The sequence below is a fragment of the Lampetra planeri genome, chromosome 16 (assembly GCF_965212315.1).
Source record: "Lampetra planeri chromosome 16, kcLamPlan1.2.h2, whole genome shotgun sequence".
NCBI classification, from domain to species: Eukaryota; Metazoa; Chordata; class Hyperoartia; order Petromyzontiformes; family Petromyzontidae; genus Lampetra; species Lampetra planeri.
Window position 1 is genome coordinate 1273709 of NC_136122.1, and position 135950 is coordinate 1409658.

Consider the following 135950-nt stretch of genomic DNA (forward strand, 5'->3'; position numbering starts at 1 on the left):
ACATTCAATTAAGTGCTTAGATCGGAAATGGGGAGCAGCCAGAGCACAACCAGCACCTACACATTATTCACAACGCTTCGTTATATTGGAACAGTATATGGTACACTGACATTTTAAACAACATCCCTTCTTCTGGGCAGTGAGATGACAAGTATGGAAATTATGAATTCATGTCGAATCAGTCTACATTTTCCTACATCCTAAACTTTTTTTACGAACTTGTGTTTGTATTTAATTAGCTTGCTCTATGTGGTGATATTAAATGGTAATTTGGAATATACCAGCCCGTGATCACTTACTGAATTTGAATTAGGTTATGACAAAGATGCTGTGACAATCCTGAGGTGTTTCCATGAGAATATGCTCAATTTTACTTGTAATTTAGGTTCGTCCATATACATTTGAAACACTATTTCTTAAAAAAAAAAGTGGCATCTTATACTGTATGTCAGATATTTAATATCCACTATTTGCTTTTAGGTAAAGATAATTCAATTTAGCATCTCCTATACTAAGATCTGTACTGTAAACATCTGCAACGTCACAGCATGTCCATGAAAGACAGCCCAACAGCTTATTGGGCCTTTCTTGCTGAAAGACATAAACTATATCTATCAGCTTGCAATGGTGACATGTAACAACCAGTCGCTGGTCACTTCACCGACATTGTCTATTGCTATTGTTATTCTAATCTCAGTTGGAAATGAAATCCTAAACGTCTTGCATTCTATTCCAAAGGCATGCTCTTCATCCAAATTAACATAATATATTTGTAGTGGATTCAACTGAGTCGCAGACGTACGTACTCCTTGGAGGCAACACATTTATTAATACCAACACACTAACACAAAGGGGTAACTGCCCCTTTACCAGATAACAACCTATGGTGGTGGACCACCAGGCTAACTACACTAATTACACTGGGAGTAGCTACAATGGACAGAACCCCGGCTTTGGTCCAGGTCCATATGTTGGTGACTATTTTCGGATGTAGAACGTAGAACGTAGATCTTCAGGATAACAACAGCAACGCTGACCCGCGGTCCCTCTGGGGACCCAGTTTATATCCTCAATGGTCGTGGCTGGCTCCGCCCTTGGCCTAGACCACCTTCTCTAATCATCTACAGTGAGGGAAAAAAGTATTTGATCCCCTGCTGATTTTGTACGTTGGCCCACTGACAAAAAAATGATCAGTCTATAATTTCAATGGTAGGTTTATTTGAACAGTGAGAGACAAAATAACAACAAAATCCAGAAAAACGCATGTCAAAAATGTTATAAATTGATTTGCATTTTAATGAGGGAAATAAGTATTTGACCCCCTCTAAATCAGAAAGATTTTTGGCTCCCATGTATATTTTATACAGGTAACGAGCTGAGATTAGTAGCACACTCTTAAAGGGAGTGCTCCTAATCTCAGCTTGTTACCTGTATAAAAAACATCTGTTCACAGAAGCAATCAATCAATCAGATTCCAAACTCTCCACCATGGCCAAGACCAAAGAGCTCTCCAAGGATGTCAGGGACAAGATTGTAGACCTAAAAAAGACTGGAATGGGCTACAAGACCATCGCCAAGCAGCTTGGTGAGAAGATAACAACAGTTGGTGCAATTATTCGCAAATGGAAGAAACACAAAAGAACTGTCAATCTCCCTCGGCCTGGGGCTCCATGCAAGATCTCACCTCGTGGAGTTGCAATGATCATGAGAACGGCGAGGAATCAGCCCAGAACTACACGGGAGGATCTTGTCAATGATCTTAAGGCAGCTGGGACCATAGTCACCAAGAAAACAGTTGGTAACACACTACGCCGTGAAGGACTGAAATCCTACAGCGCCTGCAAGGTCCCCCTGCTCAAGAAAGCACGTATACATGCCCGTCTGAAGTTTGCCAATGAGCATCTGAATGATTCAGAGGACAACTGGGTGAAAGTGTTGTGGTCAGATGAGACCAAAATGGAGCTCTTTGGCATCAACTCAACTCGCCGTGTTTGGAGGAGGAGGAATGCTGCCTATGACCCCAAGAACACCATCCCCACCGTCAAACATGGAGGTGGAAACATTATGCTTTGGGGGTGTTTTTCTGCTAAGGGGACAGGACAACTTCACCGCATCAAAGGGACGATGGGCAGGGCCATGTACCGTCAAATCTTGGGTGAGAACCTCCTTCCCTCAGCCAGGGCATTGAAAATGGGTCGTGGATGGGTATTCCAGCATGACAATGACCCAAAACACACGGCCAAGGCAACAAAGGAGTGGCTCAAGAAGAAGCACATTAAGGTCCTGGAGTGGCCTAGCCAGTCTCCAGACCTTAATCCCATAGAAAATCTGTGGAGGGAGCTGAAGGTTCGAGTTGCCAAACGTCAGCCTCGAAACCTTAATGACTTGGAGAAGAGCTGCAAAGAGGAGTGGGACAAAATCCCTCCTGAGATGTGTGCAAACCTGGCGGCCAACTACAAGAATCGTCTGACCTCTGTGATTGCCTACAAGGGTTTTGCCACCAAGTACTAAGTCATGTTTTGCAGAGGGGTCAAATACTTATTTCCCTCATTAAAATGCAAATCAATATATAACATCTTCTTGGTTCTTTCGGTAAAGTCACGTAGAAGGGAAGTAATAAAATAATAAAAAAATAAAACATAATAAAATAAAATATTTGATTATGTTTTATTTTTATTAAAATAAAATATTTTATTATGTTTTATTTTTATTATTTTATTACTTCCCTTCTACGTGACTTTACCGAAAGAACCAATAAGATGAATCCCTGCAGTCACGAAAGCTTTAAATCGAAATATATAACATTTTTGACATGAGTTTTTTCTGGATGTTGTTGTTGTTATTCTGTCTCTCACTGTTCAAATAAACCTACCATTAAAATTATAGACTGATCATTTCTTTGTCAGTGGGCAAACGTACAAAATCAGCAGGGGATCAAATACTTTTTTCCCTTACTGTAGCAGGATCTCGCCCCGACACGTGAACACCCCTAGCCCCCACTTGGGGCCCCTGTGTAGACTTTACCCGGCACTTAGGGTCAACCAGAGTGCCATGGCCTACATTAACCCCATTCATGGCCGGCATTCTCTCACTCCCACCGATAGGGGACAGAACTGCACACGCACCGAGCCCCTCTAGGGCTGGTACTACACCCACATATATGGGGTGTCTGCGATGTCAATACATTGCATGCTGTGCCTCTTTCCCCGCCGCCCACGGAGTGGTGAGGTCACGTTCCAGGCGCTGCTCTGCAGGCCCAAACCCCTCGCGGTCTATCTCCTGACCCGCCTCTCCCGGAGCTGTTTGGGGGATCACACCCTCCTCATCTTCCTCCTCCGAAAACCTTTTGGTAGGTTGTCTTCGTCTCGTATACATTTGAATCCTATGCAAATCCAAGCAGTAAGTATTTTCACTTCTGGTACCAGATGTAGTGTGTATTTGACAAGGCACACACTGCAGTCTGGAGGCACCATGATTTATTAACACCTTAACAGGCTTACAAGTTAACCATACTCAGGGCTATTCTAGACCCCAAAAAGGGAGAGGGGGTCCCTGCCTCATTGAGTCCCTAAGACCGACGTTCTTCGGCTCCCCCTGACGCGACCACACACGGACAGCTCTCCCGCTCGACCACCACGATCGCTCCGCCTCCGTCCCTTCTATCCTCCTCGAGCATGGCCCCGCTCCGCCTCTCGCCACCAGAGCCAGTGTGACATGGCCCCCCGGGCTCCCGTTTCTGGACCCCCTTCATCACTCTATGTCGGCACGTCCTCTCTCTCTATCCGACGGGACCCCGCTTCGCGGGCCCGCTTCTCCGATGAGTCCCCGTCGGCCCCCATCGAGAGGTAAGTGCGCATTCACACACCCGTTGGGGTCATAGTAGGCTTATACGCCACAGAGACGCTATTTACGTCTCTACATCTACACTACATACAGATGTACATTAACAATGGGGAAAAGGGTGTAAGTACAGAACAAGAACACGAGAGGAGAAAGAAAAATGCAGTAAACCTTGAATGCTCGGAATCCCCTCCATCACCAACATCTCCCACCCTAACCCTGTAACAACACCCGCAAGCACAATAAAGGCTAGGTTCAGCCAATAGTCGATACAACTTACCGAGTGCGACAAACAACTGACGGTGTGGAAGTGTGTGTGCATGGGGATCACAAAAACCGAATAGTTTTTGATCGAGTCCTTGTGGCCGGGCCCCCAGGGGAGGTGGGCTTGCTCTCCCTGGAGGTCCCGGGGGGAATATGCAAATGTCCCGTCGAACCCGGCTCCTCACAAAGTGCAGTAGGCTGGGTTGACAGGTTTTCCTCTCCCTAATCCAGTAGAGACGGCGCAGGCGGCGGCTCGGAGGATGTCAGGCCTGCGGCACCTGAGGCCGGGATCACATGACTCCGCTGAGGGCCAACCTCAGCGGGCACACACCTTAGCTTGCTCAACACATCTGACACTCGGTGCCTGCGGTGTGGAGATGGAACAAACTCGCGTGGAGCGATGAAAGGCTTGCGGCGTGAGGGATGTACAAACCAACTCCGCCACCCCAAGTGGATCTGGACACACTGTGGTCGAACGACACGAATCACATCAACCTGCTCTCTCCAGGGTTTGAACAACCTGGGCGATGTACCCACCAGTACCTGTGGACAGTGCAACTAGGCTCTGTCCCCAGGTGCCCACTCATGTGCAGAAGCACGGAAACCCTTCAGCTGCTCATTGGCCAATTGGCACGAATGGAATTTACCCTGGAAGCTTCCCGCGCTTCAGAAAGCTTTTGAAGGGTGAAGCGCATGGAGCCAGAATTTTTTTTATTTAGCCTTGTTGGGTGCGGCTCGTAACTGAACATCAATCGGGGGGTCGTGTTCTCTTCCATACATTAAAAAACGGTGAGTAGCCAGTGGATGCGTGAGGGGCCAACCTATATGCAGATAGGACTCTGGGAATATGCATATCCCAGTTGTGGAGGGACTCGCTGATCTGATGGCTCAACATGGAGGTCCTGTGCAGTCGCTCAACCATGCCATCGATCTGTTGGTGGTATGGTGTCGTGCGTAGTTTCTTTGTTCCCAACAAATCGCACACTTCTCGCAACAATTTTTAAGAAAAAATGTTGCCCTAATCGGTCATAAGACGTTCGGGAGCACCCTTGTCCATTGAATAGCCATTGAGGAATGCCTCAGTGATCGTTGCCGCCGACTGGTTGTGGAGCGGCCAGGCCACAGGCCATCGTGAAAAATACTCGATATATACTTAGTCCCATGAGGGGTAGTGGGAAATGGACCTAGGATGTCCAGAGCAACTAGTTCATTCACGCGGAAAACCTGAATCGATTGCAACGGTGGACAACAGGGTTTCGCCAGCGGCTTCCGCCGCGCGCACTACACACACCCTTTCAACAAATTAGCGACGTCCTCAGCCATGCCAGGCCAGAAGAAGTCCAACTTAAGTGTGGCCAACTTATTATGCACATCCAGGTGCAACAGGCGCTCGTGTACCACCCAAATTACCTTACCCCGCAGGGCAGTGGGCATAACAATGTTATAACGGCGCAACCCTCCGTCCCAATGCATGACCAATCTGCCTCTAAGAATAACAGAGGCGACACCCCATCGATCCCCGCCCCCATCAGTCTCTCTGGCACGGCATCACATTTTAAGCAGGGAAGCATCTTTAACCTGGAGGCGCCCCCATTCTTCGTGGTACAACCCAATGATGGCGTCACGCACCACCGGACCCTCAGCCACCTCAGATATTACAACCTCGGGCCGACGCTGCATGGGGAGGGGCCAAGTGCTCATTGGGTGGCTTACAGTGCCCGGAGCCCGAAAAACACGCTCACCCGTAGCTTATTGGTAATTGCGACAGGGCATCAGTGTTTGTGTAACGGGCGCCTATGCGATAGGTAACTTTAAATTAGTTGTCCTGGAGGACCTCCAACCAGCGTGAAAGTTGGCCAGAAGGCTGTTCAACACGCAGTGCGTACTGTAGTGCTGCACGGTCAGAGCGCACCTCAAAGTGTCTACCATACAAATAGGGGCGATACTGTTGCACAAAAACCACAATAGCTCACAGTTCCCGGCGTGTGACACAATACCGTTGTTCGGCTGGAGACAGCACTCTGCTTTCATGTGCGACCACACTCTCGATGCCATTGACAACTTGGGACATAACAGCTCTATTTCCGGTGTTACTAGCGTCTGTATCAAGGACAAACGGCAAGGAAAAGTCGGGGTAGCGAAGGGGAGGGGCGTTCACCAATCCATCCCAGAGCGCAACAAATGCGGCTTCCTCCTCCTCCCCCCAATGGAATTTATGTCTGTTTGCCGTCAAGGTGTGGAGAGGTTTGGCGATGGTAGCGATCCTGGCGACAAAACGACGGTAATAGGACGCGAATCCTATGAAACTGCGCACCTCCCCCACCAACGTGGGGGTCGGCCAAGTTCGAACACATGCGGTTTTGTCTGAGTCAGTCGCAATACCCGATTTGCTTACTATGTGGACAAGATACCGAACCGATTTCTGGAGGAAGTGACACTTCTGTGGTTTAAATGTCAGGTTTGCCGCATGCATTTTGAGAATGACAGCGCGTAGCCGTTCCAGGTGTTCGTCAAACGTATGGCGAAAATGATAACATCGTCGAGATATATCAAGCACGAGTCCCACTGGAGACCAGCCAGAACCATACTTTTGGTTCTTTCCGTAAAGTTACGTCGATATAATCGCTGGAACAAAATTTATTTACTTTTATATCTACGTGACTTTACCGAAAGAACCAAAGAGGATGGATCCCTGCAGTCACGAAAACTTCAAATCTAGATTCAGCCAGAACCAGTTCCATTAATTGCTGGAACGTAGCCGGCGCAGAATAAAGACCCATCGGAAGCCGATTGAATTTGAACAAGTCCTGTGGCGTATGAAAGGCTGTTTTGGGCTTAGAGGCTTCTACTAGCGACAACTGCCAAAACCCGGATAGGAGATCAAGAGTGGAAAATAACCACGCTCCTGCTATAGCATCCAGTGAGTCATCCATTCGAGGTAGAGGGTATGCATCAGCAACAGAGATCTTATTAAGCTTACGGAAATCAAAACAAAAGTGCAAGCTACCATCGTGCTTTTTACCAAGTACAATTTGGGCTCCCCATGGGCTGGTGGATGGTGAAATAATGTCCGCGGCTAACATTTCGTCAACTGCCAGCCGAATGTGTTCTCTTTCCATAGGGCTCAGCCAGTTGGGATTCTGCCAGATATGAGCGGCGTCACCCGTATTAATATGATGACTCAAAGCGTAGCGCGGCCGATATCAAATTTCCCTTTGCTAAAAACATCAGAAAATTCGCGCAACGCGCTTTCAATTTCCCCCTCTGGACCGCGGACAATTCCGCATTCTCCGAACAAAGCGTATCCATCCACCCCTCATCAGGAGTCTGGTGCAGCCGCGTACTTGACGCGGCACCCACACTGCCAACGATGCTTCCCTCATGAAGCGCTGGCGATGCATGAGCTAGCACGATACCTTCCTGGATGACCGGCGTGTCTAACCCTGCGTTAAGAACCTGAATGAAGGCTTCCTGATCATTGGATACCAACGTCTGGGCCCCTACTAACGTCAATCCACGACTGGTTTTATGAGAAGGTCCCAAGAGGATTCCTCCCGCTGTCGCCCCCTGGTCTAACGGCTTCCGCAATCTTAGGGGGGGGGCAACATTTGCGTGCCGGGGGGAATCTTAACCATTCTACGTGCAAGTGCTTGCACGATAGCGAGAAGGAGAAGGCAAAATGCCATTCGACGGCCGGATGATAATTCCAGGCACCCCTGGTCAATCAAAATTTGCAGGGGCATCCTTCCCAGAAAATTTGTCCCGAGCAAGCAAGGAATAGCAAAGGACGTTGAAACAAGAACCTGTCCCGTCAATTTGACATCCACAATGCATACCTCCGCTGTTATTCTCCAAATAATGCCCAATGAGCCGCCGTTTGCGGCGAAGCACAGAGCTTCGACAGGGCATAAGGAACGACAATTAGGGGGCAAGATATTATGAATCAACTCTGAAATGATGGTCGCTGATGCACCGGTGTCAACGAACATCCTAATTTCAACCCCTTCTATCAATCCAATAAGCCCAGACGAACTTGCGGTCGCGGCCACCACTCGATGGGTCAGCTCCAATCACTGACCCGGTCGGAGTGGCTGGCCGGCCCGATCAAAGTCAAAATCCTCCTGCACCGACGCGCGACTGGAATGGAAACCAAACGCACTAGATGGGTGAGGTGGATTCAGGGGCCAAGTGTGGAATATGTCGCAACTCGCCTTAGGGTGCAGTGGAGTGAAGGACGGTCGGGTGGATGATGACAGTGGTCCGGGGAGGCTGTGTCGTTGCACGCGGCAGCCCAACGAGACGTTCCCCAGCAGGCCGCAGCTGTAGCACATGATGGGGCTGCTCCCGGGATGAGGAGATGTCTTCCGCCGTCGCTGGTCGTCCGCCCGTCGCACCATGCCGTCTCCTCGCCCGCCTCCACTCTGGGACGATGCGCAGGCTAGGACAGGCTCCACGTCTTCAGTTGTATCCCCTTGTGCCGTTGCAAGAGCTGTTGAGCCTGAATGCATCTTGCAACCTTGATAGACAAGTCGACTCCGTCATGGTCCATCCTCGGAAAGACAGCCATTGCTAGAGCCGGCATTACCCAGTGACATCCACGATGTCACTACATACGTGATGTCCACAATGTAAGTACATCGCACACCGTGCCTCTCTCGGGCCGGCACCACACAGTGACATCCATGATGTCACTACATATTTACCAAAAACATATTGTCTCTTTAATATTAGACAAGCAACAATTATTGTGGACGTTCTTCACTGACATACATTTGCTGCAGAGTACAGTTGCTGTTTCATTAAATTAAATAGTAACTGAAATGCTGATCGAAGAAAGACTAGTGTTAGTTTTGCACGTGATCCTATGCTAATTCTCTGTTTTGAGATGGGGCTTCAACCCTATAAACAGTTCTTTCACAACATTGATGGGCACTGCGATATTTACTGTGTTATACATTATGCACAATGAAGTTCAACATTTTTTTACCTCGTCTACAAGTAATACAATACATATGGCATTGTAATACTTTGTCAACCTTTCCAGTGTTATCCAAAACCCAAATGTGCTAAAGCAAACCCGTAATATGAGTGTCCCTTTCCTCTCTAATTTGAAAATATATTTTTAAAGCATCGGCCTACTATGTCTATCGTTTATGTTATGAGTTGGTGTTCATGATTTAGATGGTGCACGTTTTGAGTTGTGCAATCCCTACGGTAAACGTTTTCTTTTTCCACTCTACAGGTCAGGGGGCAGGTCACACTCTAAAAAAATAGATAGTTTTTTTTCCACAGATATGTTGTTCTAAACTTCTAATTTCAATAGAAATGTAATTCAATGAAGAGTAACGTGATATTGGTTGCTAGCATTGTATCGATATTCCAGATATATTACAAATGATATTTTCTGTAATGTCACCCAGGTTTCCAGTGTATATATTTTGGGATATTGCATTGAATAGTTTAACCATGATTGCTTTCTTATTCCATATGGCAGATACATTTTTGCTCAAAGTTCATGTGCTTTCCGTGGTAGAATGAAAGGTAATAAGAGATCATTACTGTGTTTTGTCTTCTGGGATCTTCGAAATGTGCACCAAGAACGTTACACATTGCAATACTAGAATGCAATATAATCATTGAGGTGTCCTGTTTCACTATTACTCAGTAAAATTTCGATTTAAAGCTTTCGTGACTGCAGGGATTCATCTTCTTGGTTCTTTCGGTAAAGTCACGTAGAAGGGCAATAATGAAATAATAAAAAACATAATAAAATAATTCTCACGACGTTTCGGCCACAACACAAGCAGCCGTATAATAAAATAATTCTCACGACCTTTCGGCTACAACGCAAGCAGCCGTCCTCAGGTGAAGAACCCTACTCCCTCCCTTTGATGCTGCTAATCCTGCATACTGCATAATGCACGGGCATAATATGACTTTGAAACCCCCCCAACCTCCTACGCATTCCACAAGTAGTGACTAATCCCATATCTGCATTTCCCATAAATATGCTAAATTCCTCTTAATATGCAAATTACTTTGTCAAGGCGCTCTTCCCCCTACAACCCAGCTTAAATATACGCTGCCAAGCCTGGTGGTGTTCATTCAGACGCTGTATTTCTGACAGCCCTGTTCTTCACCTGAGGACGGCTGCTTGCGTTGTGGCCGAAACGTCGTGAGAATTATTTAATTGGTTTATTTTTATTATTTTATTATTTTTATTCTACGTGACTTTACCGAAAGAACCAAGAATATGTATTACTCAATTATTACAGCTTAATGCTTGCATAAAAGTTAGGACAGATTTACTGGAATTATTTAGTTAAAACTATTAAGCAAGATGTCTGTAATTGCAACCTACTGGTAATAAGCAAATATGAAGGAAGTATACACATTATTGCTGTAATATCAACACAACAATAAAATCTGACGATGCTTTTTCTCTTATGTATTATTATTTTCAGTGTATTGCTTTATATCTGAACTATGTTTTATTCAAAGTTGTGGTAGATTTGGCAAATTATTTAAAATATGCAATGGTCTGTACTGAGAGAAAGAGAGAAAGAACACTCCCAAATTCTCTAAGGCAAATACCAACGGATGGTGCCTATCGTTTTAATGTCATGTGTAAATAGTAGGCTATGTACTATATAGATGTTTACAAAAATGTTAATTGGAAAATGTCAATATAAGGAATAAAAAAATGGTTCACAAGCTGGTATGTATAATTCAGTAATTTACAATGAAGAAAATATTATGACACATTTTTATATATTGGTGGTTAGTTACACCATAGTGCCGCAGCTGAAGCTTTATGGACTCAAAAGTTGCTCGCTTAAAATCATCTGCTAACCAGTTTTATATCACTCTGAATTCTTGTTTTAATAACTACACATTTAAAGGATTACCTTTTGTAATTTAGCATATTATTCTATAACGTACGGAATGTTTAAAATGTTTCAATCTATAAAAAATGCCAATGCAATAATTAAATGTACTTCAACTTTTTATTAACGTAAAAATAATACCTATTTTTCATTATCTTCTCTGCTGCTTATTAACCCTTTCCCATTCCGGGACATCTCCAAGTTGGAGGGTGAGTCCGTTCACCGCTGAATCTTGGAACGCGCAATTGGTTAGCATTAATTGTATTTAGAGAGGCATAGCCCTGTTGTTTATAAAGACATTGTACTCACCGCAGAAAACTGTAGAGGCGCGACCGCACTCTTTGATAGCTGGCGCCAAAATGTGCTCCGCATATGTCATCAGAACAAAATCGGAAGAAAACTGCTGACGTACACATACGTCATCGGAATGGGAAAGGGTTGAAGGTGTTTTTTTGCATTCAGGGTGAACGCCGGGAAGACCGTGTGAGTGGATATGGTGGAATAGGAGGAAATTTACACCCTCACCTCCGCCATATGTCATCCACGAAGAGGTTTTTAGGAACTTGAATCCTCCATATCCTAAGAATTGGTTCTGAAGTCCAGTCACCAATTACAGGAGACCCCTGAATATCGTGGGGGTTACGTTGTAGAAAAGTTCCGCGAAAGCAAGGGCAAACCCGTCGAGAAAGCATGGTTTAACCGACTCATATTTACATCTTTTGGCGATCCCTCACTTCGTTGGGTCAAACCAACGCTTTACATTCTGCAGGCACATGGCCCTATAATTTAATAGATCTCGGAGAGCCAAGCCACCTTCTTTTGCTGGAAATGTAAGGGACAGATAGGTCAATGCATGGGAGTTTATGGTTCCAAATAAAAGAACAGATTCGGAAATTAAGTGTATTAAAATAGGCCTTGGGATGCAGGAGGGGACCATTCTTGGGTCATATAACAATTTAGGGAGGATCATAATTTTAACCAAATTTACCCTGTTCAGAAGAGAAAGGGGGACATCTGCCCAAACTGCCAACGAGGCTACAATCTTTTGGAGCAAGGGGGGAAAGAGTTTTCGAAAAGCGAAGATAGAGAGGAGCGGACAGTGACGCCTAGTTATTTAATTTGGGATAGGGACCACTTAAAGAACAACATACCTTCCAGGGGTTTGGGTGAAAAAGAAGTTGGAAATCTGGTGGAGCACCATAGAAGCCCCTCTGAAGTTACTTCTGGGGAAAGAGTCCATTATATTATTGGTTCTTTCGGTAAAGTCACGTAGAAGGGAAACAATACAATAATAAAAATATGAAACAATAAAATGCTCACGACGTTTCGATTGCGACACAAGCAATCATCATCAGGTGTGAAAACCACAGCAAGAAAATTTGAAAAAAGTGGCGGTGAGCATGTTTTCATGTGACTATCATTTGATCTTATGGATTTGGATGCCTAGGTTTTTATTCATAGTCTACATTTTGTAAATGTAATGAGTTGAAGACATATTGCATTGAGATGCATTTTGTAATAATAGGGTTTTCCCCTTTTTTCTGGCAACAAAACTGAAACCTTTTACGAGGATTAATGTATGTATTAACCACAATACTTGCAGTCAAAATGCAAACAAAAAACATACTATGATAATATATGCATTGTCCTTGAAACTGATTGGTCCACACCAAGGGATGGCTTTCTTTTGAGCCTCGACCCAATTGGTGCTCGACCAGAGGACGCAAAAAGGTGTGGACCAATCAGTTTCAAGGACAATGCATATATTATCATAGTATGTTTTTTGTTTGCATTTTGACTGCAAGTATTGTGGTTAATGCAGACATGAATCCTTGTTAAAAGGTTTCAGTTTTTTTCCATAAAAAAGGGGATAAACCCTATTATTATATTTTGGTACTGGCAAAGAAGGTCTAATGATGCATTTTGTAGTCAAATTTTATGTTCCAATTCTTGGCGCTAAGCATCATGCGCATGTCAGTTTTTATTCTAATTTTGGAGGTAACCTGTCGTGGGGGATCATTAACAGATTACAGCGAGTACAAAGGCATGGAGTTCTACGCTTTAATTCTCAACTTGCTGCTATCAATTATGCCCCAGTCTATTTATTTTGTCTCCAATTAAGCAATGTTTGATTCTTCAGATACAATTGTGCACATAATGCAGTAATGGCAGCATCGAATTGTGTTCTTGTCACCCAATTATTTATAACATTGCTTGCATCTATACAAATCCTGCTGTCATCATGAATCAGAACCAAGTTTCAGGCTGCACTACCATTGGGGGAAGACATATGACCATCCTTCACTACGCTTAGCAGGGTGGGATGGTGAAGACACCTGACAAGGGGAATACACTACTCACATTCACTACTTACATTCAGGTGACTCCAGCCCTATTGAATGTATGCTCTTAACTCGAGTGATGCTGATGTCTCTTCTAAATGCTCACAAGTCCCAAAAAACAAGTTTAGAAGTCGTGAGCCTAAATATGAACATAACGGTGAACATCACCATCGCACAGAAGTAAACATTGAAACATACCACACACACCTAGTAAACCATTTATTCACAATACATGGTGTTAAATCTTTCTTGATTTCAATTATTCATTACCAATCTTGTATACATACTTCCCCAAGGAAAAACCTGCTCTGAAAGGAAGGTTTTTTTTTACATTGTGGCAGATATTATAAACAAAAATCCAAAATTCTGCGAAAAGTGCATTCATGCAAAAGATAATATTTTAAAGATGACAGCTAATAATTTGTAAATGCAAGACTGTATAATGAAAAGTTAATATTGGAACTTGTTGATAAAACCCAATAAATCAGTCCTTATTGTATAATTACAACAAAATAATATATCTTCAAAAATAATTATCATAATTGTTATAAAAGTGTTGAACAATGTGATTTAAGTTTAGATAATATTGTAATCAGTGTAGGCCCATTAGCTGTGTGTTTATTGACTTGCATTTTTCATTTATCTTTGCGTAGAGTTTAATGCAATACCACTTCCAGATAAGATATGCAAATGTTCGTGGAAAGGAGTGCTCTTTCCATATTCTGAACAATGTAAAATATGAGTTGACAGCCACCACCAATAATGGTGTTCCAAAATAATGCTATTCCTAACCCCTGTACAGCCATGTTTGGCTAGACATACATTTACAACTGAATCATCGCAGTTACGCCGTTTGATGTTTTTATTAGTAGGCATACAAACGACGTTGTGAAGTAGATACAGAAAACAGAGCTGGAGGCCAGTGCTTTCAAGGCCCACAGTCATGTAGGATTATTCTTTAGAGCCCCATCCAGGACAGATGGAAGGCAACAGTCAGCAGGATCCACAGAAAAGGGTTCATGCTACAACCTGATATAATGTCACTAGCCTTCACTTTGGTCTGGATGGCAGCAACAGTGCCGCTAGCATTGACTGTGGTCGTTGTGGCACTAGTAGTGCTGATAGCAGCAGCACGTACATTGCTCTGAAACATTGTGCAGTTTTCACCACAGAAGGACTCCAAAGTTATACTGGACAGTGTTAGGGACTTGTACTGCATCTCCACTCTTGTTCATAATGGTGAAGAAAGAGGCAGAGGGACAAAAATAATTCAGCTGGAAGAATCCTATTTAAATAATATTACTGCAGTAGTTAACATTTATTTCCGTGGACTTTAGGTATCTACACCTTCGGGTGCGACAGGGATGTCCTCTGGCTCCTACATTCTTTTCCCATCTGGTACAGATGTAATAAGGGACTCGATCCTGGTTCTGTCTCCGTCGTCCTTTATTCGGGTTCTTACACTTTTCCCGCACGGCCCTCGCTCAGAGCACTCCCCTTGGCAGCTCCGTAGCTGCCCTCGCTCCCGTAGCCTCCACACCTCTGCAGCTCCGCTGCAGCTCCGCTGCAGACCCCTTGTGCAGTCCTCCGGCTGCGCTCACTGCAGCTCCATCGCTGCTCTTACTGCAGCTCCACTGCTGCCCGTCGTTCCTCCGCGCTTGGTCACCGCTGGCCGACGGTGCCAAGTCTTACTCCCCCGTGTGTGTGGCGATCTCGCCACTCCTCGACCTCCGCCCTGCGTGGCCTCACTCTAACTCAGTCTCCCACACTCTCCCGTCTCTTCCGGTATATCCCCCTTAAGACCTCACCCCTCTCACCCACGTGACCTAACTCCTCCCCCCATGACGTCATATCCGCGAAGCCGTTTACGCCCGCATTACACCACCCTCCCCCGTAGAGAAAATCCAGCCGACCTCGGCTGAACAATAACGAGACCAGTAATGCGAGCGAACACAACCATCACACATTCAAGGACAACGAAGCATACAATAAATATAACAACAACAACAACACAACAGTAAAATTTAACGAAACGGACTTTGAGCGCGTTCGGGTCGCCGGTCCGTCCCGGACGGGCGGCGGCCCTCCTGCAGACCGGGAACGTGATGGGGTTTTAGGAGCGACAGGATGAAGTCCTCCTGTCGCTATTGGAGGCCCGTCAACGTCCCGGTCACGTGTCCCTGAAGGCCCAGCGTCGGGGGTGCGTTGCGATCGTGTCTGCGACGGGGTCGGAAGGGCGGCGGGGCTCGGAGTCCCCGCAACCGTGGTAGGCACACCCCGAGCAGAGTCTCCTGTCTCCAGCAATGTCACGGCCGGCTTGTCTGTAAAAGGTACGACAGGCGCTCTTGCAAGGTCAACAGGCACAGGCAAGGATGAGTCGGCAGCCACAGACCCCGGCAAGGCAACATCGGGAGATGACGCATCGTCTCGAGGGGCCACATATGGTTTCAAGCGCGACGTGTGAACGAACCAACGCCGAAATCCAAACCGAACACGCGCAGACTGTGGGTTGGGAACCTCGATGAGGCGGACTGGCCCTTGCCATGGTTTGTGTAATTTTGGCGAGGTACCTGGCCACACCTGCGGGCAATGGAGCCAGGCCATGTCCCCCACCTTCCAGGGGCACTCCCCCTTCGAGCGTCGAGCACACCGCTCGTTCCGGGCCTGGGCTTTGGCAGTAGCCATGCGGGCCCCCTCCTGTGCCTCAGTAACCCGGCGAACAGTATCCCGAATGTAATCAGGAAGAGGCTTAGCAGGTCCCCTCACTCCAGTTCCCAACTGCACATCCATTGGCGGCACGTTTTCGCGACCATACATAAGGAAAAACGGCGAATATCCTGTAGCCGCATGCGGCGTCATTCGGTATGCCGAAAGTACCCCAGGGATATGCAAATCCCAATCCGATTGTTTTTCACTCACGGTGTGACACAACATGGCGGACAATGTCCAATTTAGCCGTTCGACCATACCGTCCGTTTGCGGATGGTAGGGAGATGTCCGTATCTTTTTAGTTCCAAGGGCCGCGCACACCTCCCCCAACAATTTAGAAGAAAAATTACGGCCTTGGTCTGTGAGGAGCCTCTCCGGCGCCCCCTTGTCCATAACGTACCCGAATAGAAAGGCGTCTGTGATAGACGCCGCTGACTGGTCAGGCAAAGGCCAGGCCATCGGCCAGCGGGAGAGGTACTCTACCCCAACTAACAAGTATTTATTTTCCTTAGCGGATGGCGGGAAGGGTCCCAAAATGTCCAACGCCACCAATTCGTTAACTCTAGACACCTGAATAGATTGTATGGGCGGCACATATGGTTGTTTAGGTGGTTTCCGCCGGGCACAATCGGGACACGCGCGAACGTGACCGACGACATCCGTTGTCATGCCGTGCCAAAAATAGTCTCGCTGCAGCGTCAATAGGGTCTTCTGCACCCCCAGATGTAAAAGCGTGTCCCCATGCAGAGTCCTAATCAACTCGTACCGCAAGGATGCCGGTACAACCAGACGCCAGCGTTCCTGTAACCCTTCCCTCCACATTAGCAGACCATCGCGGAGAGCGGTTTCCGGCATACCACCCGTACCCAGTCCCCCACTCTTCTCCGCAGTCCGATTCCGTAACGAGACCAATGAACCATCCAACATTTGTTCCCGAATCCACACAGCCCTTGGAAGATTCAGAATCCCATCAGCCGGTCCAGGCTCCTTTGGAGCTTCAGGCACGTCGACCGCCAACGCAACAGGCTGAGGGGGTTGCTGAATCGGCGCACATCTATGCATCCCCGACGCGCACGCACAAGGGGATGGCTGCGGCAACCTAGAAAGCGCGTCCGCATTCGCGTGACGCACCCCCTTCCGATGGTGAATTTGGAAGGAAAATTCTTGCAGCGTGTCCAGCCACCGCGCCAACTGGCCGGATGGTTGGTCCATCTTAAGAGCATACTGCAAGGCCGCATGATCCGTGCGAACAATAAACGAACGACCGTAGAGATACGGTCGAAATTGGTGGAGAAAGAAAACAATAGCCAAAAGTTCCCTGCGTGTGACGCAGTAGCGAGTTTCTGCAGGAGACAAAACCCGGCTACCATACGCTACCACGCGTTCCACACCACCTTTTGATTGAGACAACACGGCCCCAGTGCCCGTGTCACTCGCATCCGTATCCAGAATGAAAGGGTGATCGAAATCAGGATAATCTAACGTAGGTGCCGTAGCCAGTCGATCGCGCAGGCTCTGAAACGCCGCCTCTTCCGGCGGTCCCCAAGCAAATTTCCTTCCTTTACCCGTAATGAGGTGCAAGGGCCTCGCGATCGTCGCGAAATCCGGAACAAACCTCCAATAGTATGAGGCAAAGCCCAAAAAGCGACGTACATCCCCCACCGTGGCCAGTCACGGACGCATGCTGTCTTGTCCGGATCCGTGGCCACCCTGTCAGCACTTACGATATGCCCCAAATAGCGCACGGACCGTTGCAGTAGGTGACATTTCTTCGGCTTAAATTTCAAATTTGCGGAACGCATCCTGGCGTACACCGCCTCCAACCGCAATAAATGCTCATCAAATGTGCGGCTGAAGACGATAATATCATCTAAATATATCAGACACGTCTCCCACTGCAACCCCGTTAACACCAACTCCATCAACCTTTGAAATGTGGCAGGGGCAGCATTCAGCCCCATCGGAAGGCAGTTAAATTGGAATAACCCCTGCGGCGTACGGAAAGCAGTCTTCTCCCGTGAGGGTTCGTCAAGGGGAAGCTGCCAGAATCCCGAAGAGAGATCTAGCGTTGAAAAGAACTTCGCCCCCGACAAGGCATCGAGGGAGTCGTCCATACGCGGCAGGGGGTACGCATCTGCCACAGACACTTTATTCAACTTACGAAAGTCGACACAAAAGCGCAATTTGCCATCCTTCTTTTTAACCAAAACAACAGGCGCTCCCCATGGGTTGTTAGATGGAGATATTATGTCCGCAGCCAACATGTCATCCACTGCCCCTCGAACCTGATCTCGCTCCGCCGGACTCATCCGATGCGAGTTCAACCGAATAGGGGCAGCGTCCCCTGTGTCAATGTGATGGTAAAGCAACGAGGTGCGTCCCAAGTCCAAATCGTCGGAGCTAAGCACATCAGAATAACTCAATAATAATTTACGAAGCGCACAACGTTGTTCCCCGGAGAGGGAAGAATTTTCCCCACACAATTCGGCGATCCAGCGATTATCAGCGGCACCAGGACCTGAAACACCACCAACCACGATCTGGCTGCCCAGATGATCTTGTGCCGTAAATGCCGTAGTGGCATGCGCCACAACCGTACCAGCCAGCACACACACATTCTCAGAACTCGCATTAAGAACCTGCAGAAACGGCTGCTGGTCATGCCGGACAATAGTTTGCGCCCCCACGAGCGCCGCTCCGCCCGTTATAGTGGCGGACGGCGACAACAAAATCCCAATTGCACCCTGACGACCAGGTACAGGCTTCCGATATCGCAAGGGGATAAGCATCTGTGAGCCAGGTGGAATATCAACAGATACCTCGGACAACGCCTGCACCTGAGCGACCGGAGCAGGTCGCCCCCAGGGCGATGGTAGAAACGTAATTTTACGGCCACCCGGTAATTCAATGCAGTTTTGATTAATTCGAATTAGAATGGGCATCTTGGCCAGGAAGTCAGTTCCCAATAAGCAAGGAACCGCAAGGGACCTCAAAATTGACACAATTTCCGAGGCCGACACTCCCCCAATAGATATTGTAGCGTCCACCTGGCCCACAATGCCCATGCTACCCCCGTTGGCAGCGACGCAAGAATCGTATACCGGACGCACGGCCTCAGGTGGGATGTTCAACAGATGGAAAATGACATCCGATATAATGGTCGCGGACGCCCCGGAATCCACTAACACACGTACGTCCACCCCTTGTATAGAACCAGGTACGGTGGACGAGCCAGTAGCGGCCGCGACGACCCGACGTGCCAATTTACGCCACTGCGTTACCGAGCGACATGGCCCAGTCGATGGCATCCCCCCATTATTAACAACACCCGGATCGCACGACAACGGTGATGAGTGAGGTGTCAAGCCTTGCCGGGTGTCTGGTGCGCACCGACTTGCCTGTCCTGGAGGATCCTTCTGTGGCACGTCCGCTGACGAGGCCTCCTGCTGGGGCGGACCCGGGACGCGGGCCCAGCAGTCCCTGGCGTAATGGCCTTTACGGCCGCAGCGGAAGCAGTCGATGTTATTACGCCGCGCCGCAGGCACCCCGTCCCGACGCTCCCGTGGCGGTGGCGCAGATCACGGCCCCGGCGTACTGCGGGCCGACCACTGAGCAGAGGCGGCTGTCAGCTCCTGCGGGCCCCCCCCCGTCTGGAACGTACACCGCCTTCTTAGGGTCCCAACCCGCGGCACCTCCCTCGACGATGGGTCCCCCCGTCCACGCCGTGACTTGCTTCCAACGATGCAGGTTGAACTGGGCATCAAGACATTTAGCGGTCGCCCGGAACGTAAGCTTTTCGTGGCCACACATGGGCATAGGAATCCCAAAATCCCGGGACAGCTCGAGCATCTTACCCAAGATGAGAGGTTCGAGCAGGTCAGGCTCCGTCTCCGGGTATGCAGCCATGGCCAACTCCAATACCGCACCCCTGTATGCCACCGGCGACTCCTCGGGTGCTCGCTGACGTTGAACAAACCGGCGATGAGCGTCATCCGGTGGCTCATATGCATCTGCCATCTCGTCGAAAACTCCACTCAATGTTTTCTTCTTCTCCGCCTTGATGGAGCGGAAGAATCTCACCGACTCGTCATCGAGAAGAGTCGGTAAAACCTCCAACGCCTCAGCGTCCATCCACCTCGCTGAGCATACCGCCGCCAGAAATCGGCAGGCGAAAGCACTCCAATCGCCGCTGATGGAGAATTCTTTGACGGTCGTGAGATGACGACTGCGACTCCTTGTTGCACCGTCCTCCTCCGATGACTCACCAGGCGGCATATTCAAAATGGCGTCGCATCGCCGCGCGTTCAAGATGGCGGCCTCTCGCCGTGGAGAGTGCAAGATGGCGGCTTCCCGCCGTTCTTCTCCTGCCACGCCCAAGATGGCGTCTTCTTGCCGCGTGGTCAATGGCGCCGACAGCGGAGGCAAGGCAGCGACCTGCGGACCTCCATCGGCTCCCCCCAATGCCGTCCTCGGCGTGACGAGCTCGCACAATTGCGCGAGCACGATTTTTAGCGTCTCCAGCTGCGCCGCCATCTGCCTCCATCGCCAATCCGCGTCCACAGGTGCAGACGGGTCCACCGACGCAGCGACCTCTTCGACTCCCGGACCCGCACTTGTTCCCGCACGGATCTCCTCCTCCATCACAGGTAGGTCGACCGCCCGAGGAAAGTCGTCGTCGTCGGATGTTGTAGCAGACGATGGCGCAGGAATATTCTTTCTTCTGAGCTGTTTTGACATGCCGTTTCACTTCTGACACCAGTGTAATAAGGGACTCGATCCTGGTTCTGTCTCCGCCGTCCTTTATTCGGGTTCTTACACTTTTCCCGCACGGCCCTCGCTCAGAGCACTCCCCTTGGCAGCTCCGTAGCTGCCCTCGCTCCCGTAGCCTCCACACCTCTGCAGCTTCGCTGCAGACCCCTTGTGCAGTCCTCCGGCTGCGCTCACTGCAGCTCCATCGCTGCTCTTACTGCAGCTCCACTGCTGCCCGTCGTTCCTCCGCGCTTGGTCACCGCTGGCCGACGGTGCCAAGTCTTACTCCCCCGTGTGTGTGGCGATCTCGCCACTCCTCGACCTCCGCCCTGCGTAGCCTCACTCTAACTCAGTCTCCCACACTCTCCCGTCTCTTCGGGTATATCCCCCTTAAGACCTCACCCCTCTCACCCACGTGACCTAACTCCTCCCCCCATGACGTCATATCCGCGAAGCCGTTTACGCCCGCATTACACAGATACAATGGGAGGCTGATCGATTGCCGGGTGCGGTCAAGGATGGCTCCCTATTAGTCAACCACGTTATGTATGCCGATGATCTGGTAATTAATGCTCACTCAGAAGAAGAGTTGGACGTGCTGCTGTTGAACTTGGAGCTTGCCACTAAGAGGTGGGGCCTTACCATCAGCCCCACCAAAACTAAGCACCTGCCTGGGTATTTTGTACCATCGGACAATCCACCCCCACAACTCACAATTGGTAATGGGGCAGTTGTGGAGAGAGTGCAGAGTTTCCCATACTTGGCCAGTGTGCTCATGACCAGCTCCGGTTTAACAGCAGATGTCTCACTCCGAATCAGTCGAGCGGCATTATCTATTCATCGGCTGCGTAACACTGTGTGGAAGCTACCTGGTCTCTCGCTCCACACGAAGCTCCAGGTCTTCCCTACCTTCTCTATGCTTGCAAAACTTGGACCCCGTTAATGGAACATCTTCGCCGGTTAGAAACATTTAGGCTGGCCTGCCTATGATCCATCCTGGGTTTAACCAGGTTGGATTGTGTGATGAGCTCACAAATCCTTGAAAGATCTGGACAAAGTCCCTTTGGTGACCTCCTACGGCAGGCAAGGCTGCGTTAGCTGGGCCATGTAGCCCGCATGCCCAGCCACCGTATGCCTAAGCAGCTTTTGTTCCGCCAGATCGAGGGGGCTAAACAGGCGCGGCACGGGCTAGAGAAAAGATGGAGTGATGTGGTACAGGACGATGTGGAGCTGAGTGGAGTGGTCGATGACTGGTAGCAGCAGTGTCAAGATCGGCCTCTGTGGAGGAGCCTCGTGAAAGACGTTACTGACCAGTTTGAGGCAGTCGCCCTCCAACAACAACGGAGGGTGGAGGAGCGATGCTCAGAACGCCGAGCGGAGCGCCGTGTGATGTAAGAGAATAAAGTTTAGCTGGAAGCATTTTATATTTTTTGCGACGTAGAATTGTAATGTATTACTTATTGTTAGTAGCTCAGCTTATTGAAGACTATATTTAGTATACTGATGATACTATGTAGTTTATACTTTAGTTGTTTACGTGGTGGTTTAGTTACTGCAGAAACATACTATTAACATTCCTTCTCTTTATTAATGCTACCCCTACCCCCTCCCTTTGATGCTGCTAATCCTGCATAATGCACGGGCATAATGACATTAAACCCCTCGCCAAACCTCCTACGCATTTCACAAGTAGTACTAATCGCATATCTGCATTTCCCATAGATATGCTAAACTACTCTTGATATGCAAATTATTTTGTCAAGGCGCTCTCTCCCCCCCTCCAACCCAGCTTAAATAGTCGCTCCAAGCCTGGGGTGTTTCATTCAGACGGTGTCTTCTGGACAGACATGTTCTTCACCTGAGGACGGCTGCTTGCGTTGTGGCTGAAACGTCGTGAGAATTGTTTTATTATGTTTTATTTTTATTATTTTATTATTTCCATTCTACTTGACTTTACCGAAAGAACCAATAAGTTTTAATTATTATTATAAATAACATGCTCCACATTATTGCTGGCATTCATGCGATGTAATAATCAAGTATGTGGTAAACTATAAAGCACCCACAAATGCAGCCAAGAGCAAAGAAGGAATCTCGGTAACAGCTCTTGGCTTGAAATTGACCCTTGGGTACCACCCGTTATATTTTATACTCATGCCAGCAGAGAAAAAAAGTGCATTTTGAGCAACAGGACGACATTTATTGTGTTGATGAAACCAAGAAGATCCGTGAACACAAAAGTGGCTTCAGCCACCATAGCTTGGAATGTCTGGAGATATGTGAAAAGAGCTTCATAGTTCATCGGATTCCTCCAGGAAAAATAAAAATTCGGTCTTCGTTGAATATTTTTTTTTGCTAATGGAACGTTGCAAAGTTGCTCGAGCTACTTATCCGTTTACAAATAACGAGCTCACTCAGGGCCGGTAGACACGAGCAGGCTTGGATCCATGCTGAAATCCCGCACTTGGGTGGAATCTGACACACGCATTAATCCACACCCAGGCTGTGCGGCATTCTCGATTCAACATTCAACGGCAGATTTGGGGGCAACTTAAGAGACCCTTGCTCGAGACGGCTTTCTCGACCTGCGTACCATCTTCCATGTGTGCCGCACTTAGAGTACGACACACATGGATAAAGTAGGCTGCCTGTCACACACACATACAGAGTTTCCAAAGATTAATACACCAAAAAGAAAGTTGAATAGTTGTATTGCTATTCGAGATACTGACATAAATTGGATATGAATATATGTGTAGTGAGTCACTTCAGAGACACTAATTGTAGGAGGCACATACTTTATTCTACACTTAACACTTCTGTTCACACACGGGATAACTACAGATGGGTCAGTACAGCCGGCACGTTGCCTGACCCCTGACGCCGAGGAGACGAAGATGTAGCACGACGGATTCCATTCCAAATGTAGTGACTGGAAATGTCGGGCCTGTGAGGCCACGGCGGATAATATGTTGTCATTATGTGCAGGCCGGATACTGGGCGTAGTACCAGCTCTAGCGGGGCTTGGGTGAGCGCTGGTTCGCGCAGGGACACCACCAACAGCGTGCGGTGCGGGCTCCCAGTGAGGGAGCGAGAGAGTCAGTCAGCCTGGGTTATGTTGGGTCATGATACGCTGGTTGACCTGCCGACACGTGACTGGATGATATTGGAGGGGGGCTACCGGTGGAGGGGGCCCAATGGGTGGTCACGTGGTATAGAAGAGCTCTTGGGAGCCTTCGTGAAAGAGCTAAAGAGATCGAGAAGGTGGGTGGGGCGAGATGCGGAGCCAGCCTCAGCCTGGCCTGATATAAGGGGTCCCTGGGAGGGACTCGGGGTTCTTGCCTGTTGGTGAAGGGGAGATCCACGTCGGCTTGAAGAAACCTCGAGCCACGCGGTCTGGGACCCAGCTTGTGGTCTGGATCGGGACAGCGGCACCGTGTCTAGTTCTGCTGTAGCGTGGTTAGATGGGCGGTCACCACCCGAGTGTAGGTTACATTACGTTATGTTGTTAGTTAATAAAAAGTGTTGCTCCCAAGACAAAGTCTGCGACTCAGTTGGACTCACTTTAACTGGTGTCGGAAGTGGCCAACTTGCTAAGTTACAGCTATTGTAAGACAGTCATGTCTACGCGTCGCAGAGTTCGTGTATGGGCGTCGGACAACAAAGACGACGAGGAGCTGATTCCGCCCACGACCGCCGAGGAAGGAGCGGAGGCGCTGCCAGCGGAGCAGAGTGCAGTCAGACCGCACGGATCCTCGCCATCGTTGGAGGCGCTCCTCAAGGATGCACACAGTCGTCTTGCTGACCTCCTTCAGGCGGCGTCCTCGATCCTCACCGAGATACCTTCCCTGTATTCGGCAGTGAAGGGGGGAGCGGCAGAGTTGTCAGGACGGAGCGACTCGGCCGCCATTTCACAAATGGCGGGAACGTCGTCGATGCAGCCGCGCTCGCAACCACCATTTTACCAACGGTGCGGGGCGCGGAGCCCACCAAGCTTGAAGCGGGGACGTTCTCGTCGATTGATATCCCATCGCTCTGCCGTCAACTGCCTTTCATTAAATAATTTGTTGCCGCCAGTGGCGACTGGGTGGTGTTTAAGCAGCGATTCTTCACCAATACCGACTTGGCAGGATGGACGGAGGCAGAGGCGCTGAGAGCACTACCCGCCGCTCTCGATGATGACGCCTTGGCGGCATTCCTCGCCATTCCGCCGTCCGAGAGATCCACCCTCACGCAGGCGTTTGACCAGATGGCCGCTGTCTTCGAGCCTCCATTGAACACCCGCCAGAAGTTCGCCGTAAGACGAAAAGGGGAGGGTGAGTCGGCTCTCGCTTTCCGTAGTGCGCTCTTGGCACTAGCGAAGGCCGCATTCCCTAAGATGGACCACAACGGTCTTGACGCCTTGGTCCTCGAGAAGATGTTGGTAGTCGAAAAAGACCTCCATACTGTACTCCCCGCCGAGGACGATGAAGTGTCTTCACTTAGGATCGCCAGGTGCATCCAGGCGCAGCAGACCCTACAGTGTGACAGGGTATTGGTGGCATGCGCCACGTCCTCCACGGAGCCGGTGGCCCACACAGATGCAGAGCCTGCTCCTACATGCTCATTGCACCAGTGGAGCGGCAATCATCGGGGTGACAGCGATCGGCGGCGGGACGACTGGCGGCGGGCGAGGTCTGCATCATCCCAGTCCTGCAGTGGATGGGTCGTCTGCTACAACTGCGGCCTGCTGGGGTACGTCCAATCGGGCTGTCGGGTTCCTCGACGGCGGCCCCCAGGACGTCCGCCTTCCTACCACTCCCTGCTTCGTAAGGCGAATCGTGGTGCACTCCACACTCGGCCCCGGGGTTCAGTTCACCCATGGGGAGGGTCCAATTTGCGTCGGGGTCGCACGCAGTTTCGGGGGGAGTCGGTGCATGGTCGTGACACGCGCCCGCTCCGACTAGATCAGTGGTCGGAGCTGGCGCATCGAGTGGTTGCAGCGACTGCGGGATCGTCGGCTGTGCTTGGGTTCATCAAGGGGGTTGAAATTCGCATGCTAGTTGACACCAGCACGTCTTCAACCATTATTTCTGATCTAATTTACAATATTTTCCCCCCAAGAGCGTGTTTTTCCGCCAATGGTGGAACATTGGGGATAATCGGTCGGATAACTGCTGAATTGCATATCGCCCATGTTAAATTTTCGGGCTATGTGTTGGTTTCTACAGCCCTAGCTGTTCTGTGTTTACTCGGGACTGATTTCCTCAGCAAGATGACCCTGAAAATTTGTGTTGATCAGGGCTGCTTGGAATTGCCGTCGGGACGGCGTATGTCATTTCTCCCGTCTCCGACCCGCTTGAGTTCTGCTAACGCTACGGTGCAAGTGCTTGCATGCCGAACAGTGCGGCTTCTGCCCGACACGAAAATGTTGGTGCCCCTCCAATTGCGTAAACCGCTCGATGTGCGCGCTGTGGGGGATGGTATTGTGTTGGATCCATCAAATAAACTTAATCAGGGGATGTTACTCGTAGTAGCTCAGACGTTGGTGTCCCAGGACCAGGATCCTTTCATTCAAGTCCTTAATGCCGGGTCGGACACGACGGTCATTCAGGAGGGTACCATGCTTGCGCATGCGTCTCTGGCGTGTCTGGAGAAGGATGTCGTGAGTGTCGGGGTCGGCATACGGGCTAACGGACCTCGGGATGTGGATGAGGGTTGGATTGATAAGCTTTGCTCTGAATGCGGCGATTTATCCACGGGACAAATGGGGAAGCTGAGAGCGCTCCCGCGGGAATTGTCCGACATTTTTAGTAAAAGTACAATTTATATTGGTCACATGTCCCTTTTGAGCCACCATATTGATACGCGATGCCGTCCCAATTCGGCAGAATCCGAAAAGGAACATGTTCATGCAGCAGTTGATGAGATGTTGGCTGCAGACATCATCTCACCATCCACCAGCCCATGGGGTGCTCCAATCGTGCTTGTTAAAAAGCACGATGGCAGGTTGCAATTTTGTGTTGATTTCTGCAAGCTTAACAAGGTTTTCATCACGGATGCATACCCCTTGCCTCATATGGACAATTCGCTGGACGCTTTGTCGGGCACGCGGTTCTTTTACACCCTTGACCTCCTATCAGGATTTTGGCAGCTGCCACTTGATGAGGCTTCAAAACCCAAGGCGGATTTTCGGACGCCACAAGGCTTGTTTGAGTTTAACCGGCTTCCGATGGGGCTCCACTCCGTGCCGGCCACCTTTCAGCATCTAAGGGAGCTGGTTTTAGCAGGCCTCCAGTGGGATTCGTGCCTAATATATTTGGACGACGTGATTTTCTTTGGTCGTACGTTTTATGAACATTTGGATCGCCTGCGGGCTGTTTTCGTTAAGATGTGTGCGGCCAACCTGAAATTTAAACCCCATAAATGTCATCTACTAAAAAAATCGGTTCAATATTTGGGTCATATAGTTAGCGAATTGGGCATCACAAGGGACCCGGAGAAAACTGCTTGCATATGGACGTGGCCGATCTCCATCTCGGCCAGCGAGGTGCGCAGTTTTATCAGCTTTGCGTCATATTATTGCCGATTTGTCGTGGGATTCGTATCTATTGCAAAACGTCTTCATGCATTGACAGCTAAAGGCCAAAAATTTCATTGGGGGTAGGAGGATGAAGCCGTGTTCTGCTCTATTCGTGATGGGCTGGTTAACGCCCTTCCCCTGCGCTATCCCGATTTTTCATTTCCGTTCGTGTTGGATACGATTGGCAGTCATACCGGCATAGGAGTGGTATTATCCCAGGTTGTCAATGGTGTGCAGCACGTGGTCGCATATGGTAGCAGGGTGCTGTCTCCAGCCAAGCAGCGGTACTGCGTAACGCACCGGGAATAATTGGCCATTGTAGTTTTTTCATAGCAATATCATCTCTATTTGTACGGTAGACATTTTGAGGTGTGCTCCCATCACGCGGTGCTCCAATACTCGCTGCATGTGGATCAGCCCTCAGGTCAATTGTCACGCTGTATTTCTTGTTCCGAGTTACGTATCGTAAAGGTTCTCACCATACGAACGCCGACGCCCTATCACGATTGCCAGTGGGCGGGGAGTTTGCTTGTTTTTTGGGCTCCGGTCATTGTAAACCGGCCGACTTGGTCTCCCCCTCCCCTCTCGTTGCGTCTGCCGCGGACACGATAGGTGGGTCGGGCGACGTCCCTGCCGCACGGGATGCGGTTATTGGGTTGGACTACGAGGTGTGGGGACGGTTGCAGGTGGAGGACGCGTCTTTCCATTAGTTGCGCCGGCGAGTCAAAGAAACCGCCGGAAACGCGTCTCCGCGAGGTGTCGCCTCGTTTGTTTTGCGGGGCAGGCTGCTCATGTACTGGGATGGAGGATTGCGCCGTTAAGCTATTGTTGTCCCTACTGCCATGCCTGGTGAGGTTGTATGGGTTGTGCATAAATGTCTGTTACATCTTGGTGTGCAAAAGACGCTGACCGCGCTTAAATTCGATTTTTACTGGCCGGCCATGGCCTCTGATGTTGAAAATCTGCTTAAGGGCTGCGTACCATGTGCCTGGAAGAAGCCGCCAGCGAGATCTTGTTGCCCTCCGCTGCAACCCATTCAGGTGTCGCGAATTAACGAAATAGTTGTCCTCAACATTCTCGGGCCATTTCCTACTTCTGCATGAGAGAACAAATAATTGCTCGTGGGTGTTGAGTATTTATTCTTTGGTTCTTTCGGTATAATTCCTGCAGTCACGAAAGCTCCAAATTAAGTTTGTTGAGTATTTCTCACGCTGGCCTATGGCCGGGCTGCTCCCGAATCAATTGGCTGTGACTATTACTGAGGCGATAAGGGTGCCCCTGAGCGCCTCTTGACAGATCAGGGTAAGAATTTTTTCTCCAAACTGCTGCGTGAAGTTTGCGATTTTCTGGGGACAAAAAAGGTGCGCACGTCACCGTACCACCCGCAAACAGATGGCATGGTCGAACGCCTACACTGGACCTCCATGTTGAGTCACCTGGTCAGCGAGTCACAGGTCGATTGGGACTTGCATATTCCTGCGGTTCTCGCTGCCTATAGGATGACCCCTCATACGTCCACCGGCTACTCTCTCTTCTTTTTGATGTATGGGAGGGAGTATGATCCTCCCATTGATGTGCAGTTCCAAGCCGCGCCCGCCGTGAAAGTGTCTAAAATTTCTGATTCGTTTCGCTTCACTCTTGCTAAACTTTCTGAAGTAGGGGAGGCTGCCAGTGTTAACTCCCGGGCCAGACAGTTGGCCAACGAGCGGCTCAAGGGAGCCCGTCTTTCCCTGTGCAATTGGTCGTCGGGGGACCGGGCCTGGTTGCATTGTCCGCAGGTGCCAGTGGGCACATCTCCCAAATTTCTGCAACTATGGAGAGGGCCGGTTGTTGTAGTTCGGGTCGTGTGTCCGCAATGTGTCCCGATTCAGCTTGGTAAACGGAGTTGGTTTGTGCACCCCTCTCGTCTAAAGCTGTTTAATGCACCATGTGAGTTTGTTTCATCTCCATATCGCAGAGTGTCGGGCGTGCCCGACGAGCTGAGGCATGCGTTTGCCGATGTCGGTCCTCAGGAGAACAGAAATCCGCTGTGGCACAACCTCTGCGGTCACACGCCCGGGCTCGCCAGACACATCAGACACCCGGCCTTTGGGTAGTAAGGATGAAACAACCTGGCAAGGCATGCAATAAGGTTTCAGCCGCGATGGGTGGACGTACCAACGTCTGCGACCAACCTGGGTTTGAACACACTGCGGCCTCCTGACCTCTTTCACCTCAACCGGGCCCTGACATGGTGTATACAATTTAGGGGATGTGCCCAAGAGTTCCTGGGGGCAATGCCGCCATGCCTTCTCCCCAGGTTTCCACAGTTTTCCGGATTCAAAAAACCCTCAAAGATCTTCTACATCCTGGTAGCACCATGGTCCCTCACCTTAGCGATCCCCTTGCCTCACTGAAACTTGCCACCTCTTTTAATACTTACTTCACCAACAAGCTAATCACCGTCGCAAACTCGTACACGTCTACCGACACATCGCACCATTGTACCCTGCTCATGGTACCTAAAATTGTAAGCACTAACCTAGACACTCTTCTAATTACGCTAAAGCCGGTGTCTACAAAATACTTTTTCTCTTTAATTGAATCACTTCATTTGAAGTCATCTCCACTCGACGTGCTCCCAGGTTCCTTGTTCAAGCAATGTGCTCCGGAACTCGCCATCATGATCAGGAACATCGCAAATGCCTCCTTCTCTTCGGGGTGTTTTCCGTCCAACCTCAAACCTGGCCTGGTTTCTCCCTTGTTAAAGAAACCAAGTCTAGATCCGGATGACCCATCTAGTTATCGTCCCATCACTAACCTCTCGAACCTCTCTAAACTCCTTGAATGACTAGCCCTCGCCCAGCTAAAACCACACATCACCTCCTCCGCAAACTACTGCCGCTTCCAGTCAGCTTACCGGCAAAACTATTCCACAGAAACAGCACTCACTAGAGTGCTGGATGACATTTTAACGATCATTGATTCCGGCTCAACTGTTGCACTTGTAAGTCTTGACATTTTGTCAGCCTTCGACACCATCAACCATTCGCTCCTTACTTCCCTCCTGAAATCCGACTTCGGTATATGCGGCTCAGCACTCAAGTGGATAGTTTCGTACCTTTCTGACCGGCAATCTTCAGTCAGGGTGGGCATGTCCACATCGCCTGAAACAACAGCATTATGCGGGGTTCCCCAGGGCTCTGTTCTAGGTCCCCTGCTCTTCACAGCCTACACTTCCCCGATCGGCCGGCTCATTGCAAGCTTCGGTGTTAAGCATCACTCATACGCGGATGACACGATTCTATTCACCGCCATCGATTCTAGCAATGCATCTGGATTCGAGAGGCTCTCGGAATGTACCACCGCCGTGCAACAATGGTTCACTGCACACAACCTAGCCCTTAATCCGAAAAAGTCAATGGCCATCATGTTAGGTACCAAGCAACGTCTCAATTCAGCAGCACTCCCCACACACATACACATCTTCGGTCACAGCATCAAGTTCACCGACCACTTCAGCTACCTCGGTGTCATCCTAGATTCAACTTTATCCTTCGACCGTCAAACCAACCATATCATCAGCGCATGTAACTTTCACCTGAAGGCTCTTAGACACATACGTCCTCTCATCTCTACTGAAATTGCCAACACATTGACATGTTGCATAGTTGGGTCTCGCCTTGACTATTGCAACTCCGTCCTAGTCCGGACCTCCGCTGGCAACCTAAAGAAACTTCAAAGACTACAAAATAACCTAGCACGCGTCGTCATTGCCCACACTCATCCCCGTCTCGACTCACTAGCTTGTCTCCGTGCCCTCAACTGGCTACCCATCGCCAGTAGGGTCACATACAAGACCGCCTGCCTCTGCCACAATGCCTTCATATCCGCCTGCCCGCCGTACCTTTCTTCATTATTGACAACTTGCAGCTCAGCACACGGCAGATGCCTGCGCAGCGCGACTCACGACCTCCTCTTGATACCAAGATCCAGGATGGTCATGTCTATGCGCCGCTTCTCAGTGGCAGCCCAACAGTCTGGAACGATATCCCTCTGCACATTCGCAGCATCACTTCAATCGCCTCCTTCAAGAGAGACTTAAAAACTCACCTCTACAATCATGCTTTTGAGCGACTCTGAGCTTGGCTCCGCGCCTCTGAGTTGCGGCCACTACGTCTGCAAATTTGCGCACGTTACAAATTGAATTATTATTATTCCCGGAGCCCTGCCAGCTTCTCATGTGCAGCTTGTCAATCGCTTAAGGGTAAGGTGCATAAGTCTCGGCGCAGTGACTCTATTTTTATTCGGATTAATATTCAACTGGTCTTCCATGGGGGGTCACATTCTCTCCCATGCATCAGAAAAAAGGGCAGAATCGATATGGTGATGCATCAGGGATGTGCGGCCGATATCGTATTTGCTCTTACTAAACACGTCCGCGAATTCCCAGAGTAGTGCACGCAACTCGCCCCTCTGCTCCCAAGACATCTCCGGATTTTCAGAACATAACGCATCCATCCATAATTCATCAAACACCGCTCTCCATTCTACTGAGGCCACGACCTGAGCGGCCACATCACTGGTCTCCACAACACACAGCCATCGCGTGGGCCAAAACCGTACCCGCCTGTGTAACTGCGGTACCCAGCCCAGCATTCAATACCTGAAGAAAGGGCTCCTGATCCCCCCTATCGTCTGGGCCACCACCAAAAGTGAGACCACAAACCGCTCTGTTAGAAGGGGTTAAAAGAACCCCCTCCTCAGTAACTTCCAGATGTAGTTGCTTCGGCAGACGCAAGGTCACAAGCATCTGTGTACCAGGGGGAACTCGGAACAGTTTCGTTTACAAGGGCCTGAACCGTAGCGTTAGCCATACGCAAGTTGAGGAAGACAAAAATGCCAATTGATGCCTCGATGACAGCTCAACACACCCCTGGTAAGTTACGAAGGCTGTGAACACATTCTAATAGTACTGTTGTAAGTTACTAGCTTTTTTGCCCTTCCAAGGACGGGTGTATGTTACAGTATATCTGAAATATTCAATATAAAAATTGTTCAGCTCATGATTATTAATGAGGGGGGGGGGGGGTCGCCCCATGTAGAGTGACATCACCCGCTAATGGTTATGGTGGAGGGGGGCGGCATGTGGAGTGACGTCACCCGCTCATGATTATTAATGAGGGAAGGGGTGCGGCATGTGGAGTGCACGACCTTGTGCGTTAGTGTAAATTTCCACGCGATCATGAATATTAATGTAGGGAGGGCCTCTTTTGCAGTGACGTCACGCACGGATGTAGCGCTGTGCTGCTTAGATTTGTGTTTTTACCGTCACTTTCTGCATAGAAACGTCGTATTTGAAGCGACTTAGCGTAATACATTATTTAATTTAGCTCGACCTTCCTCTGCGTTAGTGTAAAAATCCACCCATTCATTGATATTAATGAGGGGGGTGGGCCTCATGTGGAATGACGTCACACGGGGGTGGGCCTCATGTGGAGTGACGTCACGCGCATAACACATTCTTGGCTCATTTTAGTAGTATTCAATATACTAAGTTTCAATACATGAATGAGGCTCCAGGAACGCATCTACTTCGTATATCGATGTATTTCTGCAACAAACTCGGACCCACACCTAACAGTAATAAACATCTGCAAGTTGACCAGCAATAGTTAATGCAAGACTAACTCTGCGAATGAGATCACTGATGAACTGATTTGAAATAGCAATTTAGAATATACGTAATTTATTTCTCTAAGATTAAGGTACTTTGCAAACCCACTGGCTATCAACAAAGATTCGTTCATGAAGCCATCCATATATATACAGACACAATTTCAATCGAGAAGATGGGCATAAACTGAGCAATCATTGGAAGGACGTTATCAACCAGTTTAAGTCATAACTGGCTGTGATGTTCCCATCCTACCACCTTCCGATGTTAGTTATTTTCGGCTCTCTGATGTTACATTAACAGGTTCAATTTCTCACCCTAACACAGCCAACTCGCTCACCGAGCTCGAGGTTTTTGCTTTGCGATCTCCATTAACATGCTAATATCTCACATTAACATAGCCAACTCAGGGCGCCCGCCGTGGAGGCTGCGATCTTACATTATCATGCTAATTTTTACCGGGCAGCCCTTTGATTGGTGTGAAAACCCATCCTGGTCGCTGCCCACCACTTACATTAACATTGGCTGCTGACATTTGGGCTACGCCCATTTTAAACCTTAATATACAAATTTAGATTTAAAGCTTTCGTGACTGCAGGGATTCATATTCTTGGTTCTTTCGGTAAAGTCACGTAGAAGGGAATTTTTATTGTTTTATATTTATATTATTTTATTATTTCCCTTCTACGTGACTTTACCGAAAGAACCAAGAATATGAATCCCAGCAGTCACGAAAGCTTTAAATCTAAATTTGCTGTGGATTTCACACCTGATGATTGCTTGAGTTGCAGTCGAAAGGTCGTGAGAATTTTTATTGTTTCATATTCATATTATTTTATTATTTCGCTTCTATGTGACTTTACCGAAAGAACCAATACCTTTATAAACAGTTTACCTTTAGAAGCTAACCCTTTAAAAGCTAACCCCCTCTTTCCTGATGACGAACGCTTGTGTTGTGATCGAAACGTCGTAGTTTTTGGTTATTTTCTTTGAACCTATCTACGTGACTTTACCAAAAGAATATCTCAATTAGCAACTAATTTTGAATGGAAATCTGGTGGAAGGCCAGAGGAGCTCCTTTGAAATATCTTCAGGAAGAAGCCGTTGTTGGCATTGGTTAACATCCTGGCATGTGCCACTTTGTCTTGTTATGCATTTGGATGCCAAACATTTTGTTTATGGAATGAGATCTAGATATTGGCATTCAGTTACATTTCTCGTCAAAACGTCATGGTCCAATTGTTAGCACAAAGCATCTTAAGAAATTCAGTAATTTTATCCTAATTTTGGAAATAACATTTAGCAGATCAAACTTAATTTGGAGCTTTCGTGACTGCAGGAATTATTCTTGGTTCTTTCGGTAAAGTCACATATAAAGTCTTCTTTGGTTCTTTTCGGTTAAGTCACGTCTAAAAATAAAATAATAAATTAAAATAACATATTACGACGTTTCGATTGCAACACAAGCAATCATCATCAGGTATAAATTTTTTGCTTGTGTTGCAATCAAAACGTCGTAATGTTATTTTAATTTATTATTTTATTTTTAGACGTGACTTAACCGAAAAGAACCAAAGAATAATTCCTGCAGTCACGAAAGCTCCTAAATTAAGATTGAATCACATATAAAGATAAAATAATAAATTAAATACTAGCATACGACGTTTCGATTGCAACACAAGCAATCATCATCAGGTATAAATTAAATAGAAACACAAATCTAGTATACTTAGAAATGTAATGTAATAGAGTCGGATAACATAACAGTCAACACCCTATCTGGTTGATTACGTTCTTCCTGAGAATGCTAAATTTGAGAGATTAAACACAGAACCAGAAACATAGACAGACATATAAGCAGACAGATATCACAGAGATACATAGAGAGCAAACATAGACACAAAAATAAACTACGCCTCTGTGTCGATGCCTTAAATAGAGAAAGCGGGGGCGGGGAGAGAGGGAGGGGTTAGAGAAATTAGCATGTCCATGAGTGGAAACGGTGAGTGGCAAGGTGTAAAAAGCTTGAGAGAGGGGGGCAGGGGCAGAGAGAGGGGTTAGAGAAATTAGCATGTCAATGAGTAGCACGATGAGTGGTACGGTACGAAAGCTTTAAAAAATTAGGAGGCAGGTAGAGAGACACTAAATTAACTAACTTAGCAAAAATTTCGAAATGTAATGCAATGCAACACAGAGGGTCGGCAATGCAACACAGAGGGTCGGTCAACACACAGGCTATGCGTTAATTGTGTGTTGACCGACCCTCTGTGTTGCATTGCAAGTGACTGAAGACCAAGTTTAAGGCTGCAATACCATTGGGGCAAGATATATGACCATACTTCACCACGCTGGGCAGGGTGGGTTCGTGAATATAGTGGACATTGGAAATTACTTCAGCCATTATTGAATACCTGCTTTTAACTCGAGCCATTCTTACGTCTCTTCTAAATGCACACAAGTCCCAAAAAACAAGTTTAGAAGTAGCGAGCCTAAATGTGAACATAACGGTGCACATCGCCATCGCACAGAAATAAACATTGAAACATACCACATACACCCAATCAATTTTATTTCTTGAATTCAATGACTCGTTATCAATCTTGTGCACATACTTCCCTAAACAATAACCTGCTCTGAAAGGAATGTTTATGGCACTGACAGATATAAACACAAAAGCAACAGTTACAGAAAGAGAATGCAAATATTGTAATCGTATCTCATCATTGTTGAACAAAGTGATTCAGGTTTTGATATTTTTAATCAGTACAGGCCCATAAGGTGCATGTTTATTAACGTGCATTTCTCCTTTATATATTCGTGGAGTGTAATGCTATAAAACATCATGATTATGTATGTTAGTTTAAAGGAGTGCTCTTGTTATATGCTGAAAAATGTCAAATGTGAGTTGATAGCCACCACCAATAACAGTATTCCAAAACAATGATATTCCTAACCCCCTGCTCAACCATCTTTGGCTACACATACATTAGCAACTGAAACATACCAGTTACAAAGTATCATATGATTTGTTTCATGTTTTATTACATATTTTTCTATTTTATTAGAAGGCACACACTACATTGTGAAGTGGATACAAATAACATAGCTGTGAGCGAGTGCTTTCAAGGCCCCCCAGTAATAGAGGATTATTCTTCAGAGCCCCATCCAGGAAAGGCAGAAGGCAGCAGGCATCAGGAACCACAGAAAAGGGTTCATACCACGACCTGACATAATGCCGCTAGCTTTTACTGTGGTCTGGGTGGCAGCAGTAGTGCTGATAGCAGCAGCAGGTACATTGCTTTGAAACGTGCAGGTTTCATCACAGAAGGGCTGCAAGGTCATATTAGACAGCTTTACGGACTTGTATTGCATCTCCACTCTTGTTCCTAATTGTGAAAAAGAGGCAGAGAGGCAAACACACTCTCAGAACAATACTTTTAAAATAATATAACTTCAGTAGTTAACATTTATTTACGTGGACTGTAGGTATATTATAGACATTTTGATTGCATGGTGGTATAAAACTATTTCAATACGTAATTATACATTTAAAGTTCAGTCTAAAATGTAACACCTCTGAATTATGAATATATTTTACTCATGGATTGCCAAAACATATTTAAAATATAATACCTTCAATGATTCACCAAACTCTAGCAGGATTTATGATTGGTAGGATGTCATTAAATATATATTAGAATGTTAACGTACATACTCTTTGGTTCTTTCAGTAAAGTCACGTAGTTAGAAATAAAATAAAACAAATCACGACGTTTCAGGCACAACACAAGCTTGTGTTGCGCCAGAAACGTTGTGATTTATTTTATTGAATACCTACGTGACTTTACCGAAAGAACCAGAGTATGGATTCCTGCAGTCACGAAAGCTTCAAATCAAGATTCAGTATTTAGTTTGGTAAAGGAAAAAAATCAAGGATCCTCTTTGTCACATTTACTGTTTGCTGATAATTTTAAAGAAAATATTCCACAAGATGATGATATAAAGGGAGTTAAGATTGCTACACTGGAAAGTTTATATTCTGGTGAAATCATGCTATATATAACTTAAACCATTAAGCTAAGTATCCATACAATCAAACATTCATATGTGAAAAGCTAGCATCCTATGATATTAACAAGTCCAACATTTCAATTATACTTAAGTAAAACAGCAATTACAATGGATACTTGGCGATTTCATCATCAGAAGATATAGCTCATATAAAAGTATACATATTTAGTTTAACCAGGTGAGAACTCATTAGAGCATGATAGCCTCATTTTCTCGTGATCTATGTAATAAAAATGACAAATGCAAAACAAATTATCTATCATATGAGGAATTGAAAAGATTTCATACATAATTCACATCAGCGCAAAGCGGATTGGGAAGATTACTTCCTGATTGAACACAGCCCAAATTAGAAGACTATGCTACGGAAATACTTATATAAGTGTTCACTCATTTTGAGCAGGGGACTACTTTGGCCGATAAGACATCATTCTGAGGGCCACCACACATTTGAAACCATTGGGATTTGACAGCAGGATGGGGGGGGGGGGGTGTTTTCACATGTTGTGTATCGTTGGCCACGAGGGGCCGCCAATGTCCTTGCAATGAAGTACACTGATTTACATTCGCCATGCATAAGGTTACTGTAGTAATAATACTTAAACAAATAAGGATATATGTCGAAGTACAATAAACTGAAGTACTTGTTAGTTTTTCCTCGCCATGGCCAATGATTTATGTATATATTCATTATGATGTACATTACCTTCATAAACTTGTAAAAGGCAATGTATTAATGCAATTCATTATTAAATTAACTTATAAAGAATCAACAGTTTAACATTATATTTTTCACCAAGAAATGTAATTCCAGGTGTTTAGGGCATTCATAGAGAATGGGTGAGAACCATGAGTTTTATTTCCTTGATACAATGCACTTACGTGCTGTGGAATGTCTAAGATTTTGATGCTATTGATCTTGAAATTTTTTTTTGGATAGTTAAGAGACTGAGTGTGTATGTATTAAAGATACATTTGGTCCAATGAATTTCCCTTCAAGTTGAAAGAGTGTGATAACTTGACTAAAGAGCACAGTGATGAGTAGTGTGAAGATAAATCATACTGCAAAATTAAAGGTAGGTTTTAGCAAAATTAAAGTTTTTGAGAGATTGATTGTACTTACTTGGTTCATAGTAGTCACTAATTGAAACCAATGCTTCCATTGTTTTTGCCACTGGTGCAACTCTATACTGTGTGATGTTCACACAAGTTGAATTCTCATTAAGCTAAAGGGGAAAAGAAAACGTTTACTATAATTATTGCTTTAAAAAATGCAAATAACTTAGTCAGGCACAATAAGATGTCAGGTCGCACATCACTGTGATTGGCTGGTCTGCAGAGAGCACGTACATTCACAAAGTAGAGGTGGATTTTTCCTGGCGATGTCTCCACGAGCTTGAGGTTGTCAGTTAGGGCGATTTTCTCATCACCCAAGAAGCCACTGAGCAGGTTCGTCTCCATGAGGGCCATGCCAGAGGCATCCTGGCCCATCCATCTGTGGACGCAACATGTAAGCACGACACAGTGTTATGTCTATGCTGTTGGGTACTTGCACAACTGACAACACGTTGGTGCACACATGGCCATGGCTGGAGCATATCCACAGCGACCTTCACCTGAACCAAGTCACCTTCTCGTTTCATGCAACCTACATTAAAATAACACTGCACACAGTCTCTAAAAGGTGTCTTTGTCTCATGTGCATGTACAAAACAGTTAATCTCGATTATCAGGTGCAATGGGAGATAACGCCAAACGTAAGTAAATTTACCAACATATAATGAAGGTTAAAATGTAGCATGAGTCAGTCTGGGTTTACTTTAGGAAAATGTTATATTTAAATTATTTTCAAATTGTAATGTGCAGAGCATTCTCTAACTTCACAGACATTAAACCGGTTCAGTAGAAAATGCAAGACAGAGTTGGTTAACAGAGCTTATAATGTATGAATATTGCACACTTGTGGTAACCTTGGTTATAAGAGTTGCTCGTTTATAAACTACAGTGAGGGAAAAAAGTATTTGATCCCCTGCTGATTTTGTACATTTGCCCACTGACAAAGAAATGATCAGTCTATAATTTTAATGGTAGGTTTATTTTAAGTGAGATACAGAATAACAACAATAAAATACAGAAAAATTGTATAAATTGATTTGCATTTTAATGAGGGAAATAAGTATTTGAACCCCTCTCAATCAGAAAGATTTCTGGCTCTCAGGTGTCTTTTATACAGGTAATGAGTTGAGATTAGGAGCACACTCTTAAAGGGAGTGCTCCAAATCTCAGGTTGTTACCTGTGTAATAAAAGACTTGACCACGATCTCTGGCTCAGTGTCCTTTATTTGGTTCGTACTGCATTCCCACACGGCTGTCTCTCTTATACTCTCAGTGCTGGTTCCGATGTCACTCCAGTCACCATCAGCAGCCCCGCTGCTGTTCTTTGTCGCTCTTGCAGCCCCACAGCAGCTCCGCTGCTGTTACTCACTCTCAGCCCCCTTGGCTGTAATCGCTGCTGCTCTTCTCGCTCTTGCTTACTCCGCAGCGCTCTGACAGACTCGTGCTGTCTCTCTCTCTTGTGTCGCTCCTGCGACTCTCTGCAGCCACACCGCTGCCTCTAACACACAGCCTTCCTGGCTGTACTCTTCTCTCTCTTCGTCGCTCCTGCGACTCTCTGCAGCCACACCGCTGCCTCTAACACACAGCCTTCCTGGCTGTACTCTGGGGTCGGCTCCCGCTCGCCGGCGGTGCCCCCCTCCTCTCATTCGCCCTCGTGGCCTCACCCTTTTCCATTCACAACCCGACTGCCTTCTCTTTCCGGTTTACCCGCTTAAGGACCCCAACCTTTCACCCACGTCACCTGGCTCCGCCTCCTCGTGACGTCACATCCGGAAGGTCGCTTACGCCCGCATTACACCTGTATAAAAGACACCTGTTCACAGAAGCAATCAATCAATCAGATTCCAAACTCTCCACCATGGCCAAGACCAAAGAGGTCTCCAAGGATGTCAGGGACAAGATTTTAGACCTACACAAGGCTGGAATGAGCTAAAAGACCATCGCCAAGCAGCTTGGTGAGAAGGTGACAACAGTTGGTGCGATTATTCGCAAATGGAAGAAACACAAAAGAACTGTCAATCTCCCTCGGCCTGGGCTCTATGCAAGATCTCACCTCGTGGAATTGCAATGATCATGAGAACGGTGAGGAATCAGCCCAGAACTACATGGGAGGATCTTGTCAATGATCTCAAGGCAGCTGGGACCATAGTCACCAAGAAAACAGTTGGTAACACACTACGCCGTGAAGGACTGAAATCCTGCAGCGCCCGCAAGGTCCCCCTGCTCAAGAAAGCACATATACATGCCCGTCTGAAGTTTGCCAATGAACATCTGAATGATTCAGAGGACAACTGGGTGAAAGTGTTGTGGTCAGATGAGACCAAAATGGAGCTCTTTGGCATCAACTCAACTCGCCATGTTTGGAGGAGGAGGAATGCTGCCTATGACCCCAAGAACACCATCCCCACCGTCAAACATGGAGGTGGAAACATTATGCTTCAGGGGTGTTTTCTGCTCAGAGGACAGGACAACTTCACGCATCAAAGGGACGATGGACGGGGCCATGTCCCGTCAAATCTTGGGTGAGAACCTCCTTCCCTCAGCCAGGGCATTGAAAATGGGTCGTGGATGGGTATTCCAGCATGACAATGACCCAAAACACACGGCCAAGGCAACAAAGGAGTGGCTCAAGAAGAAGCACATTAAGGTCCTGGAGTGGCCTAGTCAGTCTCCAGACCTTAATCCCATAGAAAATCTGTGGAGGGAGCTGAAGGTTCGAGTTGCCAAACGTCAGGCTCGAAACCTTAATCACTTGGAGAAGATCTGCAAAGAGGAGTGGGACAAAATCCATCCTGAGATGTGTGCAAACCTGGTGGCCAACTTCAAGAAACGTCTGACCTCTGTGATTGCCAACAAGAGTTTTGCCACCAAGTACTAAGTCATGTTTTGCAGAGGGGTCAAATACTTATTTCCCTCATTAAAATGCAAATCAATTTATAACATTTTTGACATGCGTTTTTCTGGATTTTTTTGTTATTTTGTCTCTCACTGTTCAAATAAGCCTACCATGAAAATTATAGACTGATCATTTCTTTGTCAGTGGGCAAACGTACAAAATCAGCAGGGGATAAAAAAAATGTTTTCGCTCACTGTACTTACTTAGCTCTCTAATACAGAGAACGACTCCAATGCACGAAAAACCACAAGAATCACAGAGGCCTGGCAGTGAGTTAGCATAAACAATTGTCCAAGCTCTATGGTCTTCTATATATTAAAGTGTTTTCAGCCAATTAATGAGTTTTTACATGTGAGGGGAAACCGCAGCACTCAGAGAAAACCTACATGGTGCAAGGTGGAAACAATCTATCTTATGCAAATGGTACAGATGGGAGTCCCCATTTTCTGCACCACCTCCTGGCAAGCCAGGGTATGGTACCTCAAAACCCATGGGAAGGAATTTCACAACATTTAAGTAATCCACAGTGTTGGATTACAGGCGTGTTTCATCACCACGTGGCTATAGCATGGGCAATGAGTCAGTCACCCCGAAGCACGGTTAATCCAAATCTCAGATAATAGGCCACAGATAATTGAAAGCCATCTGTATTTGGATTGCCGTGAAAATAAACTTGACCAATCTGCTCGTTGGGATGTTTTTTTAAACACCCCCTCAAGCCTCCTCCATACCTTGTGCATGCTGTCAGCACCACCTGCTCCCCGATGGAACCGTTAACCCCGGTGTCTTCGAAGTACACATCGAGCTCGTAGCTTGGGCTGGGGGCCGCCGAGCGAGCCCTGCGTACCACCGGGGAATCCCGCACGTTGTAGAACACGTTCAGCTGCGAAGGCACGGCAAAACTTATCAGCACGACACTCTTAATTTCATCCAAACCACACTTCTGAATGACCCCGTGTTACATGACATTAACTGAGTCGATCTATACAAAGATTATATTTGTCGACATAAAAAAACTCAGTCACCCACTAGTGTAACCTGGTATTGACTCAGCTCTTCACAAAAGAATCGGGTGGATACATGTGTTTCTTATCATAATGTGGATGTTTAAGAATGCAGCGTTTAAAACTAAACATACATTCATATTTATATAGACATCATGAATAATAATAAAATTATACTTTTGGAATCAAGTAAGAAGTGTCCCAGGTCATAAATACACTACCTACATCAATTACACAATTTGCAGGAGACAATCCCAGATGGTAACTTCAGAATAACATGATTTAATTTATCCTTTACTCAGCCACTATACGGGCCTCTAAAATGGCACCATACAAACCTAATTTATCCCAAATTCTATCTTAAAATGTAGCATGATATATTATGGTCACAGAGCAAAAACTAAAAGCCCCATGTGGTATGCTGCATTCTTGAGAGAATGGCTGTTTTATCATTACATTTCAGGGCAGCCAATACCTGTGCAATAACTTGTCCACGACCAGTTCCAGACAGAGTCACATTTAAGTTTGAGCTTGTAGAAATCTATTGGAATAGAAGTAATGAAATTCCATTAAAAACACAGGAATCTATCATCAGCGATGGTCTCTGCACTGCTGCACTCATGGTCTTGTGATCTAATAATCCATTCAGCTCCTGCACACAAGCTGAATTCAGCACTCCACGGTAGACATTATTTCTTAACTGCCACTCCATTATTAGTCTCAGCCACCATCCTTCATCCCTTTGAGCGATGTGCCCTGCCCAAGCCCACTATTCTTAACAGTCAAATTTACATATTTACCTTAGATATGTTCTCTATTTGTTTGTTCCTCTTCCTGTCTCCCAGTGTAATTCCAAGCAAGCACCTCTCCATCTTTGTGCACTTTTCACCATGAGCAGCTTCCTGTCACTCACCATGAGCAGCTTCCTGTCACTTACCATGAGCGGCTTCCTGTCTATCCCTGAGATTTATTGAATGCATCCTAAGTGCCAGCCATGGTAGGGTGTGGTACCTTCACAATGCGCTTGTCCGTGGCATTCATGCCGGACAGCTGCACGGTGATGGGGCTGCTCGGCAATGCAGTAGAGACAGTTAGTGAACCAGACACTTTTCCAAACTGCCACACGGCAAACTCGGACAGAGCCTGCAGCGCCACTATTGTGTCCTGTGAACCCAAAGCCAACAATACTGTTACTTGTATTTGTTAATTTGTGGAAATATTGTACAGGCAGTCCCCAACTTATGAACATCCTCTCTTATGAATGAACTGTCACAAGATGTTGTTTTTTCTAACCATCTGACGAACGTTCGATCGTACTTATGAACCGAACTGCAGAACTATTTTGTTCAGAGAATCGATCCTCTGCAAGATGGAATGAGTCCCAGAATGCTAGAAACACCCATTCCAGCAAGCAAGCCAACATCAGGACACAAGCTAAGTGAAAATAAAAGTGTTTTAATGTTATTTCATTTTGTTTCATTTACTATATACTCTTTTATTATGATATGACATGGAAATGTACGTTATTTCTTCTTAGTTATGACTAACAATGCTCCTATTTTTGTTGAACCATAACATTTACGTATAGTATGTACAGTACGTACAATTAAAAATTGCATTTTGAGGTACGAACAAATCGACTTATGAATAATCTCAGGAAAGTAACTCGTTCGAAAGTCTAGCACTGCCCATACAGATATATCTCTGTTCACCGGAGTAAAGGACCATTTCCATGACAAATATTTATACATCTATCACAACCAGAAATCTAAATGTAATTATCATCCAGTGTTTTACTTATTTTTACATCAATTTCATTGTTAATCACTTTGAAGTATAAGATTATTCATATTTCTCGAACTATATTTAGAATATGTTCATCTGCCTTCACAATTTTATGTCATGGTATGTTACATTCATGACGTTGATATATTTACGGCAAATATATTTTTTCTAAATGTAAATGTTAAATGTCTAATTAAATACACAACATATTACGTCAATAATATTGTGCAGAATTACGTATGATTACAAATAATAAAAATTTATATTCAATGTTACTTTATTGTCCATACTTACTTTATTGCTTAGCATATAATTATTCATCATGAAACTGGCCTCCAAGAAAACATATCATAGGCAACCCTTTGGGCAATGGCCCTTTATCTATGTGGAATGCAGAAGGACCATTCCCTAAGATGCCACCTAATATATTGGTTTTTCCTTATAAGGCAGTGTTATTGATGAATGTGTTGAGTTTGTTACGTGTCCTTTTGCACCACTGCCAACATAGATTATTCATATTTCTCGACCAAATCATAAATATGCTACCTTTCACAAAAAATGTACAATCTTCATATTTTTTTCAAACCATAACTCTGTCTTTTCCAGGTCTTCCTTGCAAGTTTAACACATAGGCATTCGTGACCAATATAATCTATAATCGAGTTTTTTTGGGTTAGATCGGGTAAATATATAACTGTGTCGTTAAAACCCGCCACCACCCAACACAACTAACTAGTAAGGGTTGTCATGTAAACAGAACATGCCAATTCGTCACTAGTCCAGCACACCGGTGTGTTGGAGAGCAAAGCCACAACATTTACAATCTGAGTACGACGTTTCGCCAGTAATTACAACTAGGCGACAGCCAGATTTGTGGAGAAGTCTAACTGTTTCGTTCTTTATACAGAGGCGTAGGTGTGGTGACCACACTTCTGCGCTCTTGCGCAAAGGGGGGGGGGGGAGATTACTGAGTCAACGTACATTATGCATGTGCATTATGCGAGCCCTTAGATCTTGTCCACTCCTGTCTATTGTGTGTATTAAAATGGCCGCATCAACGGTAATCCATATTGAAGTATGCTGCCCTTCCTTGCAAATCCGACATGCTATCGCAGCAATCCCGCAACTGCCTTCAACAAAAAAAACCCTTAAAATATCAATTATGAATTGTGTCACTTTCAAGCAACTCTGTAGAGGAATGTTCCCCTGGTAATGTCGTTACCTGTGTGGAGGCATATCCTCCCAGGTGGTTCCTCTGCTGACTCAGCCAATTCATGATAGGGACCGCCTCTGCAATTTTATTCTGATGAAGATGAGCCAGGAGGGCGTACGCTGTGGTCTCAATGGTGATGGCCGATGGCTGCCAGTAGTAGGACTCTTGACTTGATGCAGAGTCTGACCAGAACTTCAGCCCATTCTCTGGAATATAATGTACAAGTTAAGACTTTAATTTAATTTAGTATTTTACTCAAAACTCAGCTTGTCACCCTGACTCTGATGATGAGACACATATGTCAAAACCAGCCTAGCGTGTGCTTGTCTTGATTCAATACTGTTAAAATTATGCACTCCCAGAAGGTTATGCGGCTGATGGGTTGTGTAAGAAATTACTTCATTGTTTTATATGGAGAGACAGAAATGTGAAGGAGACAATATTATCAGGTTAACAAAAATAAGTCATTGCAATATTTTCAAAAGTTAAGCATAACACCCCATTGGAAACACACTTTAGTCGTGAGATGACAGGTCCTCTATGATGTGCAACTAAAATATCACCCATTCAGAAGTTGTGGGTTCAGTGGGCACGTGTTGCATTAGTGCCTGACCTATTGAAGTGGAGCGGCTGTTGAGTAGGGTCAGGGCAGTATCGGCGTGGCTGCTGTTGGCGAGGGAGAGGGCGTACGCTGTGAGGGCCAAGGGCAGGCTGGCTGCCACGCCGCCACCACTCACATTCGCCTCCAGGAAGTGGATAGCACTTGAGATGTTCACATTGTTATTCTGTAATCCACATGCACCAGAATTATCATTTTGGGATAATCAAAGCAAAGCACCTTTAACCAATGTGTTCAGGTCAACCACTATAATATGCAGATCCCTAACAATGCATGCTGATCACCACTGCAGGATTTTCAATAATGAATCTTACATTGTCATTGTGTTATTTCATCTCACCATAACCCTATGCAGTCTCATGCAAAAGAAAAATGTAATGTGTAAGTATTATGATCAGTATTAACTGCACTAAATAAACAAGGAATCATTACCCTTACGGCACATCAGCATAATTTCTAAAGTTGCATTTATTTATCTACTTCATCAATTCAAACCAAGGAAAACAGAAACAGGATACATGCGTTAGCACAATTAGTACAAACGAATGGATCTGGAGGAACCCCGAGTTATGATCTAAGATGGGAAAGAGAAACAGAGGGAAGAAAAATAAAAACATGAATGAGAAGAGGGAGAGGAGGAAGAAGAGAGAGTGAAACACTTGAGTCTTTAAGAAGAGTGCAGTTGGCACCTGCTCAAGGTAGCACTATCTAGGGGATAGAAATATTAAAGTGACCCTCTAGGCATTGAAAGTCAAAAGAAAAATCAGGAACACTACCTTCTGAACAATGAAACATCCACAGAAGGGGTCCCAATTTCACCCCTCGCCTCCCACCTCATCCACAAGCCCTAATAACTGTATGTAATAACTTTCACAACGTATAACCTGCCTATGCAAAGTAAAAATACAAAGACAGCCCGAGCAAGAATTATAAAATATTTGGAAATAACTGAACTTATATTAAATTACAACTACTTTATTGTCACACGTCTGACCGCATAGCTGGATATCAGTGAATTCAAGTCGCATTTAACGATTTTGGGTAGAAATAAGTTTGCCTCATATGTAAAATTGTACAAATCAAACCCACATAAAGCGAGGTAAGCATGTACTGTTCAACCGCCATACTGCAGGTTAAAACGCTCATCTTTCCACTAAGTTGCTTTAACTGCTCCACTTTGGAATACCGTCCCATTGGCCTACGACAGTCTGGATTAAAAGCATGATGATGAAGCTCGCAAGGATCATCCACTGTTTCAAAACACTTTGCTTGCTATGGATGATGCTGAGTAATTGACAGGTACATGTCCCTTTTGGTGACAATGGCAGTTCACCCCAGTCATTCAACAATGGACTGCCACAAGGCTAAAGGCTCACAAATGCTCACTAATGTCTTCATGAGTGTGTCACCAAAAAAGTTACACAAATTTGCATACGTAGATGACCTTGCCCTGGTAAAACAAGCAGCCACCTTGAATGACATCAAGTCCACCCTGAACAGGGACCTAAACACCATGGAGGGATATTTCTGGAAATGGAGGCTCAAACCAAACCTGCACAAATCAACAGTCACTACCTTTCATCTTGTGAACAGAAATGCTAATCGCACCCTGAAAGTGTATTTTTGTGGCAAAACTGTATACCATTACCCAATTCTGAACTATCTAGGAATAAAGTTGCACCAGAGGATAACCTTTGATGGCCAACTGAAAAAGATAGCCGCTAAAAAGAAGACAAAGGTCAACCTGGTCCAGAAATTGCCAAGCACAAGCTGGGGAGCATCGGCATCAGTGTTTCATACAGCAGTGATGATGCTTGTGTACTCCTTAGCAGTAAACGGTACACCGGTATGAACCAGAAATAGCCAGGCTTGACTTGTTGATGTCCATCTGAATACTGGAACCCTCAAGATGGCCACAACACCCTGACATTTTCCACGTTTTTGCACATTGCTCACAGATCCAGTCACTGCGATGCTGCAACCCTCAGGGAAAAGTGGAGATAATCATGGAAAAAGTATGTCTCCCCTTCCACCAGGATCTCAATAACGTCCCTTACGACCGTGTCAAGTTATCCAAACATTTTTGACCCATGCGCCTAACCTTCAGAAATGCAATTTCAACCCTGATGCTAGTGTAATAAAGGACTCTTTCACAGTGTCGATCTCCGTTGTCCTTTATTTTGGTTTGTGTAAATCTCGCTCCCACGGCGTCCTCGCTCAGGCCCGCGTCTCCTCCGTCGATCACTCCACAGCCACCCTGCTGCTCCGCTCTGCAGCCACCCTGCTGCTCCGCTCTGCAGCCACCCTGCTGCTCCGCTCTGCAGCCACACTGCTGCTCCGCTCTGCAGCCACCCTGCTGCTCCGCTCTGCAGCCACCCTGCTGCTCCGCTCTGCAGCCACCCTGCTGCTCCGCTCTGCAGCCAGCCTTCCACAGCCCGCTAGCCCCCTGCGCCCTGACACCGATGGCCGATGGTGCCGAGGTCTCCCAACACGTGGCGATCGCGCCACCCTCCCAGTACTGCCCAGCGTGGCCTCCTCCCGTTTCACTCCGTCTCAACTCCCGATCCCCTTCCGGTTCTCTCCCTAAATCCTCTCCCCCCACGTGACCCTAACTCCTCCCTCTCCTCACGTGACCCAGACTCCGCCCCCCTCAATCCTTGCTCGCATTACACTAGGAAAGCTAAATGGAGTTCACAATAAGACAAACAAATACCTCATAAAAGACCTAATGCAGAAATTCCCTGGCTTTAATATTCCATGAAGCACATGGGATACCCAGAACCACATCCATACCAGCTATGGCAGATGCGGTTACTTGATACACAAATAGAAAATGTAAACTTCTCCAGTGTGCAACTATGGTCACCCAGAACAAACCATGGAACGTATAAACGGACTCAGTGCCCAATTCACAAATAAGGAGGAGGTATCAGTCAAACATTCTACTACTCCTGATGCAATTATCTGGGTCAACCACCTTTATGTTAAATGATTTGTTGCTCTATATCTACATCAGCCATACAATGAAGAAGACGAGATGTATCTTTGTCTCAACCAAATATTCCCATACTTTGATTGTGTATAATCTGCCTACCGTACTGTCCTCCAGGAAGGCGAGGAGAGTGTAGGCCGTCAGGCTAATGTGGCTGGCAGAGCCGCCGTGCAGCTCCCTGTGAATCACGTAGCCATGCTCCGTGAACTGACCAGATGGTGCCAAAGAGTTCAGCAGAAAGTTGCGAGCAGTGTCGATCACATTGCTGTCCACAAGGATATAACTCCGTGCCTGCAGGAAAGTCCTCAGCACGAACGCTGTCAGCCTAGGGATTTGGAAAGAGAGCGCAAGACACATGCAGACAGCTGTGAAAACTACTGCACATCTGTGAAAAAAAGCTTTACAGCTCATCGGGTTCCTCCAGTATAAATAAAGTCTTATTCGGAGAAACAGACAACATTGAAAAATCCCACTTGGGACAATAGCCCGAGAAAACACGTCATACCCTCAGAGGGAAGTCAGTATTTGCCCTCATCCCATATTTTAAGTTATAGTTTTTGAGTTTATGTTCATTTTGTATGAGGATGATCCCATTTAGCTAGTTGCCTGGCTGTTTTATAAGGCGCATCCGTGGTGGGTGAACAGAGTAACAACAAAGCAAAAACAAATACATTAATTTTGGAGAGAACGACTACAGGGTTCTTCGGGAATATTGCGCAACTAATAAACAAGGTGTTTGACGTTCATATGTGTGCTGTGTACATACTTAGGAGAAAGATTCACATTCTGCCCATCGTGGCATTCATGACTACTGTCTGGTATATTTGCTTGGAATTATCAGATAAGAACTCTTTTTTTAAGGAAGTGCCAACCCAAAACAAGTTTACACATGTGTCTGATAATAATTATCATTCGGTGCAGGTTATTGCACATCACCTAAAGGCTATGTCTAGAACGATCTGTGAATGTACCATTGGGGTACAACACCCATTACAGATTTGTATCTGAGAGACTTGAATATGAGGATGATGTTACTTTTAGCTATGTTTGTGAGACTCTCACGTGTATTTCAGCTAATACTGTAACCAGGAACGGTTTTCTTAAAATGTATTCTATCTACGAGACTTTACCAAAAGACCCAAAGAGTATGTATTTCTGTTTCACGTTTCTGTTGACAGAGTTTGCAGCATACATGCTGCCAAGATTTTAGTATCAAGACCATGTACAGAAACATGGGTCGATTATATGAATGTGTAATAAAGTTTTAAAAATAAGTGGTTTCAATTGTAGTACTGCATCCAAACATTGGAAAAAAGAAGCCTTCAACCATTGCATCTTGTTGGTCATCTATCTTACGTAAGACAAAATAATTTTATTTCAGATTATATAACTGTTCAATGTATACATTGTATTGCAATGTTTAAGATTACACAACAGAAAAGGGAAAATATTAAAAACAAAATGACAAATAAAACAACTTTAATGAAAGCATAAAATACTGAATATTTTTAAAACTTGATTTAATTTAACCAAAGTTGAGAATGAAAAATTAAATAAAACTGAAAGACCACTGTATTAGTTTCTTAGCTGTAGGCTATTACCATGTACTGCCTTGTTGATCAGAGTTTCCAAATGCACTGAAGGAGCCATCACTTCTCCTGTACATGAGTTCTCGTTCATAGCCTGAATAAACACAACGGCATACTTAGCTTGTTACTACAAAACAATAATAAATACAGTTACGGAATATAATTGCCGTGTTAAACTCAATGTTGGAAACCAACACGAAGACCGCACTAAATGTAGCATCTTTGTTAAATAGTACTTTATGTTCATTGCATTTAAATATACCAAGGAACTTGAAAACTAGGTAACTGAATTATTATTTAATCTTTATTATTATGTTAAACATACCTTCCACAATTTACGATTTATGCAAATCGGATGTACATTATATGCGAGTGTTTCTTTAGGGTAACAGGAGAAACAAGTCAGTACAAACATGAACCTATAACCTATGTAACACAAATAGGAGTCATATTTATCATGAGCTATGTTTAATCCACTGCTGAATGAAAGCCTCCTCATACCATCACCACCCCGCATTGTCCCATGATGGTACCATCCATCTCACTCCTGCCCATGCGCTGTCCTCATTGCCCAACCTCTGTTGTGATCTCGCGCGTATGTTCTCTAATCGATAATCTCCCTTCAAGAGACTTAAACCCAAGGCTCCTGAGAAAAGAGGTGAGCTCTTTTTCTGAAAAGAGGTGAGCTCTTTTTCTGAAAGTGTTTATTTTCCTGCTATTAACCTGTGTGATACTTTTACAATAGTTCTTGATTTCCCCACTATGAAGAAGAGCCATTGTCCAAACGGTTGCCTATATTTGTAAATTTTTATGGGAGTGTTTTTGATTAATGAGATTTTATAAGATAACAGGTTTTCCCCTTTTTTCTGTAAACAAAACAGGTGTTAAGATGTTAAAACACGAAACTGAAACCTTTTACAATAAATCATGTCTGCATTAACCACAATACTTGTGGTCAGAATGCAAAAAAACATACTCTGATAATATATGCATTGTCTTTTAAACTGATTAATGAAAGCCTCCTCATACCATCACCATCCCGCATTGGTGTTAGACCAGAGGACGCCAAAAGGCGAACACCGTTTGAGACTAGGCTCAAAAGAAAGCTGTCTCTGGTGTGGACCAATCCGTTTTAAAGACAATGCATATATTATCAGAGTATGTTTTTGTTTGCATTCTGACCACAAGTATTGTGGTTAATGCAGACATGATTCCTTGTAAAAAGTTTCAGTTTGGTGTTTTAACATCTTAACACTTGTTTTGTTCCATTGGAACCTCATTTGCCAGTAAAAAATATAATTGGTTTTTTACCCTTCTATCTGGCAACAAAACTGACACCTTTTTTACAAGGAGTCATGTTTACATAGACCACAATACCTGCGGTCATAATGCAAACAAAAAACATAACTCTGATAATGTGCACTGTCCTTGAAGTTGATTGGTCCACACCCGAGACAGCTTTCCTTAGAGCCTAGTCTCACATGGGTTGGACCAGATGACGCCAAAAAAAAAGGTGTCAGTTTTGTTGCCAGATAGAAGGATAAAAAACAAATTATCATATTTTTTACTGGCAAATGAGGTTCCAATGGTGTAAATGCTTACCCCGAGCTCTCATAATCTGATTGTGCATTGTCTTTGAGTTGTGCGCCTTTTGGCGTCATCTGGTCCAACCGATGTGGGACTAGGCTCTAAGGAAAGCTGTCTCGGGTGTGGACCAATCAACTTCAAGGACAGTGCACATTATCAGAGTTATGTTTTTTGTTTGCATTATGACCGCAGGTATTGTGGTCTATGTAAACATGACTCCTTGTAAAAAATGTGTCAGTTTTCTTGCCAGATAGAAGGGTAAAAAAACAATCACTTGTTTTGTTGCCAGACAAAAAGGAGACACCTATTCTCATATTTTGGTACTGGCAAAGGAGGTCCCATGATGAGATTTTGTAATTTGAAGAATTAGAGAATGATTAGCCTTCTGTCATATGTGTATTAAAAGACTTCGTCAGGCACTGCTGATCTCCGTTGGTCTTTTTAGTTTCTTTCTCCGCACCCCGCTGGTCCTGACCGTGGACCAGCGTCTCCTTGCGCGCGCCCCGCACGCGCTCCCTTGTCAGCTCCTCCGCTCTTCCTCGCACCCCGCTGGTCCTGATAGCGGACCAGCGTCTCCTCGCGCGAGCTCACGCGCGCTCCTCCAATAGCTCCTCCACTCCCTCACTCCGCACACCGCTGGCCGACGGCGTGAAGGTCCTTCGGCCACGTGGCCGATGGCGCGGATCCCCTCCGGCCACCCAACGTGGCTCAGCCTCCTTACTCCCGCAACTGACCCCAATCCCTTCCGGGCTCCCCCCTATATCCTGTTCCCCACGTGATCCTGACTCCTCCCCTTCCGGATCGTCAGATCCGGCCTTCCCCTACTGCCCTGCTGGCTCCACCCCCATTCACCTCGCTTCCAATTGGACCCGAGGTGAACGGCGGCCCCTCCCACACGCCCCCCATACTGGGCTCCGCCCCCCAATACCCCGGGCCGTGTGATTGGGCCAGAGCCCAGCAGCAAACCCCATTTACGCTCGCATTACATATGTATCAATAGTTTACAAAGATGATAGACAACCAAACAATATACAATCCAGACACTATTTGTGCTAATGAACCACTGCCAAGATAGCATCAATGAAAAGTTAGGTTTGTCTCACTTGTTTAATAGGACAATAATTGAACATTTAATGAGATCACTGATTCTGCTTTTTTTTATAATGTCCACGGCTATTCCATCTGGTTCATGAGTTTTCCTATTATTGTCATACATAAAACGATAGTTGTTACCCTTCCAGGGTGAAAATTAATCACAGAAAAGCTTCCGAGCCACAATGGCACCGCTTCGAAAAACTACCGACTGCTACACAACTGAAACTCAACTGAAACAAAATTACCAAGGGTATAAAAATGCATTGTCACCGAACATCTCGCCGCTGGCACATAGAATGATGGGTGAACCTGAATTTTTTATATCACCTTCGAACGGATTCAGCAGTTCACAAGTCAATTTGCGGAAGTGGGGATACTGGAATGACGAGCAACAGACTATCTGCTATACAACAGCCCACTAATAACAATTCAAACATGTTACATTACCTGAATTCATGTAATTCAAGGATTTAACAGCGATATCTGGCGTTGTCTGGTGGGACACGTCCAGATACATCCGGATGTAGATTCCCGGTGCAAAGTTGATCATGTTCTGCTCCCCGCAGCCGTACGGCATCTGAATGAGCTGGTCCAGCCCAGTGAGGGAGGGCCCAATGATGTCTCCTGCACGTTTCACACAAGCGCATGTCAAGGCCACTGCTTAAAGCCACAGTTGCGCTTTAGTACTCTACAAATAACTTGTTCATCCATAAACTATCTGAGTATTCCTGGGAATTGTTATTGGAGCTCATTACCTGATGTGGTGGTTGGTGGAGCACTGAGCAGTAGCTACTGAATACTTGTGGATACCATTGACTTACTTGTGGCTGGCTCATCTGCACCTAATTCATATAAATCCACCTATCTAGTTGATGTTTTGCATGTAATCACACTTTATTATTCAGACGTGGTCATATGCTGCTACCAGATGGCTCAATTTTCATTACGTATTTGCTAACAACAAATAACACAATTTATAAAGTTAACGCATACATATTCCATTTATAGTTCTTTATTACATGGCAAAGCAATTTCCCATTATTTATCCAACTATGGCAATACTCAGAAAAATCTTGTAGTCAGCCCTGATGTAGAATCATATACAAGCAAAAACACCAACAATAGCAATCTAGATATATCTGTGAGAATTAATCGGCATGGTGTCCAATGGACATGTACCGTAGATGTAAAGGACGGCTGAACTGCTTCCTTGTACGATGTTGGGTGGGAAGTTGAACACAAATGATCTTGTGAAATTTGTATTATCATAAAGGCTGAGGAGGGCACTCTCCGAGTACGTTTGTGGGAAGCCTGGGTACTGCATGATGGGAAAACACGACACAAAAGATTACACCACTTGTCAGACATTGAGAAAGAAAATTCGACAACACGGCCTTAAAATAAATAAATAATACGATACATTCAGACAACAGCCCTTGTTCACAGCATATACAAAAGGAGGCCAGAGAGATAACAGGGATTGCAGACTGCACTTAACACCATAGGACCTGATGATAATACACCAAAATCTGATGTGCAGTTTTAAACAGGCAGATTAATAGTTACCGAATAATATACATTAAGTACGGGACAAACCCTACAATTTTCAAAATGAATTACGATGTAAACTAGTTTATGTTCAAATTATAAAATGTTGCTGTCACCTTGCATTGTTGGAAGGTTTGGTCTTGTGTGAACAAGGCACAATCCTTCCAGAAATACATTCCTGGGCCCAATCACCATTTCAATAAAATAATGTAAGTGTCCTACATTCCTGAGGTAGAGAAGTCTGATACAATTAATGTGAGGTACACCCATGAAACAAAAAATTCTGACAGAAGATGTTGCATGAAACTATCATCGAGGCATTTGGCCATTTCTCCAATGTAGTGAAGGCCACAGTGTTTGCGTGTGATGTAATGAACCAAATTGGTGGAGGTGGAAGTAAACTTATTGTGCATCACAAATGGTGTTTCGGTTGTATTTGCGGATTGGTTAATGTGAACATACATGTGTTGCAAATTCTCTGATTGGATGGGAATACCCCTAGTATGCTATTATTTCTAGTGTTTCACATTAAGTTGTGAAATAGTGGGTCCCTGATATGTGTTTTTAGAAATAAATAAAACAAGGGCAGTGATCCGATCTTGGAACCCCAGTAACAGGTTTGCAGGTATCTGTGGATATTTGTGAGATCTTGGAGGAGAGGAAACCCCTCATCTCAGATAACTTGGGGCAAGGTAGAGTTGACCTTAATGGGGCTACCATGCCTCGAATATTGGAGGAAGTAGGTGCTCCCTGTGAGTGGCTGGCTAATGTGCCATATGTTGAGGAAGTGTGAAGGGAAATACAGAACCTAAGTCCAGATAAAGTGCTGGGCAGCGCTTACGTCCCAAGAGAACGGTTGAGGGTGGGTGGCAATTGTGTTGACATAATCACAGCTAACTGTACCATAAGACTGGTATCACAGATTGGAAGGATGTAGACTCTCTTTTAAGAAGGGGGGCCATACTAATTCTAACAACTCCCTCCTTGGTGTGACTGATCAATGTAACTGTCATTCTTATTATTTGGTTGCTGTTTTTATATGCATGGTTGCTTATCAAATTTCAACAATCATGATTTGTTTATTAAGTATTAACAGAAATTTTGCAAATTATTACTAAATGGAAGGACTGAATTCCCACATGAAACGAAGTGGAATGAGCCATTATTCCCTTTCAGTGCTCCCTTCACAAGCCATGCCTTCATGGCATGATTGACACAACCCAATTTTCAATCACTGCAGACAACACATGGCCCCATTGCAGCTGTATCTGAGAACATGCACGCACACTAGCACACACTTACCTTGACCAATGTGTATCCCACCACTGTGTAATCCACATTTTGGTAGGAGACAACTACAGCGAAGGAAACTTTGCCGTCAACATTCAGAGACACAGGGAAGAAGGCAGTGGCAGAATTCTGACCGGACACATTCAAGCTTCGTTCATTGGGGGAGAGACCGTTGCTTTGGAACATAATCGTGAAGTTTCATTCTCCATCAGTTTTGCAAGGACCTAGAAATCAATAGGTAAATGCATAATGGGAGGAATAACGTCAGGATCAGATTAAAATGATTCTCACAATAAAACACTATAATTAATTAAAACAATTAAAGATAAACGTAAGCCCTGCGATTGCTTGTGCACACCACTGCTGGCAGAAATGCCTCCTCTGGAGAAAGCGCTATCGGGCCCCTCTAGAGAGCACAGTTGATAATCGATTATCCAGTTTCCAACATTATCTGGCTGTCCCACGACCGATCCGGCGAAACTGGCAAAACCGCTCTAAAGGCCGTAGCCAGTCCGGTGATCGGCACCATGTGCGTGACGAAAAAAGTAGCCATGCTTGATTTCAGTGTTAAATATTATATAAAGTGCATTATACACTACGTATAATTCGAAAAAATGAAAATACTGCATGCATATACATCACCCCATGCAAAGTCTTCGAGATTGGAATGGTAAATACGGTACAGTAAATACAGTAACTTCGTACAGGGTATTTATTTGTGTCTATTTGTATGTTTATTTATGCCAATTTCACCGCATACATTTGAAACACAAAAAAAACATAACACGTAAAAACATGTCAATCAAGAATGTGAAAAAATTAGATCTTTTTAAATAATGTGATTATCCGGCGTTTATTTTTAAATCCGGCTCCCCCTCCCCCCAAAGGCACCGGATAATCGATGTAACGTTCCGGTACTACATTTGGCCTCTTCCATGCTGACCAAGTCTTGGAAGAGGCATAAGTACCGAAACGTTATTTATATACTATACATTTATAATTATTTTAAATTATAATTCACAATGTTGAGTGCCAAGGTTTGTGAAACTTCAAATGTGTTAATTGATCTTAAAGGTGCCTCATTGTTACCTGAGCTGTCTGTGTCTGCTTGTTGAAAACTGTTGCCTCCACAATGAACTCTTCTCCAAGAAATGTAACGCTGGGTAAATTTATGGTGACTTGCAATGGTGAGGTCACTTCAAACTGACAACAATAAGCATACATTTTGATTTAGAACTTTCGTGACTGCAGGAATTCATATTCTTTGGTTCTTTCGGTAAAGTCACGTAGATGGAAAATATTAAAAGAAAAATTAGTAAAACAATTTTTATAATAAAAACCAAAAACTCACGACGTTTCGATCGCAACACAAGCGTTCGTCATCAGATGGAGAGAAATGGGCGGCAAGCCTCCAACTGCAACTGTTTATAAAGGCTTGAAATGGGTGCAAGCCCAAGTGTCAGAAGGAGTAGGGACAAGTGCTGCGGGGCAGCCTGAGTGGACGAGCCAAAGCTGTGAGTGGGCGGGGCACAAGAGCTGTGGAGCCAGCCCTGAGCGGCGCAGTCCAAGTGTGTCAGCAGCATGGGCGGGGCAGGAAATGCAGGAGAAGACAAAGGGGGAGAGACAGGGGGCAGAGGCAGGGGAGAGAGAGAGGAGGGGAGAGATAGAGGGGGAGAGAGGGGGTAGATATATGAGGGGAGAGAGACGAGGAGTAGAGATATAAGGGGGAGAGAGAGGGGGGGGGGTAGAGATAGGGGGAGAGAGAAGGGATAGAGATAGGGAGAAAGAGAGGGGGGAGAGATGGGGAGCATTGCGCCTTGCTCCACACATCCACACTGCTGACGTTGGAGGTTGACAAGAAATTACAAACGAAGTCATGACCTAAAGTGGTTGTTAACGTCTTTCCAATGATTGCCGAGTTCATAACCGTCTTCTCATTTGAAATTGTCTGTCTACATATGTGCATGACTTCATGAACAAATCTTTGTTGATAGCCAGTAGGCTTGCAAAGTACCATCGTTTTTGAGAAATAAATATCGTGTAAGCCAGCCGCATTAAAATAATGATCAGCTACGGCAGAAGTATTGGTCCTACCATGTTTGAAAATTGATTTCTCTAAAACTATGGTACTTTGTAAGCCTGCTGGCTATCAACAAAGATTCTTTCATGAAGCCATCCACATATATTGACACAGACACAATTTATGTCATCAACCACTTTGGATAATGACTTGATTTGTAATTTCTTGTCAACCTCCACCGTCAGCATTGTGGATGTGTGGAGTGAGGTGCAATACCCCCACCATCTCTCCCCCCTCTCTCACTTTCTATCTCTGCCCCCTGTCTGTGTCCCCTCCCACTATCTCTGCCCCCTCTCTCCCCCCCTGTCTGTCCCCCTCTCTCTCCACCTATCTCTGCCCCTTCTCTCTCCTCGTGCTCCGCCCCTCTCTCTCCCCCTTTGTCTTCTCCTGCATTAGCATTGCCTGCCCCCTCCCATACTGCTGATACACTTGGACTGCACCGCTCGCCGCTAAGGGCTGGCTCCACAGCTCTTGTGCCCCACCCACTCACAGCTTTGGCTCGTCCACTCAGGCTGCCCCGCAGCACTTGTCCACACTCCTTCTGACACTTGGGCTGCACCCATTTCAAGCCTTTATAAACAGTTGCAGTTGGAGGTTTGCCGCCCATTTCTCTCTGCCTGATGACGACCGCTTGTGCTGCGATCGAAACGTCGTGAGTTTTAGTTTTTTTTAATTAAATTTAGTAATTGTATTATTTTTATTATTTTATATCTACGTGACTTTACCGAAATAACCAAAGAATAACAATGACCATACATAAAAGGTTTTTTGGGTTAGATCGCGTAAATATATAAATGTGTCTTTAAAACCTGCCACCACCCGACACAGCCAACTAGTAAGGGTTGTCGCGTAAACAGAACATGCCAATTCGTCACTAGTACAGCACACCGGTGTGTTGGAGAGCCAAGCCACAACATTTACAATCTGAGTACGACGTGTCGCCAGTAATATCAAGTAGCTTCATCAGGCGACAGCCAGATTTGGCTGACAGCAAGATTTGGCTGTCGCCTGTTAATCCTAAAAAAGCAAAGTCAATTTTTATCCCCCCCACATGAGCACATTGAGTACAACGTCCAAATTCACTTCAGGGTGGGATTTTGGTTGCGGAAATTTTGAATGAAATTCATAGCCAAGGTGCAGGAGAAAAAATGATGGAAAGGTCACAGAAAAACGTGGGACAGTGGGTGTCCCATCTACCCACTCCACGTACGATAAGTTAAAGTGTGTTACATTACAGAATCGTACGTGATGGCGACAATGAGGAGGTTTTTATCCAGCAGTAAGTTAGTCAGGCTGATGATGATGATAAAAACAAGTAAATGTCATGAGAGAAGGGGTTTGAGGAAATAACGCATACATACCGGAGTGCTGGTATAATCCACCGATAATCCACTTGTGTTTGATATGGAAAAGGCAACGGCAATCCAGTGGGAGTTGATTTCAGGGGCAGTGGCTGTGAATGTGATTGTCTTGTCTGACCTTTAAGAGACGTGACATCCAATCCTTTCATTTAAAAATGTATTCATATTTAAGCAACACGTTTATAAACCAAATATTTAAGGAAACAATAAAAACTGTTGAGAAACGTATTTAATACGCCAACCGTACAATCATGTGACCCCATTTGAATGATCGCTTAAGATTCACCCAGATTTTGTTCCAATACAATAGACACTGCTACTTGGACCTATAGAGTTGGTGAAAATATAAGCAATGCCCTAACTTCGTTTAACCTCAGTACATGCATTCTGGGGTGCGATACACACAAATAATACTTACCCTAGGACACCATTCTGCCAAAACCAGGTATCCAGAAGTCCATCATTGAGTAAGCGATTTTCCAATTTCCTTGATTTTCCATTATTTACAGGTGGTTTATCTAAGAATGGGGTGCAGATGAGGAAATGTGTGGTTATACAGAACTCATCTAACCGATGCCCTAGTACATGCAACTTTTATCTGTTAAATCAAGAGTATGTGAAAACGTCTGTTCTCTACATCCCATTATCCCGGATAATCTGCATTTTTTCCATCCTCAATTGCAAAATTGCTTCCTGTTATCCACAAACTTTTTACATGTGTCGTGACTGACTCAGAGACACTAAGAATAGGAGGCACTCTGTTTATGAACACGGCCTGACAGTAACACTTAGTAACCACAGTTCCCAGTCAGGACAGCTGGTAGACTGCCTGACTGGCGATGCCGAGATAGTGAAGAAGGAGATGACGGTGAAGACTCCAGCAGCACGACAGGGATCCCACTCCACACGACAGCCTCGAGGTCTCCTCCCAGGGCCCCTCTTATACTGTCAGCGTGGATTGGCTCCGCCCCCGGCCACACCCCCTTCTGGAATCTACTAGCGGGTTCTCGGTGTGCCCCTTCCGTGACCCTTCCCTAGATCCCTCTGTGGTCTATCACCTGCCCTGATGTCAGTCAGGGCCGCTGTGAGCTGCAGATCTCCTTCCCTGCCAGCAGCCAGCGCTACGTGACTGATTCTATGTCACTACACATGTAAGTGTAGTCCGTCGGCAAAGTAATCGTATTCCTGCAATTCCTTCAGTTTAACACGTAGGCTTTCACGACCAATATCATCCATAATAGAGGGTTTTTTTAACAATCAATTCCTTGTTTAACACAACAGATTTGTTCCTGAAAAATTGCCGCATTAAGCAAAAACATTTCCCCAACATAAATTATGTAATTATACATATTGGGAAGATCATGGGTTAAAGCCAGGTATATATTTGGATCTAGGTGTGTAGATTTACAGTGAATTCCGTTAGACTCGGCACGGACGTTAATCACTGCACAACCTAATTAATACTTACTCCAGTAGTCCATGTTTCCATTAGTCACATAGCTCAGCCCAGCAGCCTAAGCAACAAACAGTAAGATTTAAACATATTTCATGAGCGAATAATTAAAAATGATTTTTTTATTGTCTACCTAGCCTGTCAATGTCAACAATTGCAACTGTGTCAGTAGTTCTTTGCACATAATTCAGAGGAATCAATAAATGTGTTACTGGTACAGCTGCAGATGCAAACATTACCTCAAATATGTTGCTTGTCCACCACCAGTAATAATTATAATCATAGTATTGATATTGATACTGTTGGGAGAGACAACAAGTAAATAACGTTTATCAAAACTAACTCACCATGCATCATTTCATGCAAGGTAGGGAGGTCATCATAGCCAATATAGTTCATGGAACTTCATCTCACCATCACTTCCTTTTGCTAGATCCCGTGGCTTTTGCAAAATTGTTGCTTAGACTTCTGAGGTTTGGTTTTATAGCAGTTAACAGCAGGGGTGTCAAGTTTTAGCATATAGAGCCATATTGACGAACATGATGAGTGGTGCTCGATGTAGACAGTAAAAACAGATAGCAGAGAGATGTGTAAGAGAGGTATAAGATGGGAATATGTCAATGAAGGTTTACTCATGAGAGACATGGGGCAGTAAATGTATTAAAATAGTACTATAAAAAGGGTAGGACATGTATGGAAAAGTGAGATTGTTAATCTTCAAGGTTTCAGTGTTCAATAATTAATCAGATTAAGTTATCAAGATTACAATAAGGCTCTCAAAACACGACAAGTTAAAGATCATTCAAATATGTATGTTCCAACATTAACAGAACAGAGAAAATGTATGAATGAAATAAATTACCTTACAATAATGAAGTGAGGGATAAGGGAAGTGAGCATCTACTAGAGTTTATAAACAGGAAAGCCATGAAAATAATTTACACCGTATCCTATAAAATGAACACATAGAAGCCAATATGGTGGGTTGAGGAATGCGATTGACAAGTTTCTAATGGCTGAACCCCAGATTGTCAGAGATGTCTCTGTTGTGAACAAATTCAACACAAAAAGTGATCACAGATTGGTGTGATGTGAGTTGCAATTCAGTATAGCCAGATAAAGGGCATAGCTAAGTTTAGATAAAGCATGTATATGCCTATGGGATAGAGTGCATTAAAAGTGGGTAGAAATATGCTTAGGCAGTTAAGAGATAACATAGTCTTAAACTCAGAATATTCAAAAGCAAAATGAGGTCAATGGAATATTTTTTCCCATATTTCCACTCAGAAATACCCCCCATAACTCATGATAGAATATTCAAATTAGTGGAAGCATGGTATGTATGTCTCTTTCGCAAAACAAGTCAAATAGCACGAGAACATGATCATCTCTCAGATGAAGCGGAACCAGTTCCAGATGGCACACTTGAACAAGTAAATATGTCATTATGCAGTATGAATAGTGGTATAACTGTGGACATCATCAAAGAAGCAGGAATTATTATTGGAAATAAACCTAGCACACTTGTCCACTAAATTTCCTATTTTATCCAGTTCCTACATTATGCTGCTGCTATTCCCATTCAACATTATGATTAATGTATTCAGTAAATATGAAATGGCTAATACTTTCAATGTAAATGTATTCATGTATCCAGTAAAAATAATTAAATATATTTAAATGTAACTCATCAACTTCTCCTTGACTGACTTTGCTTTTAATATATATTTTTATACTTTCTTCATGTAATCTTAGTGTGGCTGTTCTATTTTGAAATTTTATTTATAAATATGTTTTACTTAGGTCTTAGTTTGTGAGAGCTTGGATGACTGCCTCAATTTCTTCTGAGTCAAAGTGTTTTTCATAGTCTACAAAACCCAAGTCCAATTGTAATTACAATTCTCAGATTAGCACGGTTGGCAAATAAGTGTGGTTGTCACACCAAGCATCATGTAAGCATACAACGTAGATTGGGGTTCAATAACGTGTCCAGGGGAAAAAAATAACTGGCATCCCCATACAAATTGCCTTTTCTGGCGATAGGTAGAATGCACATTTGCTATCATACAACTGCGGGCATTTCACACTTGAAAGTAAATAGTCATCACTTGAATGCATCTACTGTAGAATGAAGAGTGCATGATAACAGTGACCTCCGTATCTCACCAGGAGAGAGGAGAACTGGCTTGGGTAGTCTCTAAATAAATTTGCTGGAACCGCAATGACGCCAATAAATGACTGGGGGTCAGAGGCTGTGACTTGCAGGCTCACGCTAGTCCCAGGTTGGGCTGTTGTTGTGCTCCACTTCACCTCCACCTGTGAAAGTGACAATTAAGTCAAGTTGTGTCCGCCAGTCAGGACAACACATGGCATGTGCTAATCATTCTTGGACTCAAGGCTGGAACCCAAGAGATACTGTATGCTCAAAACCAGAATCTGCGGCTGAGTTTGAGACTGAGAGACATGAGTCCAGCCCAAGGCAACGTCTGGAAGCCTTTTAGGTCAAGGCCAGTGTCAAATCCATCCAAAGCCAGATCCTCTCTGCTAAGGTAAATGTTAAGGCTGGTGTCTCTGTAGAGGTGGTACGTACCGGGGTGTAGTGAGCCATTATGTAGCCGGTGTCTACATCACGTTCCGTGCATGGGGTGGCTACATCGACGTCCGCATACAGCCCCGCCCCTCGGGGGCAGGGGGGTATATAGGGTGGTGCGCGAGAGAGCTCGGGGAGTTGTTGGAGCCAGTGAAGAAGGAAGACGGAGCAAGCTAGATAGGACCCTGGGACCCCTAGCTCCGCCGCCCTTATCAGGGCCGGGACTCTGTGTGGCTCAGTGGTGAGACCCTGGGAACCCCCGGCCCGACGTCCTTATCAGGGCCGGGTCCGATGGGCCAGTGGTTGGGACCCATACCCTGGCTAGGTCGGGTCAGATAGCCTCCTCTAGGAATTACATAGCCGGAGGACCTGAGAGCGTAGCCGGTGTCAGGCACGCGTAGCCATAGGCTGTGTTCCTAGGCTGTATAGCTGACTGTTACTTCGCCACGGCACGGTCGGGGGACTGGAGGTCTGGAGGTCGTTCGCCCCTGCGAACGCCACGCAAGCTGGAGCAACCGAAATCAGCGACGGCTCTCGTCACATGTTACAACTGCGGCCTTCGAGGCCACGTTGCTTCTGGGTGCCGGGCTCCACGTCAACGCGCTACAGGACCTCGGCTGGACGACGCCCAAGGTCCCAAGTCGTCCCAACAGTCCCCGGTGCCTCGGAATTGACGGCCTCCGAACGCCAGCAGCCGGATCCCCGGAGCACGTGCGGAACCGGGGAACCCGGTCCGAGCCTTCCAGGGCTACCTGGGCCGCCTGTCGGACAAGCATGCCCTATTCCGTATGACGGACCGGCCAAGCGGACTCGCGCTAAATTATGCCACTTCTCGTGACGTGCGGCCGGATCCGCCAGGTTGCCATGTCGGAGCAGCCCCTTTTGACTGTCTGGATGTCCCGCTTCGCTTGGGCGTGTGGGGTCATGGGCATGGGTCACGGGATGGCGTAATGTCGTTTTTTTTTCTTTGACATTGTATATATGTTTTTGTTGTTGAGTGTTGGAGGGTTGGGTTATTTATAGGGGCGTTCGGTTGTTGTTGTTGTTAATTGTTGTGTTATTGTTGTTACGGGACACACACATGGTTCTGCTTTTTGGATGTGTTCTTTATTGCATAAGGTTTTTGCAGCCGGGCCGGCTGCGAGCTATGCAGGGGGGGGGGGGGGTGATGTAGAGGTGGTACGTACCGGGGTGTAGCGAGCCATTATGTAGCCGGTGTCTACATCACGGTCCGTGCATGGGGTGGCTACATCGACGTCCGCATACAGCCCCGCCCCTCGGGAGCAGGGGCGTATATAGGGCGGTGCGCAAGAGAGCTCGGGGAGTTGTTGGAGCCAGTGAAGAAGGAAGACGGAGCAAGCTAGATAGGACCATGGGACCCCTAGCCCCGCCGCCGTTATCAGGGCCGGGACTGTGTGGCTCAGTGGTGAGATCCTGGGAACCCCCCGCCCGACGCCCTTATCAGGGCCAGGTCCGATGGGCCAGTGGTTGGGACCCATACCCTGGCTAGGTCGGGTCAGATAGCCTCCTCTAGGAATTACATAGCCGGAGGACCTGAGAGCGTAGCCAGTGTCACGCACGTGTAGCCGTAGGCTGTGTTCCTAGGCTGTATAGCTGACTGTTACTGTAGAGTTTTATAAAAAAAAAATACGTGTTGCCTCCGTCAACTCGTCTCCTGCATAATGTACACCGTTACATCTCTAAGCCAAGTCTTCAGACCAGAGTCACACTCCCCAAGCCAAGGATGAGACCTGATAAAATGTTCTCGAGATGATCCCAATGCCAAGGACTGGTCTTAAGGCATAAAGGTTGATGTTAATTATAACCTTGTAAGAATACGGATTTAATTTATACAAGGCAAAAATGTCTCAGCAACTCAAATCACCTTAACATCACATATCTCCTCGACATTCTACGTTTTTCCTGCAGTCTAATCAAGGGAATTCCCAGTTACAGCTGTTCCTGTGCATCACAAGTTGCATGCAGAACCAGCCAATAAATGGGCATTATTATGCCAATAGGCACATGATGTTGTAAATAGTGATTTCCCAATGAGATAATTTATAATTGATCAAATTTGGACAATGATGCTAGTACACGTGGCCTCTTTAAAATAAAGTCACAAGGAAATTAACACCCATTATAAAGCGGTTGGCATGTACTAATGGATAGTACACCTGCAACGTTAAATATGGCAGCCGCTAGGCTTGACTTGCGAAGCTCTGAAACAAGCACCAAACTCCCTACCATTCGGCCATGTCTCTTAAGTGAGTATGGCACTTGAGAGAAGCAGTCCAGCATGGTCTAGCCTCACCTTGTTCTCCAAATCCTGCACCCTCAGCTGTACACTTTCATGGACGATGTATCCATCGTCTGTTCCATAATATACGATGATGAAGACTACAGGACCCCAGGCACTTGAGGGAGTCAGCGTAAATTGTGGAAAGCGAGCCACACCAGCCTCTAGCACCTGGCCGATTGACACGACCTGTTGGGAAACAAACCAACAATGCATTGTTAACAAGCGTGGAATTACAAATAGTTTTTTTAACAAATCACTTCATTTTAAAGGAGATATTATTCAACATGATCCTGTCAGCCATAAATTATAAACAAGGCATTGAGTCTAGCATTAGATGATTACATGGAGTGGTCACTAATTGCACCTTATTAACCAAAACAAGATTATTATCTAAGTTGGGTTTAAAAACATCAGAATTACTATTTCGTTTTTTTTAACAAATACATTTGGTCACATATGTTTTAAATAGTATAGTGGTGTCAACCTCTGGTTCTGTGCAAAGGCACGTTCTTGGTTCAAGTTCCATTCATCCTATCCATCCCACTGCCCCCCCTTACCTCACAACACCTCACTCCCTACTAGGCCTTATGGGCTGTATTTATGGAATATAACAAGAGGTTTTTCCCCTTGCTTTCCTCAACAGTGTTTAGGGAACGCCATCACCAGTTGCAGTATAATAATGATCAAAGGGCTGTATGAGAAACAGCAGTAAAATAACTCATTCAACTAAGAAAAAATAATGAAATGCTAAAAACATTTATCTTCTTCTTCCACGCATTTGCCCCACTCATGTGGGGTCCACTGTCCTTGTCAAGCTTCTCCACACTGTCCTGTCCCATCTCTCTTTCCGCTCCTCGGGCTACCATGTCCAATCGCACCACATCGCCCCACCTCTACTTCTGCCTTCCTCTTGATCTCTTTCCTTCCACTTGCATCACTTGCACCTTCTGACCCACATCATTTTATGTTGTCTCTCCACATAACCGAACTACAGCAGTCTTTTCTCTCTCATCTTCTGTTATTTGTATCACCTTGAAGAAATGGAAGTGTATAAATACATTTTTAGACGTATTTTGAAAATGTCCACAGACTCATAGATCCTGATAGCTCACAGAAGAGAGTTCTAGAGCCTGAGAGCTAAACCGGAAAAAAAATCGGGAACACAGAGATGTGCTGCATCCCCAGATCTTAGAGACCTTGAGGCGACAATGCCATATGCAAGGGACGTAATGTCATACCCAGCATTTAGTAATATCACAATTGATATAGTGATCAGTGGCAATACTGTGACACAATCCCACTCCAACCTATCTTGGAGTGAAGCTGGACCGTATGCTAACCTTCCATGACCATCTGAAAAAGGTAGCTGCCAAGACCAAAACAAGGATCAACCTGATCAAGGAACTGGCAAGCATAAGCTGGGGAGAATCAGCACCAGTGCTACAGATATAATAGATGGCCCTTGTGTACTCCGTAGCCAAGTACTGTGCACCAGACTTGTTGATGTCCAACGAAACCCTCAAGTCGACCCCAACACCCTGGTTGCTCATACTTTCACAACTCTCCCCCACCTATCTTCCGCAATGCTGCAACCCTCATCAGGACCTCAATAATATCCCCTGTCATCGCTTTAAGTGATGCAAGCCCTTTGGACCCATGCACTTAACCTTAAACAAAGCGAATTCAACCCTGATGAAACTTGGAGAGCTGAATGGAGTTCAAAATGACTCACAAACACCTTCTGAAAGATCCAATACAGAGGACCCCTGGGTTTGATCTTCCACAAAGCTCATAGTCCACCCTAAACCACATTTGCACAAACCATGGCAAATGCTTGGTGCCCAAATGGAAAATTAAAAACTCTCCAGTGCGTGACTGTGGTCATCCAGAACAGACCTTACAACATATGCAATGCCGATTCACAAATACGAACGAGACAGCGAAACACTCCGCTGCTTTTGATGTGGTTATCTGGCTTGACCACCTGAGTGTGAAATTGTAGTTTTTGCTCTGCATCTACATCTGCCGTACGAAAGAAGACTATTGAAATTAAATGCAATATTAATTATATGTGTCAAAGATCATTGACTTAAATGCACAATCTGGACCAAGTGGAGTAATAAAAATGGAAATGTTTTCTTTGAAGAAAAACAAATCAAAACGGATAAGGCAAATTTTAAAGGCGTTTGTCACGTAATGTCTTTCAAGCCCCTACCAGACATCTGTGAAAACGAGCTTCATAACTCATCGGATTCTTCCAGTCGAAATAAATATTCTTATTCTGAAGCGAATTGCCAATTATACTCTGTGCCTATTGTGTAATTAAATCAATACACTGTTGTGCAGTTAGACATGTCGTTTAGTTTCCTTGTGGAGGGAACCATCTGAGGACCCAATCAAAACCATCACCTTGCCATACAAAGCAGGGGTTACCAAAATATTTCCAAAATCATGAACAAACACAAGTTCAAGGTTCGGCTCAACACAATACATAAAAATCGTAATCTGGTCCCATCTGTGAAGGATTGATCCCTGACATGCAATACCCCGGTGTCTCGGACCGTGATAGTGAACACAAGGCAGATCTGAAACACAGTAGCACCAATACTTCGGCTGTGGTTGATCATTGTTTTAACGCTGTGGGCTCACATGAAATAGATTTTTCCAAGACTAAGGTACTGTGCAAACCCACTGCCTATCATCAAAGATTTGTCCATTAAACCATCCAGATATATAAACACAGACACAACTTCAACCGAGAAGATGGGTCCCAATTGTGCAATAATTGGAAGGATGTGATTAACCAGGTAAAGTCTTAACCTGCTATGATGTTTCCATCCTTACTGCCGATGTTAGCTGACTCTCGGAGTTGCATCAATAGGTTGGATGTCTTTGCATTGACAGGCTGGATGTCCTACTCGATCTGCCACCGAATCATCATTGACATGCTAATCTCTCACAATACAATGGCCACTTCCACAGCCTCAGAGAGACCATCTCTAGCCCCGCCCTCTTACCCTGAGGGGACTCCCATCTCAGGCCTCTATAAGACCTTGTTTCAGTAGCTTTCTCTCTCTCACCTGAAGACAATTGCCTGTGTTGCGATCGAATCCGCTGGGCAATATAGGCGAGACTGGGGGCTCTGCACGGGACTAGGCCTCACCACTGCACTGTCAGGTAAGTACTATATTATTGGTGACGACCGCTTGTGTTGCGATCGAAACGTCGTAATTTGTTTTATTTGATTTTATTTCTAACTACGTGACTTTACTGAAAGAACCAAAGAGTAAAGTCACATAGATAGAAGAATAATAATAAAAATAGTAAAAATTTAATTTAAAAATACATAACTAAAAAAACACTCATGTAGACTGTGGCCTGCTTCTTAATCGGAGAGAATTTACTGGCAGTCTATAATGTAGACTCTAGCCTGCTTATTACGTTTGGTCAGTGTACTGGTGGTCTATAATGCACACTGCAGCGATGGTTATTAAGCTGGGTGAGTGTACTGGCAGTCTATAATGTAAACTGTAGCCAGGTTCTTAGCCTCGGTGAGTGTACAAGCAATCTATAATGGTTATTAAATGCTCATTCAGTTTAACAATCATTGCTACAGTCTACATTATAGACTTCCAGAACACTCACCAAATTTAATAACCAGGCTACAGTCTACATTATAGAGTGCCAGTATACTCACTCTAATTTAGAACCAGGCTACAGTCTACATTAGTGTTTTGGGGTTTTTGATGCTTTTTTACTTCATTAATGATTATTTATTCACTTTGTTTTTATTATTATTTTTTTTATCTACGTCACTTCACCCAAAGAATCAAACAATATAAATTGCTGCAGTCATGAAAGTCAAGAAGTTTACACTATTATATACTTAGCATAGTTATTACTACAGCCAGCACATACTGCTATACAGTTAGTATAGCTACTACTACAGCCAGTACACACTACTATAGAGTCAGTACATACTACTACAGACAGGATATACCACTACGGTCAGTAAATACTGCTACAGTCAGTAGATACTACTGTAATATGAGGATATATCCGGCTCACTGACGTATCACAACTCGTCATGGTGATTGGCTCTGCCGGTCCTGGTTTACAGCCAATGGGGGGAAGCCTAGGGGCATGGCCCTGACGTGATGGAAAGGTGACAGCTATAAGGATTGGTTCTGCTGGCTTTGGCCACAGCCAATGGGGAGATGAGTCAGGGGTGTGGTCCCGGGAGCTGACGAGGGAGCCTGGAAGATTCCATGCAGGCTAACGAAGATTGGCGGAAACGTACCACGTGACCCGGGTATTAAATAGGGGTGGAGACGAACGACACGTGGTCAGAACGGGAACGAAGAGAGGAAGGGGGCCATGCGGGAGGGGGGCTCCGAGTTGCCACGTGGCAGTAAGTCTCTCTATCTGTCCCTCTCACGCTGCCTATCAGCAGCGTGAAGTAAACTGTAACATAAGTTGAATAAAGGACGGATTCCATAATTCGCCTCAACGAGCTTTATTACACTACTATACAGTCCGTACATACTACTATGGTCAGTAGATACTACTATAGAGTCAGTAGATACTACTGTAGAGTTAGTAGTTACTACTATAGAGTCAGTAGATACTACTGTAGAGTTAGTAGTTACTACTATAGTCAGTGTATGCTACTATAGTCGGTAGTTACTATTATAGAGTCGCTACATGCTACTACTATATGCCGTTGATAACTACTGTAGAGCGGGGGGGGGGGGGGGGGGTCGTGGGTGGGGGGGTGCGGGGTCGCAGCTCAGCCCCAGACTGCCAAGGTGCCACCTCGGCCGGCTGGGAAATCTAGGCGAGTCCGGAGGCTCTGCATGGGACTAGGCCTCACCACGTCTGTGTGTGCGGTGTCTGTATGGTGTCTGTGTGTGTGGTGGCTGTGTGTGTGTTGTCTGTGTGTGTGTGGTGTCTATGTGTGTCTGTGTGTGGTGTCTGTATGTGTGTAGTTCCAGCCTTCGTAGGTACTCATGTGGTGTCTGTCTGTGTGTGGTGTCTGTGTGTGGTGTGTCTGTGTGTGGTGTCTGTGTGTGTGTCCGGCAAAAGCAACCCCCTACCTACTCGTGGTGCGGGATGGCAACGTTGTGGTGGGCAGTGCCATTGGGGGAAGGCCAACTTAAATTGGCCATTCCCCTCATGGCATCTGTAACCACCACAGTGGCCAAATAAGGGCTCTGGATGGGTGCGAGGGGCTGGTATCCCCTCCACCTTCAATTACTTACTGCTAAACTACGAGTTAAAAAATGCACTAGGCTCGTGCCGGTGGCCCTGTGGAGACAGGCGTCTATGATGTCTCCTGGCCATACCCCATTTGGCGGAGCCAGGAGACTGAATCCTTACCCTCGGGGCTCCTCGAGAAACAACAAAAAACCACTACGTGTGTCCATGTGGAATGTTCGAACGCTCACTGCAGAAGAGAGGCTACCACTCCTCTGTCGGGAGCTGGACCAGTACCGCCTGGATCTCGGTGGTATTCAGGAGGTCCGGTGGACCGGCTCTGGCTCCTGCCACCATGAGGAGTGGACCGTCCTCCGCTTGGGACAGGAGACTGCCAAACAACAGGGTGGCTCTTCTTCTGAACAAAAGAATGAGGGGGTGTGGGCGCATGGCGGTGAGTTGTGATGAAGCTGTAAACCCCAGGCTACTTTGGACTCGCCTTCCCATCAAACAGAGGCGAGCAGTGGTGGTCATGGTTACTTATGCCTCCACGGAAGACGAACATCCGTGGAGGGATGCAGTCAAGGCCGCTGAGTCAGATGCCTTCAATGACAGGTGCTAGCTAAAGTGGCCCCTCGGGATAGAATCATCCTGTTGGGTGACTTCAATGCCCGAGTTAGTCATGATGCTGGCACCTGGGCTGGAGTTATTGGAAGGCATGGGCCAGATCAGCTCAATAACAACCGCAGGAGGCTGCTAGATTTTTGTGCAGCCCATGGGCTTGTAATTACCAACAAGCTGTTCCGGCATCGGCACATCCACACATCATGGATGCATGCCGGGTCCAAGCAAGAACATCTAATGGACTACATAGTGATGGAACAGCGGATGCGGGCCCATGTCCTTGATGCCAGGACCTACCGTGGAGCTAATCTGTCCACTGACCATCGACTTGTCATCTGTAAGATGCGCCTGCCATTCTTCCACTCCGGTGGTGGGTGTACACCCAGGACCCCATTCAAACCCATAGTGGCATGGTCTCAGCTAGCTGATGAAAGTTGCAAGCGAGAAGTTCATCATCGCTTGCGCCTGGGGTTGGCATTGTCCCCGACTCCTCCTGATGTCGAGAAGAAATGGGCGAGGTTTAGGACTGTGGCTCATGCAGCTGTAATGGCTGCTTTGGATACACGGTCCAGACCTTCCCAGAGACCCTGGCTGACAGAGGAGGTTTTCAGGCTGGCTGAGAAAAAGCGACAGGCCCACTATCATCGGCTAGAGCATCCCACGTCTGAGAATGAGGAGGCTTATCGTAGCCTTTGCTCGGAGATTTGGAGAGCCGTGAGGTGCTGCAAGGATAGGTGGTGGTCGCGGGTTGCTGAGGAGATGGAGTCTGCCTCAATGGCCCGCGATCACAAATCGCTCTTTAATTCCATCAAAAAAGTAACCTGCAGCACCACACCTATTACCCTCATTAGCGGAAAGAACGGTGATCCAATCTCCGACCCCCAGGAACAGGTTCACAGATTTGCTGAGCATTTCTGTGAGGTCCTGGGGGACGGGAAATCCCTCAGCCTGGAAAACAAAGTGGGACAAAGTGGTGATGACCCTGCTGAGGCTGTAGTGCCTCAAATATTGGAAGAAGAAGTCACCCCCTGTGAGTGGCTAGCTGAGGTGCCATCTGTTGAGGAAGTCCTGAAGGCGATCCAGAGTCAAAGACCAGGAAGGCACCGGGCAGAGATGATCTACCAAGTGAAATGCTGAGGGAGGGTGGCATTTGTGCACAGACTGCCCTACATTACATCATAACAGTCTGGACCACTGGATGGGTTCTGCAGGAATGGAAGGATGCCATGGTGATCCCCCTCTTTAAGAATGGAGACTGCACAGACTGTAACAACTACAGGGGCATCTCAGTCTTCAGTGTGCTGGGAAAGGTCCTGGCAAGGATTATTCAACATCGCCTTGCTAGGCACGCTGATGAGAGGCTTGTGAAGCCCCAATGCGGTTTCAGGAAATGGCAGTCCTGCACAGATGCTATATTTTTTGTCCGTCTGCTGCAGCAAAGGTGTAGGGAATTCCAACAAGACCTACATCTCTGCTTTATTGACCTGGTCAAGGCCTATGATACCATCAGTAGGCCTGTGCTCTGAGTTGTTCTTCATGCTTTCGGAGTCCCTGACCCTCTGCTCACGATCATTAAGGACCATCATGATGGTGAGCGGGCCCGAGTAAAACGACGTGGCCGGGAGTCAGAGCCATTCCCTGTACACCTTGGGGTACGACAAGGATGTCCGCTGACTTCCACATTTTTAACATCTATTTCGACCACGTAGTTCGTGAAGCCTTCAATAGCTGTACCGGAGGAATTTCCATTTGGTATAGATACAATGGGAGGCTGATCGATGCCCGGGTGCGGTCAAGGGATGGCTCCCTATTGCTCAACCATGTTATGTATGCTGATGATCTGTTAATTGCTGCTCATTCAGAGGAGGAGTTGGAGGCGCTGCTGCTGAACCTGGAGCTTGCCACTAAGAGGTGGGGCCTTACCATTAGTCCCACCAAAACTAAGCACCTGCCTGGGTATTTTATACCATCGGACAATCCACCCACACAACTTCCAATTGGTGATAGCGCAGTTGTGGAGAGAGTAGAGAGTTTCCCATACCTTGGCAGTGTGCTCATGACTGGCTACGGTTTAACAGCAGAGGTCTCACTCAGAATCAGTCGAGCGGAATAATCTTTTCATCAGTTGCGTAATGCTGTGTGGAAGCTACCTGGTCTCTCGCTCCGCACGAAGCTTCAGGTCTTCTCGGCCACAGTCATCCCCTCCTTTCTCTACGATTGCGAAACGTGGACCCCCCTAATGGAACAACTTCGCCGGTTAGAAACATTTAGGCTGGCCTGCCTACGATCCATCCTGGGTTGAACCAGGCTGGATTGTGTGAGAAGCTCACAAATCCTTGAAAGATCTGGACTAATTCCCATTGGTGAACTCCTCCGGCAGGCAAGGCTGCGTTGGCTAGAGAAGAGATGGAGCGAAGTGGTACGGAAGAATGTGGAGCTTAGTGGACTTGCTGATGACTGGTACCAGCGGTGTCAAGATCGGCCTCTGTGGAGGAGGCTCGTGAAGGACGCTACTGGGCAGTTGGAGGCAGTCGTCCTCCAACAACAACGGAGGGCGGAGGAGCAACGCTCACAACAACGAGCGGAGTGCCGGGCGGCTAAAACACAGCAAGTTGGCACAGTAGGGTGCACAGGTGGTGCATCAGCCAGTCATCTCAGTCAGTCGACCCGTGGCACCTGGGTCTGCCCCGTGACCTCCTGCCAGCGGGCGTTCGACACTTCACGTGGCCTCAAGGTGCACATAGCCTGGCACAAGCGTCGTGGTGACGTCACTGCCACTTAATTGCGAATGGCGGTTGTTGTTGTTGTGGTGGCTGTGTGTGTGGTGTCTGTGTGTGTGGTGTCTGTGTGTTAGTGGCTGTGTCTGTATGTGTCCATACTTCATAGGTGATGCTGCTCGTTACGAACTAACAACAGTCTATGACACCACCACTACCCCCACGCGGTGGTGGTAGTTTTGGTGGTCTCTGTCATCGTGTGTTTTGTCTGTTTTTACACGATTTCATTTAACTCACTCTGTCGGTTGTTGTTGTCGTTGTTGTCGTTGTCGTTGTCATTGTTGTATCCTCAAATCTTGTAACTCAATTTTAACCCACTTCCCAATGTGGTATCGACTGCAAACTTGGTATACCTATGCCATACTGATGACAATAATATATTCTATCATTAAAAAAATTAAAACATTTTTCATATGTTATGTTTCGGCTTGGGTCTAATTGTCCACGGTCAACTGACGTTGGCTGTAATTGGCCCCGGTCCCTTACGTTATGGCAAGCTTCGGGCCACTTCATAGAGTCGTGGTGTTCTTCCATTACTAGTACATTTCATAAAAGCGTGTTTTTAAAAAAGTTTTTTAAATATTACTTATTACTATAATAGTTATTAGTAAAGCCAGTGGATACTACTATTGTCAGTAGTTACAACATGGTACGACAGAGTCGGTAGATACTACTGCAGTCAGTAGATACTACGATAGAGCCAGTATATACTACTGTAGAGTTAGTAATTAATACTATAGTCAGTGGATACTACTATAGAGTCATTAGTTGCTACTATAGTGTCAGTAGATAGTACTATTCAGTCAGTATATACTACTGTAGAGTTAGTAGATACTACTACAGTCAGTAAATATTGCTAGTCACTATATACTGCTATAGAGTCAGTAGTTACTACTATAGATGCGTCCGTAGGCTCTGGTAGATATTACTATTGTCAGTAGATAATACTACAGTCAGTAGATACTACTATAGCCAGTATATACTGCTGCAGAGTTGGTAGATACGACTATACAGTCAGGAGATACTGCTATAGTCATCAGATACTGCTACAGTCACTAGACACTACTCACTATTGTATGTAGCGTGTGTAGGTATATATGCCTACGGGGGGGTAAAAATATATTTTTATGGGGGGGGGGGGGGTCGACAATTTTTAGAAACCTTTTAGACAACTATTCACCTGCCACTTTTTATTACTTTACATTCAGGACTTCTTCAATCCTCTTATAAAAAAAATTCTGGACAAATGGAACGCTGGGCTTTCACAATAGTTTAGTATTTGTGTATATATGTTATGTTTCTAAAATAAGTTTTGAAATATATTTTACCCCCGAGCAATGCCAGGTACTTCCCGCTAGTAGGAAATAAGTGTCTAACATGCTCTTGTAACAGGTAGTGTTGGCCCAATGTATATTTATGTTGTAAATCACAGAGTATTGAAATATTTGCCTGCTTAGAGCTAAAAACGTAGCTTGAGTGCAAAACAGCATTACCTGGTAAGACACTTTGGTGATGCTGCTGTCTGAGCTTTTTAATGTGAAGGAAACTGGGCTCCCAACCTAAAGAAAAAAGCAGAGGTTTGTAAAGGGTGAAATGATTGTAAAAACTTCCATATTATGTAAGTTTACATGTTGAACACGTGAGTACATGAAGGAAAACAATTGTGCGTTTATTTTTGGAATATCAGGCTTGATTGTGCAGGGAGAAGAGTAAATTACTCACCCTGTAAATCGGTAATGACGCATATTGTGAACATAGTGTGAGTCTGTTATTATTCCATCAGGGCAAGTAACGTATGCTTCACCTGGTCATGTGTGATTTGAACACCCACTGCAGAATTCCTTTCTTTAAGGACAAGTCATAAGCAACATTCTATATGCAACAAAGAAGTATACACAATCGATGGTGTCAAGTTTCAGGATTCTCACCTTGACATTGGTTTCACTGGCTGTCACGTGCAAAAATGATCCATTTTGAAAACTCACCCATGCTGATATCGAATTACAAACAACTACTTCACCAAATCGTGCCTTGATGTAAACACGTGCACACAAACACAAATCCCCTGTTAGATGCAGCACAATAAATACACCATGAACAGACACATTAGACAACGTCAATTCTAAGCAAAGCCAAAGTCAATTTTACCTGAGTGAAGGATTGCCTGTACATCAGAATCAGAATATGTATTCATACTGGAGGAAACTGGTGAGTTTTTAAGCTCTTTTCACAGATGTCCAGTCGGGTGGGTCAGAAAGTTACATCAACAAGAAATACAATAAAGGTTATACGAGTAACCTAGATAAAAGTTAAGCCAGTCACAAAACATATATATATGAGCGTGGAAGTACAAACATGCAGTAGTCCCTCCGTTAACAATGATATCGGTTAGCGGTTTTTCGGTTCACGTTTCGCCTCCCATAGAACTGTATAGTTGTGAATAAAGTTTAAATTTTGATAAACGGTATGTTTACGTTATGCACGCATGCGCCAATTTCAGCCAATACGAGTGCTCGTTTAGTGGGCTGAGCATGCCTCAACCAGCCCATTTATGAGCGTTTACAACTCGACTGGCTTTGTTTACATTGGTTTCTGTTTTGGCAGTGGAAACAGCTCTCTTGCAGACTCAGTGGTTTTTACTTATTTTTGCAGCTTATAAGTGAATTATTAGTGGTTGCAACGGCCCCTGAAATGAATTCGCGAAAAAAAAGAGTAGGAAAACAATTAGCCTTATAAACTATGTTTTAAAGTAAAAAAATGTCAACTTCTGGTCGTATTGGAACGGATTAATGTTTTAACATGTAATTCCTATATTCGATCTAACGGTTATTTTGGTTAACAACAGTTTTCATAAAACAGATTAAAAACTTTAACCGAGGGACTGCTGTACCTGCAAATTTGTCAAGAGCAAATGCAAGTTTTGGGCAATGCAGCAAAACAACAACAATTTTAAGACCACACCAAGACAATACAGCCCCTCGATTACATTGCATTTTAACATTTAACTATTGATACATTGGGATGGTTCATACCTCCAGAGTCAGGAAATTTGCTTCTTTGGAAGTTGGCACATCGATGAAAACAATTCCGTTCGTTGGCACTGTGTAATTGGCATCAGTTTGATCCAATATCTGAGATCCATTATTGATCCCAGGGCAACTCATCTGCTCAATTGATGATATGTACTGTTTGACTGACACTGTAAGCTTTGTCTCTCGGTCTTTTGAAGTGAGTGGCAGTCCATCTACCAGATAAAGTATTATCTGTAAATTATGCAAACAAAATTAATTAGAGCTTAAAATTTCCTTCTTGAAATTACATTTCAATACATCACATTTTTTTAAATTATGGCATTACATTGTTTCATTTTAAAACAATAATAAGTAACTTTCAATCATGTCAATTTTATTCAGACAAAAATTGAAAAAATAAAATGAATAAGTCATAACCAAAGGTTCTCTGCTCAATAAGCAATTATATTATCATGTATGGTAATGTGTTCAGGAGCTAATGTTGATATGTCTGCTAGCCATGAGAGGGCTGCCTGTCATTCCTGACTTACAATACCCTGGAGTCTACAAACTGAGTTGCAGCTGTGGTGATTGCTACATTGGAGAAACGAAACGTCATATCTCTGATCGTGTCTGCGAGCACAAGTCAGATCTGAAACACGGCAAAACTGATTCTTCTGCCGTTGCCGATCATTGCTACAATGCTGTGGGCTCTCATGAAATTGTCTTTTCCGAGACCAAGGCGCTCTGCAAACCTCCTGGCTACCATCAAAGGTTTGTACACGAAGCCATCCAAATATACAAACACAGACATAATTTCAACCGTGATGATGGGTACAAACTCAGTAATCATTGGAAAGATGTACTTAAACATGCAAAAAAGATTTAACTACACATATCTGGACCATCTTATTTGACAGGCACTATTCTTCAGTTATCGTATAGTTTCTTCTTTTTTCACACACTGGTTTTCCTGCTTTAAGTTTTGCCACACATATTTGGCAAATCTAGAATTAATCCCAGCAACGTAGCAAAGTGCTGTTTCATCTACTTAACAAAGGCTCAGTCCCATTCACAGCAGCCGCACTTTTACATCAGCCGCACCTTATAACTCTTGGAACCTCCCAGTTCAACTAGTCTACACAACAAAGGCTCATTCCTAGCAGCGGTTTCAGCCGCACCACCTCTACATAACAAAGGCTCAGTCCCATTTACAGCAACCGCATCTTTACATCAGCCGCACCTTAACAACTCTTGGAACCTCCCATTTCAACCAGTCTACACAACAAAGGCTCATTCCTAGCAGCGTGCTTCAGCCGCACCGAACCTCACAATAATAATATCCAAGGGCCTACCTTGGCTCCTCCCACCCTCAACCAGTATATATACAAGGACTGTTTTCTTGGAATTTCTCTTACTTGATACAGCAATCGTGCTGTGACGGTTCCACCTGAAGACGGAAGCTTGTGTTGCCTCCGAAACGTCGTGATTTTTATTTTATATTTTATTTTACTTTTATTTATTTTATTTTTTATTTTATTTATTTTAATTTATTTAAACAATTGTTTTACTTCTTATTTTTCTTTTAATATTTTCCATCTACGTGACTTTACCGAAAAAACCTAAGAATATGAATCTGCAGGAGAGAGTTTGTGTAGTTTCGCTACTCCTCAGCTCAAGCAGCATAGACTACAGTAGTTTACTATATGGTCCATAGTTTGGGTTACATCACCACAGTTGCAATGTGGCTTGTCTTTAAATTTTAATTAATGAAAGAGATGTGTGCAGCAGCCTGTTGATGTTCTTATGAGGTTGATGGTTACACCAACACACGTTCTCTGGAACTTGGTGAGATTCAGCGGGATACCATATGGTGGATCGGAACTTGAGTCAGTGGCGAGGTACTTTGTTGAGAGCTGAGTTTATGGGTAAGTTTTCATTGCAATAAAACATGTAAACTTATATTTACAGTTTGTAGTATTGCAATGTGACAGCCAGCATTGCTCAGTATGAGCAATGATGGCTGTCTTGAACCAGCGGTGGACATTATACATTCTCATGACAGGAGCCATTCTACTTATTGGATTTCATTATGGCTTCTTAGAGGGGTACTTATTTTATTACCCCCAAATATTGAATAGACTGAACTGACTCAAAACATAAATGTTAACCTGAAAACTTCCAATTGTGAGTAAAGTTCTTGAAGCACATTGACAATAGTTATAATAATAAAATACTATTCTTTAAAATATACTTACATTACTTTTAAAGTTAATTCCAGGAATGAATCTCCAATCTCCATTTAAATTAATTTCAACTCTGTTCTTTGAAAAAATAACCCAGGTGTTTTTTTCCTTTCTCATGCCTTTAAGAACAACAACAACAAGCAGAATATCAGCACAGATGCTACGTCGTCTTAACAACTGTCAACATTTATAAAAAAAACTGAATACCAGATAAAAATTTTAAAACAAAGATATTTAAGGTGTGATATAATTTAAATATATGAGTGGGGTTAAGCAATAAACTAAACTATAATTTTCACCCTGGGTGAATGCCAATTCATATATTTAAGGGCTAGAGGCACGTTTTAGTTGATTTGTTACATTTCAGCTCACTCAATCATACAGTGACACATATTAACGCCTGCTTAAAGCTGACAAGAAACACATCTCAAACTAGAAAAATAAATCTGGCATGTGCATTTGGATACATACAGGATATATTATGAATCTCCCAATGGGAAAGGGTAAGACACATATACGTGCATAATATAAAGTGGAATGAAAGCATTGAGACTTGTCAAAAAGAGCAGGTTGCACCAGGATACGTGAAGATGACTGTGCAGATGAAGCAGGAAAGTTGCAGAGAGTCTGTGGTAGCATCAATAGCAATGGCCGTGGTAATTTCTTGAACTGGATTCAAATACAGTCCTCAAAATATGGTGAGATTAATATGCTTGAATATATTTGAGTGTACATATTAAACTGGCAAATTGGTGGATGGAAAATATTCATACACGATGTTGAGTAGGATTGGAGAACATCGTCAAAGACATCATCTTGACTGTTACAAAAATTAAGTGGGCTTGACCAGAGGAAATGATGACTTCGTCAAGACTAATGGCCAAGGAGGTAATACACCCCAGAGGTTGACCATTGTAGAGATAGTTTGATGAGATCAAAACATGTGCACGAGCTAGTCGGATTGTTATATTATGGATTCGTGGTAGATTGAGACGACTTGATTAGTCATTTATCCAGCATAGATTTGAATGATGGAATAGGGCCCAATTTGTAATAAAAGCCATTGTGTGGATAACATCACATTCCTTTTCGATTTAAAGCTTTCGTGACTGCAGGAATTCATCTTCTTGGTTCTTTCGGTAAAGTCACGTAGAAGGGAAGTAATAAAATAATAAAAATAAAACAATACAATAATTCTCACGACGTTTCGGCCACAACGCAAGCAGCCGTCCTCAGGTGAAACCAGGTCTGTCGAGGCGACAGCGTCTGAATGAAACAGCACACGTGCTTGGAGCATATATATAAGCTGGGTTGGGAGGGGGGGGGGGAAGGGCGCCTTGACAAAAGAATTTGCATATCAAGATGAATTTAGCATATTTATGGGAAATGCAGGTATGTGATTAGTACTACTTATGTCCGTGCATTATGCAGGATTAGCAGCATCCAAGGGAGGGGATATGGGAAATGTAGGTATGTGATTAGTACTACTTATGCCCGTGCATTATGCAGGATTAGCAGCATCCAAGGGAGGGGATATGGGAAATGCAGGTATGTGATTAGTACTACTTATGTCCGTGAATTATGCAGGATTAGCAGCATCCAAGGGAGGGGATATGGGAAATGCAGGTATGTGATTAGTGCTACTTTGCCCGTGCATTATGCAGGATTAGCAGCATCCAAGGGAGGGGATAGGGGTAGCATTAATAAAGGGAAGAAGTGTTAATAGTATGTAGCTGCAGTAACTAAAACCACCACGTAAACAACTAAAGTATAAACTACATAGTATCATCATTATACTAAATATACTCTACAATAAGCTGAGTTACTAACAGTAAGTAATACATTACAATTCTACGTCGTAAAAAATATAATATGGTTCCATCTAAACTTTATTCTCTTACATCACACGAGTCTACACCGTACTATATACTGCCATAGACAAACCCAACATTAAATTACATACTGTATTGCTATAAACCACCCTATACCTTATCCATTGTAATATTACACTATGTATTATTCTACCCACCCTAATGTGTATCACACTGCTGTATATTCACTATACAATTACGATACTATATATTACTTTGTACATTGTATTAAGCATATACATGTTTATACTATTTGTTATTATACATTGTACCGTTGACCGCCGTGTGAAAGATAATAAGAGGAAGAAACAAAATACGTCAATGCAGCGGAGCAAAGAATCCATTCCCTGCGGAGAATACAATGCCAGTGAGTGGAACGCGGTCTGAAAGTCACCGTAAACGTGAACACAATCATTTAAGATCCGAAATGGTTTATTATGTCCTTCCAATGATTGCTAAGCCAGAATCCATCTTCTCGGTTGAAATTGTCTCTGTGTTTGTATATGTGGATCGCCTCATGAACGAATCTCTCATGGTAGCAGAGAACCTCTGTCTTGGAGAAGTCAATATCATGTGAGCCCACTAAATTGTAACAGTGATCTGCCACGGCTGAGGTGTTTGTCCTACCGTGTTTCAAGTCTGCTTTATGTTCACAGATGCGGTCCGAGACATGGTGGTTTATAGCAATACAGTATATAATTTAATGTTGGGTTTGTCTATGGCAGTATATAGTACGGTGTAGACTCGTGTGATGTAAGAGAATAAAGTTTAGATGGAAGCATATTATATTTTTTACGACGTAGAATTGTAATGTATTACTTACTGTTAGTAACTCAGCTTATTGTAGAGTGTATTTAGTATAATGATGATACTATGTAGTTTATACTTTAGTTGTGTACGTGGTGGTTTTAGTTACTGCAGCTACATACTATTAACACTTCTTCCCTTTATTAATGCTACCCCTATCCCCTCCCTGTGATGCTGCTAATCCTGCATAATGCACGGGCAAAGTAGCACTAATCACATACCTGCATTTCCCATATCCCCTCCCTTGGATGCTGCTAATCCTGCATAATGCACGGACATAAGTAGTACTAATCACATACCTGCATTTCCCATATCCCCTCCCTTGGATCCTGCTAATCCTGCATAATGCACGGGCATAAGTAGTACTAATCACATACCTACATTTCCCATAAATATGCTAAATTCCTATTGATATGCAAATTCTTTTGTCAAGGCGCCCTTTCCCCCTCCCTTCCAACCCAGCTTATATATATGCTCCATGCACGTGTGCTGTTTCATTCAGACGCTGTCGCCTCGACAGACCTGGTTTCACCTGAGGACGGCTGCTTGCGTTGTGGCCGAAACGTCGTGAGAATTATTTTATTATGTTTTATTTTTATTATTTTATTACTTCCCTTCTACGTGACTTTACCGAAAGAACCAAGAAGATGAATCACATTCCTTGTTTTGTCACTTAAAATTATCCACTATCCATGGATACACCTACACAATTTAGTAAATATCCACAATATTGTCATGCGTGAAAATATCTTGACAGGACATTGTTTGGTAGCAATAAAACCATTATATTTACACACTAAGCATTGTCCATTGACACATTTAATGCAGGTTTGATAAACAAACCCTAGGCTATAACCAATGCATACATTATTAATGAAAAATTATTGAAAGGCTAGAATCTGTGAAAGTAGTTAAGAGCATTTTTTTTATTGCTGTGTTGATCAAACTTATATATGCATCCACAATGCAACTAAAATTCACATTTTTTTTCTGTGTAAAGAACACTTTTTACGTTACTACATCACCTCACTGGTGGATGAATTGTTGAAGAAAATCACAAATTATTTAGCGAATCATCTCTATGTGCAATGAGATCACAAATGTATGCACCTGCGATTAGCATGGTTGGCTACATACGGCACGAAAGAAGTTCAACATACATACCTGTTGCGTCATCGGTAATGACGACTGAGATTGTTGAAACATATATTTCTGAGGTATTGGCAGAAAATAGCTGCATAAGCTCACTCCGGCGGAAAGTGAAGTATCCATTTCCATCAACCTAAAAAATTGAACAAAAAAATAGGTTAAAGGTATTTTATTTTACGAGTCAATATTACTGAAATGAATGGTGAAATAAGTACAAATTTCAATGTTTGGTAAAAAGTCATAATCATCATCACCTATCATTTAACCATAATGGTGGTGAGGGTACCACTGATGCCTTGGCCATCAATTGTCAAACTTTTGCCAGCCCTTCATAGTCTTTGTTCCGCATTGTACTGACTTATCAGATTGTGTCATCACATTTGTCATATGATTGTTCTTGGGTCATCCTCATTCATTTTACTTCTCCCATGCCCTGGATAGTCCCTCTTTCTGCATCACATGTCTTGCAGTTTTCTTTAATCTCATCAACGAATATTTTGTGACAGAACTGATATGATTGAGCAATAATCTCTGCGTGGTATTTCTCATAGTCGTCTACGCCTTTAATCTCAAATGCTTATATCTTGTTTTGTCTCTGTATTAAAGTGTCCCTGCTTGGCAGCACTGTAGAAATAACTATTACTCGTAGCAGTTAGTTTTTAGATGTGATTGATATAATTTTATTTTTCCATGTGCTTTTGAGGTTTACTAGGCGTCTGGTTGCAGCAGCTATTCTGGTTTTAACTTCGTTGTCAGATCTTTCATTGTATGTGATGGTTGTCCCTAAGTATTTGAAACAATTTACTCTTCATAAAAATAGAGAAGTTTTGCTACCTGGGCAGTGTGCTTATAACTAGTTCTTGTCTGTCAGCGAAGGTCTCCCTCTGAATTAGTCAAGCGGAATATTTTCATCAGCTGCATAACGCTGTGTAGAAGCTACCTGTCATATCACTCCCTACTTCGCTCAGAATCTTATTTAAAACATGTATTTCCTCTCTTCTATATGCTTGTGAAATGTTGACCGATTCAAGGAACATCTGTGCTGGGTTGAAACATTCATGCTGGCTTGCCTATGATCGATCCTCAGTTTAAAAAGACTGGATTGTGTGAGGAGTTAACAAAACCTTTATACATTTGGAAAGTCCCATTAGTAAGGTCCTCTGACAGGCGAGGCTGCCTTGGCTGGGTCATATAGCCTGCATGCCCAGTCACTGCATACCCAAGCAGCTTCTGTTTGGCACATCGCGACTGAGTGTAGAATGGCGGTTATTGTTGGTGTTAAGTGATAATGTGCATATAAATGGTAAAACAATTCCAGCATAGGATAAAAAAACAATAGTATTGCCAATTATCTTTTTCATTTGTCCAAGTTTCATGTTAATTTTGTTTAAACAAGTTTAGTGACATAGTTCGGAGACAGTAGTATTTGGAGGCACCTTCCTTTATTCTTGCACACAATGGGGCTAAACGCACCCTACTTTGGTGCACACTATATATATTGTACACACAACCGTCTATTATCAGCGGCACTATCGAGCTAGAACAGTTTGCAGGCTGTCTAGCTAGCGGCGCCCAGTGATGGTGAAGACGGCGGCGATGATGATGGTGAAGATGGCGGCGATGATGGTGGCGAAACAGCACGGTGAGGTGATCCACTTCCAGCAACAGCCCCAAACTCTCGCTCAGGGCTCCCTCTTATGCTCCCGGCGTGCTCTTGCTCTGCCCTGGCCACGCCCCCTTTCTGGAACCTACTAGCAGGTTCCCGGGGCTTCCAGATGGACCCCTCCATGAACTCTCCCAAGTTGTCTTCCCCCCGTGTATACTGTCGTCTGCTGACATGTGTACTGCCGTACACTGCATTTACCACTTTCCGTCAGCAGCTAGCGCTATTAGACCAAAATTGCCTCATTTTCATGAGTGGCTTACAATCATCAAAATGAACACCTTATACAAATATACATGTTGGGGCAAAGGAGACCTCAAGGCATAATTTGTGTATATGTAAAGATTTAGGTTGAAATTGTGTTTTTCTTACATTAACATCCTTCGTAATCCATGCGTTAGAGTTGTAATATGGACCAATGGTGACAGTTGCTGTGCCTTTGAAGGTCTTGCCCTGGTACCTAAGCATGTTCATAAACACTTTATGCCATTTACAAATATAAACACAAATATTACATTTTCTGAGATGAGTTTATCTTGCATGATATTCAGATTTTTTTGCATTGTTTAAGTGGAGTGTAACAAATGTTTTAACAAACAACTTTCATGAGCTTTTCAAATGAATCTTTCATTTAAGTCTGGTTGGCCAGCCCTGAAGCCAAGCGTTAGCTATTATGCTATATCTAATTTTAGAATCCACTTGGACCTTTTCCCACCATCTATGCCATGGGCGCCATGCCAGCCCCATTGTTTATCGATCTGCCATGCTTTGTGCCAGTGTAGGCACATCTCAATCAGAAGCTTTCTGATGAAAGTCAGTGAGTTGTGCTTCATCTCAGCCAGGATTGGAGGAATAGTCACAGTGCTATCTCTTGAGCCATATTTCTCATTAACAGCCCTCATAACAGAGGGCTGTAAATGACATCTCATTTCAGTCATTGGAAAAGGTGCCCACATTTGCAGATGTCCCTGTGGGCACAATGTGACCCAGCACCTGGCCTGCAAATAGGCATCAGTTTGCCAGTTGGGGGAAAATGTTTATCATTTGTATAATTAATAAATTTGTAGGCAAATGTGGACCATGGCCCCAGCACACAATGATATGGCCTCTTGCAAATTATCTTGCAATAACTCTTGCAAATTACGTTAGATTATCTTGAACATCCACTGTAAAGCAGACCGCACACATTATTATTAAGCAGATGGTGCGTTATTACACCAACAGTAATAACCAGGGTTATTACTTCTGATTAGGACTGTTGTGTATATACGCTGTGAAAGAAGTTCAAGTTAGAAGTTCAAGGGTGGCTGCTGGATTAGAACCGTAAACCTCTGCACCAAGCAGGACATTCGCTACCACTAGGCCATTTCACTGACCTTGCTGTTATTGTGTCACTGTGCCTGGCCTCCAGCATCCTAAGTTGGGACACCCTTGTGTCTAGAATTTTTTGTTCAGTAATAAGGGGAAATATAGGGAAATTAAAACCGTTTTTTGGGATGGGAAGAAATTTCTTAGTCCTTTGAAATATCCCTGTGGCACTGTCAGACTGATAATTACTGCTCATGCATCAGCCTTGGGAGTTATGTAATATGTGAACTTACCATGCAGATATTACTCCAGAGAGGTCGTCACTTCCACTGAGATCGAAGTAGCGTGGGACGTCAATGAGCACAATATCCACTAAAGATTTCCAGAGAGAAGAAGCATGTTAGTCAGAAAATATCTTAAAACACTTTGGAAGACTAAAGTATATACATAGATTCAGTAGGCGTGTTTGTGCTTTATAGCATAAATATTTGTATTGGATATGGTATAACAACGCATTAAAGTCTGCAAATATATTAAAATAGATGATGAAATAAACAATATATGATGCAAGAAACAATATATGCCATTCCAGCAAGCTTGATCTCCTGCAGGAAATACACCATTACACATGATTCCCTTCATAAACAAATCACAATCTCTCCTACATTAAATATAAAATTTAACATTTAACAAACAGGAGGCAATGCACAAGGTAAGACAGGCTGGTTAGTACAGGGTGTCAAATTAATGGTATTGGTTTCAGAAAAGCAACTTTAAGCTAGTTTTATAATTCCTTAAGCAAATTGTTGTCTACGGATATTCTGTGATAGTATCTAATCACCATCATAAGCAGCCATGTATTAATTGCGTGGACAACCCATCATTCTGAACCTTTGAGTCTTATCCTTTCGATTGTGTGTTTTCTCAGAAATGCCAAATTCTTCGATTAGCACGGTTGGGTATGTACGGTGTGAAAGAAGTTCAACATTCATACATACTTAAAATTAAATTATCCAAATATCCAAAGCCAAGACCTTTTGAAATAGTTGTTTTTTTATATATGAACTTTATGGCGGGACCCCGGGGTCCCATAAGCCCCCGGCTCTCGCATAAACTGCGTTGCGACGTCATTTTATGTCTGTTGAAGGCGAACGATACGGCAATCTATTCCTCTCGACGAGCTCTACATGATGCGCTAATCAAAGTTTCAAAGTTTTATTTCTTCTGCGCATTCGTCCTCACTGCGCTTGGACGACATGACAACAGAATGATCCGCACCAGTTGGGTCGCGGCGTTTATGTGCGCGGTTGGACGGAGTCGCCAAAAATAAATTAATCAGGATTTTTACTTCCGTTTATTCGGGACCCCGGGGTCCCACCATAAGGTTCATATCAGCAAGTTCTAATATATACATCTATATTAGTACACATGAATTCATCCCCAACTACTGTATGCATAAATAGGAAGAGCTATTGCCAGACACATTTGCACTTTTTCTGGAGTGGTATCTGAAGCAATCAAAATTTAGGGTGCAATAACAAAAAGTGTGTTTGTTTGCCAACACATTTAACAACCACCATATGTATTGCATTTGGTTTGGTGTCTCAACTCTGAACGTTCCTTGAGTAAAATTAATAGGATAATCTGTGGCTACAATAGCTGTGCTCAAATATGTTAAGTTTATTACAAGCTGTGCATCAAAATAGGAAGTTTGCAATTGGTAATACATTCTTGATTTGAAGCTTTCGTGACTGCAGGAATCCATACTATTTGGTTCTTTCGGTAAAGTCACGTAGGTATAAAATAAAATAAATCACGACGTTTCGGGCACAACACAAGCGTCCGTTATCAGGTGGGAAAGCATGGTCTGCTGCTGAGGCAGACTGATTTAAAAGTTTGAAATGGGTGTTGCCCAAGGGTCATAAAGAAGTGGCCGGGGCTAGTGATGTTAATGTGAGAAATTAGCATGTAACTGTAAGATAGGAGGAGAGCGGCCTCCTTGATGAGGGAGTGCAACCCAACGGGTGCAATTCAAAGGGCATGTGAGCATGAGAGTACAATCCAAAAGGCATGAGAGTGCAATGCAAAGGACATGTGAGCATGAAAGATCTAAGAGAGAGGCATAGAGAGAGACAGAGTCAGAAATAACAGCTGACAGACAGGTAGGATGGAAACATCACAGTCAGTTAAGACTTTACCTGGTTAATAACGTCTTTCCAATGATTGCTCAGTTTGTACCCATCCTCTCGGTTGAAGTTGTGTCTGTGTTTCTATATTTGGATGGCTTTTATGACCTTCCAAAAATCCACAAAGTAGGTACCCCGCTCCGTCCTATCGTCTCCACCATTAACTCACCCACCTACAAACTGGCCCGGTTTCTGTCTGAGACTCCCACCTCAGCTGTACTTAACTCAGCTCACTTGGTTTCTCTAATCAAGGACATCTCACTGTCTCAGGATGATTTGCTTGTCAATTTCGATGTAGTCTCTCGGTTCACCAATGTACCTGTGCTTGACACTATTACAATCATTGACGACTTGGTACAACAAGGACTGAATCCAGATGTACCAACTTTGGTAAGGCACTGTCTTACCATCACATACTTCACCTGGAATGGTACATTCTACAAACAAAATGAAGTTACCCCAATGGGTTCTCCCTTACCGCCAGTGGTAGTGAATATTTTCATGGAAGAATGTGAGATAGATGCCATCCAGACATCCACCCTACGTCCTTCCTTGTGGAAGAGATACGTAGATGACACCTTCATCATCTGGCCACATGGCCTGCCAGCACTGAACCAATTTCTCAACCACATCAAATTCACCATGGAAGTGGAAAAGGATGGCAAGCTACCATTCCTGTATGTTTTGATCGAGAAGAGACCTGATGGCTCGTTGGGACATTCAGTCTACAGGAAAGCGACCCACACGGATGCCTATCTAAAGCCTGACTCCCACCACCATCCAGCCCAGAAGAATTCCCTCATCAAAACACTACACCATAGGGCCCATTGCATTTTCGACCAGCACCACTTAGCCAGTGAGTTGGAGCACGTACACCAAGCCCTCAGGATGAACGGATACTCGGACCATACCATCCGCAAAGCTGTCACCACAGCCATGCGGAGACAACCTTCTGAGGATCCAAACAAAACCATAACTTTTACCGTACATAGCAGGAGTTACCAAAAAGATTTCCAAAATCTTAAACAAACACAAAATCCAGGTTCGTTTCAACACAGTACACAAAATCCGTTATTTAATCCCATCTGTAAAGGATGTGATTCCTGACATGCAATACCCTGGTGTCTACAAACTGAGTTGGTGTTGCGGCAGCAGTTACATTGGGGAAACGAAACGACATGTCTCGGGCCGCGTTCATGAACACAAGGCAGATCTGAAACACGGTAGGACTAATACCTCTTCCGTTGCTTATCATTGGTTCATCGCTGTGGACTCACACGAAATAGATTTTTCCAAGGCGGAGGTACTCTGCAAACCTATCGGCTACCTTAAGGGATTTGTTCATGAAGCCATCCAGATATATAAACACAGACACAACTTCAACCGAGAGGATGGGTACAAACTGAGCAATCATTGGATGGACGTTATTAACAAGATAAAGTTTTACCTGACTGTGATGTTTCCATCCTACCTGCCTATGTCAGATGTTATTTCCGACTCTCTGTGTCTCTCTCTATCTGTGCCTCTCTCTTAGATCTCTCATGCTCACATGTCCTTTGTATTGCACTCTCATGCCTTTGGATTGCACTCTCATGCTCACATGTCCTTTGGATTGTACTCTCATACTCACATGTCCTTTGGATTGCACCTGTTGGGTTGCACTTCCTCGTCAAGGAGGCCACTCTCCTCCTATCTTACAGTTACATGCTAATTTCTCACATTAACATCACTAGCCCCGGCCACTTCTTTATGACCCTTGGGCTAGAATCATTTCAAACCTTTTAAAACAATCTGCCTCAGCAGCAGACCATGCTTTCCCACCTGATAACGGACGCTTGTGTTGCGCCGGAAACGTCGTGATTCATTTGATTGTATACCTAAGTGACTTTACCGAAAGAACCAAAGAGTATGGTATTAAATTTCGATTTAAAGCTTTCGTGACTGCAGGGATTCATCTTCTTGGTTCTTTCGGTAAAGTCAGGTAGAAGGGAAGTAATAAAATAATAAAAATAAAACATAATAATTCTCACGACGTTTCGGCCACAACACAAGCAGCCACCCTCAGGTGAAGACCAAGTCTGTCGAGGCGACAGCGTCTAAATGAAACACCACCACGCTTGGAGCGTCTATTTAAGCTGGGTTGGAAGGGGGGGGGAAATGTGCCTTGACAAAAGAATCTGCATATCAAGAGGAATTTAGCATATTGATGGGAAATGCAGGAATGCGACTAGTGCTACTTGTGAAATGCGTAGGAAGTGGGCGGGGGGTTTTCAAAGTCATATTATGCCCAAGCATTATGCAGGATTAGCAGCATCAAAGGAAGGGGGTAGGGTAGCATTAATAAAGGGAAGGAATGTTAATAGTATGTAGCTGCTGTAACTAAACAACCACGTAAAAAGCTAAAGTATAAACTACATAGTATCATCAGTATGCTAAATATACTCTCAATAAGCTGAGCTACTAACCGTAAGTAATACATTACAATTCTAGGTCGCAAAAAATATAATATGCTTCCAGCTAAACTTTTTGAGTCACCTGAGTCACATCTCTGCAGACGTAGCAAGATCTGAAATCTCTGCAACCCTCAAAAACGCTAAGATGCCAACTAGCAACATCAGCAAAGATGAGCGTTTTGAATTAGCTCAATTAAAAAAGAGGGATGATATTGTCATCCTCTCAGCCGACAAAGGCAATGCCACTGTCATCATGGACAAAATAGAATACAACAACAAAATTCAAGAACTACTCAACGATGGCAGCTATACAAAAATAAAAAGAGACCCCACCAACAGCCTCGTCTCTAACACCAACCAAATCATTTCTGATTCAACCGCATTAATTGATCAGACCAAACAGTTCTCGTTGAAACCTTCTGCAGCCAGGCCACCAAGATTATACGGCTTGCCAAAGATACATAAAGAAGATACACCTCTTCGTCCCATTGTCTCTACGATCAACTCCCCCACATACAAACTGGCTCGTTTTTTGTCTGAAATCCTACTGCCTTTCACTGGAAAAACCACCTCTGCGGTACTAAACTCTACTGACTTGGTATCGACAATCAAGGGGATTTCCCTGTCCCCAGACGACCTGCTTGTCAGTTTTGATGTGGTTTCCTTATTCACCAAAGTTCCTGTACCTGACACCATCGCAATCATTGAAGACTTGGTTCATCGAGGACTGAATGCTGGGGTACCCCCCCTGGTGAGACACTGCTTAACCAATACATACTTCACCTGGAATGGAACTTTCTACAAGCAAACTGAGGGCACCCCAATGGGCTCCCCTCTATCTCCGGTTGTAGCCAACGTCTTCATGGAGAAATTTGAGACTGACGCCATCCAGACTGCCACTCTACGCCCGACCTTATGGAAGAGGTATGTAGATGACACGTTTGTCATCTGGCCACATGGCCGGCCTGCTCTAGACCAATTTCTCGACCACATCAATTCCATACACCCAGCCATCAGATTCACCATGGAAGTCGAAAAAGATGGCAAGCTACCCTTTTTGGATGTCCTAATTAAAAGTAGACCTGATGGTTCAATGAGCCACTCTGTCTACAGGAAAGCCACCCATACGGATGTTTACCTAAAACTGGATTCCCACCACCATCCATCCCAGAAGAATTCCCTCATCAAGACTCTATACCATAGAGCCCAATGCATTTCCGACCAGGAACACATTGCCAGTGAACTCAAACACGTACGCCAAGCTCTTAAGGCTAATGGTTACTCCGACTACACAATCCGCAAAGCCATCACTCCAACCATCAAGAAGGATCCAGTTGAGGAGCCTCTCAAGACCATCACCTTACCCTACATTGCTGGGGTCACAAAAACGATCTCCAAAATCCTGATTAAACACAAGATCCAGATCCGATTCAACACAGTACATAAAATCCGTGATCTGGTCCCGTCTATAAAAGATGTGGTTCCAAACATACAGTACCCTGGCGTCTACAAACTAAGTTGCCTCTTTGGTAGCAGTTACATTGGAGAAACCAAACGACATGTCTCGGACCGCATCCGTGAACATAAAGCAGACTTGAAACACGGTAGGACAAACACCTCAGCCGTGGCAGATCACTGTTACAATTCAGTGGGTTCACATCATATTGACTTCTCCAAGACAGAGGTTCTCTGCAAGCCATCTGGCTACCATGAGAGATTCGTTCCTGAGGCGATCCACATATACAAACACAGAGACAATTTCAACCGAGAAGATGGATTCCGGCTTAGCAATCATTAGAAGGACGTAATAAACCATTTCGGATCTTAACTGATTGTGTCCACGTTTACGGTGACTTTCAGACTGCGTTCCACTCACTGACATAGACTATATATCTTGTATTCTCCGCAGGGAATGAATTCTCTGCTCCGCTGCAAGCTTCCCACCACCACTCTCCCATTGACATATTTCGTTGCTTCCTCTTAGTACCTTTCACGCGACGGTCAATGGTATAGTGTATAGCATATTGTATAATAATAAATAGTATTAAAGTGTAATGTTTAATACAATGTATAAGGTAATATATAGTATCATAATTGTATAGTGAATATACAGCAGTGTGGTATACAGTTGGGTGGGTAGAATAATACATAGTGTAATATTACACTATGTATTATTCTAAGACATAGGGTAGTGTACAGTAATGCAGTATACTATTTAATGTTGGGTTTGTCTATGGAAGCATATAGTACGGGATAGACCCATGTGATGTAAGGAAAAAGTTTAAAAAGTTTAGCTGGAAGCATATTATATTTTTTGCGACCTAGAATTGTAATGTATTACTTACGGTTAGTAGCTCAGCTTATTGAGAGTATATTTAGCATACTGATAATACTATGTAGTTTATACTTTAGCTTTTTACGTGGTTGTTTAGTTACTGCAGCTACATACTATTAACATTCCTTCCCTTTATTAATGCTACCCCTACCCCTTCCCTTTGATGCTGCTAATCCTGCATAATGCATTGGCATAATATGACTTTGAAAACCCCCCGCCCACCTCCTACGCATTTCACAAGTAGCACTAGTCGTATTCCTGCATTTCCCATAAATATGCTAAATTCCTTTTCAAATGCAGATTCTTTTGTCAAGGCGCATTTCCCCCCCCTTTCCAAACCAGCTTAAATAGACGCTCCAAGCGTGGTGGTGTTTCATTTAGATGCTGTTGCCTCGACAGACTTGGTCTTCACCTGAGGACGGCTGCTTGTGTTTTGGCCGAAACGTCGTGAGAATTATTTTATGTTTTATTTTTATTATTTTATTACTTCCCTTTTACGTGACTTTACCGAAAGAACCAAGAAGAGTATGGTAATACATTGTTAAAATGTTGCAGTACTCACCATAGTATCTAACTTCAAATGCATTCCAGTAGCCATTGGTTGCATGCTTTAAAAGAAACAAATGATCAGAATAAAACATATATACAGAGCTAGACCCTTCCCACATTCGTTTTTAATTATTAAAGCTACTGTAAGCAACATTATGAACACAGCACAAATATAGGTATTCTGGCTTTCATATCAACCTTCCAGGTGAACCTGTCCCAAATGTTGCGAGAACACCTTATGGTAAAGGGCTCTGGATTATGACAAATTCCAATTTACAATATTTCTACTATAACCCTTAGTTATGAGACAGTATATTCATGCACTTTTTTATAAGATTATTTGACTTTGGTGGCTATGCCATGACACAATATTTACCCAATATGGAACACATTTTATGCATTTTTAAAAAGGTATTAATAGGTGCTATATGTACATAATAGGAACACTGTTATCCTTAGTTTCTGGCTCACAGCTGCAGCAGTGTTGCAGCGTTGGGACATAATGCAGGGCCTCCGATCATGTTTTGCTTAACTGTTTCAGAAACAATAGGCGAATTTTGGTATGGAAATTTACAGGAGACAGTATATCAGGAATATTATAGACATGCCGCTTGCCTTACACTCTGATGTCCCTGATAATGTAAACGGCAGAAACAGCTCAACGTCCTCTCTAACGGGTGGGATTTATTTTTGAATTAGCAGAGCATGACCCAAGCAACCTTGTTATGCCCACCCCCTCCAACAGAAATATAAACTAAAGACTGAGCATTGATGACCAGTACTATGAGCCTCTATTTTGAGTAGTAAAACAAATCTGGAGACAATTTTTAATCTGCTGGGTTATCTTCAGATACGACGTCACTTATTAAGAGCGGTTTTTAAATCTGCATACCCTTCCCTCATTGCATTTTGCAGGCCTTTTCACGAAAGGAAAGCTGGAGTTAGTATCATTAATTTATTACCTCTTCTGCCTCCACCTGCAGATACCAGTATCCTTCTAGCGCCGTCTCAGACAGTGAGTACTGCAGTGATACAACGCCCTTCTCTCCCTGCACATTCTGCCAGGTCTTCTTTACGTCCCCCACAGAACTCTGAAGACCAGTAGCATCAGCACAGTTAGCCAAGTGAGCCCTTATATACACATTAGCCAATGTTACTTGTCTAAACAATGCATTTATTATTATTTAGAAATTGGTCATTTGATGATTACATTCCAGAATGGTTCATTTAAACATGATAATAATTGGATATGTGGAAGCAATATATATAATAAACAAGTGCATGTCCTTTACGCGCAAGGTTATGTTTATAACTACAATTACGGCAGCTCAGAGAATAACAAACCTGCAGAGAGATGTTAAAGCGTCCGAAGTAAGGCAAGCGATTGCCATAGACACCAAATAAGATACACTGAACTGTCTGACCCGGCTGATAGAAATATCGATCACACTGAATAATGATGTTTAACCGAGGATTATATCCAGTATACAGCGACGTGTTGAAGAGCTCTTGGTTTTCAGACTTGCCCACCAGGTTCATCATGAACCACTCACTATTCAGCATCTGAAACATTTACAGACATTAAACTGATCAGTACAAACATGGCAATCTACGTGATTTCTATTTAACTTTTCATAGGTTTAAGTTCGAGTTAACTTTTCAAAAGAAAATATATTATAGCAGCTGGATTCATACTGCTGTTTTTATAAGAGTAGAGCCTAAACAATGATTCAGTGCAACGATACATCTCGCCATTCTAGGGAGCATCTTGGACACTATGCTCCTGCATGTGACACGAGCCATTCCAGGTACCATTAAATTCACAGATTTCACATATGTTACTGCTCTCGTTCGATTTTTTGTTGGAAAAATATTGTTTTAAACTTACAGTTGGAAAGGTAACCATCGTCGTTGTACCTGAAATGTAAGAAAATAAGAATACTCATGAAGTCGTTTAATCCGATTTTTAAAGTAGTATTCCTCCAAAACTAAATAAGATATTAATACATGTATTTAACTGATTTATACATTCATTATTAGCATTTACTTTATACAAACTTAAAATTAAACAGAGGCACCAGCATTGTCAACACACTTCTGTAACCTTAAAGGTACATTTTGGGCAAATTTAGAAAAACAAATTCTGGCATGTTACATAGCACTTCACAAATTTTTATCTGAAGTTCATCAATTTTCCTTGGTTGCGATTTGTAAACTTCTTCTCTGGCCCTGCCCCACAGAAAGGAGTCACAAGGTGTTCAATCAGGACTTCTAGCAGGCCATTCTGTTGGCCCTCTACGGCCTATCCATTGACTGGCGAAATGATCATCAAGCCATGTAGGAATATTTAATGAAAAATGTGGTGGAGCTCAAATAAATGGTAATGGTTTAGCTTGCAATTAATGGCAAGATGGTTACACTATCTACACTACTCTTGGAGTGATTATGCTTCAAAATAGGGAGTGACTTTTCAGAAACCCTGTATATATCTGTGAAGGTAAATAGATTTGAAAATGTAGGAATCATTAAATATTTTCCCATCACTATTTTTGACACGGTAAAAAATGTAAGCGCATGTATATAGTATTTCTTGTCCGTGTGTAGCAGTTTGGTAATTTATACATTTGTCTAGCTGTGTGTATGTGTGTCGCTTCGTGTTAGATTATGTATTTAAGCCTGTAAGTGCTCTAAAGTGTATGCTCGGGGCTAGTAACCCCTCCACATTAATTACCTCCGATTAATATAGTTGACTACGGTGCGAAATACGTTCAATTAACCTGAAAAATACCAAAATAAGATTGTGCTGTAAACTGTGGGGAAATAGGCATCCATGACGTCTTTTGGACAAACCTCATTTGGCAGAGCCAAACTGTATCCCCTGCCCCTCAGGGTTCCTCAAGAATAAAATAGGAAACCGCTGAGGTTGGCCACGTGGAATGTCCAAATGCTCACAGCAAAGGAGAGGCTGCCATTCTTCTATTGGAAGCTGGACCGGTACCACTTGATCTCTGGAATACATGTGAACTGGTTCTGGCTCCAGCCACCACGAGTGGTAGAAAATTACCAAATATGAAGTAGCTCTTTTTTTTGAACAAAATAATAAAGGGGGTGTGGGAGCGTGAAATATCGACTTTAGAGAAAATAATAAAGGGGTTGTGGGAGCGTGTGGGAACGTGAAATCAAGGTGTGGCAAGCTGTGAGTCCCAAGCTCTTATGGGTTCATCTCCCCATCAACAGTAGGTAAGGAATGGTAGTGGTGGCTTATGCCCCTCTAAAGATGAATGAACATTAGCAGTGGGAAGCAGGCAACGCTGATGTGTCAGATGCCTTATATGATATACTAGCGGTAAGTACCCGGCGTTGCCCGAGCGAAAAAGGCAGACACACATGGACTTACACATAGACATCGACCCACACACATAGAAACCCATCGACTTACACGCACACAAACACATATGGACTCACACACACAGATATCGACTTTAGAGACACACATGTAGTTACACACACAAATCGGCTCACACACACACATAGACGTACACACACATATCGACTCACACGTACATACATAGACTCAACAACAACAACAACAACAACAACCGCCATTCGCCACTAAGTGGTGTTGACGTCACCACGACTCTTGTGGCAGGTTATGTGCACCGTGAGTTCACGTGAAGTGTCGAACGCCCGCTGGCAGGAGGTCACGGGGCAGACCCAGGTGCCACGGGTCGACTGAGATGACTGGCTGATGCACCACCTGTGCCCTCTACCGTGCTAACTTGCTGTGCTTTAGCCACCCGGCGCTCCGCTCGTTGTTCTGAGCTTCGCTCCTCCGCCCTCCGTTATTGTTGGAGGGTGACTGCCTCCAACTGGCCAGTAGAATTCTTCACGAGGCTCCTCTACGGAGGCCAATCTTGACATCGCTAGTACCAGTCATCGACAAGTCCACTCAGCTCCACATCGTCTTGTACCACATCACTCCATCTCTTCTGTAGCTTGTTCCGCGCCTATTTAGCCCCCTCGATCCGGCGGAACAAAAGGTGTTTAGGCATGCGGTGACTGGGCATACAGGCTACATGGGCCAGCCAACGCAGCCTTGCCTGCCATAGGAGGTCACCAATGGGACTTTGTCCAGATCTTTCAAGGATTTGTGAGCTCATCACTCAATCCAGCCTGGTTAAACACAGAATGGATTGTAGGCAGGCCAGCCTAAATGTTTCTAACCGGCGAAAATGTTCCATTATGGGGGTGCACGTTTCGCAAGCGTAGAGAAGGGAGGGAATGACCGTGGGCGAGAAGATCTGGAGCTTAAATTTCGATTCAAAGCTTTCGTGACTGCAGGGATTCATCTTCTTGGTTCTTTCGGTAAAGTCACGTAGAAGGGAAGTAATAAAATAATAAAAATAAAACATAATACAATAATTCTCACGACGATTCGGCTGTTGCCTCGACAGACCTGGTTTTTCACCTGAGGACGGCTGCTTGCGTTGTGGCCGAAACGTCGTGAGAATTATTTTATTATGTTTTATTTTTATTATTTTATTACTTCCCTTCTACGTGACTTTACCAAAAGAACCAAGAAGATCTGGAGCTTCTTTCGGAGCGAGAGAGCAGGTAGCTTCCATACAGTGTTACGAAGCCGATGAAAAGATAATGCCGCTCGATTGATTCAGAGTGAGACCTCTGGTGTTAAACCGAAGCCGGTCATGAGCACACTGGCCAGGTATGGGAAACTCTGCACTCTCTCTACAACTGGCCTATCACCAATTGTGAGTTGTGGTGGTGGATTGTCCGATGGTACAAAATACCCAGGCAGGTGGTTAGTTTTGGTGGGGCTGATGGTAAGGCCCCACCTCTTAGTGGCAAGCTCCAGGTGCAGCAACAGCGCGTCCAACTCCTCTTCTGAGTGAGCATTAATTACCAGATAATCGGCATACATAACGTGGTTGACCAATAGGGAGCCATCCCTTGACCGCACCCGGGCATCGATCAGCCTCCCATTGAATCTGTACCAGATGGGAATTCTTCCGGTACAGGCATTGAAGGCTTAACGAACTACGTGGTCCAAATATATGTAAAAGAATGTGGGAGGCAGAGGACATCCCTGCTGCACCCCAAGGTGTAGAGGGAATGGCTCTGACTCACAGCCACGTAGTTTGACGTGGGGCCGCTCACCATCATGAAGGTCCTTAAGGATCGTGAGCAGAGGGCCAGGGACTCTGAAAGCACGAAGAGCAACCCAGAGGCCAGGCCTATTGATGGTATTATAGGCCTTGAGCAGGTCAATAAAGGACATACATGGACTAACACGCACACATGGATCTACAGGCACGCAAAGAAATTGACTTACACTGACTAACATGGAGCCACGCACACATAGCGACTAACACACATGCACATGGACTAACACACACATATCAACTCACACACACACATTGACTTACACACACACACATCGAGTGACACACACACATATATAGACTTACACACACATATGGACTGACACACACATACACATGAATGTACACACACACATTGACTGACACACAGACACACAAACGCACATTAACTTACACACTGACATGGAGCCATGCACACACATCGACTAACACACACACGGCGACTGATACACACACATGGACTGACACGCACACTTGGACTGACACATACGCACAAACACATCGACGTACACACATACAACGACTCACACACACACACACACATCGAGTCACACACAGACCTACGTGGACTCACACACACATTGACGTAAACACACATATGTACTTACACACACACATATCGACTAAGACACAGACACATGGACTTACACACACGTACATAGACTGACACACACATTGGCCTACACACACATACAGACTCTCACACACAGACATCTACTTTAGATACACGCACATAGATGAACACACACATATCGAGTGACACACACACATATATGGACTTACACACACATGTGGACTAATACACATATATGGACTGACACACACATGGCCTGACACACATAGACACACAAACGCACATTGACTGACACACTCAGTTGGAGCCATGCACACACGTCGATGAACACGCACACATGGACTAACACACACACAGCGACTGATACGCACACAAATGGACTGACACACACACATTTGGACTGACACACAAACACTTAGACGTACAGACACACACATTGGGCGTTGTTCGTTCGAAAAAGACAGACACACACATGGACTTAAACACACGCATGGACCTACACGCACACACATATCGACTCAAACACGCACACATCAACTCGCACACACACATGGACGTGCACAGCAATCCCCGATGATGGCACAGCTATCAGCATCGCAGTACAATGTATGAGTAAATAACGTGACGTGAGCTATCGAAATAGAAATGCATAGAATAAATTAGTTAAAATGAGTGTAAATTAAAGAGCAGCAGTAAGCACAGGTAAGTAAAGAAGCAGGATACAGTCTAGATTATAGACTGGCAGTTCGCCGACTCAATGACATAAGCATTGCCACAGTTGACATAAAAAGCTTGCAATACGGGCAGCAGCTGAAAAAGCAGGATACAGTCGACATGAAAGGCTGGCAGTACACTTAGTGAGGTAAAGAAGCAGAGAACAGATTATAGACTGGCATACACTCATAATGGTCAAAAGCAAAATTAACAGTGTAGATAATAGAGTGGCAGTGCACTGACGTTAATTAATCAGCAGGCAGCATGCAACATCGCAGACTGGCAGTACACCGTCGCAGCATAATAAAAACACAGGTAAAAAATAAGAAATTTAGGAACTTAATAATGAAATATTAATTTTCTGCACACAAACATTATTATTGTAATATTTGGCAACGTATTAGTTTGATAATAAACAATGAACCTGAGTTGTTATCTGCACACAAACATTGTTATGTAAAGATCAACCAACTTATTAGTTTGATAATAGTAAACAATGCAGCTGAGTTGTTAGCGAAAGATTAAATGAAATAGTAATTTACATTGCCGTGGTCAGGCCTAGTCCCGTGCAGAGCACACGGCGTCGCCTACATTGCCCCCCCCACCATCCACCCGACCAATCTAGAATAATACAGTACTATGTAAGCGCTGTAATAATATGAATATGTAAGGACTTTATAGCAGTAACTGCACGCATTGGGGTGGGGGGGGGAAAGAGTACATCACACTGTGAAGAGAAATCCGCAGCGTATTGTGTATATTTATTCCATGTTAAACACGGAAAATGAAATTCCCCGTGAGCTCGACCAAACGCGCATTACTTGGCAGGGTCCGCCCCCCCAGGCAATTGTCGTGAGTTGGTACGGTCGATGTCGCGCAATAAGTAAATAATTTAGATAATAATGCCACTAAACGTTAATTAAACGACTTTAAAGTTTACGGACGTGAAAACGGAATAGTCTATTCCCACCACAGGACTTAGGGCGTGCCGGCTGGCAAATATTTTCACACTTACACCCCACCGTCCGAGAGCCAAATCCCCCGCAAGCGCGCACGTGGAGATTTTATATACTGTATAACTAGCGGGAAGTACCCGGCGTTGCCCGGATGAAAAATATCTTTCAAAACTTCTCTTAAAAACCTTACATATACATACACATATACTAAGGTATTGTGAAAGCCCGGTGGGCCGTTTGCCCATTTCTCCACCAACAAAATTATAAGAGGCTTGCACAAGTCCAAATAGTTACAGAAAGTGTGGGGTAAAAAGTTGATGTAAAAGGTTTCCGAAAATTGTGGAGCCCTCGTAGGTATATATGCCTACACACCCTGCATACAACAGAGGAAGTAGTATCTATTGACTCTGTAGTTATATCTACTGACTGTACAGTAGTATCTACCGAGCCAGTAATAGCCACTGACTGTGTAGTAGCATTTACTGATTGTAGTAACGACTGATAGTAGTAGTATCTACTGGCCCTACAGTAGTATCTAACGACTCTATAGGATTAACGACTAACTGTAAAGTAGTATCTGCTGACTCTATAGTAGTATCTACTGACTCTAGTAGCTACTCACCGTAGTAGTATGTACTGACTATATAGTAGTGTAGGACTCTTACTGACGCGACAACTTCTATGTCTTTCTCGTTCCTTTTATTTCGCATATAGTTCACATCTCCGACAGCATCGCTCAATGTTCCTCCATACTCTTCAATGCACAATTCTCCATCATCCCCACTCGATGTCCCTCCGTTCGCTCGCTCCGCCGCTTCGCTTGCTCTCTCTCTCTCCACCAAGGTCCGTTACTCCGCTGCTTCCTACGCTCTACTCGCTCCGTCCTTGCTACTCCGTCCGTACTCTCTCTCCACTGCTACCGTATACTGTATTCTCTTGGTCCACTGCTATCTCATACCATACACTCTTGTCCACCGCTACCTTATACTATACACTCTTATCCACTGCTACCCTATACTATACACTCTTGTCCACTGGTACCCTATACTATACATACTTGTCCACTGTTACACTCTTGTTCACTGGTACCCTGTACTATATACTCTTGTCCCAGTTATCAACTCCAATGCTAACTCCAACTGCGACTCCAACACTAACAATGACTCCCGTATCTCCATACGCTCACTGCCTTTATCCCCCTACCAATCAGCCCCAATTAATTATGTCATCCCCCGCTTCACTACTCGCCCCCAGGCCCCCAGCCTCATGTGATCCTGTTATCGTAGACACCCCGGCGCCAGTCATCAACCACTCACCCTCTCGACCAATCACCCGCCAGCATCCATAGTTACCCCTAACACCTGCAGCGTACCTTAATTACCTCACCCCCTTAATTGGCACAACAACAACTCTATCGCGTGCCCCACTGTCCGTGTCCCCGGTTGCCCCCACTGTTCGCTGCATGTTCGTATCACATCCAAACGCGTGACGCGTGTTATCTCAAGACCTACAGTAGTATATACTGACTGTAGCAGTATTGACTGATTGTAGTGGTATATACTGACTGTTTTAGTATCTACTAACTCTATATAGCATGATCTACCAACTCGATAGCAGTATCTACTATCACTACAGCAGTGCATACCGACTGAGGTGGTACCTGCTATCACTACAGCAGTGCATACCGACTTTGGTGGTACCTGCTTTCACTACAGCAGTGCATACTGACTGTGGTGGTACCTGCTATGATTACAGCAGTGCATACTGTGGTGGAACCTGCTTTCACTACAGCAGTGTATACTGTGGTGGTACGTGCTATGAATACAGCAGTGGATACTGATTGTGGTGGTACCTGCTATGATTACAGCAGTGCATACTGCTGTAGTGGTACCTGCTATGATTACAGCAGTGCATACTGTGGTGGTGGTGGTACCTGCGATGATCACAGCAGTGCATGCTGTGGTGGTGGAACCTGCCATGATTACAGCAGTGCATACTGACTGTGGTGGTACCTGCTTTGATGACAGCAGTACATACTGTGGTGGTACCTGCTATGATGACAGCAGTACATACTGACTGCGGAGGTACCTGCTATGATTACAGCAGTGCATACTGTGGTGGTGGTACCTGCTATGATTACAGCAGTACACACTGTGATGGTACCTGCTATGATGACAGCAGTACATTCTGTGGTGGTACCTGCTTTCACAACAGCAGTGCATACGGACTGTGGTGGTACCTGCTATTACAGCAGTGCATACTGATGTGGTACCTGCTATGATTACAGCAGTGCATATTGTTGTGGTACCTGCTATGATTACAGCAGTGCATACTGACTGTGGTGGTACCTGCTATGATCATAGCAGTGCATACTGACTGTGGTGGTAGCTGCTATGATTACAGCAGTGCATACTGACTGTGGTAGTAGCTGCTATGATAACAGCAGTGCATACTGACTGTGGTGGTACCTGCTATGATCATAGCAGTGCATACTGACTGTGGTGGTACATGCTATGATTACAGCAGTGCATAATGACTGTGGTGGTACCTGCTATGAATACAGCAGTGCATACTGACTGTGGTGGTACCTGCTATGATTACAGCAGAGCATATTGTGGTGGTTCCTGGTATGATGACAGCAGTACATACTGTGATGGTACCTGCTATGATGACAGCAGTACATACTGTGGTGGTACCTGCTATGACAACAGTACATACCGACTGTGGTGGTACCTGGTATGATGACAGCAGTACATACCGACTGTGGTGGTACCTGCTATGATGACAGCAGTGCATACTGTGGTGGTGGGACCTGTTATGATAACAGCAGTGAATACTGACTGTGGTGGTACCTGCTATGATCATAGCAGTGCATACTGTGATGGTACCTGCTATGATGACAGCAGTACATACTGTGGTGGTACCTGCTATGATGACAGCAGTACATACTGACTGTGGTGGTACCTGCTATGATTGCAGCAGTGCATATTGTGGTGGTACCTGCGATGATGACAGCAGTACATACTGTGGTTGTGGTCCCTGCTATGATGACAGCAGTACATACTATGGTGGTACCTGCTATGATTACAGCAGTACATACTATGGTGGTACCTGCTATGATTACAGCAGTGCATACTGACTGTACTCACCACTCACCCTGACCACTCACCCTCACCCTCACCACTCACCACTCATCCTCACCACTCACCACTCACCCCTCACCACTCACCCTCACCACTCACCCTCACTACTCACCACTCACCCTCACCACTCATCCTCACCAATCACCACTCACCCTCACCACTCACCACTCACCCTGCAGCGACGGCGCGCTGCCCGTCGCCAGGGGCAACCCTCGGTCAGCGTCTCACCCAGCCTAATAACCAGGCTACAGTCTGCATTATAGACTGCCAGTACACTCACCCAGCTTAATAACCAGGCTACAGTCTGCATTATAGACTGCCAGTACACTCACCCAGCTTAATAACCAGGCTACAGTCTGCATTATAAACTGCCAGTACACTCACCTAGCTTAATAACCAGGCTACAGTCAGCATTTTAGACTGCCAGTACACTCACTCAGCTTAATAACTATTTGTGCAGTCTACATTATAGACTGTCAGTACACTCACCCAGCTTAATACCTATTTGTGCAGTCTACATTATAGACTGCCAGTACACTCATCCAGCTTAATAACTATTTGTGCAGTCTACATTATAGACTGCCAGTACACTAACTCAGCTTAATAACCAAGCTACAGTCTACATTATAGACTGCCAGTACACTCACTCAGCTTAATAACCAGGCTACAGTCTACATTATTGACTGCCAATACACTCACCCAGCTTAATAACTATTTGTGCAGTCTACATTATAGACTGCCAGTACACTCACTCAGCTTAATAACCAGGCTACAGTATACATTATTGACTGCCAGTACACTCACCCAGCTCAATAACTATTTGTGCAGTCTACATTATAGACTGCCAGTACACTAACTCAGCTTAATAACCAGGATACAGTCTACATTATAGACTGCCAGTACACTCACCCAGCTTAATAACCAGGTTACAGTCAGCATTATAGACTGCCAGTACACTCACTCAGCTTAATAACTATTTGTGCAGTCTACATTATAGACTGTCAGTACACTCACCCAGCTTAATACCTATTTGTGCAGTCTACATTATAGACTGCCAGTACACTCATCCAGCTTAATAACTATTTGTGCAGTCTACATTATAGACTGCCAGTACACTAACTCAGCTTAATAACCAAGCTACAGTCTACATTATAGACTGCCAGTACACTCACTCAGCTTAAAAACCAGGCTACAGTCTACATTATTGACTGCCAATACACTCACCCAGCTTAATAACTATTTGTGCAGTCTACATTATAGACTGCCAGTACACTAACTCAGCTTAATAACCAAGCTACAGTCTACATTATAGACTGCCAGTACACTCACCCAGCTTAATAACTATTTGTGCAGTCTACATTATAGACTTCCAGTACACTAGCTCAGCTTAATAACCAGGCTGCAGTCTACATTATAGACTGCCAGTACACTCACTCAGCTTAATAACCAGGCTACAGTCTACATTATAGACTGCCAGTACACTCACTCAGCTTAATAACCAGGCTACAGTCTACATTATTGACTGCCAGTACACTCACCCAGCTTAATAACTATTTCTACTGCCTACATTTAAACAACTCTATAACCATACTAATAGGGTTTTTCCCCTTTTTTCTGGCAACAAAACTGACACCTTTTTGCAAGGAATCATGCTTACATTAATCACAATACTTGCAGTCAAATGCAAACAAAAAACAATACTCTGATAATTTATGCATTGTCCTTGAAACTGATTGGTCCACACCAGAGACAGCTTTCTTTAGAGCCTAGTCTCATATGGTGTTCGACCAGATGACGCCAAAAGGCGCACAGTTCAAAGACAACGCACTATCAGAGTAATGAGAGCTCGGGGTGAACAGCTACATCATGGGACCTCCTTTGCCAGTACCAAAATATACTAATAGGGGTTTTCCCCTTTTTTCTGGCAACAAAACTGACACCTTTTTGCAAGGAATCATGCTTACATTAATCACAATACTTGCAGTCAAATGCAAACAAAAAACAATACTCTGATAATTTATGCATTGTCCTTGAAACTGATTGGTCCACACCAGAGACAGCTTTCTTTAGAGCCTAGTCTCATATGGTGTTCGACCAGATGACGCCAAAAGGCGCACAGTTCAAAGACAACGCACTATCAGAGTAATGAGAGCTCGGGGTGAGCAGCTACATCATGGGACCTCCTTTGCCAGTACCAAAATATACTAATAGGGTTTTTCTCCTTTTTTCTGGCAACAAAACTGACACCTTTTTGCAAGGAATCATGCTTACATTAACCACAATACTTGCAGTCAAATGCAAACAAAAAACAATACTCTGATAATGTATGCATTGTCCTTGAAACTGATTGGCCCACACCAGAGACAGCTTTCTTTAGAGCCTAGTCTCATATGGTGTTCAACCAGATGACACCAAAAGGCGCACAGTTCAAAGACAACGCACTATCAGAGTAATGAGAGCTCGGGGTGAGCAGCTACATCATGGGACCTCCTTTGCCAGTACCAAAATATACTAAAAGGGGTTTTCCTCTTTTTTCTGCCAACAAAATTGACACCTTTTTGAGGGTGAGTGGTGAGGGAGAGGGGTGAGTGGTGAGTGGTGAGGTTGAGTGGTGAGCGTGAGTGGTGAGAGTGAGTGGTGAGTGGTGAGGGTGAGTGGTGAGGGTGAGTGGTGAGTAGTGAGGATGATTGGTGAGGGTGAGTGGTGAGGGTGAGTGGTGAGCGTGAGTGGTTAGGGAGAGGGGTGAGTGGTGATGGTGAGTGGTGAGGGAGAGGGGTGAGTGGTGAGGGTGAGTGGTGAGGGTGAGTGGTGAGGGTGAGTGGTGAGCATAAGTATTGAGGGAGAGGGGTGAGTGGTGAGGGAGAGGGGTGAGTGGTGAGGGTGAGTGGTGAGGGAGAGGGGTGAGTGGTGAGGGTGAGTGGTGAGCGTGAGTGGTGAGGGAGAGGGGTGAGTGGTGAGGGTGAATGGTGAGCGTGAGTGATGAGGGAGAAGGGTGAGTGGTGAGGGTGAGTGGTGAGGGAGAGGGGTGAGTGGTGAGGGTGAGTGGTGAGCGTGAGTGGTGAAGATGAGTGGTGAGTAGTGAGGGTGAGTGGTGAGGGAGAGGGGTGAGTGGTGAGGTGGTGAGTGTGAGTGGTGAGTGGTGAGGGTGAGTGGTGAGTGGTGAGGGTGAGTGGTGGTGGTGAGGGTGAGTGTTGTGGGTGAGTGGTGGTGGTGAGGGTGAGTGTTGAGTGTGAGTGGTCAGGGTGAGTGGTGGTGGTGAGGGTGAGTAGTGAGAGTGAGTGGTGAGTGGTGAGGGTGAGTGTTGTGGGTGAGTGGTGAGGGTGAGTGGTGAGTGGTCAGGGTGAGTGGTGGTGGTGAGGATGAGTGGTGAGAGAGTGGTGAGGGAGAGTGGTGAGGGAGAGTGGTGAGGGTGAGTAGTCGTGGTGAGGGTGAGTAGTGAGGGTGAGTGGTGAGTGTGAGTGATGGTGAGTGGTGTGAGTGGTGAGGGAGAGTGGTGAGGGTGTATATATTTTTGCCTATGATGACAGCAGTACATGCGGACGTTTTGTATGTTAAATGTAAAAGCTAAATGTGTGAATGTGTGTGTCTGTTGGAAATGTTAAGCAAATTTGGCGACATGCAGATTTTAAAACGGGAATAGGGCGATTCTAAAGTCATCGACAACCTTCGATGAATCCTTTGCGGGATTCAAAGAATCGATTTCTGGCGTATTGGGGGTTTACATTTTGAATTACAGAGTTTTATTTTCATTGGTATGTTATGTTTTAAAGTTTTCAGAAGTTTTTAATTATATTTTTGCCCCGGTCAACGCCGGATATTTCCCGTTCGTAGCAGTTTATATCTACTCTATAACCAACTTATAGTAAACGGGAATCGGCCGATTCTAAAGGAGTCTACAACTTTCGATTCCTTTGCGCGATTCAGAGAATCGATTCTTGGCTCGGTCGGGTTTAAAATTTTAATTACACACTTGTATTTTCATTGGTATGTTATGTTTTAAAGTTTTCAGAAGATTTTAAATGTATTTTTCCCCCGGGCAACGCTGGGTATATCGAGTTTATAGCACAAAGTCCTCGCCTGACAAGTGTGGGGTGTCGAGGCCTAGTACCGTGCAGAGCCTCCGGCCTCGCCTAGATTGCCCAGCCGGGCGAGGCTGGGGGCTGGGCCGCTACCCCCCACCCCCCCGCGCTACAAAAATACTGTCTAATAGCTATAATTTTATTATCTACCGACCCTATAATAGTAAGTGCACACATTGGGGTGGGGGGGACGTGAAACTTTGATGTATTTACCTCAGCATCGCGTGTTAATGCGTGTGCATATTTTTAACGGGAATAAAAAATGGCGTCCACCCCGCAGCGACGGCGTTGTTGCCCGTTGCCAGGCGCAACCGCCCTGGTCAGCGTCTCGCGCATGCGCAACGGCGTGCTTCGTCACGTGCCGGTCGGCAATCTAACCTATATAATTCATTTTTTGTCTGTATGTCTGTCTGTCTGTCCGTCTGTCTGCGTACGCTCACTTGCGGGTGATTTGGCTCTCGGACCGTGGGGTTCGCCGAGATAAAATTTTGCCGGTGGGCACGCCCCCGGCCCCGCGGTGGGAATAGGCATTTCCGATGTTTCGTCTCTAAACTTTAAATCCGACCAATTATCGATTTAGTGCGATTTCTCTTTATTTATTTATTTACTACTAGCAGAAGTACCCGGCGTTGCCTGCGTGAAAAATATATTTGTTAATAACCTTACATATATATACAGATACTAAGGTATTGTCAAAGCCCACCGGGCTTTGACAATACTCACCACTCACGTTCACCACTCACCCTCTCTCTCTCTCCACTCACCCTCACAACTCACCCTCACTACTCACTAATCACCCTCACCACTCACCATTCATCCTCACTACTCACTAATCACCCTCACCACTCACCACTCATCCTCACTACTCACTACTCACCTTCACCACTCACCTTCACCACTGACCCTCACCACTCACCCTCACCACTCACCATCACCACTCACCATCACCACAAACCCTCACCACTCACCCTCACCACTAACCCTCACCACTCACCCTTACCACTCACCCTCACCACTATCCCTCACCCTCACCACTCACCCTTACTACTCGCCACTCAACTTCACCACTCTTTGTCACCACTCACCCTCACCACTCACCCCTCACCCTCACCACTCACCACTCACCATCACCACTCACACTAACTACTCACCATCACCACTCACCCTCACCACTCACCCTCACCATTCACCACTCATGCTCACCACTCACCCTCACCACTCACCCTCACCACCACCAATCACCCCTCAACACTAACCCTCACCACTCACCCTCACCACTCACTCTCACCACTAACCTGCTATGATTACAGCAGTGCATACTGACTGTGGTGGTAGATACTATGATTACAGCAGTGCATACTGATGTGGTGGTACCTGCTATGATTACAGCAGTGCATATTGTGGTGGTATCTGCTATGATGAGAGGAGTACATATTGTGGTGGTGGAACCTGCTATGATGACAGTAGTACATACCGAGTGTGGTGGTACCTGCTCTGATAAGAGCAGAACATACTGTGGTGGTGGTACCTGCTATGATTACAGCAGTGCATATTGACTGCACTCACCACTCACCCTCACCATTCACCACTCACAGCACACCCTCACCACTCATCCTCACCACTCACACTCACCACTTACCCTCACCATTCACCCTCACAACTCACCCGTCACCAATCTCCCTCACCACTCACTCTCACCACTTACCCTCACCATCCACCCTCACCACTAACCCTCACCACTCTCCCTCACCACTCACTCTCACCATTCAACTCACCATTCAGCCTCACCACTCAACCTCACCACTCACCCTCACCACTAACCACTCTCTCACCCCTCACTCTCACCACTCACCCTCACCACTCACCACTCACGCTCACCACTCACCCTCACCACTCACTAATCATCACTCACAACCGCCACTCACCCTCACCACTCACCCTAACCACTCACCCTCACCACTCACCCTCACCACTCACCCTCACCACTCACCCTCACCACTAACCCTCACCAATCTCCCTCACCACTCACTCTCACCATTCAACTCACCATTCAGCCTCACCACTCACCCTCACTACTCACCACTCATCCTCACCACTCACCACTCACCCTCACCACTAACCCTCACCACTCTCCCTCTCCACTCACCCTCAGTACTCACAACTCACCCTCACCACTCACCACTCACCCTCACCACTCACCACTCTCCCTATTCAACTCACCATTCAGCCTCACCATTCACCCTCACAACTCACCACTCACAATCTCCCTCACCACTCACCCTCACCACTCACCCTCACCACTCACCCTCACCACTCACCCCTCACCACTCACCCCTCACCACTCACTCTCACCATTCAACTCACCATTCAGACTCACCACTCAACCTCACCACTCACCCTCACCACTCATGCTCACCACTCACCCTCACCACTCACCACTGACCCTCACCACTCACCCTCACCACTCACTAATCACCACTCACAACCGCCACTCACCCTCACCACTCACCCTAACCACTCACCCTCACCACTCATTCTCACCATTCACCCTCACCACTCAACCTCACCCTCACAACAACCACTCACCCTCACCACTCACCACTCACCCCCACCACTCACCCTCTCCACTCACCCTCAGCACTCACCATTCACCCTCACCACTCACCCTCACCACTAACCCTCACCACTTTCCCTCACCACTCACCCTCACCACTCACCCTCACCACTCCTCACTCTCCCTCACCACTCACTCTCACCATTCAACTCACCATTCAGCCTCACCACTCAGCCTCGCCACTCACCCTCACCACTCCCCACTCTCACTCACCACTCACTCTCACCATTCAACTCACCACTCACCCTCACTACTCACCACTCATCCTCACCAATCACCACTGACCAATCACCACTCACCCTCACCTCTCTCCACTAACCCTCACCACCCACCCTCACCACTCACCCTCACCACTAACCACTCTCTCACCCCTTACCCTCACCACTCATCACTCAACACTCACAACTCACCCTCACCACACACCCTCACCACTCACGCTCACCACTCACCCTCACCACTCACGCTCACAACGCACCCTCACCACTCACCCTCACCACTCACTAATCACCACTCACAACCGCCACTCACCCTCACCACTCACACTCACCACTCACTCTCACCACTCACCTTCACCACTCATCCTCACCACTCACCCTCACAACAACCACTCACCGCTCACCACTCACCCTTACCACTCACCCTCACTGCTCACCCTCACTGCTCATCGTCACCGCTCACCCTCACCACTCACCCCTCACTAATTACCACTCACAACCACCACTCACCCTCACCACTCACCCTCACTACTGACCACTCATCCTCATCAATCACACCCTCACCAATCACCGCTCACCCTCACCACTCACCACTCACGCTCACCACTCACCCTCACCACACACCCTCACCACTCACGCTCACCACTCACCCTCACCACTCACGCTCACAACGCACCCTCACCACTCACCCTCACCACTCACTAATCACCACTCACAACCGCCACTCACCCTCACCACTCACACTCACCACTCACTCTCACCACTCACCTTCACCACTCATCCTCACCACTCACCCTCACAACAACCACTCACCGCTCACCACTCACCCTTACCACTCACCCTCACTGCTCACCCTCACTGCTCATCGTCACCGCTCACCCTCACCACTCACCCCTCACTAATTACCACTCACAACCACCACTCACCCTCACCACTCACCCTCACTACTGACCACTCATCCTCATCAATCACACCCTCACCAATCACCGCTCACCCTCACCACTCACCACTCACGCTCACCACTCACCCTCACCACTCACTAATCACCACTCACAACCGCCACTCACCCTCACCACTCACCCTCACTACTCACCACTCATCCTCACCAATCACACCCTCACCAATCACTACTCACCCTCACCACTCACCCCCACCACTCACGCTCACTAATCACCCTCACCACTCACCACACTCACCCTCATCACTCTCCCTCACCACTCACCAGTCACGCTCACCACTCACCACTCACGCTCACCACTCACCCTCACTACTCACCCTTACTACTCACCCTAACCACTCATCACTCACCCTCAACACTCACCCTCACCATCACCACCCCTATTACCCGTTTTTAAAAAAACTTGCTTACGTGTCGCCAAGTATGCTTAAGATTTCTTACAGACACACACATTCACTAATTTAGCTTTTGACATTACACATACAAAACGTCAGCTTGTACTACTGTCATGATAGCAGGTACCACCACCACAGTGACGGTGATTGGTGAGGGTGAGCGGTGAGGGTGAGTGGAGAGGGAGAGCGGTGTGTGGTGAGGGTGAGTAGTGAGGGTGAGTGGTGAGTATTGAGGGGTGAGTGGTGAAGGTGAGGGTGAGTAGTGAAGAAGAGTGGTGAGGGTGAGTGGTGAGGGTGTCTGGTGAGTGGTGAGGGTGAGTGGAGAAGGTGAGTGGTAAGTGGTGAGGTTGAGTAGAAAGGGTGAGTGGTGAGGGTGAGTGGTGAGAGTGAGTGGTGAAGGTGAGTGGTGAGTGGTGAGGATGAGTGGTGAGAGTGAGGGGAGAGTGGTGAGGGTGAATGGTGAGGGTGAGTGGTGAGGGTGAGTGGTGAGTGGTGAGGGTGAGTGCTGAGGGTGAGTGGAGAGGGTGAGTGGTGAGAGTGAGTGGTTAAGGTGAGGGTGAGTGGTGAGGGAGAGTGGTGGTGGTGAGGGTGAGGATGGTTGGTGAGGGTGAGTGGTGAGCGTGAGTGGTCAGGGAAAGGGGTGAATGGTGAGGGTGATTGGTGAGGGAGAGTGGTGAGGGTGAGAAGTGGTGGTGAGGGTGAGTAGTGAGTGGTAAGGGTGATTAGTGAGTTGTGAGGGTGAGTGGTGAGCGTGAGTGGTGAGGAGTGAGGAAGAGTGGTGAGGAAGAGTGGTGAGGGTGAGTGGTGAGCGTGAGTGGTGAGGGAGAGGGGTGAGTGGTGAGGGTGAGTGGTGAGGGAGAGGGGTGAGTGGTGAGGGTGAGTGGTGAGGGTGAGTGGTGAGCGTGAGTGGTGAGAGTGAGTGGTGAGGGTGAGTGGTGAGTAGTGAGGATTATTGGTGAGGGTGAGTGGTGAGCGTGAGTGGTGAGAGGGGTGAGTGGTGAGGGTGAGTGGTGAGCGGTGAGTGGTGAGGCTGAGCGGTGAGCGTGAGTGGCGAGGGAAAGGGGTGAATGGTGAGGGTGATTGGTGAGGGAGAGTGGTGAGGGTGAGTAGTGGTGGTGAGGGTGAGTAGTGAGTGGTGAGGGTGATTAGTGAGTGGTGAGGGTGAGTGGTGAGCGTGAGTGGTGAGGAGTGAGGAAGAGTGGTGAGGAAGAGTGGTGAGGGTGAGTGGTGAGCGTGAGTGGTGAGGGAGAGGGGTGAGTGGTGAGGGTGAGTGGTGAGGGAGAGGGGTGAGTGGTGAGGGTGAGTGGTGAGGGTGAGTGGTGAGCGTGAGTGGTGAGAGTGAGTGGTGAGGGTGAGTGGTGAGTAGTGAGGATGATTGGTGAGGGTGAGTGGTGAGCATGAGTGGTGAGAGGGGTGAGTGGTGAGGGTGAGTGGTGAGCGTGAGTGGTGAGTGGTGAGGGTGAGCGGTGAGCGTGAGTGGTGAGGGTGAGTGGTGATTGGTGAGGGTTTGATTGGTGAGGATGAGTGGTGAGTAGTTAGGGTGAGTGGTGAGGGTGAGTGGTGAGGGTGAGTGAGTGGTGAGGGTGAGTGGCGGTTGTGAGTGGTGATTAGTGAGGGGTGAATGGTGAGGGTGAGCGTGAGTGGTGAGTGGTGAGGGTGAGTGGTGAGGGTGAGCAGTGAGGGTGAGCAGTGAGGGTGAGTGGTGATTGGTGAGGGTGTGATTGGTGAGGATGGGTGGTGAGTGGTGAGGGTGAGTGGTAAGGGTGAGTGGTTTAGCGGTGAGGGTGAGTGGTTGTTGTGAGGGTGAGTGGTTGTTGTGAGGGTGAGTGGTGATGGTGAGTTGTGAGGGTGAGTGGCAGTTGTGAGTGGTGATTAGTGAGTGGTGAGGGTGAGTGGTAATGGTGAGTGGTGAGTGGTGAGCGTGAGTGGTGAGTGGTGAGCGTGAGTGGTGAGGGTGAGTGCTGAGCGGTGAGGGTGAGCAGTGAGGGTGAGCGGTGAGGGTGAGTGGTGATTGGTGAGGGTGAGTGGTGAGGGTGAGTGGTGATTGGTGAGGATGAATGGTGAGGGTGAGTGGTGAGGGTGAGTGGTGAGCGGTGAGGGTGAGCGTTTGTTTTGAGGGTGAGGGTGAGTGGTGAGGGTGAGTGGTTAGGGTGAGGGTGAGTGGCGGTTGTGAGTGGTGATTAGTGAGTGGTGAGCGTGAGTGGTGAAGGTGAATGGTGATCGTGAGTGGTGAGTGGTGAGTGGTGAGGGGTGAGAGAGTGGTTAGTGGTGAGGGTGAGTGGTGAGTGGTGAGGTTGAGTGGTGAGGGTTAGTGGAGAGTGGTGAGGGTGAGTGGTGATTGGTCAGTGGTGATTGGTGAGGATGAGTGGTGAGTAGTGAGGGTGAGTGGTGAGGGTGAGTGGTGGTTGTGATGGTGAGTGGTGAGTGGTGAGGGTGAGTGGTGATGGCGAGTGCTGAGGCTGAATGGTGAGTTGAATGGTGAGAGTGAGTGGTGAGGAAGGGTGGTGAGGGTGAGTGGTGAGGGAGAGTGGTGAGGGTTAGTGGTGAGGGTTAGTGTTGAGGGTGAGTGGTGAGGGTGAGTGGTGATTGGTGAGTGGTGAGGGTGAGTGGTGAGGGTGAGTGGTGAGGGAGATTGGTGAGTGGTGAGTTGTGAAGGTGAGTGGTGAGTAGTGAGTGGTGAGTGTGAGTGGTGAGGATGAGTGGTGAGGGTGAGCTGTGAGTGGTGAATGGTGAGGGTGAGTGGGGAGTACAGTCAATATGCACTGCTGTAATCATAGCAGGTACCACCACCACAGTACGTACTGCTCTCATCTGAGCAGGTACCACCACACTCGGTATGTACTGCTGTCATCATAGCAGGTTCCACCACCACAATATGTACTCCTCTCATCATAGCAGATACCACCACAATATGCACTGCTGTAATCATAGCAGGTATCACCACAGCAGTATGCACTGCTGTAATCATAGCAGGTACCACCACAGTAAGTATGCACTGCTGTAATCATAGCAGGTATCACCACAGCAGTATGCACTGCTGTAATCATAGCAGGTACCATCACAGTAAGTATGCACTGCTGTAATCATAGCAGGTTCCACCACAATATGCACTGCTGTAATCATAGCAGGTTCCACCACAATATGCACTGCTGTAATCATAGCAGGTACCACCACAATATGCACTTCTGTAATCATAGCCGGTACCACCACAATATGCACTGCTGTAATCATAGCAGGTTCCACCACAATATGCACTGCTGTAATCATAGCAGGTTCCACCACAATATGCACTGCTGTAATCATAGCAGGTACCACCAGTCAGTATGCACTGCTGTAATCATAGCAGGTACCATCAGTCAGTATGCACAGCTGTAATCATAGCAGGTACCACCACAATATGCACTGCTGTAATCATAGCAGGTTCCACCACAATATGCACAGCTGTAATCATAGCAGGTACCACCACAATATGCACTGCTTTAATCATAGCAGGTACCACCACAATATTCACTGCTGTAATCCTAGCACGTACCAACACAGTATGTACTGCTGTAATAATAGCAGGTACCAACACAATATGCACTGCTGTAATCATAGCAGGTACCAACACAGTGTGTACTGCTGTAATAATAGCAGGTACCACCAGTCAGTATGCACTGCTGTAGTGATAGCAGGTACCACCTCAGTCGGTATACACTGCTGTATTGATAGTAGATACTGCTATCGAGTTGGTAGATACTGCTATATAAAACAGTCAGTATATATACCACTACAGTCAGACAATACTGCTACAGTCAGTATATACTACTATACAGTCAGTACATACTACCACGGTGAGTAGCTACTAGAGTCAGTAGATACTATTATAGAGTGAGTAGATACTGCTATAGAGTTAGTAGTTACTACTATAGTCAGTGGATACTACTATAGAGTCAGCAGATACTATGCAGTTAGTCATTACGACTATATAGTCGGTAGATACTACTGTAGGCCCAGGAAATGCTACTATGGTCAGTAGTTACTACAGTCACTAAATACTGATTTAAAGCTTTCGTGACTGCAGGGATTCATCTTCTTGGTTCTTTCGGTAAAGTCACGTAGAAGGGAAGTAATAAAATAATAAAAATAAAACATGATAAAATAAAATAATTCTCACGACGTTTCGGCTACAACGCAAGCAGCCGTCTTCAGGTGAAGAATGAGACACTGCCAAGCTAGGAGCTTATATATAAGCTGGGTTGGAGGTGGAAGAAGAGCGCCTTAACAAAAAGAATGTGCATATCAAGAGGAATTTAGCATATTCATGGGAAATGCGTAGGAGGTGGGCGGGGGGGTTTCAAAGTCATATTATGCCCATGCATTATGCAGGATCAGCAGCACCAAGGGAGGGTGCAGGGAGTAGCATTAACAAAGGAAAGGAATGTTAATAGTATGTAGCTGCAGTTACTAAACAACCACGTAGAAAACTAAAGTATAAACAACATAAAAAACTAAAGTATAAACTGCATAGCATCATCAGTATACTTACTATACTCTACAATAAGCTGAGTTACTAACAGCAAGTAATACATTACAATTCTACGTCGTAAAAATTATATAATATGCTTCCATATAAACTTTATTCCCTTACATCACACGAGCATACACCGTACTATATACTGCCATAGACAAACCCAACATTAAATTATATACTGTATTGCTATAAACCACCCTATACCTTATACATTTTAATATAACACTATGTATTATTCCACCCACCCTAATGTGTATCACACTGCTATATGTTTACCATACAATTACGATATTATATATTACTTTGTACATTGTATTAAGCATATAAATGTTATACTATTTGTTATTATACACTGTACCATTGACCGTCGTGTCAATGGGTGAGTCGTGAGGGGAAACTTGCAGCGGAGCAAATAATCCATTCCCTGCGGAGAATACAATGCCAGTGAGTGGAAAGTCACCGTAAACGTGAACACAATCAGTTAAGATCCGAAATGGTTTATTACGTCCTTCCAATGATTGCTAAGCCAGAATCCATCTTCTCGGTTGAAATTGTCTCTGTGTTTGTATATGTGGATCGCCTCATGAACGAATCTCTCATGATAGCCAGATGGCTTGCAGATAACCTCTTTCTTGGAGAAGTCAATGTCATGTGAGCCCACTGAGTTGTAACAGTGATCTGCCAAGGCTGAGGTGTTTGTCCTACCGTGTTTCAGGTCTGCTTTATGTTCACGGATGCGGTCCGAGACATGTCGTTTGGTTTCCCCAATGTAACTGCTACCACAGAGGCAACTTAGTTTGTAGATGCCAGGGGACTGTATGTCTGGAACCACATCTTTTGTGCAAGCCTCTTATATATTTGTTGGTATAGAAATGTACAAACGGCCCACCGGGCTTTTTTAAGAAATATATTTTTGACCCGGGCAACGCTGGGTACTTCCGCTAGTAGTAAATAAATAAATAAAGAGAAATCTCACTATATCGATAATTGGACCACTTTAAAGGCGACGGACGAAAAAACGGAAATGCCTATTCCCACCGCGGGGCACGGGACGTGCCTCCCGGCAAAAAAATTTCGTCCTAAACCCCACGGCCCGAGCGCCAAATCCCTCGCAAGCGATCGTACACAGACAGACAGACGGACAGACGGACAGACAGACAGACAAAAAGTGACGTTTATAGGTAAGAAGAAAGATAAGGCAGCTAAAGTTGCCTCTTAGAATAGAGTAATCTTGTTGGGTTACTTTAATGCCTGATTGGATCATGACAGAGGCAGAGTGATTGGAAGGCTGCTAGGCTTCTATACAGCCAATGGGCTTGTAATCAACAACTCACTGTTCCAGCATCAGTACATGCATATAACATCATGGATGCATGCCAGTTTCAAGCAAGAACATCTGCTGGACTATAAAGTTACCAAACAGTGAAAGCGAGCCCATGTCCTTGATACTAGAAACTACCATGGAGCTGATTTGCCCACTGACCATCGGCTGGTCATCTGTAAGATGTGCCTGCCATACTTCCATTGCGGTGGTGGGTATCCCTCTATGACACAATTCAAAAACCACAACAACCTGGTCTAAGCTACTTTATGAAGGTTGCAAGTGAACATATTATTATCGCTTGCAGGTGGGATTGGCATCGTCTTCCCCCCCTCCACCTCATGTGGCTCATGCAGCGGCAATGGCTGCATTGGGTACGCGGTCCAAACTTCCCCAGATGCCCTGGATGACAAAGGATGTATTCCAGTTATTTACAACGTCCCACTTCTGAGAATGAGGTTGCTTAGCCCAGCCTTCGCTCGGAGGTTCAGAGAGACGTGAATAGTGATCGTGAGTTGGTGATGAGATGGAAACTGTCTCAATAAAGCTCAATCATAAATCACTCATCTTTAATTCCATAAAAAAGTAACTTGCAGAACCACACCTGTTACCATCCATAAAGGAAACAATGTTGATCTGATCTCGGACCCCAGGGACAGGCTATGGTGTTTGCTGAGCGTTTGTGAGGTTTCGAGGGAGGGAAAATCCCTTAGCCCAGATAACACCATGAAGCAAGGTGGGGTTGACTTTGCTGAGACCTTGCATGACATCATTACAACTTTCTGGCAAAGGACAGGTTCTGCAGAATTGTAAGGATGCCCAGGTGGTCCCTATTTCCAATAAAGGGGAACATACTGATTGCAACAACTACCAGGGCATCACCTTCCTCAGAGTGTTGGGAGTGGTCCTGGCAAGGATAATTTCACATCGCCTTGCCAAGCATGCTGAAGAGAATGTTGTGGACACACAGATGCAATGGGGGCCTGATAAATGCCCTCCTCTTTGTTAAGCATGGTATGTATGCTGATGACTATACATGCCGAGCCGCATGCCTAAGGAGAATATACTTTGCTAGTTAGAGGGGGCTAAATGGGCATGGTACAGGCTATAAAACAGATGGGCTAATAAGGTCCACAATTATATGGAGCTGATTGAACTTGCCGATGACTGGTACCAGTGGTGTCAAGATCGACCTGTTGAGGTTCGTGAACGACACAACTGAGCAGCTGGAGTCAGTCGTCCTTCGACAACAGTGGAGTGCAGAGGAGTGCTGCTCATAACAATGAGCAGAACACTGGGCGACTAAAACACAGTGAGTTTAAAACCTCTTATGGATAAAACAGTGCGTTGACAAAGTGGAGCACTGGTGGTGCATCTTCCAGTCACCTCAGTGAGTCCATCCATAACCCCTGGATCTGACCCTTGACTTTCCAGTTAGCCTAATACACTTCACATGGCCTCAAGGTGCACCTAGCCTGTCGCAAGCACGGTGGTGATGTCACCACTGCTTAGTTGAGAATAGCGATTGTCATTCATTCAGGGGCACAAATAAAGCAGTGTTGGGGTACGTTGCTTTGCCAAATTGAATGTCTAGTTTGAATCCCGAATTTAGTGGAGACAGACCAGCATTTTTAAGTAGGTGAAAAGGAACTAACATTTAAACGGAGCGCACAGGCATTCACAACCTTGGAAGTACTGAATCGGGTGCTAAGGTTGTGCATTCCTGGAGGGCTGGATTTGACTATCCCTTGGTTCAACATGTGGGCTGTTGCACAATTCAATTGTTTTTAAACACATACAACAGTTACGTTCGAGTTAAATCGCTCCTTTACATTTTACGGAACCGGACTGCATTTTTGTTCTGCCGACTGGACTTTGCTCCCAATACCCCCACACACACCCAAGCTCTTACCCACACTCAGGTTGTCAAGTTCTTTCTTGATACCACGTGACGCGATGTCGAAGGTCACATTGACGAGGGTCTCATTACCAGGTCCTGGCAATAGTGAGAAGCCCATGGCAAAATCTGACCTCGTCCGTGCATCCCCATACCAATGCGGAAAGGTCGCAAGGTATGTGGCGCTGGTAGGTGAAGGCATACAGATCATGTGTATTAGCCTCACTACAGTAAACAAATATGCATACATGCTGGGTGAATAAATATAACATTCAAATACAGATTCCAAAACTTAATGCACTTAAAAAGTAACTGTGAATGTGTCGTTAATATTCCTGGCTGAAAGCAAGTGGAATGGCAGTAACAAAAAAAGTGTAATGTGCATACGATATAGATGTGTTATTTTGCAATCACACATAAAACATATAAATCTGTAAAAATGTACATGTCCAAGAGGTATTGTTTTCATGTAGTAGCTAGGTAATTCACATTGTAGGTCGCTAATTGGAGTTGTGAAGCAGTTTTGGTCATCATTCCACTTTTTAAAACATTACATAAAGAATTAACATGAAATTTTATAATAATTCAAATTTATGATGCACATTCCATCCTAGGATACCAATTGAAATTCATGAAGATAGGAAACAAAAACAGAACCAGGGCAACCTACCAAACCAAAGAGGGAAGGCTACTCTAAAGAGATGGGTTTTCAAAGCAGACCTAAATATATCTACCGACTCCGATTACCTGATTTCAAGTGACAAGGCGTCCCAAAACTTGGGTGCCACGCTAACAAAATCCCTATCACTAAAAGAGCACAACCTTGACCTGGGAGTGCTGAGCAGTTGGAGATCAGAAGATCTTAAGGACCTTGGATGGAATAATATATGTGTTAGTTTCTGCAAATAATGTGGGGTGAGCCCTTTTAAAGCCTTATCGGTTAATAGCATGTTAAAATCCACTCCCAAATTTGACTGGTAGCCAATGAAGAGATGAGATGACTGGTGGCCATGGAATGGTGTCTGTCTAAGAATTCTAGCGGCTGCGTTCTGAACAATCTGTAGTCTGCGCAGTACTTTTATTGAAATCACAACCAGTAATGTGTTGCAGTAATCGAGTCTTGATTATACAAAAGCATGGCACAAGTCTCTCCAAGTTAGCATGTGACAGAAAGTGATGCGTTTTGCCAATATTTCTGAGGTAGAAAAAGTTCATTTTAACCACCTTAGATATTTGTGCCTCAAATAATATTGACTGGTCAAACTGAACACCAAGCTAACATCGTGACCATCAATCAACAAACGAGGTGAACACTTTTTATAAAGATGCAGAGGGAAGCAGGAAAAAGTGCCATTCTTTTGCCAAAAATGTATTCACAGCGAAATTATGTTTTCTTAAAATTGGATTGGAGAAACTAAGGGATAAAGATGAAATTAGCAAATATGAACTGTTCCAGATTTGCTGATACTCTATAGCCATTGGATCATTCAATGAAATTTTACTTTCGGATATTTAATAATACATTAATAAGAAGGCCACTAAGTTTTGAGCCAATAAAAGATCATGTTCAACATATCCAACCATGGACAGAACAATACAAACAACATTGTATGTGTTTGCTGTGATAATTTTTTGTGAGTGCAAACATCGATAAGTACTTGTGTTCATTCAAAAACAGATGGGCAACAAATTTACTTTACAATTACAAAATAGGATGGCAAGATAATAACATTTTATAGACTCATAAAATACCAATTTTCTTTTACATTTTTAAAGAACCTCAACACATCAGATACTATTTAAATGTAATATTCCCAGCACTGCATAATAGTACTACTATATTTAGCAGAATGCACCGCTCCTTTTTAACCCACTGCTGGATGAAGACCTCCCCATGGGGTGTCAGTCATGAGGCTATCTGACCATACTTAACCACAATGGACACTGTCGGTTGGTGAATGGGTGACCCAGAATGGGTTCATAAAACACTTGCCAGTGATAATAGGCCGGGATTCATACTCAAGTAACTAGATTCATAACAAAGTGCAGTAACTACTGAATTACGGTTATCTCTTCAGTACTGCTTGTAAATGTTAAATATTTTAGGGAAAATACATTTTAAACATAAAAAAATAGCAAATCATGACCGTCTTTAAAATGTTAATGCTTTCAAAAATTTTTAGTGGAAAAGTTATGTTAACCAGGATATTCCTGTGGCACATTGTTTGAGAATCTTTTTTTTGTCTACTCACAGATTCGCTAACATTTTATTTGGATTAAATATATTTTCCAACTTAAAGCACTTACCTTTGAGCAACAGTGGCTGTCAGCAACAGAATAAAGAGCTTCATCTTGCATGTGAAGTACCGGTAAGTACGCTGGACACCCAGGTTGAGGCACACGTATGTTTATTCAAGCTTGTCGGTACAGGACAGCACTAGAGGGGGTAGCGGCCCCCTCACCCGGATAACTGGGGATACACCCTAGCTAGTCCTGACCTACTCCCAAGTCCTCCACTAACGGGCTAGGGGAGGCTAACTGGCCCGACACTGGTGAGTCGGGCTACGGTCTCCGGAGTCCCAGGGTACTGACCCTGGTTCACGGAACCACGCCTCTGGCTCGATCCTCCGCAGCCCTTACAAGGGCGGCGTCGAGGGGAGTCCAGGGCTTCTAACTAGAAGATCTTCCTTCTTCCTCCTTCGTTCCCAGACTGAGCCTCGAGCTCTCTCTGTCCTCCCCCTTTATACCCCCCGTCAGGATCACAACCCCCCAGGCTGCCTGATGCGGACGTCGCTGCGGGCACCCCCCCCGTGTACTCCCGGAGCTCCGCCCACTGTGTTTATTCCCCGTTGGATCCCATGCACCTACAGCCCTCCCGTAACAACCCTACATCACTCCCCCCATTACAGCTCGCAGCCGTCCCGGCTGCAACAATTCCAATAAAGGAACATTGACCCCTCAACCCCGTGTGTGCCTCATTTTTTTTTCCAACAAAATGCAAATTGAACAACAACAACAAGAACAACAAGAAGAACAAGCACACCCCCGAAGGGAATGTCCGACGCACCCCCCCCCCCCCGTATAAATACGAAATCCGTAAAAGCGCGTATATACAACTAGCCAGGAACTCCCCCAGCACACACAGCACACCCACGACACACAACGCACCCACAACACACACACCCCGCCCACACACACAACACAACACACACAATGTGGCAGGAGCGCACCACCGACGCAGCATACAGTAACCATGACACGTGAAAATAAAAAAAATAAAAAAATTCTTCTTTTTGTATATTATAAGAGTCTGCGCATCTTAGCGCGCGTCCTTGCCGCAGGCCCGTCACACGGGGCAACCCCGGACGGCGGACCATCCGGTGGCGGCTGTCCCTTTCGAGATGAGGTCGCGATTGAAGTGGCGCGACCGTCGGCATCACCCGTGTGGGTTGTAGGGCATGAGCCCGTCATTCCCGGTGCACCTGTGGGTGGGACAGCCGGCAACACATCAGGCGAGAGCAGCGACGGACCCTCCGAGTCGGTCGACCCCCCACATGCTTGGCCCCGCGCGTGTGGAGTGGGCCCTCGCACCGCAACAAACGGTTTTAGCCTAGAGGGGTGTACAAACCACCGGCGCCTGCCCCATTTGATTCGAACGCACTGAGGCCTCAAAACCTCGACAACCTCGACGGGGCCCCGCCACGGGCGCACGAGTTTAGAGGAGGTCGCGAGCGGTACCTGGGGACAGTGCAGCCATGCCCTGTCCCCCGGCTTCCACTGCAGCACGTGCGCGCGAGCCAGCCTGAGGCGCTCGTTCGCCTTTTGACGCCTGTCAGAATTTAGCCTCGCAGCATCCCGCGCCTCAGTCAGTTTGTCAAGGTTAAATTTAACGTGTTCATCCAATTTAATTTTACCCAGCGGCGCGGGGATCTGCAGCTGTGCCGGAACAGGTGGGTCGGGTTCGCGGCCATACATAAGAAAGAATGGTGAAAATCCCGTCGCAGCATGGGGAGCCAATCTGTATGCCGCTAGAACCCCTTGAATTTGTAAGTCCCAATCAGTCTGTGAGTCCGAGACTTGCTGCGACAACATAGACGAGATGGTGCGATGCAGACGCTCGACCATCCCGTCCGTTTGCGGGTGATAAGGAGAGGTTCGAATTTTTTTCGTTCCTAGGAGATCACAGACTTGTTTTAGGAGTTTCCCGGAAAAATTTCTACCCTGGTCGGTCAGCAACCGCTCCGGAGCACCTTTGTTCATGACATAACCCTGGACAAAGGCGTCGACGATGGCTGCTGCCGACTGATTTGGCAGGGGCCAGGCCATAGGCCAGCGCGTAAAATATTCGACCCCAGTAAGCAAATATCTGTTACCCCTGGGGGTGGCGGGGAATGGCCCCAGAATGTCCAGTGCGACCAGTTCATTTACTCGGGAGACCTGGATGGACTGCAAGGGCGGGTTCGACTCCCGTGCCGGTGGTTTGCGCTGCGCACACCGAGGGCATGCTGCCAACAGATCAGTGACATCCCTTGTCATGCCTGGCCAAAAAAAATTCAGCTGGAGCAAGGAGAGAGTTTTCTGGGTCCCCAGGTGGAGGAGGCGCTCATGCGCAGCCCACACCACCTTACCCCGTAATCCCGAAGGGACCACCAGCCGGTGACGGTGGGATTTGCTGTCCCAATGCATGAGCAACCCTGCGTGCATGCCCCAAGCGTCGGCCTCACCCGTCCCCCGCCCCCTCTCTCCGGCGCGACGACGCAACGCGAGGAGGGAGGTATCCTCCATTTGGAGGCGCCCCCATTCATTAACGGGCAACCCAAGCAGGGAATCTTTCCCCTGTTCCGCGATATCATTGGTGACCAATGTTTCGTCATTGGCGGCGGCCGCCAGGACCGGAACCATCATGTCCCCTGCCGGCTTGCAACGCCCAGACCCCAGGAGGCATGCGCATTCGGAGGCGGTTGGCATCCGTGACAGAGCGTCAGCGTTGGTGTGGCGAACGCCCTTACGGTAGGTGGTTTCGAAATCGAAATCCTGGAGGACCTCCAACCATCGGGACAATTGTCCCGATGGCTGTTGAACCTTCAGGGCGTACTGCAGTGCCGCATGATCTGTGCGGACGGTGAAATGCCGACCGTACAGATATGGGCGATACTGTTGGATGAAATAGACAATTGCCAACAGTTCCCTACGGGTGACACAATATCTTTGCTCCGCTGGAGACAACACCCGACTGCCGTACGCAACCACCCGTTCCACGCCGTCAACCACCTGGGAAAGCACACCTCCAATACCCGTGTTGCTCGCGTCGGTGTCGAGCAAAAACGGCCTAGAAAAATCTGGGTAAATCAGGGGAGGAGCCTTCACCAGGGCGTCCCGAAGGGAGCAGAAAGCAGCTTCCTCCTCCTGACCCCAGTGGAACCGAACCCCTTTAGATGTTAACGCGTGTAGGGGTTTGGCAATCGTTGCAAAATTAGCGACGAAGCGTCGGTAATATGATGCGAAGCCAATAAAACTCCTGACCTCTCCCACCGAGGTGGGAGTCGGCCAGGAGCTGACACACTGCGTTTTGGCGGGATCGGTAGCAATACCCGAGCGCCCTACGATGTGCCCCAAATAACGCACCGACTCGCGTAACAAATGGCATTTCTGGGGCTTAAATTTCAAATTAGCAGCCCGCATCTTTAGGAAAACCGCCCGCAACCTCTGGAGATGTTCATCAAAAGTTTTACCAAAGACAATAACGTCATCCAAATAAATCAGGCACGATTCCCATTGCAATCCAGCCAAAACCAATTCCATCAATCGCTGGAAAGTTGCCGGCGCTGAGTGTAAGCCCATCGGCAACCGGTTGAATTGGAACAGGCCGTGCGGTGTACGGAAAGCAGTTTTAGGCTTAGAATCATCGTCCAGAGGAAGCTGCCAGAATCCCGAAAGTAAATCTAGTGTGGAGAAGAATCGCGCTCCCGCCAAGGCGTCCAGCGATTCGTCCATCCGTGGGAGCGGGTATGCGTCGGCAACCGAAATTTTATTAAGGCGCCGAAAATCCACGCAAAACCGCAACGAGCCGTCCTGCTTTTTAACCAGGACGATCGGCGCTCCCCAAGGGCTGGTGGAGGGAGAAATTATGTCGGCGGCTAACATGTCATCAACAGCCGATTTGACATGGTCCTTTTCGGCGGGACTTAACCGAAACGGATTTTGGCGAATTGGCGCGCTGTCACCCGTGTCAATATGGTGACGCAGCAGGTGAGTGCAACCCAAATCATATTTATCCCGACTGAAAACGTCGGAAAATTCCCTCAGTAGCGTTCTAAGCTGTTGGCGCTCTGAATTTGTCAGGTCCGTCGATCCCGCACAAAGCGCGTCGAGCCACCCTTCATCGCTGTCCGAATGTGGGAGCATTCGGGAAGCAGTGCCAACATGGTTCGCGACAGGTTCCTCGCAGGGTACCGGCGTCGCGTGAGCGAGCACCGTCCCTTGAGGAACCACCACTGTCTGCGACCCCACATTGAGGACCGCGATGAAAGGGTCCTCGTCCCCTCTTACGACGGTCTGGGCCGGAATCAAATGAGGTGCACTAACCCCGGCCCTAGACGGTCCCAGCAAAACACCCTGATCCCCTACGCCCTTAGCGAAGGGCTTACGAAGTTTCAGAGGCACTAGCATTTGAGCTCCCGGCGGCACACTAACTGTTCTGACGACGAACGCCGGTACCGTCGCGAACGCCGTCCGAGCCGCCGCAGGGGAAGGCAGGAAGGCCATGCGTCGCCCTGACGGAAGCTCAATGCATCCTTGGTCGATCAAAATACGAATTGGCATTTTGCCTAAGAAATCCGTCCCCAGCAGGCACGGAACCGCCAGCGAGGAGGAAACGAAAATCGGCCCCGACAATTTGATGTCCCCGATACAAATTTGCGCGCGAATCTGTCCCATGATGCCCAGAGAGCCCCCGTTAGCGGCATAGAATGGGACGTTAACCGGCAGTAAGGGCCGGCTTTGTACAGGCAGAATATTGTAAATTAACTCCGAAATGATTGTCGCCGATGCCCCCGTATCGACCAGGATGCGTACCTCTACCCCGTCAATGTGTCCGACCACGGCCGACGACCCTGACGACGCGGCTACCACGCGATGGGCCAACACGGACCACTGTTTGGGCTCGATTCGAGTCCCCGCAGTGATCCGCGTTGGGCCGTCGCAACGCAACATCGGCCCCCCGTTCGTTGTGGTGCGAGAGTGTGCAACGGGTGGGTGCTTTGGCCAAACATGTGTGGTGCCGCGACTCGCCGGATCATGTTGCTGGAGCTTGGGAGGAGGAGGCCCGGCGTCCCGTCGAGGCGTCGTCCCGCGCTGTCGAGGCGAGCGGCACCCCAAGGCGACATGGCCCCGAACGCCGCAGTTGAAACACCGCGGACCCCCCGGTGGAGACGATGGACGGTCGAACCGGCTTGAGCCGTCCCGGCCCGCCCGTGCTCCTTGCGCCTGTTGCCGTCGGTGGTCGACGGCGTAGAGCTCCTCCGTCTGAAGGGTGGCTGCAGCCACCGCACGCCCGGCCGATGCCCTGCTGGCTTTCCGCCGCAGGGACAGAAGGTTGGCGTGAAGGAGGCGCGCCGCCTGAAGAGAGGTCATCTCGGCGTCCTCCTGTGCGACGACAGCGATGTCCAGGTCGTCTGCCAGGAGGAGGATTTTCTCCGTGACCATCGCGTCCACGCCGTCGTCGTCCATACGGGGAAAAGCCGTTTTGGCCAGCGCCAGGAGGCTCGTCCTGTATGCCAGGGGCGACTCCTTTTCACCCCGCTTGCGGTCGTAGAACTGCTGTCTGCATTCTGCAGATGGTCCATAGACCCCAGCCAGCAGTTGTAGCGCCCTCGGCAGAGTAGAACGCTTCTCTCTTGGCGCCGATGTGAGGGCGGCGAGCGCGTCGGCGTCGAGGAGCGCCGGCAGCGCGCAGAGGGCTTCATCGTCGGACCACCTTGCCATTTCTTGGTGGGCGATGAAGCGTCGCTGGAAGCCGCCCCAGTCGCCCTCTGCACCAACAAATTCTTTCAGCGGAGGCAGCCGTTGTTGCAGCGCAGCGTTCGCCTTGGAAGTCTGCAGGCTGTTATTCCCGGGACTCGGCTGTGCGTCGGCGCGAATGGCAGATGGAATCGCCTGTCGCCGATGTGATGACGCTCCCTCCGCTGGTGATGATGCAGCTGTCCCAGCGAGAGCGGTGTCGGACCCAAGGTTGAGCCCGGCCACGCCCTCTGCAGCTGCCGTAACGATGGCGGGAAATTCAAAGTTGGAGTCTTCAGAAATGGCGGGAAGGCGCTCAGGTCGACGACTCCCCTCGCCCCGTGGTGGACCACCAGCCCCCAGCCGCGTGATGTTTTCCAGCGTGGCGGCAGCGGCGTACAGTAGCTCCGCCAGTCTCTCGTGAGCCAGCCGTAGCGCGTCTGGCTGCGGCCCCTCCTCATGCCGATGCCCCGGTAGGAACGCGTCGGCCCCCGGCTGCGCCATGTCTTGGTGAGCCGTCTCGGGCTCAATGACTTCAGCAGTGTCCTCCTCCGGTACTCTGGCTCGAGCTGTCTGGCGTGTTTCCATGTCCGTAGTTCTTCTGACACCAGATGAAGTACCGGTAAGTACGCTGGACACCCAGGTTGAGGCACACGTATGTTTATTCAAGCTTGTCGGTACAGGACAGCACTAGAGGGGGTAGCGGCCCCCTCACCCGGATAACTGGGGATACACCCTAGCTAGTCCTGACCTACTCCCAAGTCCTCCACTAACGGGCTAGGGGAGGCTAACTGGCCCGACACTGGTGAGTCGGGCTACGGTCTCCGGAGTCCCAGGGTACTGACCCTGGTTCACGGAACCACGCCTCTGGCTCGATCCTCCGCAGCCCTTACAAGGGCGGCGTCGAGGGGAGTCCAGGGCTTCTAACTAGAAGATCTTCCTTCTTCCTCCTTCGTTCCCAGACTGAGCCTCGAGCTCTCTCTGTCCTCCCCCTTTATACCCCCCGTCAGGATCACAACCCCCCAGGCTGCCTGATGCGGACGTCGCTGCGGGCACCCCCCCCGTGTACTCCCGGAGCTCCGCCCACTGTGTTTATTCCCCGTTGGATCCCATGCACCTACAGCCCTCCCGTAACAACCCTACACATGCATGCACAAGATCCTACAATAATAGCAGTAAATAAGCTGAGGAACAGAATAATATTTAACTTACATTTTAAACTATTTTCTGATCGTATTTTATTTTCAGCAATAGAAGCCAGTGTGAATTGGGGGGGAGTGAGGTTGCCAATAATGGATTAGGTATTGTGTCCTTTGCATTAGGTTTTGTGAACATTTTTTGCTGATATGCAGCTGGTTATAACATTTCGTAGCCTGGATGTCATTAGACACCTCTATTAGACACCTCTCTTAGACTCTTCTATTAGACACTTCTATTCAGCCACATAGCGTTGGGGGGCTGAAGGGCACCAAGCGCCCCTGCTGAACGCTCGGCCCCCCTTCTAAATTCCTAGTCCATTCAGCAATGGGCAGTTATTCACCACGTACATAGGGGTGATGGCTCGATAAATGCATGATAGACAAACTAAAATCATATGTTAATCATTCTATGTTTCGTTTAAGATGTGTTCAACAGTCGTTGTTCCCCGCCTCCCCCCAATCTATCAAGTGTGTGTATGCCCATACATTACAGGGTTGCCTCTATAGCTTAGTGAAATTAACCTTGGATCCTGGTCTTTAGTTTCTGCAGTCAGAGGAGCAGTGAATGAATCACGGCACTGAGCATCTCCGGTGCCACTTCTTTCGTCTTTATATACCGGCTCCTGAATGAGAAAGAATAGACCCTGTTGGCTTACCAGCTCACGCGATTGCACAAGTTTAGATTGCACAGATTGTTTACTCACATATTTGTTATGCAAATTAGTGCTGATGCAAACTTTTGTAGGATGGCAGGAAGAACATACAATGAAATATGTTGGTTTTTAGATTTTTTTTTATAAACGTAGAATGAATTATATATGGGCCACATTTAATATTTCTTGTTCTTTAAGAACATAAATAAAATTATTGTAAGAACCAGTTTCATGTAAACATATGAATCACTTGTATTCTAGTTTTGACAGAGTAACTCACCTTCCAAAGTAATGTATTTTTATAGCAATATCTAATAAGTGTGGGATACTTAGTCACCACGATATGGAAAGCAAATTTCCACATATCTCAGGTCCATCAATGAATATAGAACATATTTAGAGGTATATTAAAATGCACAGTATTGTGTGTGTATTTTTCTTCTGTAGAAAGCTCATGCAATATTATTGAAATTATCATCAACATATTCACAATTATGTGGATGAAAAAGCAGTGAACGGTATTAATTATAATTAATTGCTAAGCAAATGATTTATAGCTATAGAAAACGTACATTGTATTTCATGAATATAACATTTACTATTCATATTTTAGCTGGTTAAGCTCCTTCTTAATATTCTGCATTGGTACCTAGGAAACAAGAGAAGTTTTGCACTTCACATATGCATTTGTATTGCACGTGTACTCACACGAACAAAGATATTTGCTTTCTATGCCATGGTTGCTGCAGCTACTGTATTAATGTAGGTATTTCAATGCCCAAGTACAATAAAGGTTGCATCAGGACAAATGCATGACTACTTGTCAATACGTATAGTTGCTGGGTGCTTACTTCATTATTAAAATACCTTTCATGACTATGGAAACAAGGTCAGTTTGTAACAAAAAATACAAGGTGACTTTAAAACCATTAAAACAAGCCAATACCCTTGAAAGTCTACCTGAATATAAATAAGACAAATTCATACCTTTATAATCACGAACTCTGCAACAGCTTACGTTGTCTATTACCACTCTCTGCAGCTCAACACTTGAAAATGGTTCCTCATAAACGTATCTCGATGTCTGACTCATTTCCGGTCTCAACTTAAAATTTGTAACTAAAGGTTTGAATAAAAAAATAAGAATCAATATGGGATATTAGTATAGAATAAAATATTGTTTCTCATCCTCTACATGAAAACATTGAATGACCACTACCTTTATGCTTCTCAGAGGCTATGCTGACATCAATAAATCACCTCATGAAACCACTGGATTTACCAAATACTATTTTTCGTCTGCTTCGTGCGTTATCACACAAGGTTACTAATCCACTCCTCACGTGATATTTACTGCTCGACTGGTTATTACTCACTTTAAATTTGGAGGGAGATGCATTCAACCAGGTTTATAATTAATGTATTCCCATATAACTCAGTTACTTACCTATTTAAAGTGGTTATCTAGGACCAAAACCCTTAACTTTTGTATTCTACACAATAAAAGTGCATTCCAGCTAGGGGAGGAATATCATATGGTTTTTAGTTATTCTCTGTACCCCAAGTACCTAGAATTATATTGTTTCAAAAATATCCATGGTTACTTTTTAAGTTGATATTCACTAAGTCACATGGAAGAAGAAGCCAATATATATATGTGAACATTACTCGAATAATTAAACTGTGTTTAACTAGAAACAGAATTGAAAGCAAAAAATTGGGACATAGAAAGGGGTGAATTACATACTTTTGAATAGTGGTAATCTTGAGAATAGGTTTTACTATTTTTTCTGGCAACAAAACAGGTGTTAAGATGTTAAAATACCAAACTAAAATCTTTTACAAGGAATCATGTCTGCATTAACCACACTACTTGTGGTCAGAATGCAAACCAAAAACATACTCTGATAATATATGCATTATATTCTTGGTTCTTTCGGTAAAGTCACGTAGAAGGGAAATAATAAAATAATATAAATATAAAACAATAAAAATTGTCACGACGTTTCGACTGCAACACAAGTAATCATCATAGTTTTCACACCTGATGATGATTGCTTGTTGCAATCGAAACGTCGTGAGAATATTTATTGTTTTATATTTATATTATTTTATTATTTCCCTTCTACGTGACTTTACCGAAAGAACCAAGAATACGAATCCCTGTAGTCACGAAAGCTTTAAATAAATAAAAATATGCATTGTCTTTGAAACGAATTGGTCCACACCAGAGACAGCTTTCTTTCCAGCCTAGTCTCAAACCTTTTGGCGTCCTCTGGTCTAACACCGTTTGAGACTAGGCAAAGGAGGTTCCATCAGTGGTAATCTTTTCTATCATAGAGGGAGAGTTCATAACAATTATAGAGTGGCTGATTGCATTTGTCTAAGCATGTCAAAAGTATTCAGCGATGAGCTGGTTTACAAGAATGAACCACAGAAGACCTTGGTGAAAAAAGTTAGTTACAGCAAATCAACCATAACATTGTAGATATTAAGTAGCAAACACAATCTAGGAAAACAACATTCAAAGCATGCACCATTCAAGTAACACTTGCATTTAACATAGAAATCTAACACCAACCAAGGGCACAAACAAAATCGTTAACATCAAAAGCAGGTAGAAGATTAGAGACTAACTCTAATAAATATTAAAATGCCCAAATAAGTTATTTTATTATAAGAATATCACTACCTTAAGTAATGAACTAACTACCATAATAATGGGCAGTGCATTGAATGTATGAGAAAAAGGCTAAAAAGCAAACAGGGAAAACATTGTTTTAAACCAAAAAACTAATGTTGAGGAAAAGTATGCATATAAAAAAGAGACAAATATGCGGAACTGAAGAATGAGTGTATGTAGCGGTAAACCAATTACGAAACGAATGCATAAAGAAATCAGATAAGGAAACATAAACATGTTTAAATATCATAGCAATTGGAGCATAAAATATCGAAAAAGAGATTGATAATTGTCAACTCACAAATAACAGAAAAAATCCTCAACACATTCGTGAATAATGCCTAAAAAATTAGATCCTGGGGGAGAAACATGAACAAGAAAATGCATTCAAGTTTCATATACACTAGCATTGCACATGCACTTACATAGAGAGAGAGAGATGTTTGCTTGCTAAGCAAACCATGTATGTGCATAGCACCGCGACAGTTATGTTTAAGGACAATGCAGGGTGAATAGACACAAACCCAAAAAGCGTCAACTCAATACAATTGTTGCCAAGGAAACAAAGGTGACTTACACCATATTAAAACATGTTTCATTACACTGGTAACCAAACATGTATACAAGTACATAGATTACCGTATTTTCCCGCATATAACCCGTGGGGTATACCACTTTTTACAAACAAAACAAGACTCTGCCTAATTATCATATATGGAGGTGCGGGCTATCCCAAAAATATTTTACACGTGTGACATGTCATAACTCGTTTATTTGTTTCATGGTAGGACTATCCACTATGCAACAATTACCTTTGACTAAAGCACTGCTGAATAAACCACTCACACTAAAATTGCACATGTTATCACGTTTTAAATTATTCTAATTGTTTGTACAATGAAACGACAATGTTTGAAGTGGGCACACTTTGTTTACCTGCGACAGGAGAGCTGGGAAAAGAGAGAGACGTGGGGGGTTGGGGGCGAGGCAATGGCGTACCGTAGTGCGGCTATTGTCTGCGCAGTGCGCAATCTACCAGTGCTAAATCTGTACTTATCTATCTACCAGTTATGTGTTACTTATCTATTGGATATTTACTTTTGTTATTTATTTACTGTTTTAAGTTCACTCGTTTCCGGTTAGTTTGTTTTCTTTGTGCACGTTATGATTTTAATGTTAACAATTGATAGTGAAATGTATTACAAATGTAAACTTCGTAATCATTGAGGGTTAAATGTACGGATCAATGAGGAGAACATCTCCAGGAGTACTGTATTGACAATTCCAAGCATAAGAGTTCGCATATTAGAGTGTTTTGTTTTTGGTTATAAATTAAAATTACTTAACACAGAAGTGTCTGAGTGGTGCCTTCCTAAGTTCATGCGTAATAAACATAATTATGAGAACTGAGAGCCGAGCTTAATCAGCATAGTTACATAACACTTGCAAAACTTAATACAATTCATTGTATTATTACGATTGATAATACGACCCTAGACAACAAAGCCGAGCCTAATTATCTAAATTGCATACATTAGCATAATCGCATACATTTGTATAGCTTACAACAATGACACCTCCCTAAGTCGCATAAATTGTGTGCATAATTATGTAAATTTACGTGAATTCTGATAAATACGCATTTTTTTATTTTGTTTTTAATTGTATTCTTTTAATTAATTTTTCAAGACCCGACATATACGACACCCAGCACGCTTCCGCTGTCCCACTCTGCTTTCCTGTAAATTGATATTATCTACGTCCATGTGTAGGACTCGTACCGACGCGACAGCTTCTTTGTCTTTCTCGTCTCTTTTATTCACGTATATAGTTCACACCTCCTCCTCGTCATCACTCCATGCCTCTCCGTTCGCTCCAATGCACAACCCGCCATCATCATCACTCCATGTCTCTCTGTTCGCTCGCTCTGCTCCGCGACTTCGCTCGCTCTCTCTCTCTCTCTCTCCCCCAAGGTCCGTTACTCCGCTGCTACCCTACTCTGTACTCGCTCCGTCCACTGCTACCCTATCTGTATTCTCTCTATCCACTGCTACCATACGCTGTATTCTCTCTATCCACTGCTACCCTATCTGTATTCTCTCTATCCACTGCTACCGTACGCTGCATTCTCTCTATCCACTGCTACCGTACGCTGTATTCTCTCTATCCACTGCTACCCTATCTGTATTCTCTCTGTCTACCCTTATCGTATCTATTCCTGCTCCCTGCTGCTCCGTCTCTGTCCCGGGCACCAACCACTCCAACTCCGACTCTAACACCAACCAAGACTCCCGTCTCTCCGTTACGCTGTGCCTTTATACCCGAACCAATCAGCCCCAATTAATTATCTCATCCCCCGCTTTGCTACTCGCCCCCAGGCCCCCAGCCTCACGTGACCATGTTATCGCCGTCAGCCCGGCACCAGTCATCAGCCACTCACCCTCCTGACCAATCACCGGCCTGCGTCTTCAGTTACCCTTAACACCTGTGGTCTCTCTTAATGACCTCCCCCTCAATGGCACACAACAACAACTGTATCCTCAGTTGCCCCCCACTGTACACTGCTCGCTCCCATAGCAACAGAATGCGTGGCGCGTGACATTTCAAGTCCTACATCACCCCCCCTGCCCCTGTTGAAAAAGTTAGCCGTCCCGGCTAAGCACAACGCATTACGCGGAAAACACAACATACAACAAAATGTACACGATCCCCAACTCCCAAAGTTTTAAGAAAAAGTCAATCTTCTTGAGCGGGTTCCCGCAGCCGGTCTATCGCCCCGGCTCGACTGAACAGGATGCAGGGTATCTTTGTCCGTGGGCGTGGGGCAGCGTCCTGCCCGAAACGTGCGCCCATCTTCGTTACACTGGCCATTCCTTGATGAGACCCCAACGTGGCCTCGTGTGTCCCAGGGTGTCCCCTAACTCAAAAATGGCGATCCTGCAGACACACGGGGGGTAGACTGCTGAGGTGCGTCCTCCTGTCGCCGCACAGTACGCTCGTTGGATACATCCAATACAGGCGGTTCCGGGATGGGAGATGACGCATCATAAGGCACCACATATCTATTCAAGCGCGACGGGTGA

The 135950-nt window shown here is 45.4% G+C and overlaps 1 protein-coding gene across 1 annotated transcript; it reads right to left on the reverse strand.

Moving 5' to 3' along the window:
- Positions 1 to 36029: 36029 nt before the first annotated feature.
- Positions 36030 to 95689, reverse strand: LOC144722909 (CD109 antigen-like). Its single transcript, XM_078601326.1, is given in 32 exon segments — positions 36030 to 36395; positions 38204 to 38306; positions 38431 to 38575; positions 41824 to 41975; positions 42572 to 42637; positions 43108 to 43260; positions 45104 to 45300; positions 45708 to 45879; positions 48808 to 49030; positions 50307 to 50388; positions 53424 to 53600; positions 54156 to 54294; positions 55827 to 56011; positions 56014 to 56038; positions 56904 to 57017; positions 59256 to 59373; positions 59674 to 59773; positions 60724 to 60769; positions 60948 to 61007; positions 62875 to 63024; positions 65613 to 65786; positions 75691 to 75756; positions 76126 to 76227; positions 77230 to 77460; positions 79467 to 79573; positions 83297 to 83414; positions 85317 to 85404; positions 86546 to 86624; positions 93789 to 93834; positions 94738 to 94866; positions 95120 to 95338; positions 95664 to 95689. Coding segments are annotated over 32 exon segments (4017 nt in total). The 5' UTR covers positions 95682 to 95689; the 3' UTR covers positions 36030 to 36162.
- Positions 95690 to 135950: the final 40261 nt, after the last annotated feature.